Below are 139,786 nucleotides of genomic sequence, written 5' to 3'. Positions count from 1 at the left end.
CCCCTGGAGCCCTCGTTCTCACCTGTCCCTGCAACGGGGCCGCGTCGTGGGCAACTTCCTCAACCGTGCCCACCTCAGGGCCTTTGCACTCGCCCTCCCCTTCCTGGAAAGCTCTTCCTCCAGACCTCACCGTGTTCAGGTGTCCACTCAGGTGGTACCTCCTCTGAGAGGGCTTCCTTCCCTGTGTTACTCGCCTTCCCGTTTCCCAGTGTTATTCCCACGGTGCTCGCCTCTGCCTGGCATTTTACTATGTTTCCCCAGTGAGAACGTCAGCTCAGGGCTACTGAGCACGGGGCGGACAACCCCGGCCCGAATCCTGGGCTGCTCACCAGGCCCATCCCCACCCCTCACCCTTAGTGGGTCACCCCACTGGAGGCCTCAGTTTCCCCACCTGCACAGTGAGGGGAGTGGTAAATACAGCCCCTCGGGGGCACTCAGGGGCTCCCTTGGCCAGGCCAGGGGGACAGACTCATTGGTCAGCTCGATGTTTATCAAGTGTCCACGGCTGATCAGAGGGTCGGGGGAGCTGCAAACTGCATGGGGTCCGGGATCTGGAAGAAGGAACGTCACCGCCACGGTCCCAACCACGCTGGCGCCGCAGGCAGGGGGCTGCGCCCGTGCCGGCGGGTCTCCTTCCCTGCCACCTTGAGGCTTCAGGGAGGCCAGGTGAGCTTGGGCAGCGCCTCTCTTTGGAGGAGGAAGGGGATGCAGAGACCCCTCCCACACGCGCATCCCGGGAGCCTGTCCGGAGTGTCAGTCACACCCTGGTCACTGAGCAGCCAGGGCCCTGTCCCTGGTGTGTCTTGATGTTTCTTGGCTGCCTCTGACTGACGACGAAAAACCCACGCGAGGCTGGCGTTCCGCTGCAGAATCTGCCCGACGTTTGTTCTCACAGGAGGTGTCACGTCCTGCCCTGGATTTTCGAGGGAAGCCGATGCCCCAAGCAGAGGGGTCGTGAGTGCCCTGCGGCGTGGCTTCCTCCAGGGTAAGGCCGCCCCAGGACACACAGTGACAGCGGGAGAGCCAGGACCGGGCGTCCCGCGCGCCTTGGTTACTGGGGTCGTGAGTGCCCTGCGGCCTGGCTTCTTCCAGGGTAAGGCCGCCCCAGGACACACAGTGACAGGGGGAGAGCCAGGACCGGGCGTCCCGCGCGCCTTGGTTACTGGGGTCGTGAGTGCCCTGCGGCGTGGCTTCCTCCAGGGTAAGGCCGCCCCAGGACACACAGTGACAGTGGGAGAGCCAGGACCGGGTGTCCCGCGCGCCTTGGTTACTGGGCCACAGCTCCCCTGTGGTCCCCGACCTCTCTGTCTGTGACCTGGTTCCTCAGAGCCCCGGGTCCCCGGCCGCAGTCCCCTGGATAAGGGAGGAAGGAGCAGAGTGCAGCCTGCTGGGGACAGAAGGAGGTTGAACCCTCCAAACACCAGGGACGGTGACCCAGCAACGCCCTCCAAGGTCTCTGCCTGAAAGAACTGAATCCCGTGTTCTCACAAAACCATCTGAGAGGGACTTCCCTGGTGGCGCAGTGGTTAAGAATCTGCCTGCCAATGCATGGGACACGGGTTTGAGCCCTGGTCGGGGAAGATCCCACATGCCACGGAGCAACTAAGACCGTGCGCCACAGCTACTGAGCCTGCGCTCTAGAGCCCACGAGCCACAACTGCTGAGCCCGCGTGCCACAACTACTGAAGCCCGCACACTGCCACAAAGAGTAGCCCCCACTCACCGCAACTAGAGAAAGCCTGCACGCAGCAACGGAGACCCAACGCAGCCAAAAATAAAAATTAATTAATTTTTTTTAAAAAACCATCTGAGAAGGTTGAGAACGGCACTGCCCACAATGGCCAAAGGGGGACACAAACCAAGGGTCTGTCAACAGATGAACGGACACACAAAAGGTGATCTGTCCACACGGTGGAATATTACTCCACCCCGGAAAGAATGAAGTTCTGGCCAGGCTGCAATGTGGATGAACCTGGAGATCATTATGTCAACTGAGACGGCGCGAAGGACAAAAACGATGACCCCTTACACGCAGCATACAGACCAGGCAAATCCTCAGACAGAAAGCAGCCTGGAGGCTGCCCGGGGCTGGGTGACTGCTGGCGGGCACAGGGCGCTCCTTCTGCAGAGCGAAAATGCTCTGCAACTAGAGCGTGGAGACGTTTGCACGACACTGAACATACTCGACACCGCTGAACTGTACACTTTGGGTAATTTCATGTTGTGTAACTTTTACCTCAATAAAAAGGGGGGGAACCACCAGGGCCACGGCAGGACCGCGGCAGCAACAGCAGGTGACACGGTGAGCAGATGCCCGCGCGCAACTGCCTCCTGCCACCTGCCGGCTGTGTGACCTTGGGCACGTTCCTTCCCTCTCTGAGCCCCCATTTCTCCACCTGGGGAGAGGAGAACACACCAGCTCCAGGACTGCGGGGAGGACAAGTGGGCGTGTCTGGAGCAGGCCTGCTGCCGCATTACCACCACCAGCAAGGGCCACAGCATCTGAGCCTGGCTGCCCTGGGTGGGCGAGGCTCCCAGCTGCCCCAGACCATGTCTGCGGCCACGGCCACCCCACCCCCAGTGGCCAAGATCTGAGCCACAGCGACCGTCCCTCCGCATCCTTGGTCAGCTGGCGTCTCGTCCCTGGGCTTTGCCCACCCGTCTGGGGCTTTGCCCACCCGTCTGTGAAGGGACCAGACACCAGCCATCTGCAGAGCTCCCAGCCCCAGGACCTTTCTGCTCCCGGAGCCTCACGGGGTCAGCAGCGGGGATGACGCAACAGGGGAGGGTTCAAATCCCAGCTCCCCCACTGCGCAGCCCTCCGCCCTCGGGACCCAGTTGCCACAGTCAGTGGCTCCCTGCCTCAGTCTCCCCACCTGTAAATGTGGGTAATAATTTCAGCCACTCTGTGGGGTGCCGGGAGGCCTGCATGAGTCCTGACTCGTGGCACTGGCTCCACAGGTGTGGGTCAAACGTCTAAGTCTTACAACCCCTGTTCTTCAGGTGAAGAGACAGAGGGTCAGGCTGGAATGTGCAACGGGGCCACAGGCTGGGCGGCTCCATGCCAGGTAGCCTGGCTGCGCTAAGCCCAAGTCTGCCCAAGGGTGGAGACTCAGGCGGGCTGGGCGGAGAGGGGAGGCCAGGAAGGAAGGCGGCTGGGGGGAGAGGGCGGGGGAGGGAGCTGGCCCTCACGCGCACACATGGACGCGCACACACACTCACACACGGACACATGCAGAAAGAGCTGCCCGGAGGGGACGGGCAGCGTGGCCTGTGCCGGGGGCGGATTCAGCCCTACCAACCGTGCTTTATAAATTTTGCATCATCTCAGCTATGAATAGCTTCCTCCACAGCAAGACAGACAGTTCAAAGGGAAGAGAAGTGCTTGCAGTGGGGGGCGGGGGGGGAGAGGAGGGGTGACAAGGGAGCCGCAGGATGGGAAGGGCCAGGTGTGTCTGGGCCCAGGAGGGTGCAGCGGGAGGCCTGGAGACCCCATCCTGCCCTGCCCTGTGGGGCTGCAAGGCCACTTCTCAGATGGGCACACTGAGGCCTGGGGAGATTACCCTCCACCGAAAGTCACACACGCTGGCCTGGTCCTGAGGTGAACACATGAAGTGGCCAGCGAGCTGATAGGGAGGGGTGAGCTCAAGGGGGCTGGCTGGGGCCCGGGGCAGCCTCCAAGAGCCACTTCATGGCTGGGGAGCCCTGGAAAAGACGCAAGACCTCTCTGTGCCTCAGTTTCCCCAATAGTAAATGTGTGATGCTAAAACTACCTGCCCCACCGTGGGCGGTTGAGGTACAGCCTCCAAGCCCCCTGCCCAGGGTTCAAGCCCAGCCCTGCTGCCCAGCAACCGTGGAACTGGCCCCCCCGCAGAGCGGCCCCACGTGCTTGTGAGAACGAGCCTGGTGCAGCGCTAGAGCCACGTGCGTGTTTATCACCGCTGTTAGTTTTCTGGTCAGCGAAACGTGAGGGGGCCCCTCCCCCGTAAAGTCACTGCTGGGCAGCCCCACCGGCCACCAGGGTGTCACCCCAAAGTGTCCGAGGCACACGTCCGGTCCCCGCCGGGCCGGCGCCGGTTGAGGCCAGGGAATGCGGTGAGGGGACGCTCGCCGCTGGCGGGGCTGGGGTGACGGGGCCACGTCCCCGCGTTCCTGGTTCAGGGGCCTCAGGCCATCGCCTTGACCCTGCGCCTGGGGAGCGGGCTTGTAAACTGAAGGGTGCGCCCTGCCTCGTCGGGTTTCCGTGGGAACCGACACCCGGCACTGCATCCAGGCCAGTTATGAACACGCCCCCGACAGGGGCTTCACCGGCGCCACACGCACCAGGTGCTGCTCAGATGCTTGACGTGTCTCTACTCACGTCACCTTCAAACCGCTCTGCATCCTGAGGAGATGCCCTCAGCGTCCTGTCTGCCAGGTGGGGAAACCGAGTCCCCGGGGATGCGAAGGGTTCGCCCAGGACGTGGGCTCATCCTCATCCCTCTGTCACCATGCTGGGTCCTGGCTCTTCGTTCAGGCACTGGGGGACCAGGGTGAGACCCGTCCTCTCCGCAGGCCTCCGCCCCTCCACAGCAATGGCTCTGAGAGGAAAGAGCAGGACGCAGGTCCCGCCGGGCCCTCCCCTCGCCGGCTGGGGAGGCGAGTCCTGCAGCTCTGCTCTCCTCCACAGGACACGGCCAGCAGCTCCTGCCGCAGGCCCGAGTGAGGCAGAGTGCACGAAGCCCTTAGCAAGAGCCCAGCTGACGAGAGTCGTCTCTGAGACCGAGGGGAGGCCGGGGCTCCGCAGAGCCAGGGTCCTCGTGGCAATCTGAGCAGGTGCATCTGGGGCTGCTGTCCCCACCGTCTCCTGTGTGCCACAGCCCTGCCGGCCAGGCAGAGGAGACCCCAAGGGAGCAGAGGTTTGGGGAGTGGACCTTCCCCAAGGAGAAACATGGCTTCTCCAGCCCCTCAGAACCCGCTCCCCGAGCACCCGCCAGCCACAGGCCCTGGAGCCCGGACGGTTCCCCGCCAGGCAGCTTGGGCTCGGGACTCACCCCGGCTCCCCGCTTCCAGCCACACGACTGTGACAGGTGGCCTTCCCGTCCCCCACATGGCTGGTGGCATCGGCCCCACAGCAGAGCTTGTCGTGGAAGCTCAGGGCCGTGACACAGACGATGCGCCTGGCTGGGCCTGACATTCCGGCCTCTGAGGCCAGTCAGTGAGATGAGCAGGGCCGCCGAGTCGGACACTCCTAGGGCCACACCTTGACTCACCGTGTGACCCTGGGCCAGCTCTTTGCCTTTCTGCCTTGGTCTTCTCATCTGCAAAACGGGCTTAATAACGCCTAGCGCGGGATGCTGTCGCGAGCAGGAAGGGAGGTGAGACCAGGGCGGCGCCCAGCAGATGACACTGGCGCCACCATTGCTGCTGCTGCGGCTGGCGGGGCCCCTCCGTGCAGGGGACGCCAGCATCCCGTCCAAGGGCCTGCAGCTGTCCTCAGGAAGAACCTTCCCTCACCCCCTTCCCAGCATGACTGACACAACAAACACGGCAGAAGGGAAAGGAAGGGTGTGAGTCGGCTGGAGAGGTCGGCAGCAAAGCCAGAGCAAGTGGGGCTAGGGACCAGGCCCGGCTGGGGGCCCTCACCGTGCCTGACTTGGGGGCTCTGCGGGGGTCCAGTCCAGGCACACACACCTGCGTATTGGGACGTGAGGTCAGTGGCTCACCTGCTGAATCACTGGGGTCAAAGCCGGTTGGGCCATGACCGACCTCAGGCTACGTGACCTCAGCTGCCTGGGCCTCAGCTAATAGCCCAGAGCCGACAAGAACATCACCAACACCTGTGGTGAATAATAAACACAAAATCAGCACTTTTTATCTCATGAAGCCCGTTAGAGCTTCTTTCCCACAGCCCGCCTCCATGACCTCATTTCTGTTAGGTCAAAACTTCCATCAACTTCCAGCACCCTAACTTCTAGTCCCCCCGCTGACTGTGTCTGCCCCTTCCATCAAACCAGAGCTTCTGGGGAGCAGACACTGAGTCTGATTTCTCTGTGGCACCAGCGACACCCAACATAAGGCCTGAGAGCTCAGAACATGTTTACTGACTGAATGCATGGTGGCTTTTCACCACACGTAAATTGCAAATATGGCCACACATTCCTCGCAGTGACCGCCACCAGGAGGTGGACTCTATCTCCCGTCGCTTTGAACCGTGAGCTTTACAGCAGCTGTAGGATAGGCAGAGGTGAAACTGGGCCGAGACTAAGAGTAGGTCTCCAAAGGGCCTGCAGCTTTCCAGTCAGCTGGCCTGGGCTGGCCTGCTGGAGGGCGAGGGGCCTCTTGGAAGTGAGGCCCAGGCACCCCACCTGAGCTGGCCAACAGTGAGCTAAGCCCAGTGGAGAACAGCCGAGCCCAATGCAAATCACCAACCCACAGATGGTGAGCAAAATGAAAGCACTGTCGTTTTGTACCCCTGCGTTTAGGGGATGTGCGCTACAGTGCGAGAGCTGATTGGTACGCATCATATCCTCATTTCTCAGGTGAGGAGATTTGAGGTTTCAGTGGGCCAGATCTCCAGGCCTCATCTCCATCTGCAAGGGGGCATCCTACCCACTGTCCCGTCACGAGGAACTGAGGGGATGCAGCCGCAGTGAATGAAGAGTGCGCACGCTGGGAATGGACGGCTGTGACAGTTCTGCCAGCAGTTTGGCGGCTCACTGAGAAAGACGTGTTGTTGCAGATAAAGCTCACGCCAAGGGCGCCTTCTCAGCCCTCCTGACGTTTGGCACTGGCTGTTCATTGGCCGAGGGGCAGCTTGGCCCCAGCAGACAAGGGTACAAGGACCAGCATCAGTCCCCTCCCCACTGATTTTGGACCCGCGAGGAGGGGTCTTCTCCTCCATCTGAGAGTTGGCTGTGGCCTGCGTGGGGGCAACGGGAAGGTAAGGAGGAGAGCTCAGAGCCTGCCTTGCTTCCCGCTGGCGGGCAGGGCCTCCCATGCCCCTGCAGCCCCGGCCGCACCAGGCCGACCACACTTTCTGCACCTGCCACGCCTTTGCAGCTGTCGCTTCCACTGCCTGGTGCGCCCTTTCCTCTTTCCTTGTCAGACCACGGCCAACTTGTGTGCAACCCTCAAAGCCCAGCCACGTTAATGTCCTCTTTGGCCCTGATTCCAGGCAGGATCCTTCTCTCTGTGTCCCACCCCCAGGCCCAGGCCCTGAGCTGAAATGGTCAGTTCAGCAGCCTCTTTCCCGCCAGCATGGAAACCTCTCGAGGGCAGAAGCCACTCTGTCCACACCCTGTCCTCCAACCCCGCACAGGCCAGGTCCCAGCAGGGACCTGACCTGAATTAAGGTAAGTTAGAGGAAGTAAAACTCAGGCCCCAGCTCTGACTACACTTCTCCAGGAAAATGCATTCCCCAGGCACCGTGTCCACTCATTCCAGCCATCTCGAACCCGGTCATGATTGTGAGTCACTGGGTAAGGTCCAGGGGGGCTGGGGGAGGGCGGGAGGTCCCGCCTCAGACTGCAGATCAAACACTGTGTGGATGGGGCTCCGGAACCTGTATCTTAACACGCCTTGCCCTGTCTGCCTGTGCCCATGACTCCTACCCATGGCCAGGGCTGGGAAGGACTGGGCTGGAACAGGGGTTTAAACTGGGTCCCAGAGCACCCTCGGATCCACAGGGGTGCCCGGCGCAGGGGGTGCAGGCTCCCCCCACCTTGAACCTTGCTCCAGCTTCCAATGTGTTTTACATATCGGGGCTTGGAGCACGTTCCTTCTTTTTTTCTCAATAAGTTTGTTAACTTCCATGCAGCGTGGGTACGAGTGTAATTAGGATAAGCGCCTTGGAAGCCATCTGACAGCATCTGCTAAAGATGCCCACAGCCTGTGGCCCAGCAGATCCACTCTTGGGTGTGAACCCACAGGAAGTGAATCCACTAGAAGGTACACAGCAGAGCGTTCTTGCTGCTTTATTCGGAATCACCCTAAACTGGAAGCAACCCAGCAAGAAGAGGAAGGATGAACACACCATGCACATCCACACGGCGGCACACAGCACGGCGGCGACGCGGACCAGTCACGTGGACCAGCACTGCAGACGCGTTCCCGGCGAGGGACCCAGATGCAGAGCCACACACATGCCTCCAAACGGGCCCGTTGGCTCTCGGCGATGCTGTCGGAGTGGGGCTGCCTGCGGGGTGCCGGGGCCTGACCTGGGTGGTGGCCACGTGGCGGACGCGTGAACACGTCGTGAACACGCTTTATTTAAGCAGAACCATGAAGAAAAGGTTGACAAAATGAGTCCACTTAACCCTGGTGTTGTGGAGACACCTGCCCCAGAGGCTTTCAGATCTGGGCTCACTCTGGCTCTGCCCCTTCCCAGCCACGCAGCCTTGGGCCTCCCTCTGACCCCACGAGGCCCAGGTCAAGCCAAGTCAGCCATTGGAAAGGGACACCACCATCCTCCGAGGGGACCCCCAGGCCCTGTTGCTGCACTCTAGCCACAGCCACCCCTGGCCCTGCCAGCCTGGACGTCCAGAGGGTTGCTCTCTCCATCCCTCCAACAGACCCTGCTTATTCCTCAACACGGGTGCTTTGCACCTGCCCTGCCAGGACTGCCGTCCACATCTCCGTCCACTTCATGTCACCTCTTCTGGGGGGCCCCAGACGGCTCAGCAAACCCTGGGAACGCTGGCCCTGCCTCACCCCTCCTGTGACTGCGATTAGGATGACTTGTTTCTCTGCCATCTATTCGCCCTCCCATCCTGAGCCCCCCGGGGCAGGTCAAGTTCGGGCCGCATCCACAGGCAGCCTGCTCACAGCGGGGCTGGTGGACGCGTGCTGGATGAGTGAGCGGACAAGAGAGTGAATCAGGGCCTGTGGAGCCGAGCTCAGGATCTCCTGAGACCACAGGCAGGCCGGCAGGTCTCCAGGGAGCAGAGGCAGTGATCGGCAGGGCAGGACGAGGCTGGGGGGCCGGGCCTCAGCGGAGAACGGGAGCCGCGGGCTTCAGGACTGAGGAGAACGGCACTGCTCTAATGGCCCCGGAACCAGCCCTGCCTGCGGGGTCGTGGCAAGGAGCGCAGCCTGGAGCCGCCCACCTGGGGTCAGACGTCTGCGCCGCGCCCTCGGGAGGGGAGCTGTCCCGTGCAGGCTGGCACGGAAGGTGCTCAGAACAGAACTGGCTGCACAAATGTTAGTGCTTTTGAGTGTCTGCCGTGGGCCATGGCCGGCTCGCATCCACCCCCGAGGCAGTGCTGTGACACCATTTTGCAGATGAGGAAACTGAGGCCCAGGGAGGTAAAGCTACCAGCCCGAGGCAGAGCCGGGATTGGAGCTGAGTGCTCACTCCAGAGCCCAGGACTCCACCCCCAGGCGCTTTACCTCCCCGCTCTGCCCCACACACAGTGCGACCTTGGCCACGTCACCACCCTCTGGGCTCATCGCCCCACCCCCACCCCTGACCCGGACTCTCTCGGCAGGCCCAGCAGCCCGAGGCCTCTACCCACCGCCGAGCCCATTCATCCTCCCTGATGGACGGCCGGACTCCGACCTCTGGCTCTGGCCAGCGAGGCTGAAAACACACCCACACAATGTTCCCATTGGCTTTCCCCGGCTTACGGGCTGGGGTCTGCAGCTGCTTCCAGCTCTGACTCCAGAGGCCCTGCAGGCTCCGGAGGAGCCAGGCCGGGTGACACCCCACCTTTCAGCCCAGGGGGACCACCACACCTCTCCCCACCCCGAGAAATGGGCTTGCATCGCCCCGCCCCCTGAGGGTCCACGTGGCGTTTCCCTGGATGCATGTGCACCCGGCTCCTCTCGTCCCCACACCGTGGCCTGTGGTGACACAGATTCAGCGTGACTCAGCAGAGGATGAGGGCAGTGGGCACTGTTGCTGAGTCAGTGTTTGTGCTCTGGAGCAGGGCCTCAGCTGGATGCCTGAAGAGGGGTCAGGACATTGACCAGAAGGGGGAAGTCCGAGCCAGAGGGTCCTCGGAGACGCCAGATGGGAAGCTGCACTTTCTACAGCGCTCGAGGTGGGACCGGAAGCCGTGAGCCCAGTGTACCGGCCAACCCACCCACAGGTGAGTGTTCCCCAGCTCCCCGCCTGGGCGGAGATGGAAGCGCCTGCAGCCACGGGGCCTCACCCTTCACACACACACCGGATCCTCATCTGCTCACAGGCCGTCCTGAGCAGACCCCTCGCTGACCCTCTCAGAGCCTTCTCCCCGGATCCCTGAACCCAGACCTTACTCCGGCTGTGCTGGCCGTTACAGGAGCGTCTAGCCACACGTAGCTTTCTAAATTGAAATTAATTAAAGTTAAATTTAATAAAAATTCAGTTCCACAGTCTCACTAGCTACATACAGTTTAGTGCTCAGTGGCAACGTGAGGCCAGCGGCCACCACACCGGGCAGCACAGATTCAGAGCGTTTCCGCCTTCGCAGAAAGTCCTCAGCTCTAGAGGATAAATCCTGATGGGTCTAAACCAGTCATAGAATCCCATTGCCCAGAGCCAGTGGCTGGTCTCTTCTACTGAACAGGGAGACAGAAAGGAAGGCTGAGAAAGATGATCCTCCTGGTACAAAGGGATGGATGTGGGAGGAGCAGACACTTTACACATTGGTGACCCACCCTTGCCTGCAGCCTTTGAAGACTGTAGTGAAAGGATGTGAAGGCTGGAGCTAAGGCAGCCTTCTTGCAGCTATAAGGCAATAAGTCTCAGAACAAAAGCCAACACACGGCAGGGGGCAAAACAGAAGGATGGAAGGAGACTGGGCCTCCACTGACCAGTGGAACTTGCCGCCTCTGAACTTTTCTTGGTATGAGACTGTTTATTATTCAAGCAGCTGTAGTTGGGGATTTCTGTCACCTGCAGCTGAATACTTTCTAACTGATAAACTATGAAACGATACCTGCATCCGACTTCCAGGCCTCTAAGTCGTTCCTTCAGAGTGAAAGGTCCCTCTCCTCAAGTCTCTGCAAATCCCAGCCATGTTTTAGGGCCCAGATCAAGGGCCGCCTTCTCTTAACATCCCCCACAAAGCAGGAAGTGACCCCTTCCTCCTGTAACCCATAGGCTGGTCCCCGTCTTTCAGCACTTGGCACCAACCCACGGCACAGCAAGGACAGGGTCACTATCCATCCTCGTGGAGCTGCACCCCCAGACCCTACAAAAGTGCCTGGCGAGTAGCCGGCACTCAAATAATATTTGGTGAAGAAAGAACAGATGCTTTGGGACTTCCCTGGTGGTCCGGTAGCTAAGACTCCACACTTCCACTGCTGGGGGCACAGCTTCGATCCCTAGTCGGGGAACTAAGATCCAAATAGATGCTTTATCTTAGCATCTCCACCAGGCCCTACACGTGATGTATGTTTACACTAAAGTTTGTGAAGAAGTGGAGAAATTCAAAGTGAGCTGTCTACCCCTACCTCACATCATCTACCCAAATACAGTCCTGGTCAATTAAAGGGTCAAATGCAGAAGCAAACGGTTCATATTTTTATTTATTTCTTTAAAATTCTATGTGGAGCCCACTGATGAATGAATGGATCAACAGAATGTAGTATATGGATACAACAAGATCTTATTCAGCCTTAAAAAGGAGGCAAATCCTGGGACTTCCCTGGTGGTCCAGTGGTTAAGACTACCACTTCCAATGCAGGGGGTGCAGGTTCGATCTCTGGTTGGGGAGCTAGGATCCCACATGCCTCTTGACCAAAAAACCAAAACATAAAACTGAAGCAATATTGTAACACAGCAGTCCCCAACATTTTGGGCACCAGGGACCAGTTTCGTGGAAGACAGTTTTTCCACGGACCGGGGCCGGGTTGGGGGGGGGGGGGGTGGAGGGGAGGGGGGTGGTTTCGGGATGATTCAAGCACATTACATTTATTGTGCATTTTATTTCTATTATTAGTACATTGTAATACGCAATGAAATAATTATACAACTCCCTATAATGCAGAATCAGTGGGAGCCCTGAGACCCCTCTGCTAATGAGAATCTCTATTTGCAGCCTTTCCCCAGCGCTAGCATCACCACCTCAGCTCTACCTCAGACCATCAGGCATTAGATTCTCGTAAGGAGTGTGCAACCTAGATCCCTCACACGTGCAGTTCACAGTAGGCTTCGCGCTCCTATGAGAATCTAATGCCTACGCTGATTTGACAGGAGGCGGAGCTCAGGCGGTAACGCGAGCGATGGGAAGCGGATGTAAACACAGATGAAGCTTCGCTCACTCGCCCACCACTCACCTCCTGCTATGTGGCCCGGTTCCCAACAGGCCACAAACCGGTACCGGTCCATGGTCCGGGGGTTGGGGACCCCTGTTGTAACAAATTCAATAAAGACTTCAAAAATAGTCCACACCAAAAAAATCTTAAAAAAAAAAAAAAAGGAAGCAAATCCTGCTACAACGTGGGTGAATCTTGAGGACATTATGCTGCATGAAATTAAGCCAATCACAAAAATACAAATATCATACTTGTATTCATAGAGATAGGAAGCGGAATGGCAGATGCCAGGGCCTGGGGTGGGGGTGAGGAGTTGTTTTATGTTGGGGACAGAGTTCAGCTTTGCAACGTGAGAAGAGTTCTGGGGGCTGTGGCTGCACGACAAGTGAATGTACTTAACAGGAGTGAACTTAAAAATGCACTTAAAAATGGTTAAGATTGGGCTTCCCTGGTGGCTCAGCGGTTGAGAGTCCACCTGCCGATGCAGGGGACACGGGTTCGTGCCCCGGTCTGGGAGGATTCCACATACCGCGGAGCGGCTGGGCCCGTGAGCCATGGCCGCTGAGCCTGCGCATCCGGAACCCGTGCTCCGCAGCGGGAGAGGCCGCAACAGTGAGAGGCCCGCGTACCGCAAAAAAAAAAAAAAAAACATGTCTAAGATACTCAACATTACATTACATGTATTTTACCACAATTTTAAAACTTTTAAATGATACGTGGGATATACACATACAGAAGGGTACATAAAATGACTGTCCAGGTTGAACCAGAATGCAAAGACGAGCCCCCGTGGGCCCAAACCATCTGAAGAAATAGAGCATCATAGCCCCTGTGAGGCCGAGCGTCCCTGCCTGATTTCACCGCATCCCTTAGAAGAAACTACCCTTCAGACGCCGTGTTCACCATGTCCTTGCTTTCCTTTACACTTTTGCCAGGCATGTTCTTAAACAATAGATAGTTCAGTTTTGTTCAGTTATAACCTCTACATAAATAAAATCAATAAAGCAAATGCGACGTCTCTTCTGACACTGCTTTTTCTCCTGGTTATTTTTGGGGTAGGCATTTTTATTACTATTATTTGTTAAACTTGCATTCGTGTCATAGACTCTTTGGTACGTCTCATAGATTTCACAGTTAAAAATAAATACATACAGTGCTAAATGTAAAGATAGAAGTTCTTAAAAATAATAAGGGGATCTAGGTAACTTTTTATAATCCTCAGCTGAGGAAGGACTCTCCAAGCACCACACCAAAGACAGCCCCAAAGGAATAAGCCGACATGCTGGATGACAAAACAGTTAAAAACGTCTGTGGATAAAATATGCCTGAAGCAGAGTCATAAAGGCAAAACAAAAACTGTGAAAAGTATTCACAACATAAGGCAGAAGAGATTAACATCACCGCTATATGAAGGGCCCTTCCAAATCAGCTAAGAAAAGATGAACACGCTCCCACACTGCTGGTCTTGATATAAGTTAGTCCCATGGTTTAAGAAGGCGGTACGCATTGATATATATCAAAAGTCAAAAGAAAAGTTTAGACCCTTTAACCTCGTAATCCCACTTTTAGGAATTTTTGCCTTAGAAAATAACCAGAGATGTGTCCTAGCATCACATAGAGGTCCCTCCCAATCATATCTGTAATGAGGAAAAATGCAAGTGTCCTAAGTGCTAAACAACAGGGGATGGTTTGAATTATCAAAACCATTGAAATCCTGTTTCAGGGAAATATTGCTGATATATGAGTTAACTTTAGAAGCAGGTTATGCTCTGATAGACGGCTGATTGGGAAACAATGTGGTGCGGTCGCTTTGGAACACAGCCTGGCGGCTTCTTCTAGGGTCAAATATGCTTTACCACAGCACCCAGCAATTCTACCCTTAGGTATTCACCCACGAGAAAGGAAAACACAACCACACAAAACTCGGGCACAAATGTTCATAACAGCTTTCCTCACAGCAGCCCAAACTGGAAAGAACCCAATTGTCTGTCCGCTGGGGAGCAGTCATGCATACTGTGGAGGGCTGCTTGGCAACAAAAAGGAACAGACTTTCGGGTAAATCTCAAAAGCATCACGTTAAGTGAATGGAGCTAGACATAACAGGCTACGTACAGTGGGATTCCATTTATACAGCACTCTGGAAAAGGCAAAACCACAGTGTCAGGAAACTGACCAGTGTTTGCCAGGAGCCGGAGGTGGGACTGGAGGTCGACTGCCAATTGGTCAGAGAGAATTTCGGGAACGAAGGAAGCGCTGTTCCTAACCTTGATCAAGGCGGCGATTATACAGCTGTCGACACTTATCAAGCTCATCAAGGTGTCACTTAAAATTGGTGGATTTTATTATCCATAAATTATGCCTCAATAAAGCAGACTGTTAACAGTCTTTTTGAAAAGAATGTTATAAAATAACATGGCTGGGGACTCCCCTGGTGGCGCAGTGGCTGAGAATCTGCCTGCCAATGCAGGGGACACGGGTTCGAGCCCTGGCCCAGGAAGATCCCAAATGCCACGGAGCAACTAAGCCCGTGTGCCACAACTACTGAGCCTGTGCTCTAGAGCCCGTGAGCCACAACTACTGAAGCCCGCACGCCTAGAGCTCGTGCTCCACAACAAGAGAAGCCACCGCAATGAGAAGCCCGCGCACCGCAACAGAGTAGCCCCCGCTCGCCGCAACCAGAGAAAAACCCACGCACAGCAACAAAGACCCAATGCAGCCAAAAATAAATTAATTAATTAGCTAACTAAAAAAAAAAATAACATGGTTGGTAGGGCCTCAATTTTGTGTGAAAAAAACCAGTACAGGGCTTCCCTGGTGGCACAGCGGTTGAGAGTCCGCCTGCCGATGCAGGGGACGTGGGTTCGTGCCCCGGTCCAGGAATATCCCGCATGCCGCGGAGCGGCTGGGCCCATGAGCCATGGCCGCTGAGCCTGCGCGTCCGGAGCCTGTGCTCCGCAACGGGAGAGGCCACAACAGTGAGAGGCCCGCCTACCCCAAAAAAAAAAAAAAAAAAAAAAAGTGCACATCTGTGTTGGTTAGGACTAGGATACGCTGGGTGGCAAAGGCCCACAGTCTTGGTGGGTGAGCCAAACCACGCTTCTCAGACTCACGTCCCAGCCCAGAACAAGCTGGCCGATGGTCGCGGCTGCTCTCCCCTGCGTGCTGACTACAGCTGGCATCTGGGCAGCCTCCACCCTCTCGTTCAGAACCTGCAGAGTCTCTGTCCACAAGGCTGAGGATGGAGGAGCTCCAGCTCCCACCTGTGTCATCCTGAAATTAACATGCGTCACTTCTGTTCATTGCCCATGGGCCAAACAAGTCACGTGGCCCCAACCCAATGGCCAGGGCGACTGGAAACACGGGCCTCCAGTGAACGCACGTGGCCTCTGCTGTAATCCTCCAAACACGCCTGCCCCCTCCTTCCTACACAGAGAACACACCCCTCGTCCCGTCCAGCACGGCCTCCAGCTCAGAGCAAGGGATCTCTGGGGACATGCAGTGGCCACTGTCTGGGCGGCTCCTCTTAACTCCAGAGCCTTGTGAACTAAAACAGTGGGTTATCGACCCTCTCCACACACACACATGAGATACAGGCATCAGACAACAACAGTAAGATTCCCATCTGGAGCCCATCAAGACACTTCCAAGTTCAAAGCCACCAGGCACACTTTGTGCATCCCCGTCTTGAGGCATTAGGCCCTGAGCCCTCTCTGCGCCGCAAGCCATGTTCTGGTGACCCCTCGCTCTGCCTTTTGGGGGTGTGCCTCCTTCTCTCCTATCTCGTTTCCCCTCTCGGCCGCATCCGGAGTGACTCTCCTCACTGCTCAGCCCACTGCCCGTCTCCAGGGAGGGTGAAAGTCCCCACGCCACCTCATCCCATTTCAAGTCTCCAGTCACCGAGGCTTCTGCGGGCCAGGAATGGGATTCCATTGGAATTACACTCCCTTTGGAAACCTAGCAGGTTCTGACCTGCTCGCCTCAGGTCTGTTCCACGTGCCAGTTACTACACCTGAACTTCTTCTTCCCAAGAAACAGTTCTCACCTACGCAATTTCCCTTTATCATCTATGGGCCTCTTTCTCTAGTTACTGGTTGAATCTATCTGAAACAGAGCTGGGAAGGCCAAATCCTCACTCTAACGTTCACCCAGCGAGAGATGTTGCTGGGTTTCTGGCCCAAAGCCTTTTAAACCCCACTTGACTGTCAGGAATCAGGAGGCCCCCGAGTGTCCCCGCCCTGCTCTCTCCTGAACCTCTGACTCACCCCAACACCTTTCCATTCCTTCTGAGCTGATTTCCTTCCTGTAACCCTTGCCAAATGCAGCTGATGGCAGCAAAGAAACATTACCAACCCCTTCTTTCCCAACTTCTCCCCGGGAACCATGAACTCAGAAGCCGTTCCATGCACCTTCCCAACCCTCATAGGAGGCTGGTCTGCAGATGGTTTACCTCTGCGGACGCGGCTCTGTCTTTCCAGCCCCGGATGTCGGTGTCCCGGCCGCCTGGCCACACTCAGCTAGGCCAGCGCCCCCCGCCACGGGTCTGCAGTGGCAGCATTTCTCCTCCGTGTTGGTTTCTCTGTGAGTCAGAACAGGGAAGGCTGTGGAATGAGCCCCAGAGTTCAAAGGCTCCCCACTCTATAAGTTCACTGTTGGCTCCCACGTGGTCTGGCATGGCCTGATGGGGGGTCTGGGCCCTCCCGATGCAGCTCTGCCTCCCAAGAAGAGCACAGCAGTAATGGAGGTGGAGAGACCGTGTACGCAGCCTGGGAACTGGGAGGGTTCGCTGCACACGCCCAGGTGTGTGTGCCTGTAAGCAGGCCATGTATGAAGGAGCTACGGCAGGCCTGCAACTCTCAACACAAACTAAACTCGCCTCCAGGGCAGGGCGCTACACTGAGAAGGAGGTGCTGAGAACAGAGTCCAAAACGGGCAGAACAGAGACAAGAGGGGCCAAAAACTAGAAATGAAAGGTGTGGGAGTGAGGAGAACAGGAAGAAAGGAAGGGATGGAGGGAGGGAAGAAGGAGGGAATACAAGACCATTTTTTTTTAACGTTTCATGAAAACAGCAGAAAAGGAAACTAAAGATTATGACGTTCTGAAAGGCATTTCAGATAAAAATGAACAACAGAAAAGGTTACGGTTAAGTCCCATACCAAGTTACTGGAGAAATGAGGAAACCAAGCAGCGCCCCTACGGATAATGAAGGCAGTGTTCCAGAAACACACACCACAGAACCACAGCCAGAAACAAACAAAAAAATGTATCCTAAAATTTTTGCATGAGTCAGCAAAAAAAAGAAAAGATACAAAAGAATAACAAATCAATATGTGAAGACCTCAGAAAAGATGTGCTGGAACTGAGGAAAGAATTAGGAAGAAGAGAAAAAAACGCATTTCAGAACGACAACCGCAGTAGAAGGAGCACAACACAACGAAACACTATGAGATGATGCCTAAGAGAATCAGAAGTTGGAATGGAGGGAAGTTGTTAAACAATAAAAAAATGGGAGCGAGAAGGAGGATTCAAGAGAAAGTGACTACTAAGTGAGATCTAACGTGTGCAACACCAGTCCCGCAGAAGGAGTCCAAGTGTTAGTCAAACGCTGAACGCTGTAATTTAAAAAAGAAAAAAACTTTCCTGAAATATATGAAAACTTGAAACAGCATTGGGTATCTGGACAAGCTGACCCAGAACAGCGAACAGAGAGGCATATTCTACGGCTGCCTTTGGGAATTCAGGCAAAAAAAGATGAAGTCATTTCCGGGAAAATCAGGCTGTCGTCAGACTCTCTGACGTGAGCACTTCCTGCCAGAAGCCCCAGGGGCACATCTAGACACCAAGGGCGGGAGCAGAGCGGGGCAGGTCCAGCTAAACTGCCCTTCAAGCACAAAGGTCGTAAACAGCTATCAACAAGCAAGAACTCTGGGATGTTATTCCCACATGCCCTCTGAGGACCCACCAGAAAACAGGTCTCAAACAACCAAGGCAACCAGAGAAACATAATCCTAAGGTCTGACTATGAGTACTAAATGGGTAGAACACATGGGAACTTACACAGTTAAGACCAGTGATGGACACACCGGATAGAGTATATTTGAGGGAAAGTGGGAAGAACATGGAGAAAATAGAATAAGCTTACTGACTGCCTTGTAGTTAAAGTCTGAGAGTAAAAGGATATTAATTCAAATCAGATGCTGTGCGCAGAGGATTGTAGCAAGTTTCAATATCGCTCATAGTAGGAAACCAACAGACAAATAAAAGAGAGGACCAATACTGCGTACAGATATTACTGTAAAAGTAACAGTTGCAACAAAAATAGGAACCTTTCCTAAGTACCAAAAGATAAAGTCCAGTAAGAGAGAGAGAATATAAAAACCACACTGAGGGCTTCCCTGGTGGCACAGTGGTTGGGAGTCCGCCTGCCGATACAGGGCACGCGGGTTCGTGACCCAGTCTGGGAAGATCCCACGTGCCGCGGAGTGGCTGGGCCTGTGAGCCATGGCCGCTGAGCCTGCGCGTCTGGAGCCTGTGCTCCACAGCGGGAGAGGCCACAACAGTGAGAGGCCCGCGTACCGCAAGAAATAAAAAAATAAAATAAAATAAAAACCACACTTAAAGACAAATTGTTTAAAACTCGTGCGCACGGGTAGGTGTAAACGTAATATAAAACACCATGAGGAACTGAGGCTAAACATATTGATCGATTGGTCTTAACTCACCTATGAATAGAAAACAGATTTTCAGGTTGGCTAAGAAAGGAAGCTCCAAAGCTGGAGTGACCGCCAGAGCCCGCCATCCAGGGAAAGTCTGAGGCGAGGGAGCAGCTGTGCCGTAGGGGGAGATGCGCGCGGTAGGGGTCCGCTCGTGTTCCAGTGTGCAAAGCTCGGAGGAGAGAGTTCCGATGACCTACTGCCCCACCACCACCCCATGGCTGGCGTAGACGATCAGTTCACTGCGTAAACGATTTTGTGGTCAGGAGCCCAGGCAGGCCCGCCGCGTAGGTCCTTTTCCACGTGGCGTTGACGGAGGTCCCTCACTGGCATCCAGCTGGAGGACAGGCTGGCCTGGAGGCTGGGCTCGCAGGGACTCTGGACTGGTGTGTCTACACCTGGCTCTCCAGCACAGGGTCTCCGCGGAGCGCGGCTGTGCGGCGTGTACACCCAGCTCTGCGGGCCCCCAGCGCCCGTCAGCCACACTCTGCCGGTGGCTGGGGCAGGCCCAAGTTCCCCAGAGTCAAGGGGGGGATAGAGACCACACTTCTCAATGAGACGTGTGTCCAAGAATTCGTAGCTGTGTTTCACAACTAAAAGGACCACCAAGGATAAGCCATTTTTTTTAATGGTTACATACAGGGGAGAGAGCCTCAGTAAGGGTGATTATCACAAACAGCTGAAACACATAAAGTATCTTTAAATCCATGTGTTCCTAATTGTTTTTTTAATCCCTACTTGATCACCCCGGGAAGACCAACTTAATCAGAAAACTGTTACAGGGACAAGGCAAGCATATATCCTGCCTTTCCTCTATAGAACGGCACCACCAGGTAGCCAAACACTGGGGAGGGCAACTTTCTCTCCGAGAAACACTTCAGCTAACAAATGAGGCAGGAATGGTAGAATTAGGATGTCACCAGTCTACAACCACTAGTAAAGTAGTGAATCCAGGCGCTGAGAATCAGCAGCTGCTAACACAGCAGAGATGGTAGGACGCCGCGCCTCCCACGGGGGGAATACAGTTTCCCCAGCAAGTAAGGTACAAGGAAGAAAACACGGGCTGAGCCTTTAGATGAGCGATACTTGGGAGCTACATCAGGCAGTGTGACGTGGGGACCTTATTCAGATCCTGATTCAAACCATATTTCGTTCATTTTGACGTTTAGGACACAATTGTAAACTGAGACTGGATACCTGCTGATATTAAGGAATGGTTGTTACATACGAAGTTCTAAACAATGATACGGTCTTTTAAGTCACCACCTTTCAGAAATACACTCTGAAATATTTGTGGATGAAATTACACAATGTCTGGGATGAACAGGACGATTGTCCCAACAGTCTGGGAGGGAAAAAGTGGCGAGCGCAGAGATGAGACCAGACTGGTGTGTGCTGATCACTGTTGAAACAGGGTGCTGGGTGCCTGCAGGCTCATTACTCAACCTAATGTCGTATACGTTTGACCCTTTCATAATAAAAGCTTTATGTATGTAAATGTTTGCACAATAAAAACTTATATATAGAAAAAAAGGCTGGAAGGATATAAATCGAAATGCTAGCTGTACACCTTGAACTCACACAATGTTATATGTCAATTGTATCTCAGTGAAAATGAATTCTAAAAAATGCTAGCCATAAATACTTCTGGCAGATGGGATTATAGATACATTTTCTTTTTAAATTGCTCATTACTCATCTTCTAAAATTTCTACAATGAACACACAGCACTTTAAAAATCTGGTAAAGAAAGATTAAACCAAACTGGCTCCCTCTCGCCCGGGCTCTGCAGGCGGGTGGGCCCCTTGGCAAGACCCAGCCAGGAAGCCATTTGGCTGCACAAGCCATGGCCGTACAGGCAGATGTGGTTGCCTCCGCCCCACTTCTCTTCTGGGAATCGTGCCCGGGGAAATCATCTAAACCTGAAACGCCAGCCGCCCTGCCTGCTCGAGGATGCCCACGTCGGCGCAGTTACTGGGGTGAAAGCTTGGCGTTGGGGGCCACATCCCGCGACAGGGGTCGTGTCGGTGAAGCACGGACATCATGGCGATGGACCGCTGGGCAGCCACCAGAACGGAAATTGGTGGACTTAACGCTGGGTGAACCGAGGATGCACGTCTGTACGCCTGTCAGGAGTCCAGTTTTGCAAACACACGTGGAAAATGAGCGGAGCCCTTATCAGCTTCATGGGACACGCTGTGAGTATGAAGCGTGTTAAGATGCCCTGTCCCTGGCCCCTCATGGGGAATCGGCTTTCCCTGAGATCCTCCAGAAGCCCTCAAACCCAGCCTGCTCTGGCCTGTGTCTCTCACATCCCCAGGTCAGCTTTGTCTTTTGCAACTCTCCCCTCTGCCCTCGGACGAGCCCCGCCCAGGCTGCAGTGGGGCACACTTCCACCCAAGGGTGGAGGCTGGTGGGTTCCACAGGGAGGGGCCCCTCCCACAGGCCACTCTTCCTGGCCCCTTCCTGTCTCTGCCTGCCCAGCCCCGGCTGCACCGCACAAGCCCTAACCTCCCCTGCACCCACGGGCCCTCCCGAACAGGAGCCCCTTTACTGCCACAGGAACCTAAGCATATTTTCTTAAACAGAGACCATTATCTCTGAAGGAAGAATTTTGTTCCAGATTTAGAGTAATATTCTGTCCTCCTTACGTGTGCTGAGAATAAACAGACTTCCCCCATTTCTATCCCCCTCTTCCCAGGCCATAGAGCCCCTGAAGCTTAGGGGGGGATGCTGGGCTGCCTGTATGGACTACACTTCCCAGCCTCCCTTGCAGCGTGGTGACCATGTGACTGAAACAGGATGTGAGCCAATGATGCCTGTGCCTTTCAAGGGAAGGGATGTGCCACCTCTCCACCTCTCCTGCCGTCCCGCCGCCCAGTACTGTGGGCTGGTGCCGGGTACCATCTCGGGTCACGTGGATGAAGGCATCAAACACCCAGGATGGAAGGAATCTAGGCCCTGCTCCATGAAACGGCCCTTTTGCTACAGACCACTGCCCCTCCAACTGTTACAGGAGAGAGAGATAATCGTCTCTCTGGTTTAAACCAACATTAGCTTGGTTTTGTTGGTGTTTTTAAGAAGCCGCCAAACCTCGATCCTAACCAATAAACTCGCCTGATTAAAATGCCCCCAAGACACCCAGTGCCAGCAGGCTGTCTAGGCAGATTCTCCCAGAAGCAGAACCTGAGGCAAGGATTCAGGTGCCAGAGCTTCAGGAAGCAAGTTCTCCCAGCAGAAACCAGTATGGAGCAAGGGGAACCGGAGAGAGCAGCAGAAGCCCACCAAGGGTGCATTTCTGTCCTGGCCGTGGCCCGACCCCAGAGAGCTCTGCAGTGTCCGTCACACCTCTGAGTTTGTGCTGCTCCAAGCGAGGAGCTGGGCTCTCCCACTGCAGCAGACGGGCCGGAGGTGCCCAGGGAGGCAGGTGTCAACTCCCAGGCATGCCAGACGTTCAGGGCAATGCAGCTGCGGGGGCCTGAGGGCCACTCTCTGAAGCAGGTCTGAGATGTGAGTGGCCAGTGGCCAGGCCCAGGACAGTGGGGGGACCAGGTAAGAGGTTCCCTTGACGGCTCTGGCAAGGCGCCGACAGGGCTCCACACACAGAAGGAAGCCCCCCAGACCTTTTGCGATTCCCATCCTGTCAGCCTCTCCACCTTCCTCACACTGTGGCCCCAGACGAGGTGAGTAACGGCCCCACAGACACTTCCCTGGGACCCTTAGCCAAGAGTGCTGTAAGATGCCGCGACACTGCGGATTTGGTTGCCCAGGAAGCCGTGCCGGCGTTTGCCCTGAAAAGGCAACAAGTCCCAGCACAGAGAGAATCAGAGAGGTGCAGCGACTTGCCCATGGCCACACAGCTGAAGAAGTGGAGGGACTGAGGTGGGTGGGCCAGGGGAGGGGCATTGTAACGGAAAAGCCCTGAGAGAGCCCGGGAGAAGTAGACCCCAGATTCTGTGCAGAGCCGGGACTGAGCTGATGGGGAGGAGACAGCGCCGCGGGAGGATCCCTGTAATGACTGCAGGTGTCACTTACCGAGCACATCTACGGACTGAAAACCTGACCTCGGTTAGCGCCTGCGTCCCCACCCTCATTCGCAGAGGTGCTCCCTCTGAGGTAGCAGACACTGAGGAGGATTTAGGTGAAGGAAATCCTGGGAAATGCCCACAGGAAAGCGAGACGGGGCGTGTTCTCAACACAGTTCCCCTGAGCGCCTGGAGCTGCATCCAGCTGGGGCAGCTGGGGGCCGCGAGGGCCCAAGAAAGCTCGGGGGCAGGGGGGGCGGCGGCGGCGGCGGCGGCGGCGGCGGCACCGGCACCGGCACCGGCACCGACACACGCACCGGTACCAGGGCGGGGTCTGCGAGGCGGGGCCGGGGCCTGTGGGGCGGGGCCGGGCGGGGGCGGGGCCTGGCACCGGGGCGGGCCGGGGCGCGGCCGGGTGGCAGGGGCGGGGCCAGGGCGGGGCCGACACTCTGCACCAGCTGAGGCTGGTACTTCCTTCTTCAGAGTCGAGGGGCTTCCCGTGGCCCCTCTGGCCCTGGGCACAAAATCCTTCCACTCCTTCCAGCACTTTCTCCCTCTAGGTTCTAGAAATAGCGGGAATTCCCTGGCGGTCCAGTGGTTAGGACTCCGCGCTTTTACTGCCAAGGGCCCTGGTTCCATCCGTCGCCTGGGAACTAAGATGCCACAAGCCCAGCGGCCAATAAATGAGTAAATAAAGCATGCCAGTGTTTGAGACCTGTGTGCCTTCTTTATCCGAACAACTTCAAGAACTGAGTGACGTAGAGCTTTTCATTTGGACATTGGCATTTTATCTACTCGATTAATCCACTCGGGGGGAGGAAGGTCACTGTCTTCAAACGCCTGAGAGGGGAAGAGCAGCCAAGTGCCAGATTCCACCCGGATGGAGTCGGGCCTGGGGGACTGGACAGCCCCTCGCTCCCCTGCCCTCCGGGCCAGGCTTGCTGCATTTGGATCCCAGGTCTTCCCCTTACCAGCTGTGCGATCTTGGATAGCTGCCTAGCTTCTCTGTGCTTTGGTTTCTCCATCTGTAAAATGGGAAAGGTAACAGAAACCACCTCCTAGGGGTTCAATGCATGACTCCTGCAAAGAGCATGGGTTGGGGATGTGCCTGGCACAGAACGAGTGCTGGAAACATGCTGACCAACCTCTGGTTCAAGGCAGCAGATCCGGTGTGGGAAGCAGACTGGGACATGGACATGGCCACCTGTGTGACTGGGGCTGGATGGAGGGAAGCAGGGAGCTGGGGGGAACCCTGCAAAGGAGGTGACTAGTACCTGTGGGAGTGGGTTTTGAGGGATGAGTAGGAGTTCGCCAGCAAAAAAGGGGGTGTAGGGAATATGTGTGTTGGGGTGGGGTGGCTCTCCAGCACCCAAACCCCTTCTTAGTTGGGAGGGATCCCTCTGTGTAGAGTCCCCAGTGGGCAGGGTCCTATTTCCCACTGCAGAAGCTGAAAGGGCCAGACTTTGGTCTGGTCAGGAGGCCACTCCTGCCTGGGACTTTGAAGCTTAATATCTGGGGCAATGGCGACAAGGGAGTCCTGACCATATTGGCCTTGATGGCCAGGCCCCTGTAGCCCCCTTAGCCCCTGAAAGTTCTCTTGTCCACTCTGTAAGCCCTTAGACTGAGCCAAGAAATGCCCCCCTTTATTTATGGTGGACAGAGTCGCTTTGTGTTGCTTGCAGCAAAGAACTCTGTAGGGAAATCCTGGCAGAAAGACCAGGATAAGCAAGAAGTGGAAGGGAGCGATTGCATGAGAGATCCTGACCCCCAGGCCCTGCACCCGAGCGCTGCCCTCCCCCAGGCTTCCCTTATTGAGACCATTGCGATCACACGGGGGCAGGCTGGATGGGGGTCGTCCTCGCCGATCCATTTCACAGCCAACAACGCTGAGCCCTGAGAAAAGTGGTGACTTGCTGAAGGTCGCCCATAGAGGGTTAGATGCTGGCCAGGCTCTGCCCTTGTTCCAGTCAGGGGCTCCAGCACCCCGAGATGGGCGGGTCCGTCCCCACCTGCCACAGCAGCCTGTGAAATCCTACATTCGCAAGGACAGACCTGGAGACCAAGGTTTAAAAGGCAAGCCCATCTCGGCCACAGCCGTACATCCTAGGGGGACAAGGAGGAATGAAGCTTTGTTTTAAAGGCAACTGTGAGACGGGGAATGAATTTGGAGCCATGGAATACAGGGACTGAAGCTCGTGATTCACTCTCTGGGCCTGGCCCAAGGGGCGGCCCAGGAACTGGAGGGACAGGTTCATTAACTGGGCACCTACCGTGTGCCAGGATCGTGACGGGCCTTGTGCGCTCCAGCATTTCGTGGAAGCCACCCGCTATCCTGTAAGATCAGCATTAGTACCCTCCATGTGCAGAAGAGGACATGAGTCTGAAAGACGCTACGATGTCTTCAAGGTCACATTGCCCGGGGTGACAGAGTCAAGCTCAGGGCCGTCTGACCCACGAGCTGGGGGTGGGAGGCATGGAACAGGGCTTTGAAGGCCAAAAGACACGAGGATGTTTCGGAAAGGTGATCCTCTTGTTATCGTCGTTCTTCATGTAAATCCAGTCGCATCTCTCCCCTGCCTAAAACCCTACCACGACTTCCCTCACCCCCTGAAGATAAAGTCCGGAGTCTCTGCCATGGCTTTGCGTGATCTGCCCCCAACCCCCGATTCTCTTCGGTGGCACCGAGGCCCCTCCCAGCCCAGGGCCTTTACACAGGCTGTTTCCCATCTGCTCTCTGCACTCCTCACCTACACGATTCCCAGCCCTCCCGCTGCTGCCCCACCCGCTCACTGGGAGTCTTCTGAGGCTGTGGGCCGCCCCCCAAGACAAGCACCCAGTAAGGGTCCCCCCCCGCCTCGTGTGTCTCCTTTGCACCCCACTGGGCACAGATTATAATCCTCTGAGCCGTGCATTTTCAAGGGAGGCAAAGTTTGGTTCTTGGGGGACTGAGAAAATAGACGTTACAATTACTTGTGGCCCCACACAACAAAATCTTATTCATTAGTATTGTATCTCTCATTGGGGAGAAATTAAATAATTTACTTAACTGTAATTAAGTTTAATTAAATGATTTAATTCAATAAGTCAATGTTTCTCCTTAGGGAATGATAATGGGGAAAAAGTGGGAAATGTTGCTGTAAGCATTTATGAGTTTGCTTATGCTGTCTGATGCCCTCTGAGCTCAAGGAGGGTAGGCCAGGTCTGTCTAGGTCCTGCTGCAGCTCTAGTTCTAGAACGCTGCTGGCACACAGTAGGTGCTCAGGTAACACCTTCCATGTGCCAAGCCCTGCAGAGGATAATCCGGACAAGGCTCTGCCGTAGAAAGGTGGTGCTGGGCCTCCCCTCCCTGGATTCTGTGGGCAATAGGGAGCCATGGAGGGTTTGGAAGCCAGGAAAGGAGAACTTCTTGGGCTGGTGCATCCCCAACCAGAGCTGACAGCTGCTGCCGCATCCCAAGCCCCTCCCCACCCAAGTCCCCGCCACCAGGCCAGCCCAGGACAGAAATAGAGCAGCCCACGTCTTCTGCAAGGCTGGAGGGGGTGGATGCAGCTAAACCCGGCTCGGCAGGTGGCTCACTCAGGGTGGGAGTTGGGGGTAGGGCAGGATTCCTGGGTTACTGGCTCACTGTCTGGTGGGCCTCAGGCAAGCCAGGACCCTCACAGAGGCTTTGTGGCCTCCAGGAGAGCCTGACTGCCCTGGGCCTGAGGATGAACGAGCTACACTAAAGATAGCACAGCTGATTTATATATAGACCCTCCCACCTGGTTTCCAAAAGGATTCAAAACGGCTTTCACAAGAGGCAAAGAAATGAACATTTAGAGCGTGCCAGAGTTTACACATGAGGCTCGCACGTCACAGCCTCGGGGAGTAGAACCAGGACAAGAAGAATCTCAGATCCCTCCAAGAAGCACGTCTGAATGAGAATGAGCTCCCCATCAGAGGCGGTGTGCAAGCAGAGGCCTCAGCCCCTGGCAGCGGTGTGAGTGGGGAGGGATCCCTGCACCCGACAGAGGCTTGGCCAGATGCTAAGTCCCTGCTGGGAGAGAAGATGGCATCAGCCCCGCTTTCTCAGCCACTGCCCCTGTCCACAAAGCAGTCAGGGATGCAGCCGGAGGTAGGGTTGGTGGTAGGAGCCGGGTGCTGGCCCCTTCCCCTTTTCCTGAGCCAGAGTTATCCCCACGGACTTAAAAACTGGAGCAAGGGTGGGGGGATGGGCGGGTAAACCTTACCGCTCCTGGGACTGCTGTGCTGACATCCGCAGTGACGCAGGCAGCCTGCCTCAGACCCCGACGTGGTCCCAGCTTTGGTACTGCTCGCTGTGTGGCCTTGAGCTCATCGCTTCCCTTCTCTGACGCAGAGTCCCCGTTCAGTACAACCAGGGGGTTGCCTCGGTCCTAGAGAGCCCTCCTGGGATCCACAGCCCCAAATAAATAGAACTGCAGTGCCCACCCCCACCCCCAGCCCAAGCCTTCGCACAGATCTGGCAGGGCCCTGCTCTCTGGGCCCCATTGCATTGGTTCTGGGATCGTTCTTGGGGCCGGAGGGCACCTTCCCTGCACTTGCCCTGTTTCCTCTGTCATTGCCTGACCCTCGTCCATGCCAGGCTCTGAGCAAGACAGACCCACCTCAGCCCTAGAAGAGCTCCCAGTCTAGTGAGGGAGCCGGCCAGCAGACAAGAGTGTGAATAAATAGGTTGAGGAAAACACAGCAGGGCAAAGGGACAGAGAGACAGGGTGGTCAGGGAGGCCTCACTGAGCAGATGGCATCTCTGAGGAGGTGAGCAGAGGTGTCCAGAGCCAGCCAGGAGGATGGCTTGGGGGAGACCGCTCTGGGCAGTAGAGGACAGCTAGTGCAAAGGACCTGAGGCAGGTGAGCGCGGCATGGCTGCAGAACAGGGAGCAAGGGAGAGTACGGGCGGGGGCGTGGGGGGAGGGCTGGCTGGCGGGGGCCATGGGGAGGCTTGGACAGAGGGAGGCCGGAGCTACAGCAGGGCTCTGAGGAGAGGGGAGGCCGAGCTGGTGTCTAACAAGCAAAGCCGCCTTTCCTGGCCTCCAGAAGGGAGTTTGCCAAATTCTCCCTCAGAGGCCACTCCTGCTCTCAACCAGGCCCAGACGCTGTAACGGGCCTCTCACCGTTGTGGCCTCTCCCGTGGCGGAGCACAGGCTCCGGACGCGCAGGCTCAGCGGCCATGGCTCACGGGCCCAGACGCTCCGCGGCATGTGGGATCTTCCCAGACCGGGGCACAAACCCATGTCCCCTGCGTCGGCAGGCGGACTCTCAACCACTGCGCCACCAGGGAAGCCCCTAGACGCTGTACTTTTAATGCTGGCGGTCGAGGAGGCTTTCGTGGCTGTAACTGAAACAGAAAGTACAGGAACCTCCACCATGTGGCTGTCAGTCCAGGGAGACTCATTCACCCCAGGTCTGGGATAGGCCCCTGCCTGCCCATCTGGTCCCTGTGCCCATGACCGCCACCCCACAGCCTAGGGACAGAGAAGGGGGCCCTGCCACGTGCGGCAATCACGGGCTGAATAAACTGTCAAGGGCCTGGGCACTGGCATGTGCTTTGTAAATGTCAGTGACCTGCACACTGGCTTCTCCCACTTGGATGCCTGGACACCCTTTATAAAAGCTGAAGCGTCCCCTAAATAGTACCCGAACCTGTAAACAACCGTGTTTGCACAATGCCGAGAGGAACCTACAAACGCTGACGTTCTAATATGGCCAGGGCTTGGCAACCTGGGAACCACTTGCTGAGCTGTAAAGCGCCTCATAATCCTGCGGAGGCCCTGTGCACGATAAATTACTCTGTAAGCTGTGTTTTGTAAACAGCTCTGGGCTTTGTAAACCGCAGTCCTGTGGACACTGCAGATGACTTGCCAGCTGTAGAGCGCTGTGCACCCAGGAGAACGTGCGTCAGGAGTCGCCCTCCCTCGGCCCCGGGCTCCCCTCCGGGCCTCCACGCTGAGGACGGACGTGCGCGGGCCGCCAGCTGGGCTCCGGTCCGGGGCGCAGAGCTGGGCGGCGAGGGTCCCCCCGACCCCTTCCCTGCAACCCAGACACCGCCCTCTCCAGGCCCAAGCGCGGGTGGGGCTGGGGGCGGGCGCTCCGGGGCCGCGGGGTCGAAGCGCGGGCTCTGCCGCCTCCTGGTGGCCGCGGAGGGAGGAGGGGCCGGGGCCGCGGCCGGGACTTGGGTCTGCTGGTCCTGCGCGCGCGCGGAGGACACGCGTGCGTGCGTGCGTGCGTTCGTGGGCGTGTGTGTGTGAGGCCGTGTGTGCACACGGAGCCACACTCGCACGCAGGGCGATCCTCCCACGCGCACATCCACGCGCGCACCTTCAGGACTCACGCCCTCGTCCTTCCTTTCCTGTGTTCATTCACTAGTGCTTTCATTGAACACAGGTTGAGCGCTCCCCGGGTGCGGGCACTGAGCACACGATGGTGGCGGGTCCGATCGGCCCAGATAATTCAGAGAGAGGTTAGTACACCGATGGGACCAGGTGCCGGGCCTCCCTGGGGAAGTGACAGGGGAGACAGGAACCGGTGAGCAGGGGGCCACAAGGAGATGGGGAGGAGCGTTCCACACAGAGGGCACAATCAGTGCAAAGGCCCCGAGGTGCGAACAGCCTTCACGTGGGAAGGAGGTTGGAGCTGTTAAATGCTGTGCCAGGGAGGGTTATAGGTAGAGGCTGTCCCAGACTGAGGCTACCTGGGGACGAGAATCGGACTCTGCCTCTGGCCGAACTGAGGCTGGGAGGACTGGTGGACGAGGCAGAGGGGAGATGGACCCCAGGGGATCCGTGTCTCCTTGTGGGAACACACCCATTGCCCTGGGAGGACTAGCAAGGCTAGTCCTCAGACCTTGGGATGTAGGGAGGCTGACTCTCCTGTGTTGGGTCCTTTTAGCCTGAGATGGGCTTGGGGATGAGCATATGACCCTTCCTAGCTGAGAAGAGCCGGCCCTGGGACTTCGGTGGGAGCTCTGGGCCCCTTTGCTAAGCTGGTGGGAGCCACTGAGTCCTGACATGGCCCTGTGTGGGGAGTGTGAAACTGAGACAGAGGAAACAGCTAAGGCAGACTCAAGTTCCACAGGATATTAACCTGGCTCCTGGATCCCACTATGCCTGAAGCCAGCGCAGTTCTCCTTACATGAGCTATTAAATCCCCTTCTGCTTCAGTCTGATGGAAGAGGGCCTCTACCGCGTTCTGCCCCAGCCCAGGCCCCGAGGATGACAGAGCCAGACCGGATCTTGCCAAGGATGCCTTCCTCCAGCTGCCCCACTCCCTCCATAGGGGCCACTACCTGTCCCCAAGCCTGTTTCTCCATCTCACAAGCCATGTGGCTTTGGGCAAGTGACTTTGGCTCTCCGGGCCTGTTTTCTCATCTGGGAATAACGACATTACCCCTCAGCTGAGGTGACGGCCCAGGCCCAGGTGCAGCACCTGGCAATGCACTCGTCAATGCCAGGGGGACAGGTGGCCCCTCGGGACTGGGCTTGTGTTGCCGCTCTGTCCAGTGTTCAGCAAGGGCCTGGCAGCTCGTCACGGCCCTTGGGGGCAGCCTCGTGTCCTCACGTGTGGGAGTGCAAGGCCCCGGCAGGTGAGAGGCCCCCACTCCCCTGATCACGCTGCCGTGTCCCTGTCCCGGGGCAAGGGGTCCCCCCTCCAGGGCCACCAGCCATCACTAAGCAGGAGGAGGGCTCGCCGCTATGACACACAGTCTCACACGACCTTTTGTCCCACTTTTTTTTTTTAAATTAAAACAGCAATCAGGTAACTGCCCCAGCCAATCAGGGACAGGACCCTGGACGGGCAAGTCCTTTCTTCAAAAAAATATATTTTCTTCTTTTTTTTAAAACAATACCAAAAGCAAATCCACAGCCCCCGTCGAGCCGGTCCCCAAGGAGAGTGAGTTGGATGGCTCCCCTAGCGCCTCTCTGAGCAGAGACCTTGGGCCCATCCCCCGAGACCCCAGCCTGAGCAGAGAGGGCAGGTCTTAGCCTGATGGTCCCCTAGCAGGTGACAGAAAAGTGATCGGCTCCAAACCATGCAAGAAAAACCAGCCAAACCCACAAAGCGAAAGAAAAAAATCAAGAGGATAAATTAAAAAAATAAAAGTGAAACAACACCCCTAGAGGCGGCAGGCAGGGGCGAGGTGGCCCCGGTGCCCTTAGAGCCCCGTCTGCCAGTGCTGGGGTGAAGGCCTCGGTGGCTCTGGCATCGGCCTCATGGGGGCTCCAGGGGATTCACGTGGCTCATCCCCCTACTGGGTCCCCCTACCGATGCCGGGACAGAGGTGTGGCCAGCCTGGGCCAAGTGTGCAAAGTCCATTCAGTCGAGAGATAAAAAAATATACAACTTGGGTGGCATCCAGGGCCGGGCCAAGGCAGCGGCCTGTACAAGGCACCACTGCCTTCTCTGTGAGGGGCGTCTGGCCCCTCCAAGTCCAGAGTCTCAGAGTCCACGGAGCAGCAGGGGCAGAGGCACCGGAGGGCCCCGATGGTCTGGTTCTTTGGCACTTGGGACCGACAGCCTGTCAGGCGGGAGCAGCCCCCTGGATTCCTCCCGGGTGCCCAAGGCCAGGTTGGCAGTAGCTTATGGGTGTGGGCAAGCACTGCCGCAGCAGAGGGCTGCGCGGCGCCGCGGGGCCAGAGTGGGTCCAAGGCCCCGCCGCCTACGAGTCCTCTCCCAGGATCTCCTTCACAAAGGCAGCGATGTCGGTCTTCTTGGTTTTGTGCGAGGTGAAGAAAGGGTGTTCCTGATGGGGAGAGAAGGCAGTCAGTCACCTTGGAGGGGGCGAGGTGGAGGTGCTCCCACATGCTCCTCCCGCCCAGCAAACTCCTAGTCATCCTTCCAGGACCTCTGCCCCCCAGAAGCCCTCCTGTTACAGGCAACGTTCACGGCCTCCTCCTCAGCCCCCCCGCAGCCACCCTCAACTCACTCTTCCCCGTGCACGCTAGGCCTCTGTCCCTCAGCGGGTAAATCCTTATTCACCCTTCTAGGCCCAGTTCCCCTGCAAAGCCTTCCCTGATGCCTCCAAAGAAAATGGTCCACCTGCCCCCCCTTGCCCTTTGCCTCCCTCCACAGGGCCTGGCATGGAGTGGGGAGGAGGGAGCCAGGGTACCCATGAGTGAATGAGTGATGGGAGTTCCTAGGAGTGAATCCCAGTCAAGCCAGAGGAGCTGCCCACCGCTGTGCACAGATGCAGCCCTCTCCCAGAGAGTCCCGCCCACACTCACCATCAGCTCCAGGTAGCTCATGCGTTCCGCAGGATTCTTTCTCAGGCTAGGACAGAACAGGGCAGGCTGAGGGCAGGCTGGGGCCAGACTGGCAGGGAAGAAGTGAGTCCAGCCCATCCAGGCCAGCCAAGCCAGTCTGGGTTCAGCCCTGCCCGGGCAGCAAGGGTACACACATGCTCCTTGGGCTCAGGGAAGAAGGGGCCAGACTGTTCTGGGGGGGCTTCCAAGGGCGGAGTGGGATCCATGGTGCAAACTACAGAGATTTGGACCAAGTTTCTTTGCCTCTTGGGGTGTTAGCTTTCTTGTCTCTATAGTGATCTAGGGAATTTGCAATGATCCCAATACCAAAATGCTAACATTAACAATCACTTACTTGGTATCCTTAATCGGGATACCCCCTACCACGGGTCTTGGGAGAAAATGACTCTGTCTGCCAGGCTCACTTGTCTCCAGTCTTTCTTATTTTCCAATAAAAGAAATAAAGGCTACGAATTTTCCTCTGAGTATCTCTTTGGCCACAACACATAGATGTTGCCATGTTATATTCTCATCGTCTTCACTTCTGACTAGTTTATAATTTTATTGTTTAAATCTCTCTCATAACCCAAGAGTGCATTAGAAGAATTTACTTTTAATTTGCATGTAGCTTTTTTCGCTTCAGTTATGGATTTCCTGTTCCAGCTAATTACAGTCAGAGAACGTGGCCTATATGGCTTTGCCTTCTGCCTCTTCCTCTATTTCCTTTGTAATCTCAAACATAATTAATTTTTATAAGGATCCTGTGGGCATTCTTTAATTTGATACAAAGTTCTAAACAGCAATGAAAGCAAATTTGTTATGCATTTAAATCCTCCATATGCTTTTTGCTTTCTTTTTCTATCTTCATGATCTGTCCATTTCTAGAGGGACTATATTAAAATCTCCCCACTAGGACCATAGTTTGTCAAATTTTCCTTGCACTCAAACTATTTGTGCCTTACTTATTTTGATGCTATGTTGTTTGGGGGTTATTTGCTAAAGGAGAAGGAGACCAAGCCCAGGGAGGAGCTGGGATCTGGCCAGGACAGGGAGGGGTACTGACTGGGCTTGGGGAGGCCCAGAGGTCCAGGCAGGGCTGAGACTCACCACTGTGCAGTGAAGTCCACAAACTCGGGGGAGAAGCGGTCAGCTGGGAGCTGCGGGGACGGCTCCTCCACCACCTGCTTCAGCTGCTGGAACGGGGTCCCCCAGGACTCATAAGGAAACCGCAGGATGGCCATCTCGATCTGCAGTGGAAACAGCGGCACTGGGTCAGATGCACCCACATTCTGCACGCGGAAGCAGGGCCTTCACAGATCCTGCCTGTCCTGGTCCAGCACCCAGAGCTGGACTGTGAGGCAGGTCCAGGGGCTGATAGGTGACATCATACCAAAGATGAAAGCCAAGGGGACACCAGTAGTTAGTTCTTCTGACCCAGCCAGCAGCTATGGCTCATGGAGCAAATCCAACCCTGAGTTTTGACTGGCTTAGCTATCATCAGGTTTTCAAACAATCTGAATTCAGAAGATTGTACATGAAAACCCAGGTTTCAGCTAATCTGAAGAAATCAGAGGAGCTGCCAACCTGGGGACGCTTTCCCACAGGCTGCCAGCAGCAAAGGAACTCGGATAGGCAACCAGTTTCCCTTTCCTTTGCCACAGGCCACTCCCCACTCCCTAATGTCTCAACAATGACTTAAGCGTCTGCTGCCATTTATTTGGGCTGTTGTTATTACTGAAAGGACAAACAGGAAATGAAATGACTCTCATGTGTTTGCAGAAGGAATGTTAGACTGTGAGGTCTGCCTTTGACCATGAGTTTCATCTACTGGACTGTGCAACAATCCACCAGACTCCATTAGGAAATGAAGTTTACAGGCCTCTCCTCCTCCACAGAGCCCCCACTGCCCAGCCACCAATACCTGTAAGGCCCATCTCCAACGCCTCCCCCTCCAGGAAGCCTTCCAGCTCTGACCTCATCACTGTTTCTCCCTGACTCCCTGGACACAAGGCTACCATGGCCTCATGTCTCCTACTAGACCCAGACCTCCCTGTGCCTTGAGTGCCTCACTTGCAGTTGGCAGCAGTCATCTGTGGGAAAGACTGACAGCTCGGGACTTCCCTGGTGGTGCAGTGGTTAGGAATCCACCTGCCAATGCAGGGGACACGAATTCGAGCCCTGGTCCGGGAAGATCCCACATGCCGCAGAGCAACTAAGCCCATGCGCCACAACTACTGAGCTGATGCTCTAGAGCCCGCAAGCCACAACTACTGAGCCCATGTGCCACAACTACTGAAACATGCGCACCTACAGCCCGTGCTCTGCAACTAGAGAAGCCACCACAATGAGAAGCCCGCACGCTGAAACGAAAATAGCCTCCGCTCACCGCAACTAGAGAAAGCCCGCACAGAGCAACGAAGACCCAAGGCAGCCGTTAATTAATTAATTAATTTTTTTAAAAAGACTGGCAGCTCACAGCAAACTCTGGGTTCCGATTTTGACCGCTGAGATGAAAACACAAAGCAGGTCCACCCACGCCCCCTTCCCTGACAAGTGATCACCGTAGTGAACAGAAGAGACCTCAGCTCAAGCAAACGCTTCTTGGTGGTGACTGGCACCCAAACAGATCGCTAGTCCCTGTGCTAAGAAAGCACCTTCCCGTTAGGCTCAAGGCCCCTTTCCAGCCAAGACACAAATGCATCCCTCAGATGGAGGCGGTACAGTGCGGTGCGTGTGGGTGTGACCCTGAGTTTTCACAGGACAAACTCAGCCTGCGTTTTTTCCTAGAGTTTCCAATGATTCCGACACACAGAAGTGAGGACGCTGCCTGGGCAGCAGAGAAGGACCACCAGAGTTTACAAATAGGAAGACAGAGAAGTGTCCAAACCCTGGACCTCGTAATTCCTTTCCTGGTAATTTTTTCTAAGGAGCTCAAAAAAAAAAAAAAAACACAAAAATATCAACAGCCTCTGGGCACAGAGATGCACAGCACGATGTTATCTGTGATAGTAAACGTGGAGAAGCAGTGTGACCGTCCAGCGCCAGGGCTGAGTCTCACCGTGATCGTGAGGGGGCCACATGTACAGGGAGCTCACTTAATTTGGGGTTGACTGTGATTTCTCGACAAGCGCCACGAGCGCCGGGTAAAGTCCAATGGACGAGTCATCAGAGACGTCGAGAACATGTAAAGCTGCCCCTCATCCCACGGCGGGCATAAGGCACCTGCAGATGCTCCCCTTAAGACACCGTAATTTTTGATGACACAGTCTCTCCTCAGTTTGTGAAGCCAACCAACATTTCTGTCCAAGGCTAAACTATTTCCCAGGCCCCGGAAGCTCAAGGACCTGGTACAGCCCCTCCCAAGTAGCAAGGGAGCCCCAGGTGGTACCATGGTGATGCCGAGGCTCCAGACGTCGGACTTGACATTGTAGCCTTTCTGGTTCAGCTCCGGGTTGATCCTCTCAGGCTGTAAGAGGGACCAGAGCAGGGTCGCCCAGGCATCCTCAGCTGGGTCTGGGCTCCCCCACCCCAAACCGAGGGGCCAGCGCTCACCCATCCCACCTCGCCTGGGGCAAATGAGGAAGCTGAGGCCAGCGAGGGCCAGGGTCTCAAGGTGGAGGCCTGAGTCTTGCCACCCAGCTGCCCTGCCTGGGGGTCCCACCTTCGGGACACTGGGGGAGGGGTGGGACCCCGCAGGCCCCACCAGCCACCTCCCTGAGGTGAGACTTATTACCCAAATGGGCACCACAGGGCCAGTCAGAAAGGGGTGGAAAGGGCCGGGCAGCACACCCCTCTGCCCCCAACGGCAGGAAATTCGGGGTCTGGGGAGGCCTCATCCCTGATGGACACAGGACATGGCGGGGGTGGCCAAGCCTGGCTGTTTCCTCCTGGGGTGGCCCAGGAACCACTCACGGCCATGTAGGGCTTGCAGCCGGCATCCATTGTCTTGGCCACGGAATCCACCAGGTAGCCACTGATCCCAAAGTCGCACATCTTCACGTGGCCCTCCTTGTTGATGAGCACGTTGGACGGCTTCACGTCTGCCAGGGGCAGGACACGCCCTTCAGCTCCTGGTTGTGGGGCCCCCACTGCCGAGGTCAGAGCTGGTGGCCACACAGCCAGGAGCCCCGGGCTCCAGCCACAGTTAGGGGAGGAGGTCAGGGCTCTGGGGCTTCGCCCGGGACCATGTCTTTGCAGCCAACCAGCTGGGACTCTGCCGCCACTTCCCAGCACAACCTCTAGCTCTGCGGTCCACCCAGGCTCCAGGGGGACCCATCACTGACAGCGTGGGCACTGGAAACCACCCCATGCCCACCCAGGGGGGGTCGGCAGATTTGTCCAGGAAGCGCAGGGCAGCAGCCAAAACACAGGAGAGGGGTCTGCGATAGAACCCAGAGCCCCCGGACTCGAGGTGGACATGGAGTGTGCTGGAGGGCACAGCAGGGACCGCCCAGCGAGCACACACACAGGACACACACACGCATCTCTGCTGCCTTCTGTGGGGACTTCTGTGTGGATACAGACGCCCAGAAAAAGGGCCGAAGGTTCCGTGACAACCTGCCACTGAGTGGTCAAGGGGGCTTAGCCTAATGAACTTGGTCTGGAAAAGCAGAGCACCCAGAACACAGATGAAGAGGCAGGACGTACACTGCCTGGGTGAGTCTCAGAATCAGCGGGCCAAGCGGGAGGCTGAGAACATGCAAAACCAGCCCACTGTGGGGTCAGAGGAGTGCGGCCCCAGGGCGTGGGGGGCTGGGGGCATGGCTGAGCAGGAAGGGCTGAGAACTGCCGGGAGGGCGGGGAAGGCTGGAAGCACCTCCACCTTGATGCGCGGGGGCTACACGGCGCAAACGACGATCAGACTCACGCAGTGGCACACAAGCCCCCTGCGTGTCTTGCGACACGTAAACAACACATCAAAACAAGACGGCCCAGCCTTCCCAGGACAACGGTCCACCCCATCCGTGCTCGGAGCACCAGCCAGTGGAACTGGGACTGGGCCTGGGGGCTGAGGAAAATGGCTGGGAGGAGTGGACAGTGGCCTGGACCGGGCAACAGGCTCAGCGCCTGACCCAACAGGCACGTCAGAGCCGGCTGCCTCTGAGCCTTGGCGGTGCGGGCCCAGCAGGACCGGGCAAGAGCGTGTGTGTGAGCAGCCAGGCCCCCTCCCGCCGGCCGGCCTGGGCACTGACCTCTGTGGATCACGGACAGCTTGCTGTGCAGGTGCTCCAGGGCCCTCACAATCTGGCATTTGGAACAGGAAGAGGGGGGAAGAGACCGGATGGCTGTGATTCCCGGTTGCATCAACAATGACAGAGCTGTAAGACACCCCACCCAGGGCCATCCGTCGCCCTCTCCCAGGTACACACCCAACCCTTCACTACCCTAGGCCCTGCCCACATCCCAGCCTTTGCCGTGGGGTCCCAGCAACCTTGGTGCAGACGCACTGGGTTCCTGCATTGCTCTGAGTGGGCAAGGGTCTCAAGTGACATGCCCACGACCCTGCAGAGTCCCAGACTTAGGAGCCCCCAGGGTGCTGTCCCTTCCCCCTGCCAGGCTCCTGGTAGAACCCAGCCCTCTGCAGCCTCCCTGCTTCCTCTCCCTCCCTCAGCAGTCAGTGGGCTACATGCTCGGAGCCATTCCCCACAGGAATGACCCCAAAGACCCTGATTCAACGCCAGGGGGATGTTCGCACGTTCGCAGGTGCGGTCAGGAGGAAGGACCGCTGGTTCGCTGACTCCATTTCCCTTTCTGCTTTGGCTGCCGGGGCGCTCATGCCCGGGGCTGCCGCCCTGCCCTAGGAACATGCAAGCTCAGGAGGCAAGCACGGATGCGAACCCCTCCCCCGACACCATGCCTCTGTGAGCTGCCCCAGAGCGGCCTCGGCCTGGGCATGAGGAAGTTGTAAACACCAAGTCCTTTCTCGTGGCCCCAGAGGGCCTGGCTCTGCCAAAGCTGTGCGGCTCCAGGCGCCCCGGTCTCCTCAGCAGGGAGGCTCTGGTCCAGGGTGGCGGCAGCTGGGCTTCGAGGGGCAGCCACCCAGGTTCAGGGCCACAGCTGGGGGCCACACTGGGAGCCCGACTCTGCCCAAGACAACAACATCGGGACCCCCACCCCAGCAGGGCCTGAGCCACTTACAGATACAGCGATTTCCCCGAGAATGTCCTCTGGGATCGTCATGTCCTTGTCCAGCACCTTCCGGTAGAACTTGTCCAGGGATGTGTCCATGAGCTCCATGCAGATCCACACGTCTCCCTGCACGTGGACATCGGGAACTCAGCCATGCCCGCCCAGGACTGCCTGGGCCAGCGTCCTCCCGTGCCCACCTCCCCGGAGCCGGCCAGCGCCCCCGACACCTACACCCCTCAGCCTTTGCGGATGCCCCAACCTCCCAGCTCCTCCCCCTCCCCCCGAGGCTTGCCCACTCTGCTGGCTCCACACGGCAGCCCCCCACCCCCGCTGTCACCTCTGCGCTCCCCCATCTGACCCCTAATTCCACGGCAGGCTCCAGAGAGAAGGACTGTGTCCCTCCAGTGGGGGCTTCTGGGGCCTGCCTGTGCCAGCTCAGCCCCATGCCCCGGCCCTGCAGACCCCTCCTGCCTCAGCCCCACACCCGCCCCCCCGCCGCCCCACAGCTCGTCCCAGCTCTGAGCCTGGCAGACGGGCCCTTCCTCCGCCAGCCGCCCACCGCCCGCCCCTACCCGAGACAGCCTTCTGAGAAGGCTGGGTGCAGCACCCCCTGGGCACCTCCAAGCCCCTGGGCCCCCTGCCAGCTCTGACCCAGCCTGTGGTGAGGCTGGCATGTCTCCCCTACCACGGCCTGGGCCTGGCTGAGCCCCAGCCCCCGGGCCCGCCCCCCAAGGGCCCACCTCTCTGAAGAGGGCCCCGTAGAATGTGACGGTGTAGAAGCAGTCGACCGTGCGCATGTTCACGTCCAAATCCATGAGCAGGCGCTTCTGCTCCTGCGAGTTCACGGTGGCACGGATGCGCTGCGGGGCGAGGGCTGCGGTCAGGGGCTGGGAGGCAGGCGCGCGGCCCCCGGTGCCCCCGGCCCTGACAGCCCCGGGCTGGGGGCCCTGCTCACCTTCACGGCCATGATGGTGCCGCTCTGGGCGTGCCGCACCTTCTCCACTACCCCGTAGGCGCCTCGGCCCAGCTCCGAGATGGTCACCAGGTCATCCGCCTCCACCTCAAAGTTCTTGGGGGACACAAAAGAGAGAGGGTTCACGGGAGCCAAGTCAGGCGCCAGTGGAGACACTGGGGCAGCAGAAAGAGAGGACTGCCAGCCAGTCAGACCTGTGCTCAAATCCTGCCCCAACTACTTCCGCTGTGTGCCCTGGGGCAACTCATTTAACCTCTCTGAGCCTCCCCTCACCTTCTACAGGACAGGCACAGCACCTCCTTCCAAGGGCTGCTGCGAGGTGTCAGCAGGCCGGCCTGGGAAGTGCTCCCAGCGGCGTGGGGCCCTTGAGAGATGCTCCTTCCCTCTCGCCCCGCTCCGCTCAGGTGGACAGAGTGAACCACTCGTTCGGTACCTACTACACGCAAGTCCCTGCTTCAGGCACCGGGGACGCGGACAGGACAACAGAAGGGCCTCACCTCACAGGGAGCAGCCATAAAAGGGAGTGAGCAGGGGACGAACAGGACAGCCTCGGCGTGTCCTGTGGTCCACACACGGTCCCCAAGCCGGGCCTCCCAAGCCATCAGGAAGTGCGAGTGAAACGCAGGTGCCCGGGCACCGGCCCCGAGGGCAGGGCCAGGGAATTGCGCGCTCAGCACCACTCCTCTGAGGTCAGGGCGCTCCACGCCGGCTCCGGCTCACCAGGGCCCCAGGAGGCAGCCACCACCTCTGCCCCGGACGGGCCACTGGTCAGCAGCGGGGAGCCGGCGCTCCGCCCCAGCCCAGCTCTGTCCACCACCCGCAGCCACCTCCCAGGGCCCGACGACACCTACCCTGTCCCCGATGGTGATGAAGGCCCGGGAGTCCAGGTTCCGGGGGGGCCTGCAGGGAGGAGCGGGGCCGTGAGCCCGGGGAGCCACGCCCTCCTGAGCGGGCAGCCCAGCCTGGTGCACATCCTGCCCGGGAGCCCCCACCCCCAGCCACGGAGCGTCTGCGGGGCAGCACGCGGTACAGCACGCGGACGTGGCCAGGGCCTCGCCTTCCGTCCTCAACGGGAGAGCAGGGCCCTGAGCGGACGTGCGAGGCCCATGGCCCCCGCAGCTGCCCAGAGGAGGTGCTGCCCAGGCAGGGGCCCGGCTCTCACGGTGGCCCCTTCAGGAGGCCGTTGGGCGGCGCCGGGGGAAGCCCGAGGCCAACTCACGTGGGGCTGGGCGCCGGCGGCTTGGACACGCAGGAGATTCGTAAATCCTTCTTCCTCCTGGACTTTCCTAAATGGGAGGGAGAGAAGGGAGCGTCCGCTCAGCCACTGCTCAGTCAGCGTCTCCCGGGACAGGCAGGAGCCCCAGGGTCCCGGCACAGACATAGACGCCGAGGGTCAGCGTGGTCGGCGCCGTGACGGGGCCCCGGGGCCTCTGGGAGCCCAGAGGACGTGCCCAGCCTGGGTTGGAGGGCCTGAGCCCTGCCAGTCCTCCTGGAACAGTCACCCCACAGCCACCTGAGAAGAGACGGCACCTCCGAGGAAGACGTACCGTCACAGACTGGCCCCCACGGCCCCCATCAGGCCCCCGCGCTCCCACCCACGCACAGTCCTATGTCCCAAGTTTCCCGCAGGCCTGAACTGTGTCCTAACCCCTGAAAGCTGCAGTCCTAACCCCAAGTACCTCCGAGCATGACCCTATTTGGAGAGTTACAGAAGATGATCAGGTTAAAACGAGGTCTTTAAGGTGAGGCCCTAATCCAACATAACAGGTGCCCTTTTAAAAAGGGGAAATTTGACACAGAGACAGACACGCGTCAGAGAAGACGGCCGTCTGCAGTCCCGGGGGTGAGACTGGGGAGGCTCCTCCCGTCACGGCCGCAGCAGGACCAGCCCTGCGACACCCGGGTGGGCTCCGGCCTCCAGACGGGGGACAGGAGGTTGCGGTGTTGATGCCGTGCAGCGTGTGGGGCTTTGTCCAGCAGCCTGGGAAGGTAGCAGGGCCTCTACCCACCCCACCCCACCCCCGGGCAGTGCTAACCTCGGTGGGGGGGCACCCACCAAGCCGGAGCCCCGGCTCTGCCGCCCACCCCGCCTCTGAGCCTCGACGTCCCCACCCGTCGTGCTGGAGCGCAGACGCAGGCTGGGGGCCCTGCCGGCAGGCATCACATGCAACCCGGCCTGGGGTGTCCACAGCCAGGCCCGTGGGCCGGGACCCTGTGTGCAGGCGCCCCGCCCCTCTCAGCCTCAGCTTCCCCAGAAGGGGCCCCAGTTGGACAAAGTATGAGGACAAATACCACCTTCCAGGGCACCGGCTCAGCTTGGAAAATGGGGCCAGGGCCAAGGGCAGGAAGGTGAGTCAGGAAAGGACCGCATGTGCACCCGGGTGTGCTGGTTCCACAGCCGGGGCTGGCCAGGGCAGGGCAGGACGTCCCCTGTGGAGTGAGGGCGCTGGACCGGCCGAGCTCCCACTGCCGCCAAGCCTGCCTGTGCTCGGCGCCAGCTCCCCAGCCCTCCACACGGCCCTCCCCGTGGACAGGCGGCGAGGCTGAGGTGCCTGTACCCACAGCTACCCCTGATGCTGTCGGCATCCCCGCCCAGGCTCACGCCGGGCTGGGAGCGGGGGAGGTTCCTGGGGGCCCACCTTCCTGGGGAAGCGGGAAGTAAGCCCAGCAGGCCTGCAGGGGCCAAAGCAGGGCATATCCAGGCCTGGAGGACGCACCCATGGCCTCATCTCACCCCTGCCCACTGCCCCGGGCACACTGCAGTGCCCCTGGGCCTCAGTATCCCCATCTGTGAGAAGCCCCACCCCCAGCTCTAGCCAATAGGGTGGGAGATGAGAGGGGCCTGGCGGGGTCCACGTCCCAGGGGAGGAAGACCACCCAAGGCGCGAGCAGGGCCAGCGCTGGCTGGGCCCACTCACCCTGAGGCCGGAACCTGCGCACATGCTCACCACACGGCCCCAGGAAGCCCACTCCCACCCCCCAGGGTGCGGGGTGGGCCTGAGTCCCAAGGCAACGCCTCCCTCACCCCTCACCGCCAGGGACTGACAAGAAGTGTCGCCTCTCCAGGACTCTCTGGCCAGCTAAGAGTGCGACCCGGTGCCCGGCACACGGTCGGTGCTAAAGAAGAATCGGTATTGAGAGCCCTGGGCCGACCTGGGACTCGACCAGGACTTCCCGAAACCACCCGGAGCAGAAACGGTGCCCATGTGCCTCTCCCGCAGGCACGTCCTTCCGCCTCCCGCCCACGGCCCCGTGCCTCGTGCCGCAGGTGCGCACAGGGCGCCAGGAGACCCTGTGCACACCCTCCTGAAGTTACCTCTGAACCGGGTTTGGATCAAGCCTCCAGCACACCCTGCTGCGCAGCCTCAGCGCCTCATCTGTAAATCCAGACAGGCCCACGTGCTCCGGCCCAGCAGCGGGGGCGGGGCCGCCACCACTGTCCATGATAGGAGGGGTTATCAGTGCCCCTGGGAAGACGAGGCCCGCGCCCAGCTGCCCTGAGAGCTGGGTGAACCATCAGGAAAAGTCTGGTGGGGCTGGGGTCCCAGCATCTACCCCACGGTGGGTGACGTAGGCAGACACTTGCAGCCTCTCCATAGAAACACCCCCAGGGGCCCCCAGATGCCAGGCTTGAGGTGCATCCGTCTGTGCCCTGGCGGCCGGCAGGAGAGCCTCAGTCCTGGCCAAAGGCCCTGACCCAGGCGGCCCCGGGCCTGCGGCCGAGTCAGTGCTCCGATGGTACAGCCCACAGCCCCGGAGCTGGGGCCCCTGCTCACTCCACACCAGGCTCGGCTCTCGCGCAACCCTGCTGCCAAAAGCATGGGCTCTCTCTGCCACGAGTTCAAATCCCACCTTTGCCCCTTACAGGCTGGGCCTCAGTATCTTCATCCATACAATGGGGACAAAAACAGCACCTCCTGGGAATTCCCTGCTGGCACAGTGGTTAAGACTCCACGCTCCCAATGCAGGGGGCCCGGGTTCAATCCCTGGTCAGGGAACTAGATCCCACATTCATGCCACAACTAAAAGTTCGCATGCCACAACTAAGCAGCCTGCATGCCACAACTAAGGAGCCCGCCTGCCGCAAGTAAGACCCAGCACAACCAAATTTTAAAAAACACACACAAAAAAACCAGCACCTCCCTGCAGAGTTATCAGATCAAGCACTTAGGACAGTGCTCGGCCTGCATCGAGCTGCTTCACCACCTCTGAACCCCCAGGGCCCGTCCAGGACCTGACTGGCGCCACTGCCTGCCCCCAGCACAGGGGTGGGCCAGCTGCCCAATCGTGACCTTGTGTGTGGAGAGATTTCGTCCCATTTTACAGACGAGGCAAGGTGGCTGGTTGTCAGGGGCCAGGGTGGGGGGTCTCCCTGCAAAGTCCTTTTGCCCATGAAGCAGCAACCTGCCACTCACACACGGGCCCTTCCCATCTCCTCCAGACGCCCCGACGACCCTGGAGAAGGAGCTCTTAGCCTCATTTTACTTGGGCAAACCGAGGCTCGGAGGTGGAGTCACTGCACGTTAGTCAAGGGTCTGGCCAGGAGTCACACCTGGAGACCCCCAGAGGCCAGGCCAGCGGCTCACAGCGCCCCTCCTGCAGGGAGGAAGGGACAGGCCTGTCACGCCCCCCCAAGGGAAGCCAGCACATTCCACACGCCAAGAGGAAAACAGAAAAGCCGGGGCTTCAGTTCCTGAGGCCACTCCTGTGCTGCCCCGGATCAGACTCAGTCACCACCAGGCCCCAAGGTGGCGCAGGGTCCACGGCGTGCGGAGGCCACAGGCCAGGCCAGAGGAAGGCCAGCTCTGCAGCCCGGCTGGAGCACCTCTACTTCTCACCCGCTCGGAGGTGCACCTGCCACCTAAAAGGCAAGGCCAAGGGTCTGGCACACAGTAGGCGGCCCTCTAACGGCCCACAGGTGGACACCACAGTTATCATCAGCGCCTCTGCAGAGGTGAAAAAATCCGTGCTAAGTAGTGAGAAATACGGGTGGCTTTTATTCTTGACTTGATGCTATTTTGTAACCAGAAAATAAAACATTTTAAGTTAAAAAGCAACAATCCACGTGGGGGTGTCCGGGGCTCACAGCCGCAGGCCCTCCTGCGCCTTCTCTGCTCTCAGCCCCCTTTCCACCTTTCTTGGGCTCAGCCTGCACATCCACGGCCCGCCCCGGGCTTTGGGAACGTCCCCCTGACAAGCTTCAGTCTCCCTGCCTGTGGCTGCAGTGTTGGTGGGGGGGAGGGGAGGAGGGCGAGGACCCCTTGCCTGTCAGGGTCCCCAGGCCTACGTCTAGAGTGACACAACTGGGTCCGCGGGGCGGCCAGAAACAGGACACCGGCCCCTCCCACCGTCTGCTCCGGGCCAGGGCTGCCCAGGTGCAGGCCACTGTGGCGACTGTCACCACGACAAACAGACTTTGTGGGCTGCCACCAGCAAAGCACGACGAGCCCGCCAGCTCCCGGTGCAGGAGGGCACAGTACCGGGTGCCTGTGTCCTCGTCCGCTCCGGCCTTCCAGGGGAGCCACAGGAGGCCACGAGGACTCCAGCCATGACCTGAATGAGCCACCGTCGTTCCCAGCTCAGGGCCTTTCCTGGTTCTGTTCCCTCTGCCCAGAATGCTCTTCCCTGCAACTCTGTCCCAGCTGACGTGCGAGCCTCAGCTTCTGCCTGTTCAGTGCAGCAAAGCGCCCTTGTTAACTGGCTCTCCCGCGTCCAGCCGGCCCCACACAAGTCACAGCCCTGCAGGTACATCTCAGCGGCAGCACTGACTCTGGAGCCAGGCGGCCTGGGCTCGAACCGCAAAGCTGCCACTTCCTACCTGGGCGCCCTCAGGCAAACGACTTCACCTCTCTGGGCCTCAACTGTGACGTGGGGACAACGGACCGACCTCGCACGGGTATCAGCGCATCCCGCGCGGTCCAGTCCCCTGCCTTAGTGGTCCAGGCGCGAGGAAGATTAGACTGAGCCACCTGGAAACGCGTGGGACCCAAGCTAACACGGGGCCCGCAGCCCCGACGGCCGCTCTGTCAACACCCTCAGCAGCCCCGGAAGCATCTTCACGGGTCTGCTGCACCAAGAGGGTCAGAGAGGAGGCACCAGGCGAGGTCACAGTGAGCGTCTGGTGGGGAGCAGACCCTGAGCGGGGCCTGGGGAGATTCCAACAACCCGGCCGTGCCCGGCTCTCAGGCTGCGGCCGCGGCGGGGGGCAGGGCAGACAGCCCCGCACCACGGGCCCTGCCGGGCCTCGCTCGCACGGGAGCCCCACACCCCGCCACGTTCTGTCTCATCCGTGGCCTCCCCGACAAAAGCAACACCGGCTCCCACTTTGTTATTCCCGCCTCCTGCTTTTGGATATCTGGGGTGCCTCTCGTGCTTTCCAATCCTGCTGGAGACGTCCTGGGTCCCCCAGGTCCGTGCCCATCAGGTAAGCAAGCGCGTGCCACCACGGAGGTGTCAGAGGCCAGATGTCCAAGGATGCCCCCGCCCCCGCCTGGCCCTGCCCCCAGCTGGCCACCTCTATCCTGTGGGGGTCCCACAGAGAGAGATCAGCCAGGCCAACCCGCTCCCACTGCTCAGGTGGGCAAACTGAGGCCCCGAGATGCAGAGGCTTTCGGGGGGCAGTAGATTGACCTGCACCAAGCTAAGCCAAGGCCCACCCCCACCCCCGATATCGTGATCCCCCCGTTACCGCTCTGCGGGGGGAGAGGCAGGCACAGGAAGGACGTCCCCTCACGTTCACACCGGCTCCCCAGCTCTGCAGTGGCCTTTCCCCAAGGTCCCGCAGAGGGGAGGGCTCTCCGTTTCCCGGGAGCCTCCACGGGCCAGGCCCGCACCCGCCACAGTGCCCTTAGCACCGAGCCCACAGGGGAGTGACAGGCTGGGCGGGGGGCCGCTCAACCCAGCAGCCCTGCCCTGTGCCCCCACAGCGGCACGGTGGCCCCTGGGCCAGGCCCTGGCCTCAGAGGCCTTCGGCATCCCTCGTCCCCCCCACCTCCAGGGCCCTTCTCATCTGCAGAGCCCGTGGGGAGGGTCCCAAGCCCACCCAGCTCACAGCAACCGTCCCTTCAGCAGTGAGCAGACAGGGCCCTGCCCTCCCAGGATCACGCTCTAACCACAGCCACATGGCAAAGCCTGAAGACATTCTGCTGTCACAACTTGGGATGCTACTGGTATCTGGTGGGTAGAGGCCAGAGGTGCTGCCCCACAAGCCAGAACGATCTGGCCCTAGACGCCCGGGGCTGGGGAGAGACAGGGCCACAGACAAAGCCAACTAACAAAGTCCGGGTACACACCATTTACGTTGATTTCCACAGTGCTAAGTGCTCTGAAGAAAAGGAAAGCAGGGGACCCTGCGGAGGTGAGATCTGAGCTGAGGCTGACGGGGAAGAGGAGGCAACCTGGAGAGCTCTGCAGCGGGGGAATCCAGGCAGGGGGCTCGGGCTGGAAGTGCCCGCAGGCTCACCCAGCAACGGTCCAACCACACTATCCGGGTCTGCACAGGGCAACTCGGGCCGGGACGAGCTGGGCTGGAGTGAGAGGGGTGGCGTGGGCCGGAGGCCCAGACCCAGGTGCACAGAAGAACAAAGGGCAGGAGACATTCTCCAGCCCCCGCGCCGAGCGGTCTCGGGCAGCCTCCCATCCAGGCCTCAGCAGCCGCTGACCGCCAACGCCGAGGAAGCAGCGACCTAGGGAGGCACAGCAAGGCCCCGTGGCCCCCTTTTTACTTCCTGGTGGCACCCAAACACCTCCGCGGACATCCGAGGCCCTTCACTTGTCCCTTCGTGCCCACTGGCTCGTGCAAACCTTAGGACAAACCCTCGAAGCTGCACAGTGACGCAGACGAGGCAACTCAGGGCTGTGGTACAGCTGCGCGGTCCGAGCACTGCGCCGCTTGGGCTGAGCGTTCACTTGAAGCAACAGTAATAACAGCTGCAGGCACTCAGACACGCTAACCCTGAGGCCCCATACTTAGTGCTGCCACGTGTTAACACGCTGAATCCTCCACGCAGGTCCCGGTATCACCCCCGCAGTGCAGCGCCTGATCGCCAGCCAGATCTAGTCGCTCCCCCAACACTGCTACACACCAATGCTGGTCCCACAGACCATGGTGTGGACACCGGCCCGGGGCTCCTGCAGGCCAGTGAGCTTAACGACACCACACGTACATTAGGGCTTGATTTAAAACAATAATACGGGGCTTCCCTGGTGGCGCAGTGGTTGTGAGTCCGCCTGCCGATGCAGGGGATGTGGGTTCGTGCCCTGGTCCGGGAGGATCCCACGTGCCGCGGAGCGGCTGGGCCCATGACCCATGGCCGCTGAGCCTGTGCGTCCAGAGCCTGTGCTCCGCAGCGGGAGAGGCCACAACAGTGAGAGGCCCGCGTACCGCAAAAAAAAAAAAAAAGAAAACAATAATACAGAAATGATGAGCACACACATCAGGACAGTTGTCAGGGAGAGGCAACGCTGAAGGGCTGCAGGCGCACAGTAAGGTGCGGTTTCTTTAGCTGGGTGTTGGGTATACAGAATTCACTTTTCTATATTCTTTAAAACGTAGAGGTACATTCCATATAGCCTTCCGGTGTCTGCCCTGACAGGGCAGAAGGGCCAGTGCAGAGCGGCCCAGGGCGAGCACCGGGGGAGGGGGCGACTGGACATGCCTCCCAGAGAAGCCAGGGCAGCCCCTGGATGCCAGCTCAGCCTGCAAGGACACCCCAGAGAGGACCTCAGGACAGGGGGAGGGTGACAGGGACCTGTGCCCAGGACTGGGGGGAGGGGGCAGGAGGAAGCCCTGTCAGGGTGAGCCTGGTGACCCCCTCTGGGGTGGCACATGGGCCCAAGCGTGGTGTCTGAGCTGCAGAGGGGCTGCCTCCCAGCCCTGCCTGCTCTTCACGCCCTTTACACGAGGCTTCGGGGGGGTTTCCACGGCCACTGCTGGGGAAGCAGGCCTGACCACAGGGGCCACACCGAGAGGCCCGGCCAGTCCCGGGAGGGCGATGAGCCCCAGCGTGGGAAGCTGAGCTCAGGGAGGCCCGCCCCGTCGCCACACCCCGCTGGGACAGGGCCCTGCGTGGCGTTCTTCTTCTGGGACCCAACAGTGTCCCCTCCCAAGACGCTGACGATGCTCCCCACAGCGGCCTAGGCCCCGCCCAGCTGCTCCCCACTCAGCTCAGCCCTGCCGCCCACCGACACGGAGGCCTTGGAGCTGGACCCTCAGAACCACTTCCCCCACGGCCTCCTTCCGCTCCGCGGTTAGGGCGCTCTCCACCTACCCCTGCGCTCCTGCAGCAGGTGCCCCGCCTGGCCCTGACGGAGCTCCACCCACTGAGGGGCTGGCCTAGGAGGCTCCCACCCTCCCAACTCCCGGTGCCACACGCCCCCATGCTGCAGGGGACGCCGATGTGCAGGCCGAGGCAGGCCCGCCGTCCTCTCCGTTCCCCGCAAGCCCTCCCCAGGAAGGCCCAAGAGGCAATGAAGCTCCCAGCTCCAGCTTGGGGAGCAGTGGGGAAAGAACCTGGTATATTCTAGCTGCCATTACAGGGCCCTGCAGCCAGAGTCGTGTCGCAGAGCTTCAAGTCCATCACCAGAGGTCCCCATGCTGGCATTCATCCAGCAACGAACAACTGAACCACCATAACGATGAGAAAATAACAACAGGTGACATTTGTTTGACCAACACCACCTCCCACCTTTACCACCACCCTGTGCGGGGCTGTTTTCTCCCACTTTACAGAAGAGGAGACTGAGGGTCAGAGAGGGCACGTGAGGAAGTTGGGAAGCAGTGGAGCAAGTGAGAATTCGAACCCCCGAGCCCAGGCTCTGCCCTACTTCCTGTCTCGCTGAGGTTCTTTGTGGGCAGAGGGCAGTCTCGCTGTTCCCAGGACCCGACACTTAGTAAGAGTGGAATGAGGCTGTCTACACCTGTCCTCGCGGCTGCCGGCAAGACGGCACGCAGGGTTCCCACTCCCATTTTGCAGGTGAAGAAACCGAGGCCTCACATCCGAGAGTCGGGCGGTGCCAGGGGACTGAAAGCATTTGCAGCAGGCAGCGGACGTCCAATGTCACAGCGAAGGGGCTGAGCTGGCATCTGACGGCAGAGTCTTCACCTCTGCACAGCCCTGTCTCCCAAGAGCCCAGGGGACCCCGCACCACCTCTGCTCCTCGGCCGCCCGCGGCCCCTGGGAGCACATCGGAGCCGGAGGAGGCCCTGGGCCAAGGGCGGGAAACGGCCGCTGCTCCCTGGACAGAGGAAGCAGGGCCCTTGCCTAACAGAGGAAGTTCCGGGGGGGTGGGCGCAGGGCCAGGAGGGGGCTCCCGGCTCTATCCCAGGTCCAGGAGGGGGGCCACCTCCGTGCCCAGCTCCGGGCCACAGGCTGCCCGAGAGGGGGGGACTCCCAGCCCCCTCCCACCCGCCAGCGGCCAGGCACTGGCCCTTTAAGCTGCAGCCAGCCGGCTGGCGTGCCCCACGGGTGAGTCAGCGCCCAGTGCCCGCTGACTCACGCCGGAAGCCTTCCGCTGCCCCGGCCCTCTCCCCACACAAGCTACTGAGAACTTTGCTCCCTTCAGGCCCTGAGCCACAGGTTGGCGGATAGTTTCCTGTGCGTCACGCCAGGGGTGGGGGAAGTCCCCAAGTGCCACCTTCCAATCTTTCCGAGAGCCAGGACAGGACAGGACAGGACAGGGCAGGTCAGGGGAGGGCAGCTGCACAGCAGGAAGGGCCGGGACGCGGTGCTCCTGCAGCCTCAGTGTCACCGTCAGGCATCCGGGAGCCACTTGAGGATCAACCAGGAAGTGCCCACGGGGGCAGCACTCACGGTGCAGTGGGGGCACCCCAAGGACAAACGTGGCCAGAGGCAGCAGACCCAGACTGTGCCGACCGAACGTGCCCCTGCCCTCTGGCCGCGGCTGCCCTCGGCCTCTGATCCCAGGCAGAGATGGCATGTGGGCGAGGAAGCGGGGAAAATGGCAGGGCTGTAGGGCCTGGGGCCTCGCGCACTCCCGGAAAACTCCCAAGGGCTGTGGCACGGAGGACGGGGCAGGGCACCCCTGCAGGGCAGGAAGCTTAGAGGCAAAGCTCCCTAAGGTCGAGCACCAACCACATCCTGCTTGGTCCAGATTCCTCGAGAAGGTGGCGAGAAGGACAGACTGTGGCCTGTGCCCAGGACACGGAGGGCTGGGTCAAGCCACTCCTCCCATCTGACCTCAGTTTTGTCACCTGACAAATGGGCCGGACCGCAGAGAGTACGAAATGTGCCAGCTCTAAAGGGCTCTGCACACAGGAGACATCACCTCTGCTCAGTCCATCCTCCAGGTCAGGCATGGGCTAGAGGAGATGCCTCAGAACAGAGGTGTGACGGGGGAGGGGGAGCATCCCACCAGCTCAGCCCAAGCACCCATCACAGAAATGGGACACAGAAGAGCGCTGAGCCCTAGAACAGCAGCTCCATCTGTCACAGCTGTGTGGCCTCAAGCAAGGCAATGAACACCTCTGCGCCTCAGCTTCCTCGGCTGCGAATGGGGCTGTGAGCAATAAACGGGCTAGCGCACGGCGCGCGGAGAAACCTCGGTAAGTGGGGGCTCTTGGGACTTTGGGCAAGAGGCCATTATGGCTTCCCCGCCACAAGCTGCCACAGACCCCAAAGAGGATGACAGCGTCCCCACCCAATATCATCTGTTACCTGGACCCACAGACTGGAAATGCATCCCGGCCCTCTCTCTGCAGAGAGGCTCAGAGAAGGCAATGCCGGGACTCAGGTCACACAGCATTTGAGTGCTTCCCCAAAGTGCTTTATTCCTTCACACCCATGACCCTTCTCCCTTCCCAACCCTGCAACTTTAATTTTTATTTTGATGAGGCATTCCCTGCCTGGAAGAGCTGAAGGGCCTTCAAAAACAAACACTGCTTCCAACCTCTTCTTTCCACCCATGAAAACACTGTGGCCCAGAGAGGTTGATGGACCTGCCCGAGGTCTCACAGCACTGGCCAGGCCAGGCCTACACCTGGATCTGGGGAAAAGAAGTGTCTGATTTCCCGGTTCCCAAGCTCCACGAGGTCTGCGCAGTCCAAGTCCCTCCCCAGCCGTCTTCCCCCTCGAGTGCCTCCTGGGTTACTCACAGTGGTTGGGCAACGGTCAGGGATCCGGCCTCCCACTTATGTAAGACGTAATTACCCTGCCCACCCGGCTGGCTGGGCTCTGGCCCCAGCCACAGCAGCCGCCGGGAGCAGGGGCAGCGAAGGACCCACACCCTCCCCGGGACCCCACAAGCCCTCCAGCTGCCTGGGCTCCCCCAACCGCAGAGAAAAAGAGGCAGAGACAACCCCTGATTAGGGGCCCCCTAAGTGCCAGCCGCTACCTTTCTCCCCCTCACTCTGCAGCTACAGCCCAACAGAGGCAAGGCCTGGATCCCACATGGCTGAGGCCTTTCCAGCAAGAAGAATGGTAACAGTAATAAAACGCAGCAAGTACCCCTTCCCCAGCACCTCTGAGCTCTTCATCTCATCACCCACACTTGCCTAGAGCTCTTTAGTATTCACTGTCTCACATCCTACGCCAGGAGTCCACGGAAGGTAGGTGTGATAAAGGAACCGAGGCCCAGAGACAGCAAGTGAGGGAGCCGCGGGCAGCCCATTCATTACGGCTGCGTCCGGTTTGGAACTCTCTCACACAGCCCAGCCCGCTGAGACTCCGACATGCCAAAAACATCCTTTCCTCTTCCTGCCAAAAAAAATCCCCCTTTCGCCCTCCAAGTCTCATCCTCCCCCTCTGCATGACAAAGCCTGCTGCCGCAGCCGCCACCTCACAGACATTTCCAGGAAGGCCGGCTGCCTGCAGAAAACAAGAGCAAGCCCATCGCAGGGCCAGCACCCACCGGGCAGCCAGCCTAGGACCCACAGGCAGCGTCAGAGGTGAGCACCGCCCCCCCGCCCGCCCCCGTGCACAGAGAAGCTTGCAAGTCCAGATGAAGGAGCCGATGGAGAGGCCATGCAGTAGGGTGGGGTGGGAGGCCAAGAGAGGCTCCCCGGAAGACAGGGCTGCAGACAGAGCTGCAGGACGGGGTGCAGGCCGCCAGGGATGGGGCAATGTGTGACCTAGGAGGGTGGAGAGCCTTGGGGGAGAGGACGGGGAGCTCTGAGCTGGACCGTGGCCAGGGCAGCCACACGGGAGGGGGCGTTTACAGAGAGATCCGCAGCAGGGGAGCACCACTGGGGGCCCAGACTGGATACAGCCCTGGGACCCGGGAGTGGAAGGGGGCTGGATGCAAGATCAGAGTGAATCCCACCTGGGTCCAGCTGAGAGACCCAGACTGGGAGAGTTCCTGTCCAAGGTGCAGTTGAGGCCCAAAGTGGGAGGTCCAAGCAAGGTTCCTGACCTGGAACGGGGTGATCAGAACGAGACCCTCTCCCGACTTCGGGCCTGGGTGCAGCCCCAAGGCCTAAACTGGGGTCCGGCTGGGCCCGGGACCTAAGGGAGGCGTTCCGGGCAGGGGAGCTGCCCGGGTGCGGGCCGGGGGACCGCGCAGAGGTCGGGTCCGCAGCCCGGGCGTTCCTACCTTTGGATGCGGGCACACCGGCGGGCTGGCTCGCGGCAGGAGATTCCATGGTGCAGGCGGGTCGGGGCGGCGGCGGGACTAGTCCAGGGGGCGGCGAGCTCGGCCCGGGCGGAGCACGCTCATGGCTGCGGGCGGGCGGCCCGGGCGGCTAGCAGGGCGTCGGCCGGTACGCGTCCGCGGCGGGCGGCGGCAGGGCCAGACTGGGCAGCGCGGCGGGGGCCCCGGCCGGACGGCGCCGACGCAGGCCCCGCCCCGCGCACCCATTGGCCCGCCGGTCTCCGTGCCCGGCCCCTGCCTATCAATCGCCGGCCGGGGCCTGCCCGTCAAGCTCAAGCCTCGCCCTCCATTGGCCCGGGGTACGGCTCCTCCCACCGCCTGTCAAGCCCGCCCACCACCGGGAAACCCGTCAGGCCCCGCCCCCCAGGCCCCGGCGGGTCCCTCCCGCTGCCTGTCCGGACGCAAGCCCCGCCCACTCCCGGGCCCCGCCTCACGCGCGCTGGCTCCTGTGCGCAGAAACCCTGGGTACCCCTGGCCCGCCCAGCTGCGGCCCCGGGGAGCGGGAAGGCGGGTGCTGCGGGGGTCAAAGTGCATCCCCCGGGTGGGGCCAGGGTCGGATCCCGCTTCGACTACTTCCTAGCAGGGCTGACCTGGGCAACTCAGGTCACCCCGGACCTTGTTTTCGCGTCCGCGCCTCCGGTCGCAGCTGGTGGAAAGGGACCTGGGCTACCGCGGACACTCAGGAGGTGTTTGTTGACTATTCAGTCCGGACGGGCCAGCCCTTCCTTCTGCTCCCACGTGGAGCCTTGGAGGATTTCGGGAGCCACTGACCAATCTGGCAGTGGGACCAGGTCACTAGGATGGCAGCCTGGCAAAGGTCACGGGGTCAGTCCCTCGCTTCACGCGGGCGTGAGTGTGTGACCTGCCAGGAACCTCACATGAGGGAAGCAGATTCCACCACCTTCTTGTAAGGTGCCCTCCCACTTGTAAGATGGGGTGACAGCAGGGCCTACCCACACAGTGATGGGGAGGGCCAGATGAGATAAGGGGAGGCCTGCTAATTGTCATTATTTCCTCCTGCGTCCCCAGGCGGTGGGAGGAAAGGCATAAGCTATGGACTCATCAGGTTACAGGTTCAAATACCAACCCTGCCACTCAGAGACATCCTGAGCCACTCCGTGCCTGTTGACGTACCTGTGCCACGGGGACAGGGCGGCCTCTCCGAAGTCGGTTCACAAGTGCAAGCTTGGAAGTTCCTGGCTTAGGTCCTGGCACTCACTAGGTGCCCAGCAAATGTTTTTAAAATTCCTACAGGAAGCTGACCCGGCCTCACAACACCTGGGTGTCTGGAGTGGCCCAGGGCGCTTGGTCCCAAATGGGTCCTGCTGCTTTTCTATCTGCAAAATGGGCCCCAGCAGCAGATACCTCCCTAGTGGGACTGCAGGCCTGGTCTAGTGGGTTTTCTGGGTTCAGGCCCCTGCCAACCACTTGGACTCCTGCTCCCCTCGTGCTCCCTGTCACCCCCTCCGCTCCATGCCATATGCAAGGGTTCTCAGTGCTGCCCCTTGTACACGCCAATACCGGTCCTGCCTCACGGTCTGTGCCTCTGCTGTTCCCTCTGCCTGAAACATCTTTTCCCCCACCCTCCCACCGTGACTGCTGGGGCTGGTCCCTTTCATCCTGCAGGCCTCCTCTTAAATGAACTCCCCTAAGAGGCTTTCCGACCATACCCCCAAATCAGTTGTAATTCTCTGCACAGCATTCATGCCACCAATGCCTTTCCTATTTCCTCTGCTTTTAATCTGACTCTTAATCTGGACGGTCAGCGCCTCCTGGGCGGGGATCTGGCCAACTCACTCGCTGCGGGGCATTCCTGATGCACAGCCCAGGGCCTGGCACATAGTAGGCCAGGAAAAATGTTTGAGGAATGAGCAAAGGACAGACAGAAAGCATGCCACAGACATTGGGAGCAACTCTAGTCCCATGCTGGCCTGCTCCTATGACTCAGACGAGGCCCTGCCGTTGGAGGAGGTGACGGCTAGTCAGGGAGCCTGACAGACAGCCCAAGAATCACAAAACTCCATGTGGGCTGCTATAAATAGATGCATGAGCAAGAGACCCAGGACGGTGCCAGGCTCCACCTAGGTGAGGTCGGGAAGGCTCCTCAGAGGAGGTGACTTTGAGACTGGACCTTTAAGGACCAGTAGGAGCTTGTGAGCTCGTGAGGCAGAGAAGCGAGAAACAGTCTCCCTGTAGAGGGTTGTTGCTGTGCAAGGGGCCCCGTGTGAGGGCCCGGAGGGGAGGCAGGGCTCCGTCGTCCCTTCCTCGCTGGTTGCAGCTCCATAACCACTCAGAAACCAGAAGGGATATTGGACAGGGTCCCTGTAACAGGCTGCTTCTTGCCCTGACTCCTAGAAGATAGGTCCCCAACACCCTTCTCCGTGGACTCAGGGAAAGGGGTGTGGTCAGATCAGGATCTGGGTGTGAGCTGAGGTGGGCGGGGCCTGGGGTTACCAAGGGCTGGAGAGAGGATGTCTGCGCCCGGGATGGCGGGAGCTCGTCCCTTCATTAACTCGACAGCTCCGTAGTGAGCACTGACTGTGTGCCTGGCGCTGAGGGCACGACGTTGAAGAGACAGACACAAGGCCCTGCCCTCTGGGAGGTGACTGGTGGACGAAACACACAAGCGAAATGCCCAAATTAAATTATAGTCGCCGGAGGATCTGCTACCGGGAAAGGAGGGAAGGGGACTGGCGTGCGTCTGAGGGTGGGGCTGTAATTTTAAAGAGGGAGGACAAGCCTCACCGGCAGGTGACATGTAAGCAAAGACCTGAGCAGGTGAGGGAGGTGTCATGAGGATGTGGGGAAGAGCATTCCAGGGGGAGGAAACAGCGTGTGCAAAGGCCTTGAGGTGGATGGCTGGTGGGGGAGGAACAGGCGGGAGCAGCGGGGGATGAGGGCCCTGCGCTCACCTCTATTCACCCCTGCACGTGCTCACTCATGCCCTCGCCCCCCACCCCCCCAGCTCACACCCAAGTTCACACACCCCAGACACATGCACACGCTTGTGAGCACGGCGGGGTGCACAAGCATGCACCTACCCGCGGAGCGGCCACGCAGGCTCAGGCACGTGCACAGATACCACAAACACGCGCGCGCACACACACACACACACACACACACACACACACACGCACACGGCCCTGACTCCGCAAGGGCCCCCTCAGCTTGCGCCCACAGTGCCCTCTGGTGGCCAGCCCTGGCATGGCGGCTGGACGTGAGCTGGTCACTCTACAGAGCCCTGGGCACTTCCGGGACCTCGTCTGCTCCCCCTCCCCCTCCCCGTGCTTCCTGCCCCCAGTTCCTCCACAGCAGCCAGAGCGCCTTCCAGAACACGGCTGGCCAAGCTCAAACGCTGCCGAGGCTCACTCAGCGGAGAACCTCCCCAGGCTCTCCCCAGTCCAGCCACTCCCAACCCCAGCTCTCCTCCCTGAACATTTCTTTGCAAAGGCTGTTGCCTCAGCTTGGAATGCCCTTCCCTGCCTTCTCCACCTGACTCATTCCTATCCCTCAAAGCCTACTTCTGAAACAGGGAGGGGAGGCTCTCCCTGACACTGCCCCCTGGGACCCCATCTCTGCCAGCGGCGGAAAGCCCACCTGCATCTCCAGCAGAATCGAGCCCCTACTGTGTGCTAATCCCTTGAAGCTCATGATTGTGTGGACTCACTAGAATCAAGCTGCATGGGGGCTGTGACTTTGCTCTGGTCACTGCAGTGTCCCCACACACTGCCGGTGTGCAGTGAACAGCTGTGGGAAGGAGGAGCTCACAGTACTGCAGCAAGGGGCAGCTGTTATCATCATCCCAGTGTAACAGATGAGAAGTGGAGGCTCAGAGAGGGGCTGAAGGCTGCTGGCAATGGCAGAGCTGTTGTTGGAACGGTCAGACGGAGACAGAGTTTTCCCTGCCCAAGCTTCCATTAATTAAAGTAGTTTGCGACACCCTCCTTCTGGGCAAATCACATCGCCCTTGAACTCCCTCCACCGCTTTCTGGGAAGACGCCAAGCGCTTCGCTTCTGACTGAGCCCTCAGGTATATCCTGCCTAGGACCCTTCACGGCTGCACAGAAACCCTGAGGCTTTCCCCCCAGGAAATCTTCCAGGCAGCCAGGGGCTCAGGGCATCCCAGGAGCCCTGGCCCGGAGCCTGTGTGTCCCCAGGCCCTCACACATAGCACTTCACGCCCGGGAGGCAGGGCCAGGGGTTCACTGACACGCGTTATACTCCAAGCCCAAGACTTGACGTGACCCGGCAAGGCCAGTGTGGTTAGACCTTCATCTCACAGACAAGGAAACTGAGGCCCAAGTCTTCAAGCAGCTGGCCCAGGTTCCACTGCCAGGTAGAACAAAGCCAGGCTTTTAGCCCTGGTCAGGAGCAGCCTGCCGTGTATCAGGCATTTTACTAGCAGGCTCAAGCCTGCCCCCTAGAATCCAGGGCCTGAGAGATGTCCTCATCACTGTGGTTTGGGGGAGAAGTACTGCAAACACAGAGACAAGCCACGTTCCCAAGATCACAGGACCAGGGAGAAGAGAGAAAGAACTGTGTCCGGACCGGGCTGACTCCACCACCCACACACAGCCCAGTATCTGCCTGCAAAGGGCTGTTTTCCAATCTGAGGGGAGTCCTGGCTCCACCAGGATGGAGATGAGTGACCTTAAGCCAATCACCTGTCTCAGCCAGGCCTTGGAGGTGATCACATCCATTCTCACTAGAGTTTGCGTCCCCTTTCAGCCATCCCCAAGCCTGGGCTTACATCCCTTCCCTGATGAGGGGTTCACCCTCTCACTGGCAGTGTCTTCCATTCCCAGGAAACTCTGCCCATTACCAGCTTCTTCCTTAAGTTATGCTGAAATCGCCTCTTGAAGATCCCAGGCTCAAATCCATCCATCCATTCAACACATATTTCCTGAACATCTATTTTTGCCTGACACCATGTTACATGCTGAGGGGGCAGTGAAGAGCAAAACAGACAGGGTCCCTGCCGTCATGAAGCCAGCCTTCTGGGGGAGGTTGAAAAAGAAGGAAAATATATCAGTGAAAGTAAATCTATACATTAATTTCAAATAGTGATAAGGGCTAAAAACAAAAGTAAAGCAGGGCAACATGATAGAGAGGCACTGGGGTGGCTCCATTAGATGGGTGGTCAAGGAGGCCTACCTGGAGGAGGTTTCTTCTGAGCTCAAACTTGGGTGACAAAAAAGGAGCTATGTGAAACTGGGTGTAGGAGCCGACTTTAAATAGTCCACGGCACACAGCAGGTGCTCAAAGAGAAGGTGAGGGGGACTCCTAATTAACCATGAACTGAACAGAGATATTTTTCTCCCTTCCCTCCCAAAACTCCACTAAAATAAAAGTAAAATAAGAAAACTTTAAGGCACAAACTCACAAGGACAAAGAGAACAGGAAAGGCAATGACAGGGACAGAATCTATAAAACTTTTGAAGCTGTTAAATGAATAGAAAAATGGTAACCAACTTAGGAGAGTAGAGGAAAGTGAAATGAAAGTCTACAGGGGAGGAAGCCAATCTGCGGCCAGACCACCTACAGACAGCCCCTAGGAACAGCAGCCTGGGAGACACCAGGTCCCTCTGGAGGTGAAAGGGCAGGCAGGGATGAAAAGAAAATAAGCTAAGAGTTTGTGAAAGGAGGAGTTATGCCTTCCAACTTCCCAGAACGAAGGTCATGAGTTCCCAGATTGAAACGATCCCCCTCAATGCCCAGCTGGATGTAAGAAGAAAACAAGGCAATTATCAACTCCTGGAAAAACAAATAACACAAAATAGAAAACGTAGTCATTGGGACTTCCCTGGTGGCACAGTGGTTAAGAATCTGCCTGCCAATGCAGGGGACACGGGTTTGAGCCCTGGTCCGGGAGGATCCCACCTGCCGCGGAGCAACTAAGCCTGTGCGCCACAACTACTGAGCCTGCGTTCTAGAGCCTGCCAGCCACAACTACTGAGCCCCCGTGCCACAACTAATGAAGCCCGTGCACCTAGAGCCCGTGCTCTGCAAGAAGAGAAGCCACCGCAATGAGAAGCCCATGCACCGCAACGAAGAGTGGCCTCCTCTTGACACAACTAGAGAAAGCCCGAGCGCAGCAATGAAGACCCAACACAGCAAAAAATAATTAATTAATTAATTTTTAAAAAAGAAAGAAAAGAAAATGTAGTCATAAAGTACTGCACAGCTCAGCTGGGAACAATATTTACATAATCATAATACGTAAAACCAAAACACCAAATGCTGATAGGTCCAAAAATTGTGACGAAAAGAGAGTGAGTACTGGGGGCAGGGGAAGTGCAGGGATCCTTGTGGAAGGGACTAAGTCCTTGCCTGTAGTAGGAAGCATCAGATACTGTCTAACACCGAAAAGAGAGAAAAGAAATAGCAATACAATGGGGCTTCCCTGGTGGCGCAGTGGTTGAGAATCTACCTGCTAATGCTGGGGACATGGGTTCGAGCCCTGGTCTGGGAAGATCCCACATGCCACGGAGCAACTAGGCCCGTGAGCCACAACTACTGAGCCTGCGCGTCTGGAGCCTGTGCTCCTCAACAAGAGAGGCTGCGATAGTCAGAGGCCCGCGCACCGCGATGAAGACCAGCCCCCACTTGCCACAACTAGAGAAAGCCCTCGCACAGAAACGAAGACCCAACACAGCCAAAAATAAATAAATTAATTAATTAAAAAAAAAAAAAGAAATAGCAATACAAGCATGTGATTGAGAAGTAAGGGGGAACTACAAGGGTTGGAAGCAGTCGCACCAGAATGGCAGCTGAGGGAGGGTCCGTTTGGGTCTCTGCTGCATCCCCAGTGCCTAGAGCCCAGTATACAGTAGGTGCTCAGTTCCTGTTTGTCAGCGGGTGCAAGCAGGTGGCTGCTGGTTTTCTGTTCCTGGTCTCATAGGCCTTGCAGTGCCGTCTGACTTCTAACACTATGTACCTGCACCGATCTAATAAGAATTAGAAGTCACTTGAAGGAACACTTAAAGGCCAGCGTGTCTAGAGTACAGCCCAAGCAGGAGGCGAGGACGGCGGAGTGAGGGCCTGAGGCTACGAGGTCAGCAGGCCCGGGGCGTGGAAAGCCAAAAATGGAATATTTTTAGAAGATCTGGGCTGTCCGGCCTGCCGGCTACCCGCTCAAGAACAAAGACGCAAGTCTCCCCAGAGCCCTGCGGGCCAAACGCCCTCCCACAGCCTCGGCGGTGCTGGCCCTGCGACCCCGCCCGGCGCCGCCCTTCTGCCCTCAGCCTGGTTTCCAGCGGAGCCCGAGTGCGGAGCCGGTCGCGTGGGCGCGGGGCCCGCGAGGGGCCCGCCGGGGAGGAATCCGGGCCGACCGGCCATCGGACCCCGAGTCGAGCCCCAGATCAGTCCTGCGTGGTACCCCACGAGGCACTGTGACCAGCGCTTTGCAGCAGAAAATGCTATAAATGTCGAGTTTTTTCTACCAGCGTCTCCCTCCGTCTGCCCAGGCCTAGGGCGAGGGCACGGCCTGGCGCCCTGAGACCGCGGAGCCCCACCGCGAGGAACGTTCTGCTCCCAGACCCTCTTCAGCGGCCGACACGTCGTCCTCTGAAAAGCCAGAGACAGTACAAGTTCAAGTGCTTGAACTTGGAGGGTCACAAACACTCTCGGGTAGAAAGAAGAATTTCCCGCCCTCCCCGCTCGGGCTGCTGGGGGCGGGGTGCCTTGATGCCCAGAGGAAGAAATTCATTTCCTCCCCAGGCCCAGGACTCAGACTGATTCTGACACTTGCTGGGCGGCCCCCAGGATCCCCCAGCTCCTCGGACAAGTGGCTTCCACTGCCCTGGGCCTGGGGGTTATTGTGCTTGGGGCTTAGAGGGCCGAGAGGTGGCAGGGAGGATGCTGGGTCTGGCACCCTCGGAGGTGTCCCTCCACAGGGCTGTTCTCTGAATGACCAGGGCACCAGCTGCATGATAACGTTTTTGTTGGTGGCTGGGCAGGGGCAGGGGAGGAGGGCTCCATGCCGGCCGGGACCACATGCCGCAAGCCTGGCTTCCTCTGATGCTGGTGGGAACACCCGCTTCTGCCAGCTGGTTTGTGGCTTGTTTGAACCACTGGGAAAGTTTGCCCAAAGTTGCAGCCTGGTCCCAGTTGCAAGGGGGGAAGGTAGGAAGTACTCCAGCAGGCCAGCCGTAATGATATCTGGGCCTAAGTTTACAAGGAATGTGTTTATCTTCGGTATGCTTTTCTTTTCAAACATTTCTGCAAGAATTATTTGTTGTTGTTCTTTTAATACATTTATTTATTTATTTATTTTTAATTTTGGGTGCGTTGGGTCTTTGTTGCTGCGCGTGGGCTTTCTCTAGCTGCGGTGAGCGGGGGCTACTCTTCGTTGCGGTGCACGGGCTTCTCATTGCGGTGGCTTCTGTTGGTGCGGAGCACGGGCTCTAAGCACACGGGCTTCAGTAGTTGTAGCACGTGGGCTTCAGTAGTTGTGGCTCACGGGCTCAGTAGTTGTGGCTTGTGGGCTCTACAGCACAGGCTCAGTAGTTGTGGTGCACGGGCTTAGTTGCTCCGCGGCATGTGGGATCTTTCCGGACCAGGGCTCAAACCCATGTCCCCTGCACTGGCAGGCGGATTCTTAACCACTGCGCCAGCAGGGAAGTCCCAAGAATTATTTGTTATTTTTAATATAAATTAAATATATAATATTTTAATATGTTAAAATATAATATTTTAATATTATAAATATTTTAATAATAAATTAACTTTAAAATATTAAATTTTAAAAAATTAAAAAATATTATAAATATTTTAATAATAAAATAAAAATATTTAGTAATATTTTATATTTTAATATTTAAAATATAAAATATTTTAATATTTAATAATATTATATTTTAACACTTTAATATGTAAAAATATATGTTAAATATAATTATATTATTTTGATATTTTAATGTAAACAAGCAAAATGACATCATTATTTTTGACTCTGACTGTTCTTTACAACTAAATCCTGCCTCCTACATGCAGCCTTCCTGGATTACCCAAATTGATCCTCATGAGACTTGACACCACCTAGTGACCCAAGACTCTACTCCAGTGGTGTCAGGGGCTGGGTGTATGTAGTGGTTTGGGGGGAGCAGATGGTCATGGCCAATGTCCCCTGATTCTAATCCAGCCCCGTAGTTTCACAGGGAAGGGGTAAACAGTGGCTCTAGGGTTTGACCGTGGGCCGAGTTCCAAGACAGCACCGCCTCCGCAGCCCCCAGCCCCTCAGAGGTCCCAGCAGAAATGTGTCGAGAAAGGAATGACATCAGAGATGGGGACAGTCACAAAATCCCCCTCTGCTCATCTCCTGCCGCATTCCAACCTCCCTAAACTCACTGGTGTTAAACAACTCTTTTACCATGCTGTCTCTGTCCCACGATGTCTGGGGCCTCCGCCGGATTCATCCGGAGGCCCTTCATTTCCATTCATTTCCAAGTCTGGCACTTGGGCTGGGAGGACTCCTGGGCTGGAGCCCCTCCACACAACCTCCGTCCCTGGCCAGGGCCTCCTCACAGGGGCTGGGCAGAGGGTGGAAGCTGCATGGTCCTTTCTGCTGGTATTGCTGCTGCCTGACTCTATGGACCAAAGCAACCCGCCCAGTGCTAAGGGGCGGAGACGTCGACCCTGCCCCACAATGAGTGGAACGACAGAGAACTTGCAGCCATTTTTCAGAACCTCCACACCCCTTCTGCAGCTGTCATGGGCAGTGACCATTCCCAGAGCTACCTACCGCACTTCCCATGTGACAGCGTGACTCACAGGGCAGGTCCCCAGCGGGGACTTCCTCCTCCAGGGAGGAGGCTGGAGCAAGTCCCTGTGAGACAGGAGTGGGGCTGGAAGGTGGGGACGGGATCTGAGAAAGACTCGGGAGCCTTAGTGGCTGGTAGGAAGAGGGTAGAGGCCAAGGGAGGAGGCCAGGGTTACCGGGAGGCTCGCAGCCTCCTCCAGGGCCTGGAGGAGGGTGTCAATCATAAAATAAAATGGGGTGGGGCAGTAGGTGTGGGAAGAGAAGATAGCGAGTTTGGTGGGAACACGTTGGACTGAAGATTTGACGGCCACCTCATCTTTGCAGGCTGAGTGCCAGCACCACCTTCCCCAGGAAGCCCTCCCCGCTGCTCCGGGTGGAATTACTGTTCCCTCCTCTGGGCTCCCGAAAGCCCTGTTCTGCCGTCATCACACTGGCTCGGAGACCTCAGTCCCAGGACAGCGCATCCTTGAGGTTCCAGCCTCATCCAGGGCAGGAGAAAGGCACCTACAGGCTGAGGGGCCTCGCAGCTCCAGGAAGAGCCATATCCCTCCGAGGGCTGCCGGAAGCCTCACTAGGGTGGAATTCTGGCTCTTCCCTCACTAGTGTGTGACCCCAGGCGAGTTAAGGGATCTCTGAGCCTCAGTTTCCTCCTCCGTAAAGCGGGTATTTTAATGGTCTTCACTCTTAAGAGTCAGGGTGAGGATTAGAATGTGCCCAGCACACAGTCAGAGCTTCAGCGAGGCTGGGTTGAGAATCCAGCCCCCTCCTGAGGTCAGGCAGGAACAGGCCTAGGATCTGGGCCACTCAGAGGCCACCTAGGGTCTTGAGCTGGACGCCAGGCCCCTCCCTCAGGGCTGCCCGGTGTAACCCAAAGGCCACAAGGGAAGGGCTGGGGGGAGGCGCTCCCCAAGAACTCGTGGGCGGGCAGCAGATTTAGAAAAGGGGGGTTCGTCACCTGACCCGCAAGTTACTCAAAACAGCACTGTGGTGGGGACACTTCAGGGGGTGGAATCAGAGGTGGCCTCCGGAGGAGGGAGACATTTCAGTTCGAAATTCAAACAGTGATAAGACATAGAGTGAAAAGTGTCCCCGGCTCTGTCCCCCGACGCCCGGGTGCCCACCCCGCGATGTAGCCCGTGTGCATCTTTGCGCGGCAAGGCAGCCTCTGTTCTCCACACACCGTCCCAAGGCCCCGAGTGTCCTTTCAGCTCAGCATGGGGAGAGCAGCCGTCCTCGTCACAGCGGCCTACAGAGTGTCCACAGAGTGACTCCCCCCGCAAGGCACTCAGTAGTCCCCTGCTGGCAGGCATTCGGGTGCCTTCCGGTCTTCTGCGCTGACAATGAATGTCTTCGTGCAAACACCATTTCCCACCCACATGAGTGTATCCGAGGAAGACAGTCCCTAGGGGGCGGCTGGAAAAGGGCACACGCTCCTCAGTGTAGCCAGATGTGGCTACGTTGCCCTCCGCACGCTGGGGCCAGCAGAGGCTCTGAGCCAGCCATGTCCACACGAAAGGGTCTACTGAATAGGGGGTGCTCGGGTCGGGAGGGCAGTCGGGAAGCAGCCCGGCACAGACGAGGGTACAGAGACAGGGAGGGGGGTCACAATGAGCTTGAAGGGAGAAGGGAAGTGGGGAGTCATGGGTGAAGTGGGGGTGGCGTGACTGACTTCCCACGGGTATCGTGACGGTCATTGAGGTGCACGCCACCCTCACCCAGTTGGGGCAGGCCCCACAGAAGGGACAGAGGCCATGGGTTCAGCCTGGCCCAGCAGTCGAGCACTCAGGCTGAGGGGCCAGGGTACCTGGGCTCAAATCCTACTCTGCCACTGATTTATTGAGTCACTTGGTCTCTCTCAGCCTCAGTTTCCTCATCTGTAAAATGGGACCATAACAGCTACTCCCTGGAGGGAGATCACTCACGCAGAGCCAGGTGCTCAGTGGTCCCTGTCTGCTTCCCCTGGTCCTCCGCTCAGCCTGGGGGACGTTTGCCAAGTGACAGTGCTGCAGATGACACGCTCAGGGCACGAGAGCCAGGGTCTCCACAGCACCCCTTCTGGGCTGTGGACCCTGGGCGGCCACACCGGCTCCTTGAGCCTCCCCTGTCTCGTCTGGCACACGGGACTTGGATCCTGGGTGCTGTGAGGAGGTTCAGATGAGCGGCGTGTCTGCGCATGCTGGCACAAGGAGCATGGGCTGGAGATGGGAGGGGGTGTGGCTCAGTCCAGGGGGCAGAGTGGGGCGGGTGAGGCGAGGCCATCTCTGCAGCCTCCTCTGGGCCCAGCCAAGCGGCCAGGGCCAGCTGGATGGTTTAGATAAGCGAACATGTAAACAACCAACAACACGGATGTCCTGGGCTCCAGCGGAGGCTGGGCCCCCTCAGGGAGTTCCAGCAAAGGGGACCTGGGGGGATGGGGTTCGGGCAGCCTTGTTGCAGGTGCCACGAGGAGTTTGGGCGGAGAGGCGTGAGGTCTTATTCTATCCACAGGACAAAATAGAGTGATAAATAACGGTAGTAAAAAGAATAATAAAGATAAGAGTACCCACTTACTTAGTGTGTATGGTGTTATTTAATTCTCAAAACAACCCTGAGAGAAAATATTTGCAAAACACATGTCTGATAAAGGGTTTGTACCCAGAATATACAAAGAATTCTCACAAGTCAATCATAAGGAAGCAAACAACTTAATAAAAAATGTGCAAAAGGCCTGAACAGACACCTCACCAAGGAAGCTATCCAGACAGCAAACAAGCCGATGAAAAGATGCTTTCACCACCAGTCACCAGGGATGCAAACTGAGACCGCGGAAAGAGTCCATTGCGCGCCTGTTAGGACAGCTAAGGGTTTTTTTTATACACAGATTTTTAAAAATTGAAGTCTAGTTGATTTACAATGTTGTGCTAATTACTACTCTACAGCAAAGTGACTCACACATTTACATATATTTTTTCATACTCTTTGCCATTATGGTTTTTCATAGGATATTGAATACAGTTCTCTGTGCTATACAGTAGGACCTTGTTGTTTATGCATCCTGTATATAAAAGCTTACATCTGCTACAAACATGTTGGTAATCTCCTATAAAATCAAATCTATACCTACCTACGACCCAACCGTTCTACTCCTAAGAGAAATGAAAACCTACACTGACACACACACAAAACTTGTATGTAAGTATTAATAGCAGCTTTATTCATTATAACTAAATCCTGGAAAGACCCCAAATGCCCACAGAACTCGCGAATGGACAGACGAATGTGGTCAATCCGTCAATGGGCGACTCCTCAGAAACAAAGAAACGAACTCCAGATATGCGAACAACACGGTGCGTCCCAAGGGCGTTGAGTGCAAGATGCCAGACCTAAAAGGTGACACTCGGCAGGATTCCGTTTGAATGCCATTGTGGAAAAGGCAAAACTAGACACAAGACAGAGCCGTGGCTGCCAGGGCGGGGGCGGTGGGTTAACCGCAAAGGAGCTCAAGGGAACTTGTGATAAAGGAAATGATGCTGGTGGTGGTCGTTGCTTAACTGTACATTTGCCAAAAACTGTCAAACACACTTAAATGGTGAATTTTATTGTATGCAAATTATACCTTATTAAAGCTGAGGGGGCAGGGTGGAGGGAAGCCTGTCTTCCCTTCCTGTTGGGGCAGTCCCTGCTGTGTCACAGATGAGGAAACCAAGGCTCAGAAGGTGACGTGATGGCTCCGAAGCCTGTGGCAAATGCTGACCTGAGGGGATGTGGACAGGCTGGCAGTGAGGCCGGTGGGAAAGCCTCAGGTGGAGCCAGGGCTGGGGCAGCCAAGGCTGTGGAGGGAAGGGCTCAGGCCCAGGGCAGCCTGTGGGAAGGCTGCTGGAGATGCTGAGATTTCAAGGACGCAAGGCAGAGGGACATGTGACAGCACCAATGTGCACAGGGCAGCAGGCAGGAGCCTTCTCACCCGAAGCTGTGGCTCGGAGAGGTCAGGTGAGTCCCCCAGGTCACACAGCAAAGCCGGCGACAGAGCCGGACCTGCCGACTCCAAAGCTAGTGTCCTTGCTCTGGGGACAGAGGGAAAACGGGAGGCCTGAGGCCTTTGATGAACAGCCCAGTCCATTCACTTCTCTCTGGGCCTCAGTTTCCACCTCCATGAAGTGGGGGGAGAGAGAGACGAAGGCCTGGAAAGCGCTGCCTGGGCCCCGTCCCCACGTGGCCGACACCTGCTCTCACGCTGGGTGGGGAAACCAATCAGGAAGGTAGGTCAGCGGCCAGAGGGGACACTCCCTCCTCCCTGGGCCTCAGTTTCCCCGGCTCGTGGGAGCAAACTGGCTAAATGACAGGTGGAAAACTGGGGGCCACAGTTAGCACCCACACACATTCTGCTTTCCCTCCATGCCTGCCTTCTCCCCCCTTTCCCCTCAAATTTGTATTATGCAAAGCTTAAATCACACAGGAAGTAGCAGCCTGGGCCAGCCATGTTCACGCGGAGCTCCTGGGCTCTCTCACCGGCATAACCTTTTTCTCTGAACCCTTCAGCATGTGTCCCTGGAGAACAAATACATTTTCCTCGTAACCACAACACGATTATCCCACCTAAGAAAAAAGCCATCATGCCACAGACACCTAATACACGGGCCACCTTCAAGTACCCCATTAACCCCGCATGCTTTTTATGGCTGATTTTTTTTTCAAACCAGGAGCTGACAAGATTCACATATTCTACTTGGTTTTATCTCTTTTTTCCCATAATTTTTTTTGGGGGCCGCGCTGAGCGGCATGTGGGATCTTAGTTCCCCGACCAGGGATCGAACCCGTGCCCCCTGCAGTGGAAGCATGGAGTCCTAACCACTGGAACGCCAGGGAAGTCCCCACATTTTTAATTTTAAAAAATTTACATCTCCAGGGCTTCCCTGGTGGCGCAGTGGTTGAGAGTCCGCCTGCCGATGCAGGGGACGCGGGTTCGTGCCCCGGTCCGGGAGGATCCCACATGCCGCGGAGCGGCTGGGCCCGTGAGCCATGACCGCTGAGCCTGCGCGTCCGGAACCTGTGCTTCGCAACGGGAGAGGTCACAGCAGTGAGAGGCCCGCGTACCGCAAAAAAAAAAAAAAAAAATTTGCATCTCCAGAAAACGGGCCAGAATCCTGCAATGAACGTGTAGACGGACGTTACCTGCCAGACCCTCTGTCTCCCTCTGCTAACCTTTTACGAGCAGGCAGTAGCCACGTGTAATTGTGCAGTTAGTCAGTTGCCATCATTTGAGCATTAGGAGGCCTTGCTTCATTTCTTCTTTCCAGCTCTCACTGAAACGTCAGAAGACCCGGCCAGGTTTCCCACGTGAGCTGTCAGCCCCAGTGGGGGAGGCAGGGCAGGAAGCCCCACTTTGCCACACTCCGCACTGACCCCTTTTGCCTAGCACCCGCCTGCCTTCCCAGTCCCTGTGCCATAGCAGGCCTGGGCCCGCCCCCATTGCACTGTTGACCCCGATCTACCCCAAGGGCCTCAGGGCCTCCGGCCGTCTCGGGAGGCTCCTTGGCCAGGCCTGCCCGGAGGCCCGACCTGTCCTCCACCTGGAACCTCAGCCCTGGACTCAGCCTTCCCGGGTCTGAGTCCTGGCTCCACCACCTCCCCGCAGAGAGCTTCAGCAGCCCCTGCTCTCGCTCGATGGATCCTGGCTCCTCACGGGGGTGAGAGAGAAAATGAGACCTTGCCCGGGAGCACCCAGCACACACTCAGTGCAGTGAGATCCTGGCGCCTGACCCGACGGCCCAGTGACAGGGGCCGCTCAGAGGATCATTGTCTCCTTAAGATGGAAGAGCCGCAGTTGTGGCAGAGGCTGTATTTAGAAATGACTCAAGTGCCTGACAATAAAGGGCCGTGGGGCGGGGGGGCTGCCAGGGCCTTGTCCTCTGCTACTGACGTCATGGTGTCCGCTCAGCGGATGACCACACACCGGGCAGAGGGCGGGTCCTCGGCACGTGCTGGCACTGACCGGGCTGCAGGACCCATGGCTCAGTGACAGGCTTCACTTTGGGTTTATATGCTGACTTTGGGGTTCAAATGGGAAGAAAGGATACACATTTGTATTTACTTGGGTTTATGTGTGGAAAACTGGAAAAAATTCATGACAAGTGAGAATGCTTCCCTCTGTGAGGCGGGGAGGATGGGAGGGGGAGGGGGAGTGTCCCCTGGGGCTTGTGTACATTTTGTTTTAGTTTTGGAAACATGTGACTATATTACAGAATCAAAAATTAAATATAAGAATATTCTTAAAGAATGATTCTGTGGTTTCCCATATATTAACAAAGGAACTTGCTCACATTATACTGTCAAGCGGGAAAGAAGACGACAAAACAGTGAATACGAGGCTGGAGGAAACACTGCCTGTGTGTGAAGAGCTCAATGAGCAGTGTTGGTGCCTTATTTGCCGAGTTCCAGACTCTAGAACCAGGGCACTTGCTCCATACAAGGAAGGAAGGAATGACGTCGCAGGAGGAGAAGCCACCCGGGAGGACACGCCGCCCCAGCCGTGGACCTCGGAGGGGCTCGGTCTCCTGGATACCTTCCTGATTATTCGGAAGATTGTAAGTCAGGCCCCTCGTGCGTCCGCTCAGGCAGGAAGGACAGGAGAGGCTCTGTCCCAGCGTGGAGGCGGGGAGGGGGCCGCTGGGCGGGACGGTGAGCTCCCCGGGGAGGATGTGGGGCTGGTGAACAGCACGGGGTCGGGGGTCATAAAAGTGCTTTACAACTGGGTTGTGATGCAGCTGCACGGGGTACACATTTGTCAAAACTATAAAAAGGGGGAATTTTTGCTATATGTAAACACTACCTAAAATGTTTTTTAATAAAAGAAAAAAACACAGAAACAAACACCACAGCCACGATGGGTACGCTGGGCTTCATTTTATAATTCTCTCTACCTACATATGTGTTTGAAATTTTCCAACATTAAAAAACAAACAAACAAAAACCCTAAGATCCCTGTCTGTTCAGAACCCTCCCACGGCCCCTCCTGGCTCAGAATAAAAACTGAAGACGCCACATGGCCTCAGCTCTTTAAATCCACCCCAGGGTCTTTGCACTGGCTGTTCTCTCTGCCTGGCCCAGGCTCCCTCACTTCCTTCAAGTCTTTCATTAAAAAAGCCCGGTCTGTAGAGGTCCGTCCTCGATACCCCCTCTGAAACCTCTCCAAAGGCACCTCCTCCCCTCCCCCCGACTGAGTCTCCCTGGGCCCTTGTCTCAGTGAGACGGACCACGGATTTATTTCCTTCTTGGTGCCTCTCCCTCCCCTAGAATGTCAGCTCCTGAAGGGCAAGGAGTTTGGTCTGTTTGTTCACTGGGTGCCCCTAGAATAGTGACTGACACATAGTAGGTGCTCACTAAATATTTGCTAAATGAATTGATGGCTGACTGAATAAATGATACCCTATATACAATACATGGGACCCGGTCTCCGTGTGGCCCCACCAAGCCGTGGCCATTGGGGCTTTCATGACCCAGGGCCCATCTCCCCAGGACTGCTGGGACCCAGCTTTGCTTTCTAACTTTGGGCGGGGTCACAGGTTCATTCAGGAGCCCCTCCCCAAGGCTCCTCCATGACCAGCATGCTTTGGTGTTGAAAGATAGAGGCAAGTCCTTTCAACTCTGTAAAGACTGATTGCTTGCTTTATTCTTTGATTGATCCACTGCCTGTTCCACAAAGGATTTCTGCAAGGTTTAAAGACCCCAACAAGATAATAGACATTTAAAACTAGGACAGAAAGAAGGGAATCAAAAACAGGGAGGATCCTGGGCTCTTATGGTGGACTTGGTGTGCCCTCGGCCCTGCCAGGAATCTCCCCTGTACCCAGGAGGACTGAGGAGCTTCGATGAGGGCCTTCCAAGGGAGGTGATGCTTGGACAGCAGTGCATGCAAAGGCCCAGCATGGGAAACAGCATAGCCAGTTGATGGAATTTCCAGAAACTTCTTCTGGCTTCCCCACACCACTCAAGTTTATTTGGAGACAAGGAAATCACCTGAGACACACACAAGATTACGTCTTGCTCAGGATTGCAGCCAGCCCTGACTCAGCTCAAGTCAAGACCCCCTCTGACCCCAGGATCCTCTTCTATCTCCTTGTATGTTATGACTCACTCCTCAGCCTTGTTTTGTTTCCAAACTCTGTGACACAACACACACTTATTTTTTTTTAATCTGCTAGGATAGGATATTCTCAATAAATATGTCTGACAAAGGACTAATAACCAGACAATAAAAAGAACTCCAAAACGAAAAACAAACAAACAAACTTAAACAGGCACTACAAAAGTAGATATCCAAACGGTCAAGGAGTGGATGAAAAAGGTTCAACGTCATGGGTCATCAGGGGAATGCAAACTTAAGCCAGTGAGCGACGACTTCACACTCATCAGATGGCTAGAACTAAAGGGACTGACAGCACCAAACGTAACTCTCAAAATTGTTGGCAGGAGTGTAAAAATGGTACAACCACTTTGGAAAAAGGCCTGGCAAGTCCTCATAAAATTCAAGGTACACTGACTGCAAGACGCAGCCACCTGCAAGGAGCACCATGTTCAATGTCCACAGTACGTTTATTCATAACAGTCAAAAACAACCCGAACGCCCATCAACAGCAGGCGGATAAATTGTGGAATATGTACACAATGGAATACTATTCAGTGATGAAAAAGATACAACCACAAGGATTAACCTCACACATAAAATGTTGAAAAAAAGAAACGACCCTGAAAGTGCAGACTATATGATACTGTTTACATGAAGTTCTAGGAAAAGCAAATTAGTCAAGGGGTGGGGCACTGGCTGGAAGGGGGAAACACAAGGGTCGGGTATCTGGTATTGGGGAGTGGTCACATGGGAGTGATGTCATGCTTACACCTTCATTAACGAACTAGTAAAACCTGCAGTCACCTGACTCGGTGGGCTGCTTCTGATCTGAGCAAAGCTGGGGGTGGGGAGGGGTTGTCCAGTCCCCTTTCAAAAAAGTAGTCTGGTCCTCACACCCCCAGTCCTGTGTGTCCTCAAGCAAGTCCCTGGAACTCTTGGGACTCAGTCCTCCCCCCCGCCCCGCCTTGAGTGGCTCCAGGGATCTCCAAGGCGCTTCCCGCGCTGCTGCCTCTGGGGTAGAGGTGGCATTTCACCGGATCCAAAGCAAGCAAGGTGACCTCGCAGATCTCCCCGGGCCCCTGTCCTCCCGGTGACAAGGGGTTAAGCGCACCTACTTCCCAGGCTTCCCTGGGGCTTTGCTGAGGCCAGGCACACAGCAAGCGCTTAATAAGTGGTGGCTGCGAGGAACTTCCCTGCTGGTGCAGTGGTTGAGAGTCCGCCTGCCAATGCACGGGACACAGGTTCAAGCCCTGGTCCGGGAAGATCCCACATGCCGCGGAGCAACTAAGCCCGTGCACTACAACTACTGAGCCTGTGAGCCACAACTACTGAAGCCCGCGTGCCTAGAGCCCATGATCCACAGCAAGAGAAGCCACCGCAATGAGAAACCCGCGCACCCCAAAAAGTAGCCCCCGCTCTCCACAACTAGAGAAAGCCCGCGGGCAGCAACAAAGACCCAACGCAGCCAAAACTAAATAAATTTTAAAAAAACAACAACTGGTGGCTGCGAGGGGACGGTGAGAATTGCCCTACAGGTCGTCACGTGTCTTTTTTTTTTTTTTGCTGTACGCGGGCCTCTCACTGCTGTGTCTTCTCCCGTTGCGGAGCACAGGCTCCGGAAGCGCAGGCTCAGCGGCCATGGCTCACGGGCCCAGCCGCTCCGCGGCATGTGGGATCTTTCCGGACCGGGGCACGAACCCGTGGTCCCCAGCATCGGCAGGCGGACTCTCAACCACTGCGCCACCAGGGAAGCCCCGTCACGTGTCTTTGAGAAGGGGTCCGTGCGGGCCCCAAAGTCTCCTGCCAGCTGAGGCCAGAGGCCCAAGGGCCCAGGCACGAAGCTGTGAGCGGCGCGGCGCCTTTAAGAGCCAAACGGAATGCACCAAAACAGAGCGGTCGCGCGCTTACTGGCCGCGCGCTGCACGTGACCGCACAGCTGATTTCCTGCCCCCCTTTTTGTTGCTGCCGCCGCCGAGTGTCAGTTTCTGCGCCGCCGCCTGCGGTCGGCCCACTGTGCGGGTCCGCGCGCCTCTCGCGGGGCCCGCCGCGCGCCCGCAGCCCGGGTCCCAGCGCCCATGGCGCACTCGCCGGCCGCCGTGCCGCCGGGCGCGCCGGAGCAGGGCTGCCCCATCCGCGTGGAGCACGACCGTAGGCGCCGCCAGTTCACCGTCCGGCTCAACGGTAACGCGGGGCCCGGCCCGCCCCCGCCTTTTGTCTGCGCGCCGCGGGGCTGGGGGCGCACTCGCGGGCCGGGTGGAGGCGGGCTGCCGGGAGAGTCGAGCCCACGCCGGGCGCCCGGGTTGGAGAGGGCCCCGGGGAGGCGGAGGCAGGTGCCGGGCAGCTCCGATCCCGCCTCGGCCCCGGGGAACCCGCACCTGCTCGGCCTGGCTGTTTTCCGGGCTGCTACCGAGGTCCTGGGGAGCGTGGTGAGCCACCACCTCCCCTTTACCCGGTGTTCAATGGCTTCTGGCTGCACCTGGGAACCTTAGCTTTTCTGCACCAAGGGGATTGGAAGAATCCTCTGGGCCGACCCGGGGCTGACAGACAGAGGGACTTCTGCCTGGAAGGGGCAGGGGGTGTAGAGGGATGGTGTCGCCATCAGACCCCAGAGGCTCTGGGACTTTGGCTAAGTTGCTTCATCTCTGTGGGCTCCAGTTTCTCCGTCTCTACAATGGGGTTAACCCCAGCGCATAACTCCTGGCTGGTGGTAAGGACCAGATGCCCCAGTAAGAGTAAGGTTCAGAACAGCGCCTGCGGCAGATAGTAAATGTTGGTGAACACTGACTGGGTATTATTATTATTATTATTATTATTATTATTATTATTAATTATTTTGGCCAAGAGGTGCAGCATGCGGGATCTTAGTTCCCCCACCAGGGATTGAACGCGTGCCCCCTGCAGTGGAAGCACTGGAAGTGCAGAGTCTTAAGCACTGGACCGCCAGGGAAGTCCCTGGGCATTACTTTTTAAACCAGAAGCAACGTCAAGTTCTCATTTCCTGTAGAGAAAAGTTCCACCACTTACTAGCCCACACTCCCTCTGCCTAAGAGGTCTGGGGTTGGGAAGTGGAATTATGAAATGGAGGAGTGAACTTTCATCCCTGTGTCCCACCCCTTCTGCCTTAATAACTTTTTCTTCCCTCCCAGCTGGGCCCCCTGTGGCAGTGTCCAAGCTGGAAGGGTCCTTATGGGCCACTGTGCCCATTTCTGAGGAGGGAAGGGGAAGGCTTCCTGAGGTGGGGGGGATGCGCAGAGCCTGGATGGGGTCCTACTTGGGCCCAACTTGGGCCCACACCTCCCACCTGCACTTGGACAGCCGGGAGGGGCTGGGGCCTGGAGCGCGGACCTTCCTCAGAAGCCCGCTTTGGGCTGTGCTGTGCATTGAGCTGGGCCCAGCACATCCCTGTCACAACATCCCTGTGACCTGGGCATCACCACCGCAGCTCAGGGGAGTGAGCTGAGGCCGGCGCAGGGGAGGAGCGCAGGCCGGAACTCAGACACGCGTCTTTCCACCTGGAGGCATGTACTTCCACCGCCACGCTGCCTGCAGTGGCCCGGCTGGCTGGCTGGCCGTGACTCTCCGGGTCCCGCTGCTCTCGTTGGACGAGGCCCCATGGCTTTTCAAATCCTCCTTTTGAGGCTCCAGAGAGGCCTTAGATTCCCTTGGGGAGCTCAGGAGGCCCTAGACACTCAGAGAAAGAAGAAAAAGGGAATGTTTTGGGTTTTCCTTCTTTCTTTCCCTAGTGAGTACAGCCAAAGGACACCCCTCTAGACTTGGCTGTGGTCAGAGCTGGACGTGACCAGCCATCTTTCTAAACTTGCACCTCTGTTGCCTACTGCTCATCTGGCTAACTGTAAAGTGGACCGGGATCCCCAGCCACGCCCGGGAGTAGCTCCTTGCCCGCCCGCGAGGCGGGAGCTGTGCAGCCAGGCCGGACCTGGTCTGGGTGTATATGGGGGGCGGGGAGTCATCTGTGCCCAAGCCCCCACCCCGCCCCAGCTGGGGAGGGGAACGGCCTGCCGTGGTGTCTCCTAACCTGCAGGCAGTTCCCGGAGGCCAGCTCACTGCGCCTGTGAGAGATGTGGGCGCTGAGGCCGAGAGGCAGAGCGGCCCTGGGGCTCCAGGTGCAGGTGTGTACCGGCCATCCCCTGGCACAGCTGGGCTGAGGAGCCTCCAGGTCTGGGGAGGGAAGAGGTTTGAGCAGCTGTGCGCATTCAGTCCTCAGGAGGCCCCACGCACGCGGAGTCGCTTTATCCTCAGCCTTGTTGGTGGGGGGTGGCGGCGTTGTCCCAACTGCTCTGCCCATTTTACAGAGGAGGAAGCTGAGGCAGGGAAAGTGACTGACGTGCCCAGGGGCTTGCACCTTGGAGGTAGAAGAACTAGGATTCATTCCACAAGTGCTTGTTGAACACCTACTGTGTGTCGCGAAACGTTGTTGTAGGTGCTGGGGGCTCCTGGGACCGACCGTCTGGGGGGCAGTGGACGATAAAGTGTAGAGCGTCCTAGAGAGCAAGGCTGGTGAGAAACAAGGTCGGGCGTCAGGAAAGGGCTCTTCCTTGTTTGTTTTGGCTGCGCTCCGCGCCATGTGGGATCTAGTTCCCCCACCAGGGATCGAACCCTTGGCCCCTGCATTGGAAGCGCAGAGTCTTAACCATTGGACCACCAGGGCGGTCCCAAGGGCTGTTGTTTAGAGTCAGGTGTCTGGGACGGCCGCCCTGGGAAGGAGGCAAGGAAGGGAGCTACGGTGGGAACGGCACTCCACGTGGAAGGGGCGGCAAGTGCAAAGGCTCTAGGATGCCTGGTGTGTATTGGGAGCAGCAGGGACGGGAGGACGGAGAGGCCGCATAGCAGAGGACGTCAAGAGGTCTTGGGGGCAGGTGGTGCGGGGCCGTGGAAAGCATTGTGAGGACTTGGCCTTGACTCCGGGTGAGGTGGGTGCCCGGGAGGGTCCTGAGCAGAGGGCGGGTGGGATGTCCTGGGCTCCCTCTGGCTGCTCCGGGGCAAGACAGGAGCAGGGCTGGCTACTGCTCTGGAGCAGGCGCTGTGAGAGGAGGGGAGAAATCCCAGCTCCTGGATGGTTGCTGAAAGAAGCGCGGATGGGTCTTGCTGATGTGGGCTGTGAGAGAATGCAGGTGTCCAGGCTTGTCTGGCCCCCAGATCCAGGGTCTGAAAAGCTAGCTTGTATCACCATTTCATCAGTGGGGAAAGTGCAAAGCCAGAACTGAGCTCCCACCCCTGGGCGGCCCCACCCTTGGCCTTTGCTTTCCCCTCTCAGCCAGCGCCGAGTGTCCCACTTGCTCCAAGAAGCGTCATTTGGGGGTCCTGGAACCCAGCGCCTTCCACATCCTCCCCAGCCCCCACTTTGCAGATGGGAAGACTGAGGCCCTGGGGGCAGCAGGGCTGAAAGCGCAGCAGAGGCCTCCTACATTCAGATCCCAGTTCCCAGGCAGGAGGCCCCTGCCCGAGCCACGCTGTGCTCCCAGGGCACCCTCATGCCCTTCGCGTCCTGGGATGCATGCTAGAGCGGGTCCCTGGGCAGGGTGCCTGGGGGGCATGGGACCAGCTGGGCCTGTGGGTGGGCTTCCTGGGCGGCCCCCAGGGTCTGCCCTCTCACGCTTCCCAGCTCTGAGCCACCAGCCTATGGCCCCTGCCCACAGCAGGCTCTGCAGGTGGAGATGCCCAGAGAAGCCAGGCGGTGCCGCCCGCCCTGGGCTCCCTCGCCCAATTGTCCTTGACCAGCTACGTCCCAGAGGGCACAGAGAGCCTGGGTTCTGGCTTTGCCTCAGCCTCATCGTCTGTATAACAGGCGTTTTGATCTGCCGGGCCTGCTCTCGGAACTGGTGCAGGCAGGGCGGAGACGGAGGGAAGGTCTCCTCATTTGCCAGGTTGCTTTAACTTTTCTCAAAACCAGTCACAGCCCACGATCTCGACGTGACTCTCAGGAGGGAGGTAGCCGCTGTCCCAGACCTGGTGATGTCTGAGGTCTCCTGGCAGAGCTGGGACTGGAAGCTGGGGCCCTGGCTGGCTCCATGGCCCCCACATGGCAAGTACTGGCCCAGCCCGGAGAAGGGCCTGGGGTCCAGCCAGGCTGCCACACGCGGAGGCTGTGGGATCCACGGACCCAGATGCCGGGGATGGGGTGGCCGTGGTGCCCAGGGGGGCAGGTCAGGGGGTTCTCCGGTGGGAGGCGCCAGGCAGAGGGAGCACCCAACCGAGGCTGGGTGGACGTGAGGGGCCACGAGGAGGCCCCTGAGCAGAGGACGGACGGGATGTGACTCGGCTTCCACTGGGGGCCCAGGGGCCGGCGGAGGTATGAAGTGGCCAGATTCCGGGCATGTTTTGAAAGCTGTTCCCACGGGCCTGCCGGAGGTCAGAGCAGAGGCTGAGAGACGTATGAGAAGCGCCTCGGGGGGTGGCCGTCTCCAGGCAGCGTGGGGCAGTTGGCACTGGGCAGCCTCTGCGGTCACTGAGGCCCAGGTGTTGCAGGGCTGTCCACTGGCGTCTGCCTCCTCCGCAGCTCAGGGAGGTGTGGGGCGGGGACAGCGTCGCGCCCTGTCCCTCACGCACAGCCACATCTGCCCCGCAGCCCGATGCCCTTCTGCTCCTCTCAGCCGCAAGACCCGGGGTCCCCAGACAGCTCCACACATGCCGAGCTGCGCGATAGCCTCTCAGAGCCTCGGTTTCCCTGTTTGTCGATGGGGCTGTGAGAACCCTGCCCATCTTGTAAGGTTCTTGTGAGGATTGGTGTGTGCAGGGGCTGAGTGGCCCCAGCAGTGTGAGCTGCAGCTGTCCCGTCCCAGTGTCCCCAAGGGCGTGGGGTCAGGCTCCGGGGAGGTACTGGGCGTACAGCAGCCACGAGCCGGCCTTCAGCTCCTGCTGTGTGTGTGGCACAGAGAACAGCAGGAGTTTGTGGGGCAGGTATTTCTTGGGCATCTGCTCCGGGCTGGGCACTGGGGATGTGGTGGTGACCAAGCCCCTGGGACCACCAGGAGCTGGCGGGGTGGGAGGGGCAGAGAATCCCCCAGGCCATCCTGGGATCTGGTCCATCTGTGGCCCAAGTTGTCACTCAGGAATGCTGAGGGAGGCGATGGGTGAGCGAGTGAGCAGGGACCGCGAGAAGGCTGACAAGGGCTCCAGACCCTGCCCCCTGTCTGCAGGGGGCCTCGGTGCAGAAGCAGAGGTCCGAGCAGTGCCTGTGAAGCCCCCACGTGGCCTGCTGCCCTGCGTAAACATTCTGCCTCGGGGCCTTTGTGCTGGCTGTGCCCTCTGTCCACCCCTCCCCTGCTCTTCCTTCAGACGTCTGCTGCTCCCCAGTTACCCCTCAGCTCAGAGGTTTCCTCCTGGGAGGTCTCCCCTGACTACCCTGGCTAAATGCCCGTCTCCCCTGGCCCAGATTATTTTTTCCTTCATACCCTTGAAACTTCCTGAAATAGTAACCCATGGAGTTGTCCTCAGCTCCTGAAACAGTGTCTGGGGCTCAGTGAACTTTTGTCAAGGGGAACAGGTGGACAGATGGGTGGATGGGATGCCTGGGCAGGTAGATGGGCAGGCAAATGGGGGCCGGATGGGTGGGTGGGTGTCTGGTTGGATGGACAGACAGACAGGCGGATGAGGAACTGAAGACTTTGGTTGGAGGAACTCCAGTTAAATGTTTTTCCAGCAGGAAACCAGGGTAGACCAGAGTGCCAGGCCTGAGAGGGCATGAAGGCCAGTTTGCTCTCCCTCCTGTGCCTGGCGTGGCTTTCCTGTGTGCCCCTCCTTCTGCCCTTCCCCAGGTCCGGTGGGAGGTCCTGCTCTCTTGTCTCTTCAGGCTCCGGTTTAGTTGGCGACTTGCTGAGCTCTGCTCTTCATCCAGCGCTGGGGCTCCCAGTCCCTCGGGCAGGTGCTCCGGTGGGGATGCAGAGAGCTGGGCTTTGGGGGGCGCCGGGGGCCCTGGGATGCTGGCTGGAGGGTAGCAGGAAAGGCCCACGCGGGGCTCGGTATGTTCGGTCGCTGTTCTAAGCATTTTACGGAAATTGCCTCATTTAACCCTCCACACACTCTAATGAGGAATGTTCTGTTACATCCATACTTTATGGACGCGGAACTGAGGCGCAGAGAGGCGATTCCAGACCCAGCTCCCCAGCCGGGCTCCAAACGCCTGCGCCTCCAAGGCCCAGGCCTCCGTGCCGGCTCGGGCCTCACCCGCCAACCACCCTCCCCACAGGGTGTCACGACCGGGCTGTCCTGCTCTACGAGTACGTGGGCAAGCGGATTGTGGACCTGCAGCACACGGAGGTCCCCGACGCCTACCGCGGGCGTGGCATCGCCAAGCACCTGGCCAAGGTAGGGGCGTGGGGGCTGCCCCCCACTCACAGGAGACCACGCCCCGGGGGCCGGGCCCCGCCCTCCAGCGGCTGCAGCTGCCTCGCCCCCTTCCCCTCCTCTCCGGGCCAGGCCCCGCCCTCCTCCAGCGGCTGCGGCCGCCTCGCCCCCTTCCCCTGCTCTGGGGGCTGGGCCTCCGGGCCCCCACCACCACACGCACACACCTGCCCGGTGCCGGGAGCTCACTGCCGGGACCCCGTGTATGGCACGTGGTAGGTGCTCCGTGAACCCTTGCTGAACAGGTGGGCAGACATTGGAGTGACTTGGCTCTTGCCCCTGCGTCCCCAGCCGCTAGGAGGGCAGCTTGGGCTTCAAGGGGCTTTGACCTGCAGCAGAGCTCGGCCTTGCGTTCCCCTGACGGCTGACGGGGCCTAGCCCCTCCCCCTGCTGCCCCGTTGCTCCCTCCGCCCCCTCCCCCCTGGCCCCGGGCGGGGGACAGGTGTCTTTCAGTAGCAGCTCAAGCTGGCCTATGGGCCCACCCCGTTACAAGCGAGGAACCCAGAGCTGCTACCTGGGTAACAGGAGAAGGGATCTGCCAGGGGTGAGGGCGCTTATCTGCAAAATGGGAGAAGAGCCTGGAATCCTGTCACTAGAGGCTCTCGGGTTGAAACCCGGGGTCAGGTGTGGGCCGCTGGGGGGTGGCCGGAGGGTCAGACGGCCGACCAGGAGCCCAGGCGCCTAGTCAGCCCTCGGCCTTTGTCATCAGACCCTCCAGCTACACCCAGACTGTGCTGTACTGTTTCAGCAAACGTTTATTGTGCACCAGTGTGTGCAGGGCACTGGGGCAGGGAGGCGCACCAGACCCACCAGGACGACAACTGCACGCTGACATCCCCACCCCCGGCTGCTGCTCTTGGGATCCCTGTGAAAACTGAGTGACCCCTGCCAGGGGTGGAGGGAGCCCCGGGCGCCCCAACCCAGCCCATAGGGGAGGCTCCTAGAGGAGTGTCCAGTGAAGAATTAGCGGAGAAGAGGAGTTTGTTGGGCACCCCGGCTCACTGTGGAGACGGGCGGGCGGGGCTCTCCCGGGGCGGATCCGACCCTGGCCCCTCTCTTCCCTGCCTTGTTCCTCCGGCAGTTCACCAGAGCTTCCTGCCCCGGCTTCCCGACTGTAACGGGGGTGGTGGCAGCACCCCTGGCTCCATCGCAGACCCGAGGGAAAGCCCGGGGCCTGAGGGGCTGGGCCTCTGAGCCGAGGTGCCGCTGGGGGCCCTGACCGCTCTTCTCTCTGCCCGGCTGCCAGGCCGCTCTGGACTTCGTAGTGGAGGAGGACCTGAGGGCCCATGTCACGTGCTGGTACATCCAGAAGTTCGTCAAGGAAAACCCCCTGCCGCAGTACCTGGAGCGCCTGCAGCCGTAGCCCCGGCCCCGCGGGGCCCGAGCCTGCCCACCGGACCCTCCCTCCGGGCCTCGCCCCGGCCTCTGCGTGCTCTCAGGAACCCTGGTCCCCACGGGGACAGACTCAGAGTTATTTTTGTAAGGACGTTTGTCTGTGGCCGTGGCCCAGCTGCCGTGGCGAACGGGGCCCGGCTGTTCCTGCTCTGCAGACACCGTGAGGGCCCGCAGTCAGGACCGGAACGCGGACAGGGGCGTCCCTCTGGTCTTTCTGGGTCCCACCTGCTGCTCCCCGCTCCGTGATGGGCAGGGGGGCTGATCTGGGGCCCTGCCAACATGCCCAGGCCGGGTCGTCTCCGCAGATGAGGAGCCACGAGGAACCTTGTGTGCCAACTGCTGGGGGCGTCGGGCCAAGTGCGCGCGCACATGTCTCCTTACTCCTTGCAACGCCCTTCAGCTCTGCAAGAGGCAGGCCCCCCGTGGCTGCCCTCCCCCTTCCAGCCCGAGTATCTTGGGGGTCCCCGCCCCTCGCTGTGGCTGAGCTTTCTCAGAGAGGGCTCTTCCGAGCTGGGGTGGGAGGGAGAAAACCATCCTCCACGAACCATCCGCACCACCCAAGAGGAAGAAGTAGTTCTGCAGAGGGATTTCCTGTGCAGCCGCCAGACATCAGAGCGTCTTTGCCTTCCTGCGAGCTCGTGGCCCGTCAGGAGTCCTGGGGCCCCTCCCGGACCAGCCTTCCTGGGAACAGCCTGGGGAGCAAGGATGCCAGCACCCTTTGTCCCGTGGGGCCAGCCTTTCTGGGGGCGGGTTAGGGCTCAGGTTACCAGCCTCCGCTGCCGCGCTCCCCACGAGGGCTGAATCCACACCTGCTCTTCTGTGGGGCTGGAGGGGAGCCCAGGAGTCCGGTCCCTCTGGGGTGAGGCGTGAGTGACGTGGCCCCTTCAGCCCTCTGGCTAGGGTGGGCTGCTTGCCCCGTTGACACCTCCCTGCCTGACCTCGGCAGGCACTGGCCTGTGTCCTCTTCCCACTCGTCCGCTCCCAGTCTTGCACCAAGCCCCCCTCCTCCACTGCAGTGGCCTGGGGCCCCCAAACACCTGTGCGCAAATGCCTTCTCACCTGATGGCGGGAACCTCTCTGTCTGCGTGCCTGAAGGCCTGGCAGCCCCAGGGTCCCCGTCCTCAGCACCCCACCTTCCCAGGTCCCAGCCCCCAGTCCCCAGCCCCACTCTGGCCTCCAGGAATCCCTGAGAGGGCCGAGGGCAACCATTGCACTCCCAGCTCTGTTTGCAAAGGGCTTTTGGGGGAGTCAGGGAGGCCCCTGGGCCTCTACCGTGCTGGCAGGAGGTGGGCTCGGCTGCTGGGTCCCCTCCGAGCCTGGGGGTGTCCCCTTCCTGGTGCAGCATAAAGACAGAGTGGGTTGTAGGCCTGAGAGTGGACTGACGGGCAGCCCAGGCTCTGAGCCATTTCCCTCTCCAGCACCACCCGCTCCCTGTCCACATATCCCTCCCAAGTTCAAGCACAGACTCCGTCATGAGAACTTCTCTCCAGTAGCTCAGCGAGCTGGTGCTGACCCCTCTGCAGCCTTTGGGGCAAGGTGGCCCAGTTCCAGGGGGCGCTGTCCGTAGCCGGGTGTCCTGCAGCAGTGGCGCAGGGGACCCCAGGGCTGGGTGGCACCAGGGCCCACCAACCCTCGTCCCAGCCTGCACCTGTGTTCTAACAGCAGGTGACTGGGTGCCCAGCCGGCGTGCAGACAAAACACTTAGTACTTGAACCAGGGGATGTGCGGGGTCTCCAGGGCCCCTGCATCACTGGACCCAAGGACAGCCTGTCCCCAGTTTCTGCAGGTGCGACCCAGGCCTCCTCGCCTCGGGCTGCCTTAAAGTGCCGCTGCTGCTCCACTAGAGCCCTCGGCGGCAGCAACGGCCAATTCTCCCAGGTCGGGCCGGGTCCACTGCAGACCCCTGCGCCGGAGCCCCAGCCCCCGCTGCCAGCACGCCCAATCCCATCCCGCTGTGGCTGGCTGCCCCCCCCCCGCCCGTGCTACCCTGACTGACTGGCGTCCCAGCCTCGGCCCCCAGCCCCACCCATCCCGGGACACCTGGGGAACCCTTGCTCAGGAGGCAGGCCACGTGGGCCAGTTTGTGTGCCACTGGCAGGGCAGGGGGACACTCAGAGACCCACCCAGGCCCCCCAAGCAGATCGCCCCCGAGGCCCCGTGCCCTCCTGCCACAGCTGACTTTGTGGGTCTCTCTTTCTCACCCGGTCGAGACAGGTGGTCACTCACGTGCCTTTCCCACTCAGGACCTGCTGCAGGTGGCGTCTGGGCCAGGGCTGGTCTCCAGACGGATTGCATGACGTACATTTCAATAAAAGGTGTGACCCAGTGCAGCTCCAGGACTGCTTCTGGAAGGGCAGGGGCGCCCCCCCTCCCGCCCCTGCCTCTGTTCCACCCCCATGACAGTCGGGCTCCACCCAGGTTTGGGGGGGGGGGCCTCAGGTGTGAGGGAGGAGTGAGAGGTGCTCTGTGTTCCCGCATCCTAGCTGGCGGCAGGGGAAGCAAGGCTCTGAGAGGCATAGGCGGCGTCAGGATCTGGGGGCTTTGCCGGCCCGGCCCGTGCCTCCTCCCAGGTATGGGCCCCTCTAAGGCCACAGTCATGCCCCCGGCACTGACTCCCCTCGCTGGGAGTGGCTGGACGGGGTGACCAGGAAGAGGCTGTCAGGTCACATCAGCTGCTGCTCTTAGCCCTGTCCCTCTCTCCCCAGGAAGCCTTCCCTTGGAGCTCCTGGCCCAGGGGGGCACAGGCCAGGGGCAAGCGGCACTCAGAACACAGACGGTGGAGAGCCTCCGGCATGGTGTCTGGAGCCTGAGGACTCCTGGATGGGCGTGTTCCTCTAGGTCCACCTGGCGGGGGTGGGGGTCGGGGGGGAGGGGGTCACATCGCTGCCCCGACGGAGAGGAAGGGGCTCTGCGGTCACCAGGTCGCCAGCCTTCCATCGTGGCCAGCTCGGCTCCCACAGCAGCTCCGTGAGACACCAGGTATTGGGGACCAGAGGCTGGGGGCGGGGGGGTCACAAGGCTGCAGGAAGGCAAGGGGACCAGGACCCACACCCAGTTCCTGCCCCTCCATGTCTGCATCCTGTGGCAGAGACTTCACAGGGCAATACCCGGGGACACCCCCAGCACCCGCCCTGCAGCAGCCTGGGGTCTAGAAGTACAACCCAAGTTACTGTCTACCCTGAACCAGAATGAAACGGCGGGGCAGGGACAGGACAGACCCAGTAAAGGTCCCACCGGGAGAAGGGAGGGCAGGAGCCGGCAGCCGGGGCAGGAGTCATGGGTGCTGAGTGACCCCTGCCCACCCAGCCCTCCTCGTCCTGCTTCCCAGTGGCCACCTCTCAGGAGGAGTCCACACTTTCTGCAGCTCTTTCCTGACCACGTGGGCGTGACTAGGCTTTCCTCTGAGCAGCAACTCAGAGGCCCATGTCCCCTCCAGCCTGCAGAGTCCCCATCCCCAAAGCCGACCACATCCAGCTGTGGAACGGGCAGGATGGGGCCCAGGGGCCCCTCGTGTTCCCAGCACTGCTTCAGGGCAGGCTGGGGGTGAGTTCCAGCCATACAAACAAGGAGCCTGCGTTCTGAGGCCTGGATGGGGAGAGAGGAAAACGCACCCCCATTGGGATGCGGGGGATTGGGGGAGGGCTCTTTGCTCACAGCATGGGGCAGGGTCCCCTCAAGGCAGCCTGGCTGGCAAGGTGGTCCTGGGAGGTTCTAAGCCTGGAGTTAAACGGCAGGACAGAGCTGCAGGCACAGCGTGTAGCCTTTGGGTAAAAGAAAGCAGGTTTTTTTAAAATTGAGGTATAGTTGATGTACGATATTGAATAAGTTTCAGGTGTTCAAGATAGTGATTCAGCCAGCCTGCCCAACACCTCCACAAACAATGGCCTGTATTAAATCCCTTCTGTTTGAAATACCTCGGGTGGATTTCTTTTCCTAATTAGACACTGACTAATATTGATGAAACTACCCCCATTTTACAGTTGAGAAAAGTGACATTCAGAGAGAGGAAACGACTAACCAAAAGCAAACCCAGTACCTCTCTTCTGTCAGTCTGGTCCCATTACCGGGTCACAATGCTGTCCCCAGCTCTTCCTTGCACACTCTTCATCCAGGCCCCATGCACATGCTACCTCTTGAAAAGACCTCTAGCCAGCTGTAATCTCCAAGTCATCTATTACATCATCCTGCTTAGTTTCTTGTTAGTATTTATCATGCACTGAAAACTCCTAGTTACTTAGTTGTTTATTCGGCTGGACTGGAAACTCCATGAGACCAGGAAGTGTCTGTCTTACTAAGTGCTGTGACTCTGGTGCCTGAGAGTACCTGGTACTGACTGTGCACACAATTATTTGCTGTAAGAATGAATGAACAGAGGAGTAAGGGAAGTGGCAGAGATTTCTGAGCACCAGCTAGGACCCACCTTTCCTGCTGGCTGCTTCTCTGCCAGCAATCAGGGCTCTCTGGGGGCCCACAGGAATTTCAACTCCCATCATTCAGGTTGTGCCCTCAGTGGGAGCTCAGTTACTACACGCTGCCCGTGAATCCTCCAGGTGTCTGTGCACTAGTAGTAATGAACAGGTGACATTCTGGGTGTCTCCACTCAAGTCAGCAGACTGCGGCAGATGGCCTGTTAGAAGTTAAGTGCAAGAGCAGGGAGACGGGGAGATGGGCCCAGGCCCACAGCTGCTTGAGCACTTTCCTCTGTGCACTAGATCCTGGCCTGACTCTTCCTGAGAGACACCATAGCATAGCGAAATCTCGGCAACCAGACAGCTTGGGCTCAAATCCTGGCGCATGACTTTAGCGAGTCACTCAGGTAGGTCCTCCTCATTTGCAAAATGAGAATGTGGATAAAAACAGTATCCCTTTCACAGGGCTGTTGTGAAGATTTAAGAGTTAATCACTTCAAATAATTAGAACAGGGCTTGGCCTGACTTAAACGTCCGTTGACTGTTACCTTGTGTGGTGTTCTGAGTTCTAAGGTGTCACCTTATGTAATACTCATACTGGTCCTCTGAGGAGAGGTGCTAGTATCACACCCAGGTTACAAACTGGGAGGCTGAGAAAGAGAGGTTATAAAAGCAGCCCCCCCCACACACACACAAAGCAGCCCCAGCTCCAGATCCATGCTTCAAACCCAACTGTTCTAGAATCCCTAGAAACCCTCTGAATCAGCAAACTGGTCCAGAGAAAATAGACTAATCACAAGGCGAGATGGTCATCGTTCGGAGGTCACTAAGCAGGGCCGCACACTGTTACCTGGAGGCGGGATTGTGACCCACCAGGAAGAGCAGGTGCTGCTGAAGGATGGTTGGCAGGGAGAGAAAGGCATTTTAGGCACAGCATGGACCGTCTGGGGACCTCCGAATCTGCTAACCTGGCTCTGGGCAGGGAAGGGAGGCAGTTGAAGCCGGAGAGGGGAGCAACCTCCACATTACGGAGGGGCCTCTGGGTTGAGCTTAGGAGCTTGAGTTGCATCTTGTAGGTACTGAGGGCCCGTGACAGACTATTAAGACTATTGTAGACTGTGAACCGAAAGGAAATCCTGAGGACTCCTCAACGATGAGAGCCGCATCTACACCCGACAGCCCTCGGGCCCTGGTTCGCCCGGTTCGGCGAGACCCGGGGGCTGAGAGCAGGCGCCGTGCTTCTCCCGTCTCTGGACACGGCGCTGATTTCAGCATGAGAGTTGCTCAAATGCTTATGGGACCAATTAATATGTCTAGCAACGCTGTCGGTCGGAAGCAGGGGAGGGACTACCACTTCAGAGCTGCGAGGGGTCCCCCGGATCAGCCCCTGCTCGGAGGGGACAGCGGGCAGGAGTCACTGGGCTCCGTCCGCCCTCCCGACTCGGCAGGGTCCAGGCAGGGCTCCCGCTGGCGGAGTGAGGGGCCAGCACCCGCCTTCGAAGACGCCCGAGTGCGGGGCTGTGTCCTCGCCACCACGGCCGGACGAGGGTGCGACGTGAGCGGCGCCCTGTCTCTCCCAGCAGTCATCACACGTTAAACTCTCCCCTTTCTCCGCTTTCAGACACTCTCTGCCAACAGCCTGCCAGCAGGGACCCCCTGGCGGCGGGGACCGCGTCTGTCTCGCCTCCCGAGAATTTGGGGGATGAGCGAGAGTGGCCCCTCGGTGACCTCGGCGGTCGAATCTCTCGAAGCGCAGGAGGCCTAGCGGCGGCTAGTCCGGAAGTGGGCCCTCAGCTCCTCCTGTCTGGGCCCGCGTTTCCCAGGCGGCCTCGGGGTGGGCTTCCGGCGCGCAGTGTATTGTGGACCTTATAGTCCCGCGGGGCCCGATCCCCAGCCGGCGCGCCGTCCGGGGCGGCGGCCGGACTACAACTCCCTCCCGCCCGCGCGGTGTCGCGAGGCCGCCCGGCGTGAGGCGTTCGCGAGCGGGGAGTCTCCAAGATGGCCGCGTGGGGAAGGAGGCGTCTTGGCCCGGGCGGCGGCGGCGGCGGCGCCCGAGAGAGGTGAGGCGCGGGCTGCTCCCTGCGGGTGGCTCGGGGCTGGAAGCCGGCGGGGCTCCTCAGGCTGCAGCGCCGTTCCCGCCTCCACCCCGCGGCTCGCCCCGGTCCGCCGCCGGGCGCGCGGGGTCCCGGTCTTGGCCGACGCGGCCTCCGCGGAGGGCTCAGGAAGGGGCGATGGCGGACTGGGCACGGCCGGGCCGCGGCGGGACCCGCCTGAATGCCGCGGGCCGAGCGGCGCCGGAGACCCCGGCCGCCTGGTCGCGCGCGTGGTCCTCTCAGCCGTAGCGAGGAGTGGCTCCTGGGACGGAGGAGGAAGGGGACGCCTTCCCATCGCGGGCCGATGCGGGGCGGGCGGGGTGGTTCGCACGGTCACCGAGGGGCCTCAGCCTTCCGCGCTGTGACTCCGGGCGGGGAGCCGGCCGCTTCCCCCGGGGGTGATCCTTGGGGCTTTGGAGGCGTCTCCACCAGCGCCCCTGCCGTGGAAATCCTTTGCAGCGACCTTTCCTAACGAACGGTGCGTGAGTAGGGCAGGGAGCCGGGAGCTTGTTTCTAACAAGGTAGATCTCGATTTGAAAGACTCATTTCTAGAAGGTAAGATTGGAGTCGTCGTTTTCGTGTTTCGTGTTGAATTTACAGTTTTTGCTTCTGGAGAACAGTTTCAGCTAGTAGAAGAAGCCACTAGAACCTGTTCAGGCCCCAGAAGTTTGGGAAAGGATGTGTATTCGTGGAGTCATCCGGTTTGCACTGTCCTGACCATTCTGTTACGAGTGGGCTGGTGCGGTAGATATAGGTCAGCAGGATCTCCGGGTTTGCTTTTGGGTTTTTTTGGTGAGGATTGTTGAACAGAAAAATTCTCTTTCTTTTCTCTTTCCCCTTTCTCCCCTCCCGCCCCGCTCTCTTTTTCTCTCGACTATTCTGCGTTATTCTCTCTCTTTGATTGCATCACATACTCATTGTGGTCGCCTTCCTGTTTGGTTAGCTGTGCTGATAGACCCCTCCAGCTTGCATTTTATTCTCGAGCTCGGAGTTATCCAGCCTTGTCCCTGCCGCACTTCCTCTTGGAGAAGTAGCAGTGAATGGCCAGCAAGTATTTTTGTTTTTCCACCTCCCACCTGGTTATTTCTTAGATCAGACCATAAAAAGTTAAAGAAGAGATCTCGATGGTTTCCAGATGGCCTTAAAAACTAGCAAACATTTTCAAGATCTTTAATGCAAACATTAATCCTTTAGTAATAGGAAATAACTGGTTTAGAAGACTCAGTTGCAGAGAGAGAAGCATTCCTCCTTACTGGATAAAAACAGCAGAAAGGGCCAAATGAGGACGCCCCAGACACCATACAGGGGCCGTGCCAGCAAAAGTTACAATTTTACTGATCTAAGAAATTGGATATTGGGTTTTTTTCCTCTTTGGTTTAAGACAAGTGTTAATTCGAAACTGAGTTTGCAAACCAGGATCCCAAAGGCTGAAACTAGTCCTTGACTGTGATCCTTAGTTTTTAAGAGAATTTAAGTTAGTTGCCAGTGGTTATAAATGGAAATAGTTCACATAAAACTCCTCTGGAAAAGCTGCGTGGTGGCTCTTTTTGGTCAGGGCAGGTGCTCATCATTCCTCACCTGCCAGCTTGACTCATTGCAGTTACCTGCCTGGTCTTCTTAGGTGTTCAGGTTGCACCCTTTGGCCTGAACGGCAGGCTCTGCTTGCACATGCATATGTCGTGTGTCAGCCAGGAATGGGGCGTCTGGTTTTGTGGTTTGGGGGGCACCATCTGTCATCCTTCCAGATAACCGGGAGTGGCTGGGGTACCCCTTTGTTTGCCTCTGCCATGAGGCCCTAGCTGGGCTCTTTTGGAGGAGTGTTTGCCTGGGCTGTTTCCCAGAGATCCTCCACGCTGAGTAGGGGATGGAAACCTAGCCTGGGCACACCTCCATTCCTGCTCAGTGGGTGGGAAGACTTCCGGGTGGGGCAGGCTGGATTAATTGATTGCCCACACCATAGATTGAGGCCCAAGCATACCTAGTGGCTCCTGTGACCGAAGCAGGCTGATTACGGTGTTCTGAAATGACTTTGTTCCATGGCATGTTTGTGCTGACTCAGATTTCAGCTCCACGCTGTAAGACCACTTTCCCGAGTTGCTGCACACACTTGGTTGCAATCTGCTTTATGCTGACACCCAAGGAAACGTCGTCTAATTTGGGGCATTGGCTGGAGCAGAGCAACGCTCTGGGCAGACTTTCCAGATTTCCCTGTGGCTGCAAACTCTGAAGCCTGCATTGTATTTGAAGGCCCTGCTTGGTGCCAGACCTTCCGCAGGAGTTACTGTTGTCAGCTGTGTGTTAATGATGGTCCAGTTTAGAATACATAGTGTGTGAATTCTTGCTTTACCTGGTTCTTGAGTCTAGAGCTGTGTTAATTCAGTGCCCACTAGTCACTTGCAGCAATTAAATTTAAATTAATTAAAATTAAATAAAGTGAAAAATTCAGCTCCTCAGTCACACTATTTACATTTCAAGTGCTTGGTAGCAACACATGGCTCGTGGCTAATATATTGCACAGCGCAGACAGAGAACAGAAAGGTCAGCGCTGGTCTAGACCAAAATAGGAGAGGGGTGGAAATAGCAAAATGAGAGCTGCTTGCACGCTGAGTTTTCTCTTCAGTCCACTAGATCTAGGGAACCCACAGTGTTTGTAATGAAGAACATCAGACCCTGAGCTGTAACCTGAATTCTTGTCCAAAACTCCGCACACTGGCAGCAAGCACAGCAAACAGATTGCCACTTGTCCTGTCGGCCTCTTTGAGACAAACTTGCCCGTCTGGGAAGGCGCGGTGCGGGTATGTGTGTGTTCTGCTGCTCGGTGCCAACCTGGGCCAGCTCACAGAGTCGCCCCTCTGTCCCATGTGGGCTGTCTGTCCTTCTCCTGAAGGGCCCCCGAGTGTCCCTAGTTCTCTGTGACTGTTAAATGTGAGTGCAGCCTGTGAGGATGCATGGGATCTGATTCTGATCACGATGTGAGGCAGCAGCACTGTTTAAAGGCCTGGAGTGTTCAGAGGGCCGGGCTCTGGCTTTAGGGTGAAACCACTTTTTGTGGCCTTTCCCCTCCCTGGCTTATGCGGGTGTCTGCTCCAGCCTCTCTAGGCAGCCAGTTCTGTGGGGTTACTTCCACATCTTCTGTGCTACACTTTATTCCCGGGGACTGGGCCGTCCTCTTTGACAGCTTTGCTGTCGTCTTTGAACTGGATGGATGTGGTTCTGGCTGGCTGGTGGAGGGTTTAGTTCCCAGAACAGGTGGACCACGAGCCACGTGGGCAGGTGGCTAACATTCCCAGGGCGATGTTCCCCTCATTCTGACCTGGTCGTTTCCTTTAGAGCTGAGGGCCTCCAGGGGATTTGGATGTTTTCTTTCTCTTGAGTTTCTTTCCTCCTGGTCTGTATGAGTCGTGCCAGTGCAGCATCTGCACCCAGGTCCGCGGGTGTGCAGGCCTGAGGGTGTGGGTCCCGCTCAGCTGGCTGCCAGAAGGTTCTGATCCTGGAAGTTGGATGTTGTGGGTTAGGGTCTGCTGGGGTTCGTCCTCTGGGGTGAATCTCCATTTTCCTTGATTCGTTCAAGCCGTCGGGGTTCCAATGGCAGTAACTCGTGCCTCTATAGTTCAGTCCTTCAGGCCTGACTTTCTGAAGGAGGGAGGGTGGTCTTGTGTCCTGAACCGGGCCTCTCTGCACTGCCTCCTGGGCAGTCTCGGCCATTCTGCTCAGGGCTGTCCACTAGGGCAGCCATTGGTCACTTGCGGCTGTCAAGCATTGGAAATGTGGCTGGTGTGTCTGAGGAACTGAATTTTTTTTTTTTTGGCTGTGTTGGGTCCTCGTTTCTGTGCGAGGACTTTCTCTAGTTGTGGCAAGCGAGGGCTACTCTTCTTCGCGGTGCGGTGCGCGGGCCTCTCACTGTCGCGGCCTCTCTCGTTGCGGAGCACAAGCTCCAGACGCGCAGGCTCAGTAGTTGTGGCTCACAGGCCTAGTTGCTCCGCGGCACGTGGGATCTTCCCGGACCAGGGCTTGAACCCGCGTTCCCTGTGTTGGCAGGCGGACTCTCAACCACTGCGCCCCCAGGGAAGCCCAGGAACTGGATTTTCAATTTCACTCCATTTTACCTAAGTTTAAACAGTGCTCGGGCCTTGCGCTGGGTGGCGCCTTACAGCTGTCACCTCGTGTGTGTGCCCGGCCCAGCCCATCTCACCCCGTCTGCACTCTGCGAGCTGGGGCCTTTGCACCGTTTGACACGACAGAAGCTGGCTCAGAGCAGCAAGGGGGTTTGTCCTTGGACACAAAGCCAGTGAGTGACTGAGAGGAACTCTTGGTGCGCCGTGGTCTTGTCCCCAAAGCAGAGCTGCCCGGTCCCTGGAGCACCACGGGGAGCCTGTTCCCTGGCACGTGGCTTCCTCTGAAACAATGAGAACGTCAGGTGCCAGTTTGGAAACGTCCTCAGTATTTGGAGCTACAAGCCTGTGCCTTTCAGCCCTAACTGGCCTTTGAATCCACAGCATAGGAGTTTACTGCTTTCCTTGGCTCCCAAGGAAGTGATTTGGGGTTTGCCAGAAGTGGGTTTCCCTAGACCAGGGATGCAGGGGTGGCACCAGGCGGCATGTCACCGCTGGTCACGTGACCGTGTGCTTATTGGGTGGAAAGCAACCTGATGCATGGACCTAGTTTACTTTTCAGCCACAGGTGCTCTTAATTACTGTTAATTTTTTTTTGTCTCCTGTCAGTCCTTTCAAACGTACTTCCTCTAAGTCTGTTGGGAACCTGTCACATTCAGGCCCAGGGTGGGGTGGAGCGGAGCAGACTGCGATGAAAACAGTCACTGCCCTCAAGGAGCTTGGCATCACCTCCTCCTCTGTTTGAGCTGAGACTGTGAGCCCAGGGCCGCTCCAGGAAGGGGCCTTAAGGCAGGTGTTTGGGTCGGTTCTTCTGGTTCCAGCATGACCAGAAAAGGTGGTGGGTTGCAGGGCCAGTGCCCACTGGAGCAGGAGGGGGGCCCCCTCTCCTCGGCTGGGAGGGCCTGCCCTGTCTGGTCTCTTCCACCCCAAGGGATACAGAGCTATTGGACAGGATCTTTCTTTTTATGAAAAAATTTATAATTAATTTTCCCATTACAAAAGAAACACGTTTATTTTTTCTTTTTGAAAAATACAGAAAACTAAAATTTAAAAGTTACCTGTTGGGCCACCATCCAGAGAAAACATTATTGGCCTTTTTTTATGCAGAGCATCTTTGATGCTTCCCACCAGATATTTTATCTTGGAATTTTAAAAATTGTATGTTAAATCCATCAAAAGTATGTCTTTACCATATGAAAAGTTATAAACTTGCTACCATATGTACGACCTTGGGAACACGAGGCTAAATGAAGGAATCAGCTCCAAAGCCCACGTGCCACGTGATGCGTTCCTGCAGAACGCCCAGAAGAGGCAGATCTGCAGTCAGAAAGTAGGTTGGTGATCGCCATGGACGGAGGTCAGGGGAGAATGGGGAGTGACGGGGTTACTTTTGAGGTGAGGAAGATGTTCTAAAATGGATCGTGGTGTTGGTTGCACAACTCAGTGAAAAGTGTCGAGCCACTGACTTGTGCAGTTTAAATGGGTGAATCTATCACAATAAAGCTGTCATTTAGGAAGCACAAGTCAAAACCACCATGAGATGCCACCTCATACCATTAGGATAGCTACTATGGAAAAAACAAAAGTGTTGGCCAGGATATGGAGAAAAGGGAACCCTTGTGCAGTGTTGGTGGGAATGTACATTAGTACAGCCACTGTGGGAAAGTGTGGAGGTTCCTCAAAAAATTAAAAATAGAACTACCACATGATCCAGCAATCCCACTTCTAGGTATGTATCCAAAATAATTAAAAGCAGGGACTAAAACAGATATTTTTACACCCGTGTTCACAGCAGCATCGTTCACAATAGCTAGAAGGTGGAAGCAGCCTACCGAAGGATGGATGGATAACGAAACGTGGTCTATACACACAGGGAATATTACTCAGCGTTAAAAAGGAAGGAAATTGACACTTGCTGCAACGTGGATGAACCCTGAGGACATTATGCTAAGTGAAAGAAGCCAGCCACAAAAAAAGATACTGTGTGACTCCACTTACATGAGGCCCCTCCCTGAGCAGCCAAATTCATAGAGACGGAATGTAGAAGGGTGGGGTGGGGTGGGGGCTGTGGTTTAATGGGGACAGAGTTTTAGTTTTGTAAGACGAAAAAGTTCTGGAGATTGGTTGCCCAACAGTGTCTAAGTGTATTTAACCTTACTGAACTGGACACATAACACAAAATTTACAGATAGTAAATTTTGTGTTATGTGTATTTTACCATAATTTAGAAAAAAATTAATAAACCAAGTGCTAGCATCTCCCTGGCCCACACTTCCCTCCCGAGCGCAGGCAGCAGCCACCTTCCTCCTGAGTCCTCCATCATCTCCGTGACAGCATGTGCTTGGTTCTGCATGCTCCTGAGCCGTGTGTGGTGTGTGTGTGTGTGTGAGAGTGTGAGTGTGTGTGTGAGAGAGAGAGAGAGAGAGAGAGGGGCGTTCACGGGTGTGGTGCACCCACTTCCCCTCAGGGTCGGGAGGGACTGGGCGGCTGTGCCTCCACGGCTTTCCCTCCCTTGGCTGAGTCACGGTCTCTTTCTCTCTGCTCTCGAGTCTTCTGCTCTCACCAGGAGTGCTGCTTTGAACATTCTTGTGCACCCCTGACTTTTGGAGCTGTCTCCCGACTTTGTGGGTCCCATGTCTGAGGCTCCTGTAATCCCAGGTTCCTTCAAGACTGGCTTCGAGATGGCGTGGGATCCCCTGGGCCGGATTCTGTGCTGGCAAAATGAGGTTTGTTCTGTGGGTTCTTCGTGGTGGCTGCCACGTTCCCCAGGATTCCTTTGAGGACTACCTCCTGGGTGCTGCTGGAACCGATTCTGACGAGGAGAGGAGACTGACCCCAGCTGGAGGCAGGTTCACAAGCCCCCAGGGGGAGCCCGTGACGCTGACCCGAGGCAGCGCCTGCAGCAGCCCCTGTGGCCCGGCAGGCTGTGCTCTTCTGTGCAGGCCAGTTCCGTACTGTAAGCTCCATGGAACCTGCCAAATTCAAAGAGTTCTAAAGTCATTTGGTAAGAAGGGGCCCCTTTGCTTTCTGGAGCCCCTCCATTCCCCTCCTCAGAGACAGTCGTAACTCTTGGGTCTTTGTATATCAGCCCAGAGACATCTGTGCATCTAAAAGCAAACGTACACTTTCTCAGAAAGGCACTGAAGATCACAGGCTACAAACACTGGTCTGTACTTGACTTTTTCACTTTAAAGACCTCTTTCCATTATCGATGCGCTCTCAGTTTTTTCAACGTGAACCCTTTTTACTATGCTCTCTTGCTGGTCACTTCACACCTGCAACAAAATGCAAAAATATAGTCGCTTAGGAAGCCCAGGACTCAAAGGATCCCAATTGGCTATTAGTTGTTGGGTTTTTTTCATCTGCTTTTGTGTACAGGGTTCAAGTTGGGGGTTGGCTGGTGGTGCTCTGAGATGGTTCACGGCAAACTTCTGACTGGGTTCTTTCCTTAATTGGGTTACTTTTGACCCAGAAACAAAGCAGGCCGCATGCAGTGGGCGCTGGGGTAGCCGGGCAGAGGCGGCCATGGCTCACTCTCGAGTCCTCAGCCACCTGGCTTGAGAAGCAACAGTCCCTGTCAACTGCAGGACTGAATCTGGTGGTCCAGGCAGCCTTTGAAACTACATTTGCAGGGCAGAGGGTTCCCCGCCCCCCCCAAGCAGGTGGGGCTGTGGGCGCTGACCGCAGGGTGGGTCCTCTGACAGAGGGGGCGCCTGCTGGTGGGTCTGGGTCTCTTTTGGACCCTGTGCTGCTTCCCTTCCCTGCACACTGTGTGGAGTCCTGGAAACCTGCTGCTTTATGTATCACGGTCCATCCTTTCCTGAGCAGGTAAAGCAGGTTTGGCCTCTAGAGCAGAACTGGTGGTGAGCCCAGGGCGGTGTGCCCGCTGGGCTGGCTGGCTCCTGAGCCTGCTGTGTTGGAAGGCGCCGGGGAGGGTTCTCCGCGCTGTGGAAGGCTGGTCACTGGTTGGCGGTGACGGACAGGAGTGGGGTGACCGGCCCAGCGTAAGACTGGGGCTCCAGGCGGCTTTGGTGGGTGAGCACGCCATCCACACACCCTCAGCTGTGCAGTCCCGACTGCCCGTGTCCACTGGTAGTTGCTCCCGTGCCATCAGGGCTGAGCCAGCAGCCTGGAGGGACTTGGGGGCACAGCCACCAACCTGTGGAGATGGGCTCGCCCAGCACGCTGTGGGAGGAAGCAGGAGCCCGCCCCTGGGGTGGGCGGCAGAGGCGAGGGCGGGGCAGACGGGAAAGGAAGTCCTGGGTGAGCGCCAGGTGAGGGTGGGGTCTGCCCACTGACGTGTCCCCGAGATGCTGGGGCTTCAACTGGTGCTTCCTTGTTGGGCCTGTTTTGTCACTGCACTCAGGTAGGTTAGGGTTTGGGCAGGAATGTTCTCTAATCCCGGCCTTGACACCCGCGCCTCGCTCTGAGCGTTCCAGAGGGACTCTGTGGCCGGAAAGCTCACCTTGGGCGCCGACAGGGAGGCACCGTCCCCTGGCCTCACTCTGACGGTCAGCGCGGCGGCACAGACCCTCCATTTTCCCGTGCTTCTCTCCCTGGGCCTGTCTTGGCTGATGAACTTGCCAGAGCTGCTCCTGCCGGAGTTTGCTTGTCTGCTAAGGTGCCTTGTAAGGTGCTGGATCCCACCTGGGAGCCTGTCTCCATTCTGAGTTAAAACCAAATGGGGAGGGGGACTTCCTTGGCAGTGCAGTGGCTAAGACTCCATGCTTCTGATGCAGGGGGCGCGGGTTCAGTCTCTGGTTGGGGAGCTAAGATCCCACATGCCGTGCAGCACGGCTCCCCCAAAATCCCCTTGGGAGCACAAAAGGGCGGGCACCAGTGGCCGGCTCTCCCTCGCCTGTCTTTCCTCCCAGGGGTTTACCCAACAGTCCGGTCTCCACTGCCTTGAACGCGTAACAGCTTTCCTCTTTGAAGGAAATGCTGACCCTGGAGGTTCTGGGGTGACCTCGTTCCACAAGCCTTCCCTGGTACCTACGCGCGCGGCCCCTTGTGCAGCCGCTGACCAGGCAGCTCCGAGCCCTGCTCCCAGCGGCCGCCTGGTGTGCTCAGGGCAGGCGCCTCTCCTCTGGGGACGGCATCTCTGCAGAGCAGCAGCCTCTAACCAGCTCTTCTTTTTCCCCACCCCTTCCTCCTAAGGGTGAGCCTGTCGGCCACAGACTGTTACATTGTGCATGAGATCTACAACGGGGAGAACGCCCAAGACCAGTTTGAGTACGAGCTGGAGCAGGCCCTGGAAGCCCAGTACAAGTACATCGTGATCGAGCCCACACGCATCGGTGACGAGACAGCCCGCTGGATCACTGTGGGCAACTGCCTACACAAGACCACCGTGCTGGCGGGCACCGCCTGCCTCTTCACCCCGCTGGCGCTGCCCCTGGAGTACTCCCACTACATCTCCCTGCCTGCGGGCGTGCTGAGCCTGGCGTGCTGCACCCTCTACGGCATCTCCTGGCAGTTCGACCCCTGCTGTAAGTACCAGGTGGAGTACGACGCCTACAAACTGTCCCGACTGCCCCTGCACACACTCACCTCCTCCACCCCGGTGGTGCTGGTCCGGAAGGACGACTTGCACAGAAAGAGACTGCACAACACGATAGCACTGGCGGCGCTGGTGTACTGTGTAAGGAAGATTTACGAGCTCTGCGCCGTATGATCGGGGCAGCGTAGGGGGAGCAGGCAGCCCGGCCCGCGAGGTGGCAGAATGGAGCCCGGGAAGGCGTCTGGCTGCACGTTGGTTATTTTAAAGAAATAACAGATCACAAGTGTACCAGGGGTTTTTTCAGCTCATCACACTAAGATGTGGATTCCCGTAACCCACGGGGGCCTGAGGTTGTGGAAGGCCGACCAGGCGGCAGGATGTGATGGAAGCAACGCTACTGAGGGGATGTGAACGCGCTTGGGGGGGTCGTTAAGTATGTTGTTTAACTGTACCATCCAGAGCCAACCAGAAGCTATTGACCATTAAAATTATAAGAATTTCAACTCCAGGTGTCTGCTCTCTCCGTGACAGTCCTGGTGGGAGCATGCAGGTGGCAGGAGGGGCACCACCTGTAGTGCGAACAGGCCTCTGGACAGGCAGGCCCAGCCGCTCCCAGAGCAGCCTCACGCCTTGGTCCAAGGCAGCGCAGCTCAGTGCCGCTCAGGGGTGTGGCAGGACAGGTAGGTGGCGAGGCCTGGCAGTCACTGGGTCTCCATTGGGCTCACCTGGAGAGCTGGGGCCTGGGACCTCTTGTCCAGATTCTGATTTAGGAGAACACAAACTAACATCTGTATTTTTTTTAAAGCACTGAAGCTGTCCTGATGTGTCCTGAGTTCAACCTGCTGCCCCCCTCGTGTTCCACAGAAAAGGGGGCCATGCCGGCCCGAGACTCTGCTCGGTCATCCCTAAGGGGCACTTTTCTAAGCGGCAACCAGACTGATGTTCACGTGGTTTTAAAGGATCCCTCAGGAAGATCAGACACCAGAGAGTAACAAGGGGTGCTGGGAAGGTGTCAAAAGTGTGTATGGGGGTGATGGGGCCATCTGTTCACAGGAGGAGAGCCAGAGATTTTAGAAGAGTGAGAAACTTTGACTTAATTCCAAGGGGCCTGGAAATGCTGGTCCCTCAGTTGGGTGCTGGGTGGCAAATGGTCTGGAACAAGGGTAAACTGGCAGTGATCCCAAACAGACCTATCTTGACCGTGCAGTGCCCACCACCCTCCTGAGCCTGCTGGGTGGGACTGGGAGGTGTTTCTGTAATAGGCCAGATTTGGAAAGGGAGCCTGTGATCTGCCTGCAGATCAGATTCATGGGTAAGGCAGCTGGAGATGGACCAGCTGTGGCCACCTTGGGGCAGCTGAGCAGAAGCTGTCACCAGAAACAAGCCAGGTGCAGATAGGCGGCTCCAGCACACGGAACGATGGGACACGTCGAGAAGCCAGCCACATGCTGACTGTTGGCCGCGCTGAACAAGATGCTGGGGGACCCCGTGAACGGCGTGAAGGCGGCAGCAGCCTTCTCCCCAAGCCCCCAGCGCTAGGTGAGTCAAATACGAGAACTGGGTCAGATGATAGGAAGTCTTCTGATCTCAAGACCCAAATTCAAAGGAGGCGTGGTTCTGCCTGCCCTCAGGGACCACAGCTCCACAGCTCAACCCTTTACTTCACGTCCTAGAGTTTAGATCCAGCTGCATTTTACCCCTCCCCCCGGAGGAAGCCTGTCCTCCTCCAGCAGGACAGGCTGGGGGTCTGCGAGAGAGGCATGACTCCCTCCCCACCCCCGCCATGAGGCAAGAATCCAGTACAGTCCACGCAAACACACCTGTCCCTGTGGAGCAGCGGTGCTGCCGCGCCACCTGCCCGGACAGGCACTAGCAATGCTTGGGTTTCTGCTCCTTCCTGGCCCGGGAGGCCATGAGGCTGAAGAAGAGCCTGGGAGCCAGAGTGCGCAGGTAAACAGCCAGGGAAGGCGCCACATCGGCCAGGACCACGTCCTTCTTTTTCTTCCCCACGGCAGCCAGCACGTCTCGGGCCACCTGCGAGGGGCTTCGGCCCTGGGCCGTGGTCTTGTCCATCACTGAAATGAAACGAGAGACTCACTGAGCTCGGGTTCATGCCGAGTGAGGTCAGTCTTCAGTATATACGACCAACACCCACACGTCAAGTGGTTTAGTTTTAAACTTATTTTCTGAAAGAAAATGAAAACGACCACAGAATCATCAGGTAGCTTTGCATAGAAGAAAAGCGACACCAGGGCCTAACCTCCGTACTTGGACCCGTCGGCCGTGACGGCGTTGAGGGAGAGGTTGGTGTGGATGTATCCGGGGCTGACGACGGTCACCTCGATGTCATGCTGCTCCACCTCGGCCCGCAGACAGTCGAAGAAGGCCTGGGTCGCGTGTTTGGAGGCCGCGTCTGCAAAGGTCGGTGGCCAGAGAGGCAGGTGAGTGAGGGGCGGGGACGCATTCGTTCCCTGAGTCAGAGGCGCCCAGCCTGGGCCCTGGACAGGCGCAGGGGTGTCAGGTCTCCTGCTCTCGTGTGGTTCAGGGAAAACACTGTACACGATACACTGACCTACAGGTACACTCACACACAACATGACACAGCGCACATGGTCAAACGTGAACCACTGGGGATGTATAGGAAGGGTGCATGGGTGTTCTTTGTACTGTTCCTGCAAGGTTTAAGTGTGAAAGTAATCTAAATTAAAAGTTAAAAAAAAAAAAACACTTAATGCCTACTGGGTAAAATATTCAAATAGTTCAGGAGGAAATAAAGTAACCAAGTGAAAGTCCTCCTCGTGCCTTCCAGTACGGTTCCCCAGAGGGAGCCAGGCTGCCGGTTTCTCAGCATTCATTTCTCACATCAACCAGGTACCTACACGGGGTGCGACACAGAAGTCATATTTGTGTGGACATGGCCTCACACTGTGCCTGTTTCCGTGTCATTCCTGCACGTAGCTCTCTCCAGCGGGGAACAGACGGGGCAGCTGCCATGCCCCTCGTGGTCACAGGCCACACTGCAACAGTGCGTCCAGGGAGGCTCCCTGCACGTGCAGGAGCGTGTGTACAAACCCACATCTGGCCTTCTCACGTCTTTTGCCTGACAGCTTCCACAGGATGGCCTTTCATCTGGAAGAGCTGTCTGGGCCCCCTCCGCTCCCCAGCAACAGCCTCTCTGCACAGCGTCAGGTGCTCTGAGGGGACAGCGGAACCCTCCGATGGCACTCCTGGGAAACAGCATCTCCACTGACGGTTTCCGGATTTGGAGCCCACACGTTCGAGTCTGAGGAAAGCGCATCCATCAGCCACGTAACTGTAGGTCCTGTGAGCAGCCCAGCAGCGTCCAGACTCTGCAGAGCCTCTGGAGGGCGGCCTGGCCGAACGAACGCTCTGCGGGTGGGTGGCTCGAGACACGCTCCCACCAGCCATGATTCCAGAGGCACGGCCCAGGCCGAGGCCCGAGAGGACCCCCGGTCTCCACGCCTCTCGGGCTGCATGTAGGTCCTCGGCCAGGCTGTGCTAACCTAAACGCCGTGACTGTGGTCCCCAGGGCTCCACGCGCCCTACACACATCCTGGATCCTCCCACTCGGCCTCACAACAGCCCCGAGAGGTACCCGAAGCCACCCCCACTTCACGAGTGGGGAGACTGCTGCCCGCTGGGTTGGCCGACATGCCCAGGAGGCACCGCCTCGTCCGGCCTGGTGGTTATAAAGCACCCAGAACAACCAAGTGTGACCTACACAGTCACAGCCAAGGGGAGGACGAAACTCAGTGGGACTAAATCCAAGTGAAGTTTGGAAATAATTCAGTACAAGAACACTTTACAAAGAACTCCTTTACCCTGTATACCCTTTTCCCTATTATTGCCTCATCTGCTCTGTCACGTGTGATGCCTGCATATCTATTCCTCAGGAGGCTGTCCTGTGCCAGCGAAGTGAAACAGAGAACTGGCACAGGGATAACCGCCCCAGAAACAAGCACGGATACGGCGGGTGTCTCACGTTGTCTTGAGCACGGCCGCGGAGGGGGCAGTGCGGGCTCAGACGGTCCCACGGCTGACCCAGACACACAGCCAGCACCAGGAGGATGGCTGCGCTGCGTTCGGGCTGGCAGGTGGTTCCCAGTCGTCCAGCTGGGTGTGCGTGGCCGTCCTTTCACGGTGTGGGGGCAGCTTCGCCCCTCCCCTCCCTTCCCGTGGCTACGTTGAGCATCTGGAGAGGGGGAGACTGTTACAGCTGAGTGTTTCCTTGCAGACGGTGGCGCAAAGAATGCAGTTCCCAGGACAGTTTGTGAAATCACCTTTCAAATCCTTTAACAAAAGTAGAATCTGCTTGCTGGTGCTCGTGATGGCGCAGTCTCAACATTCTGTCGTAGCCACTCACGCAGGGAGGTGAGAGTCGGGACGGAAGTCAAGCTGGCAGCGTTAATTTTTTGGTCCTATGTCCACTTTTTGGAACTAATCTTACTGAAACCCTCCCATGAGAGCCCAGAGATAAAAATGCTGAAGGATGCTGTACACAGCACATCACTGCTACTGGTCACCGACTGAAGGGAGGACGCAAATCCTCACGTGTCACGAAAACTACTAAGGAAATTATGCCACATCCATTCGATTAATGACTGTATATCCACTTAAAGGAACTAGGTAAATCCACATGTGCTGATGCAGAAAGACACTGTCAAATGGAATAAGCGAACCACAAAACTACATATAACGTGCCCCAGTTTTGCACATTTGATCCCATGTAGAAGAATTCTGGAGGCACATGCGGTAAAGTGGCGGTGGGGCAGCACCTGTGGGCCGACGGTGGTGGCACTGAGAGGGGCCGACACTCGGGGGGGCACAGCACGGGGGCCACAGGTGGCACGAGGAGCAGAGCTGGGGCTGAGCCCAGGCCTCTGCTCAGGAGCACACGCTGATGACGTCCCTGCACGTTCCGTGATGAGTGTTTCTCTAACGTCTGAATTCTGGACAGTGAAAGTGTTGTTTTTATAACAGGGAGAAAACAGTAAAGGGAACGTGGGAAGGAGAAGGAAGTACTCACACGCGGATCGGAAGGGAACGCTGATTTTGCCCTGGATACTGCTGATGGCGACAACGTGGCCCTGGCGCCTTCTAATCATAGAGGGCAGGAGCGCTGTGGGGAGAGGGGAGAGGTCACTGCAGCTCATGCTGAGAGCCTGGGTGTGGGGGGGGACTGTTTACTGGAACTCTTAGCCCCCTGCGCCCAGGAGGGGAGGGAAGGCCTCTCCCTGGAGTGAGAACCGTGGCTGGACGTCAGAACGCCCCACTCTGTAGGTGTGCAGACACAGTGGAAAGACGTGGAGCCAACACTGTGCAGATGAGGCTGTTGCTGAGGAAAACATCTCGATGTAAGACCATAAAGCAGTGGAAGAAAATGCAAATATAAGCCCAGAAAAGCCAACACCCAGGCTGTAAGGACACCACTGACTCCACGGTCAAAGGGATGGGACAGGCCAGGTCTAGGAAGAAGGAACCAAGGGAAATACAAAGAAGGCCAACGTACCTGTGCTCGTCTTCCTTTTCACCCAAGACCATTACCTTTCGTCAGAGCAACTGGACCAAAATAGTTTGTCTCCATGACTCTCTTGTCCACGTCCAGGCTGGTGTCCACAATGGTGCCGCGGTAGCTGATCCCGGCGTTGTTGATGAGCACATCCACATAGCCAAAGCACTGCAGGATCTCTGCAGCGGCCCCCACTATGGCCCCAGGGTCCGTGAGGTCAAAGGTCACCATGTAAGGCTTGTGAGTCTGCACCTGGGCAAGAACAACAGAAGCCAAACGTAGCTTCAGAGCGACGGGCGTGGGAGCCACAGGCCCTGCTTCTCAGTGCTGGGAGGGCCTGGCTGTGAAGGGACAGGTCACAACACTTCTCCTCTGAAGGATGTGACCTGGAGGAGCCTGCCAGCCCTGCTCATACCTCACTTGGGCAGCCTTTCTCCTTAACTGACTGTAAATGCCATGGGGCAGGGGTCACGTATGATGGAAGCATGGCTCCCCTTGCCGCCCTGTGCCAGCCTGGCGCTGACCTGTCCTACGTCACAGAGCTGCTATCCTTCTCAGGCCAAATCAGTTTCATTCTTCAGTCACAAAACATTTTTTGTTTGTTTGTTTGCGGTACACGGGCCTCTCACTGCTGTGGCCTCTCCCGTTGCACAGCACAGGCTCCAGACACACAGGCTCCAGACACGCAGGCTCAGCGACCGTGGCTCACGGGCCCAGCGGCTCCGCGGCATGTGGGATCCTCCCGGACCGGGGCACGAACCCGCGTCCCCTGCATCGGCAGGCGGACTCCCAACCACTGAGCCACAAGGGAAGCCCCACAAAACATTTTTATATGCCCCTATATGCTCAACACTGGGGACATGGCAGAAAGCAAGACAGACGTGCTTCTGTCTTCCTAAAGCACGCAGTCTCGTGGGGGAGACAGACAAATTCTGTAATTGAAGAGAATGACTAGCCAAGCAGTCTAACTCAGGGGCTGTCGCAGAATCTAAGAAGATGAGGGAGGGGATGGAGTCAGAGGGAGCACGGAGACGGAAGTGCCTGGAGCCCTCCCTCTGCCTGGACAGCTGCACTGGCGGCAACTCTCTGGAGTGAAATGACGTCGTGACTCTGAAGTCTGTTTGAACGCTTGAAGCTTCCAGGGGAGTGCTCGGCTGGCAAAGTATAGACAATTTTGGCCAATTTCAACCATTAGCTCCATGGTGGCCCCACCCCTGTGGTGGGCAGCTGTGGGAAAGGCAACCCACATTTCTCTTGCAGCTTGAAGGAGCCAAGGTAGACAATAAGGACCTTGTCTTCCACATATCAGGACTGCATTCTGATGGTGGATGCTGTTCTGATCGCCGAGCTGCAGCATGGAAGCAGCCTGCACTCTTTTAACCACCACCTGCTGAAGTGGCTTCCAGTAGGTTTAATGGAGTTGCACTTGCCTTCTGGTATTCAAAAATGTAGATAAATCCCCAGAAAAACATTCCTCAGGAAGCCCAGACAATGAACTGACTAAAACAACTGTCTTAAAGATGTTCAAAGTGCTAAAGGAAGATGTGGACAAAGGCAGGAAACTCATGTATAACAAAATGAGAGTATCACTAGAAACAGAAATTATTAAAAAATTCTGGAGCTCAAAAGTACAATAACTGAAATGAAAAATACACTACAGGGGTCCAAAGGCAGATCTGGGCAAGGAGAAGAGAGAATCCATGAACCTGAAGAGGGGACAACTGAAATTCTCAAATCCGAGAACAAGAAAAATGAAGAAAAGTGAGCAGAGCCTAAGGGATCTGTGGGACACCACCAAGTGGACCAACACACTCCTAGTAGGAATCTGAGAAGGAGGAGAGAGAGAGAAAGGGGCAGAGAAAACACTGGAAGAAATAACTGCTGAAAAAGTCCCAAATTTAATGAAGGACATGAATCTACACATCCAAGAAGTTCAACACCAAGTAGGATAAACTCAGAGACCCGCACTATGACACATCACAATCACAGCCAAGTGACAGAGAATCTGAAAACTGCAAGAGAAAAACTACTCCTCACATAAAAGAAATCCTTACTATCGACTGATTTCTCATTAGAAACCTTGGAGGCCTGAAGACAGTGGGTCGATATATTCAAAGTGCTGAAAGAAGAAAAATGTCAACAAAGAATTCTATATCTGTGTTCTATAATGTCAAAAATGAGGGAGAAATTAAAGTTCCCATATAAATAAAAGCTGAGGGAGTTTGTTACCACTAGACATGCCCTGCAAGAAGTGCTAAATGAGGTCCTTCAGGTTTGAAATGAAAGGAAGCTATACAGTGTAACTCAAAGCCATTTGAAGAAATAAAGATCTCCAGGAAAATAAATACATGGGGAATTATAAAAGCTAGTAGTATTGTAACTTTGGATTGTAACTCTACTCTTTATTTTCTACATAATTTGACAAATGCATTTTAAAACTTATTAATCTATGTTACTGGGCAAACAATGTATAAAGATGTAATCTATGACATGAGTAGCAGAAATGGGGGAGGACAGAGTGGAGTTTCTGTGTGCTATTGACATTAAGTTGGTATAAGTTCTAATTAGATTGTTACAACTTCAGGATATTCAATGTAATCTCCATGATAATCACATAGAAAACAGCTATAAAATATACATGTAAGGAAATGAGAAGGGAATCAAAGCATTTCACTCAAAAAAAATCAACTAAACACGAGAGTAATGCAGGAAATGAGGGACAAAAAAGCTACAAGACATATAGAAAAAAAATAGCGAAACGGCAGAAGTCCCTCCTAAATAGTAATTACTTTAAATGTAAATAGTTTAAACCCTTTAATCAAAAGACTGATTGGCAATTTAAAAAAAAAAAAACACCTAACTATATGATTTTTTTTTTTTTTTTTTGCGGTACATGGGCCTCTCACTGTTGTGGCCTCTCCCGTTGCGGAGCACAGGTTCCGGACGCGCAGGCTCAGCGGCCATGGCTCATGGGCCCAGCTGCTCCACAGCATGTGGGATCTTCCCGGACCGGGGCACGAACCCGGCAGGCGGACTCTCAACCACTGTGCCACTAGGGAAGCCCCTCAATAACATATCTTTAATATATCTTTGCATCTTAGGAAAACAGAGCAAACTAAACTCAAAGCTAGCAGAGGAAGGAAAGCAGATTAGAAAGAAGATAAACAAAATATAGGGGACTTCCCTGGTGGTCCAGTGGTTAAGACTCCACACTCCCAATGCAGGGGGCCCGGGTTCGATCCCTGGTCAGGGAACTAGATCCCACATGCTGCAACTAAAGATTCCACACACGGCAATAAAGATCCCGAGTGCCTCAACTAAAGATTCGGCGCAGCCAAATAAATAAATAAATAAAATGTTTAAAAACAAAGATATACAGAGAGAGAATAGAAAACAAAGAAAATGAATGAAATCACAAGTTGGTGTTCTGAAAAGATCAACAAAATTGAGAAACCGTTAGCTAGACCAAAGAAAAAAGAAAAGGTGCAAGTAACTAAAATTAGAACTGAAAGTGGGACCTTACATAGATAAAAAAGATTATAAAAGAATACTATGAAGAACTGTATGCCAACAAATTAGATAACCTAGAAGAAATGGACAAATTCCTGGAAACACACAAATTACCTAAACTGAGTCAAAAAGAAACAAAATCTCAGCAGACATGTGACGGGTAGAAATTGAATCAGTAACCTAAAACCTCCCAACAAAAAGTATCCTGAACCAGATTCACTGGTGAATTTTATCAAATTTTAAAGAAGAATTAACACCAATACTTATACTCTTCCAAAAAACTGAAGAGGAGGGACTTCCCTTGTGGTCCAGTGGTTAAGAATCTGCCTTCCAGTGCAGGGGCCGCGGTCTGATCCCTAGTCAGGGAACTAAGATCCCACATGCCACGGAGCAACTAAGCCTGCACACTCTGGAGGCCGTGCAATGCAACAACAGATCCCGCATTTACACAACTAAGGTCTGGCGCAGCCTAATAAATAAATAAATATTTAGAAAACAAAACAAACCCGAAGAGGAGAAAACACTGATTCATTCTGTGAGGCCAGCATTACTCTGATACCAAGGCCAGATAAAGACACCACAAGAAAATTACAGACCAAACTCCTTTATGGATATCGATGCTAAAAGCCTCAACAGAATACTAACCAATCAAATTCAACAGCATATTAAGAGGATTATTCATCATGAGCAGGCTAAATTTATCCTAGCAAGGCAAGGGTAGTTTACCGTGAGGAAAGCAATCAGTGTAACCCACCACATTAACAGAACGAAGGGGGAAGGGCCACGCAAGCATCTCAATTGATGCAGAAAGGAGATCTGACATAATCCAACACCCTTTCATGATAAAAACTCTCAGAAAACCAGGAACAGAGGGGAAATTCCCCCAAGGTATTTATGAAAAACTTACAACTAACATCACGTCCAGTGGTGTAAGACTGAAAGTGTTCCACTGTGCTCCAGAACAAGACAAGGATGTCTGCTTTCACTGCAGCTATTCAGCAGAGCTTGTTCTAATCGGAGCCGTTAGACAAGAAAAAGGATAAAAGGCACCTCAACTGGAAAGGAAATGTTAAATGTCATCTTAACTTAAAATGTTAAAAGTCATTGCCAGCCTCCCGGCTACCACGGCCAAGAGGTGAACAGGTATTAGCGGAGACACGGGGGAGGAAGAAGGCACTCACAGAGGGGCCTCCCTAAACTCGCGGCACTGCGGAAGTGGTGGATTTGAGCCCAGCTGGCCGACCAGGGCTGCACCTCTTCCCCACGAAAACCACCCCTGGGCTCACCTCGGTAGCCCGGGAAGCAGCAAGTTCTCGGGTGAGCTCCTCCAGGGCCTTGGCGTTCCGGCCACAGAGCACCAGCTTGGCACCGGCAGCATGGAAAACTCTGGCACATTCTAGAGGAAGAAGAAAGCAGCGTGGCAGCTGGGGAGGCCCAGGCCTTCACCATCAGCTCAGCTCCCAGCTCCCCAGCCCCAGACCATAGGGCTACTTGTTCCCCAGCCATCGGCACCGGCCCGCCGTGGAAGGCTGTGGGGCAGGGTTAGGGACCCGGCACAGGGAGCTCTGCTGTCACCACTGCAGAGCCCACGTTCGGGGCTGTGACAGACGTCCACAGGCAGGAGGAAGGCAGCAGCTGGGGGACAGACTGTTAGGTACCAGGCTCAGAACTTTCCAGCATAACCTTTAGCTCTGATCCACCCTGCGAGCAGTATCCCCACTTTCATGGCGAGGAGCTCAGTGAGGCAAGGGATGTGCCCGACGGTCAGGCAGCGCCAGCTCGGGGATGCCGTCACCTCAACGCAGCAGGCACGTACCTGCCGGGGCTGCTTCTGTGGTTCTGTGGACGCACAGGGGACACAGGACTCTGGTGAGAGGGGCAGAGAGGCTCCCCCGAGGCCTGAAGCCTGCAGGCTGTTCCTCCCGAGAGTACACAGGCCCGAGGGATCGTGGACACACGCAGTGGGGACAGGACGTGGGGAGGCTGACAGCCTGGCGAGGAGGTTAAAGAGCTAAAGTATGCCGAGCGCCCGCGCAGCAGGGCGGCATTAAGGGTGGCGTCAGTTTTTTTTGGCTGCGTTGGGTCTTCGTTGCTGCGCGCGGGCTTTCTGTAGTTGTGGCGAGCGGGGGCTACTCTTCATTGCGGTGCACGGGCTTCTCATGGCGGTGGCTTCTCTTGGTGCAGAGCACGGGCTCTAGTAGTTGTGGCACGCGGGCTCAGTAGTTGTGGCTCTCGGGCTTAGTTGCTCCACGGCATGTGGGATCTTCCCGGACCAGAGCCTGAATGCGTGTCCCCTGCATCGGCAGGAGGGTTCTGCGCCGCCAGGGAAGTCCAAGGATGGCATCATTTTAAAAGGTTCCCTCCTGCTGGGGGTTCCTCTGAGTCACTACAGCATCCAGGTGACAAATGATGAAGGCCATGGCCGGGGAGTCCAGAACTATCTGGGTACCTCTCCTAGTCAATATTCTTTGGTGGCAAGAAAAGGGACTCATGTCACCCGGGGCAAAGCAAAAAGAGGATTTATCAGGAGGATTCCAGGGTAGCTCAGGAATTCAGGGAAGGAGCTGAATGGTTCAGATGCGAAGGACAGGAGTGGTGGTGGCCCAGGGTCCTCCTGGGCAGCAGGAATCAAGCTCTCTGAGTGCTAGCAGGTCCCTTCCCCACTGCATTCCCAGCCTGGCCTCTCCACCAGATGGGGGCGGGGCTGCAGACAGCGCTGCGTTCCCGTGGACACCACTCCTCGGCCAGACAAGGGTGCCCTTGGCCTGTTCCCTCCAAGCTCTGGTGTCCAAATCCTAGGGAGGGACCAGGTCAGCCCTGGTGGGGGCGGCATCACTAGGACTAGGCCAGCCAGGGTCACGTGTGACTCCCAAGGCCACGACAGGAGGGCCAGGGAGAGGGAGGAAGCAGGGGCTGAGGTCCTCGTGCCCTGCCCCCAAACACAGCCGAGCGCTTGGTGCCCCGAAGCTAACAGCCCGCGGAGAGCCGCACAGCCCTGCGGTCAAGAGGACGGACACGAGCGAGACCTCCTGTGTCCGACTCAGACCCCAGCCCTGACGGCCCTGTGACGTGGGAAGTTTCGACCTCTTGGTCCCCACTTCCCTCTTCTGCAGGCGCAGGTCAGCAGCGCTAGGACTGAGCGGGTTACAGCGGCCGGGCCAGCACCGCGAGGAGAGAAAGCACTGCACAAGGGCTTCGTTGTGCTTCTAAGCTGCCCTCTTAAAATGTTCCAAAGACTGGCTGTTAGTGAGAATGGAAACGTGGGGCTTAAAGGGGCACAGTCTGTCCTCGCTAGAGGCCTAGTCTCCCTCAGGTGCCCAAGAGCAGGTGTGTGCGGCCCCAGCTGACCATGCGGCCACCCCCGGGGCCCAGACTGAGTCTCAGGGGCCGGCTGGTCAAGCGGAGTCTTGGTGCCGCGGGCTGCTAGGAGGGCAAGGCTGGCCCCAGGGGCCCACCGGAGGGTCAGGGATCCAGGAAGGGAGGAGGCTCTGGGGTCCAGACGGGGTCCTTCCCCCACCCACGCTGCGAAAGCGAAAGCAAAGCAGGGAGAATGCCAGCGTCCCTCAGGGCAGGAGGGAGGAGGCTCCCTGGCGGCAAAGCCTTCTTTCCAGACGTGGAGCCTCCTGCAGCGTCAGTTGCTATCCCGGGGCCGGCGCCTCCCAGCCTGACCCCGATGGAGCCTTCTGGAAGGAGGTTCAACTCAACTAAACCGGTGCACTTCCAGGCGTGCGGTGTTGTCTTCTTTGAAGCTCACCCTGACCGAGGGCACAAACCCGGACGGAGCCACAGCCCCCGCTCTGGCCCCCGGGGTCTGCCTGGGTCACGGCCCCCATCCCACCTGCCCTGCGGAGCCTCCTCGGGGGTGGGGCTGGGGGCAGGCGCTCCGGAGGCCCGTTTCCTATCACGCCCAAAGCCCTGCTGGCTTCCTCGCCCCATTTTGTCCCGACCTGGCCACCACGATGGACATTCAGTGAAGTGTCTGAACAGCTCTGGAAACTGGCCACCCGCGTTCTACTTAAGCTTTGCTTCCCAAGGAAAGCCAAGGGAGGAAATTAGAGGTCGTGTAGAGAATGACAGAAATGCCAACAGGCTGAGAAAATTCCATTTTCATTTACTGAAAAAGCTGATAGAGGCGGGAGGGTGGAGAGAAAAAGGAATACATTTATCTTGGGCTGCCAGCCGGTCCCCAGCCACCAGCACTACCAGCTTATAAGTCCACTAGGCTCATGGCCTCGGGACCGAGACGTGTCCCTTCACCCAGTGTCCTGCCAGTCCACAAGGACAAGCCAGGAGACAAGGCAGGAGAAACACGAGATTTGTCCAAACACTCAGCACTTGTCACCCAGGCCTCCAGGGCGGCCTACAGGCTGGGCAGAGCCATGAGGGTGGCCGGGGTCTCCTCCCCACGCCTCCTGGGCAGTCGCTGAGGGGTGTTTGTACTGAGACAGCCAGAGGGGGAGGGATACACGCCCTCCCGGCCCTCCGATGGAATCTAGGAGATGGTGGGAAGAGCACAGACGCACACAGACACGCGGGCTTTGTGTCTTCCATCCCCTTCCCGGCCCTGGTGTCACAGGAGGAAGCGCGGATGGAGAGAGAACAGCATCTCCGTCACGCGTGTGCACGTCGGCGCCACAGTGTGCCTTTCCCTCACAGCCAACCCCCTGACACGCTTCAAGGACATTAAAAAAAAACCACTTCTCTCTGTGGTGGAGCAGCGGCTGCTGACACCCTATATTTAGCAGCTGAGTAAGGTCAGAGGCCGGCTATGGCTTGGGGCCTGGAGATCTGATGGCAGACCCTGGGTCACCCTGAGAGCTCACCTGAACGCCATGCTGGTGCACGCACGGACCCCTGCTCCCCGCACTCTGCCCAGGTCCCCTGGCCGCCTGCACGCCACTCCCCGTCTGCTCCTCTGTGTTCCCGTAGCTCTCGAGTGCCAGCAGCCCCTGCATGACCCATGCTCACGGCCCACCCTGCCCCCTCCCCCAGGGAGACAAGACAAGGGCTTGAGTCCTGGCTTCGCGCTCCTGCCTAGAAGTCCCAGGGCAAGTCGCACCTTCTCTGAGCGTCAGCTATGAGGACTCAGGGAGATGAGCCCAAGCCAGCACGCACCTAGGTGCCTCCCCTGCCAGCCCACTGTGAACACCCATCCTGAAAGGGCAACACACGGAGAGAAGTCCTTCCTCTCTGCACAGACCATGGGCTCCCAGAGGGAAGGGACCCTGCCTCACATCCATCTGTTCCAGCACCTGGCCTAGGGGCCAGCACGTGGCCCAGGGCCACACTGGCTGTACTCTCACCGGCCAGGAGACGCAGGGGCGCTGAGTGTACCCCAACTCAGGGCGCCTCTCGGCCTCGTTCCATGGAACTGAGTGTGAGCATGGGGGCGTGCAGAGGTGGCGCGGAGCATGTGCGGAAGCTGACATACCTGCACCTGCCCTGGTACACTGCCATGATTGGCACAGGCGTGTGGGGTGGGCCTGGGACCCAGAAGCTCCACGTGGTCACTAGGTTAGATCTGAGCTCAACTGGAGAACCCAGCTGAGGAACAGCTAAGGCCTCACTGATCCCGTCCCCACCTGCCAAGGTGCCAGGGCACGGCTGGAGGCACGGCTCCGTGAGGGGACAGCAAGCTGGAGGTGACACCAAAGCCATAAACCTGGGATGCTCGCTGAACCCAGGGAAAGGAACGTTTTGTTTGGCCCTAAGTTAGTGTCCATTTTTGAAAGTCTCCACATACAAGTGCCTGTTTCCACACCGATCGGCGCTGAGGCTGCCCCACGTGCACACGCGGCCCCCTCCTTGGCTTCCGCCTCTGGCCCTGGTGCCGTAGGTCAGGGCCGTCTCTCACTGCGCTTAAGCTCTCTGTCTCTATCCGGACCAAGGGCAGTGCCACCCTTGCTGCCCAGCTGCCAGCCCGCCTCATGTGTCTGCACCCACACCGCTGCCCCCCGCCCAGCACTGCCCCACCACCCACCTCGGCCCAGGCCCGACGTGGCGCCGGTAATGACCACCACGGCGTCCCGGACGTAGGCTCTCGTGCGCAGCCACTGCAGCAGCTTGCAGAGGCTGAAGACGCCCACGCAGCCCAACAGCAGGGGCACGGTGGCCGTGGAGGTGATGAAGTCCATGATCCTCGCCCTCAGCAGACTCTTTCTGGAAGAACAAACCAGATGAATCAGTGACGAGGTGGGAGGACGCCAGGGACTCACCAACCATCCTCCCCCAAGTCTGACACAGAGCCCAGATCTCTCGCGCGGACCTCAGCTCTGAGCCCGTCAGTGTCTCCCCAGGCCCCGCGCCCCGTGTGGACCGTTCAGCGTCGTGGAACCAGTCTCCTCTTTGCACGGATGCGAGCGGGCGGCGGGGCGCAGACGCGCGTCGCCCAGGCAGGCTGAGGACCAGCTCCTGAAGTGTGAAGGAGGCCCCAAGCCTCCTGCAGAAATCTGTTTTGAGGAACTTAATACCAGCCGGTATCATTTTCAATTCCTGATATTCGTGAAACTAGGAAAGTTCTTCTAAACACTTTTCTTAAAAGGAAAACGGAGCCGTACCGATCGATCCTTACACTGCTCCCTGGACAGGCTCCTCCACGGCCACAGGCCTCCGGATGCCTGGGCGACTCACAGCAGGGGAGGCAGCCCTCTGCCAAGTGCGCGCAGACTCAGGCCGCAGAGTGGAGGCCCCGCTGCACTGTGGCCTGTGCCCACCAAGTGCCACTGGCGAGCTGCGTCACCCGGACCAATCAGGAGCCCACGGCAGCGTGGCAAGCGCTACCATGCGGGGTCCATGCTTAGGAAACATCCGTTCCTTCTACAACTGCCCCTCCCTTCCTCATTCCCACCCTCCACGGCCCTGGGCCCAGAGCAGCAGCCAACAGGGGAGACACGGGGCTACAGGGACGCTGAGAAGGAGCTATAGCGGAGCAGCAGCACGCATGCCGCCTCGGGATGCCCCCGGGCCCCCAGGACGAGGATGTGAGAAGCCCGGCAGCTTCTGGGGGAGGAAGGGGCTGCGACGTAAGTGCACAGCACCCGCGAACAAGCCTGCAGCCTTCAGTCATAAGCCCTCGCCCACCTCCCAAGCCCTCAACCCTGCATATTTAAAAACCTATCTGCTCCCTTCCCAAGACAGCACCCACCCTGTGGATACCATGAAGCCAAGAACACACAGATCCCAGCACGCATCCGCCTGTGCCCTGAGCTGCTTTGATTCTGAAGTTCAGGTTTGGGAGGGGCCGTCCCGATCTAAGCTAAAAGGTTCTGCTCCGGTTTGAACTGTCAACTAAGCTAGTTTAGTATTTAGCTTGATTTTTCACCTCCCTTTCCAAACACGCCCGAATTCTTGATCACTATAAAAAATGAACATCCTTGGACGAACATCTGCAAAAATGACTCTTTCCTATCAACCTCCACTTAATCTACTTCTGAAAGACGCCGGCTACCGTCTGCTAAGTGGACACATTTCCCTCTTACCCTACACTGTGCCAAACCCACACGTGGACGCCCTGGCAATCCAAGTGGATTCTGAAGTGCCGAGCTCATTCCCCGGGCACCACTGGCACCAACCCCTGCCCTCGACTAGACACTCAGGCAGGGCCGAGTCCCAGGGGAGAGGTGAGGACCCAAAGATCCTTTGTTTGGGGGCTTCCCTGGCGGTCCAGTGGTTAATAAGAGTCCGCCTTCCAAAGCAGGGGACGCGAGTTTGATCCCTGGTCAGGGAACTAAGATCCCACATGCCGTGGGGCAACTAAGCCTGCGCTCTAGAGCCCGTGCACCACAACTAGAGAGCCCATGTGCCACAACTACTGAGCCCACGCACCCTGAAGCCTGTGCACTACAACTAGAGAGAAGCCCACGTGCCGCAAGAAGATCCCGCATGCCGCATCTAAGACCCAACGCAGCCAAATTAATTAATTGATTAATTAAAAAAACAAAAACGAAGATCCTTTGTTTGGCACCTGGTAGTACTCAGAGAGGCTTAGAGCAGGCAGGAGCACCTCCGCCAGTCCGTGGGTCTGTGGGTGTGCTGCCTGGGGGCCTTCACAGGGCACAGCCCCTGAAGACGGCAGGCTGTGGGGTGCATTTCAGCCCAGCGGGACAGCTGTGCGGGAAGAGCTTTATCCCCAGGGCAATCCCAGATCCTTATACCATGTAGGTCCCAAGGTGGACCACCCTGCTTGGCTCAAATTACCCGGGGCCCAGACAATGCCCAGGAAGCCCAGGGAGGTGGAGACACTGCTCAGGAAAAGACAACCGGCTCAGCCTCTGGGTCTGTGGGTGGACACAGGCCCATGGAGATCACAGCCCTGTGGAGTCTGCCTGTCTCAGACCCATAACCTGGGGCTAAGTCAGAACTTCACTGAAGGCTACACGGGATCAAGCACCAATATGCAGCCCTATTGCCTCTAAAAATTCAGAGGTTTCAGAGACCACCTGGAAAATACCAACTAATGGCAATGGCAGCACAGGGGTTGCAAAGATGAGCCCTCGCCTCCTGGCCGGGTTCACATCCTGGCTCAGCTACTCACCAGCCTGGGTCAAGGCCACACCGCTGAGGCCTCGGCACCTCTGTCTGTAAAACAGGTTCGTCGGACTTCCCTGGTGGCGCAGTGGTTAAGAACCTGCCTGCCAGTGCAGGGGACACGGGTTCGAGCCCTGGTCCGGGAAGATCCCACGTGCCGCAGAACAACTAAGCCCATGCGCCACAACTACTGAGCCTGCGCTCTAGAGCCTGCGAGCCACAACTACTGAAGCCTACATGCCTAGAGCCCGTGTTCCGCAACAAGAGAAGCCACTGCAATGAGAAGCCCGCGCGCTGCAACAAAGAGTAGCCCCCGCTCGCTGCAACTAGAGAAAGCCTGCTCACAGCAACGAAGACCCAACACAATCAAAAATAAATTAAAAAAAAAAACAGGTTTGTTGTGGTCTGATGAATTAACACATAGAAGTGTGTGTGCAGTCCCTGGCTCAGGGTAAGAGCTCAGTAAACACGGCTGGCACCAGCATCATCATGACCCATCACTAACTGAAAGCCAGCAATCGGATTTCCAAGGTTGTCTGAAAGGGGCCCTGGTTTATGACATAAAGCAAACTCATTAAACATATAGTTCACTATAATTTAATTTTTATGGCTTCATAAGCCCTCTGGTTTAATTAAATGAACAACTAGGAAGAAAGAGACCCAACTTTGTCAGGAATCAGAATCCCATATCCCAAGTTTTGTAACAGAAGATGTGGCCAAACATGGGAATTCCCTGATGGTCCAGTGGTTAGGACTCTGTGCTCTCAGTGCCAAGGGCCCAGGTTCGATCCCTAGTTGGGAAACTAAAATCCCACAAGCCGCACGGCATGGCCAAGAAAAAGAAAGAAAGAAAGAAAAGGAAATGTGGCCAAAGCAAACCTAAAGTCAGCAGAAAGAAGGAGATAATAAAGATCAGAGAGGAAATAAATAAAATAGAGATTAAAAAAAATAGAAAATAGAATCAATAAAACCCAGAGCTGGTTCTTTGAAAGGGTAAACAAAAATTAACACACCAATGGCCGGGCTCCCTAAGAAGGAAAGAGAGAAGACCCAAATAAACAAAATACGAAATGAAAGAGGAGAAATCACAACTGATACCACAGAAATACAAAAAAACCATGAAAGAATACTATGAACAATTATATGCCAATAAATTTGACAACCTAGAAGAAATGGACAACTTTCTAGAAACATACAGCCCATCAAAACTGAATCAAGAAGAAATAGATAACTTGAACAGACCAATCGCTAGAAGTGAAATAAAATCTGTAAAAACAAATGACCAAACAAAACTCCCTACAAACAAAGTCCAGGGCCAGATGGCTTCACAGGCGAATTCTACCAAACATACAAGGAAGAACTTACACTGATCTTGCTCAAACTCTTCTAAAAGACTGAAGAGGAAGAAACACTCGCAAAGACATTCTATAAAGCCACAAGCACCCTGATACCAAAACCAGACAAAGATACTATCAAAAAAGAAAATTATAGGCCAATATCTTTGATGACTATAGATGCAAAAGTCCTCAACAAGATATTAGCAAACTGGGGCTTCCCTAGTGGCGCAGTGGTTGAGAGTCCGCCTGCCGATGCAGGGGACACGGGTTCGTGCCCCGGTCCGGGAGGATCCCACATGCCGCGGAGCGGCTGGGCCCGTGAGCCATGGCTGCTGAGCCTGTGCGTCCGGAGCCTGTGCTCCGCAACAGGAGAGGCCACAGCAGTGAGACGCCCGCGTACCGCAAAAAACTAAATAGATAAAAATAAATAAATAAATAACAAGGTCCTACTGTATGGCGCAGGGAACTACATTCAATATCCTTTGATAAACCATAATGGAAAAGAATATGAAAAACAATATGTGTATCTATAACTGAGTCACTTTGCTGTACAGCAGAAGTTAACACAACACTGTAAACCAACTACAATTCAATAAACTTAAGAAAAATAAAAAAGAAACAAACAAAATGCAGCCAACACACCAGTCATGGAGGCCAACACAGCAAAGAGAGAGCAGACAAGGGCCACAGTGTGCTGTCCACCCCTTTCTCATACCCAGGGGAGGATCAGGATGAAGATAAGCCCACCCAGCAAGGCGCCCCACTGAGACAACCAGAGCTCCACGCACCTGTTCGAAGCCCAAGCCAGCAACCCTTGACGTGAAGAAAAGAGGGAAACCACACACCGTCTTGTACGTGCCTGGTACTCCTTGAGCACCTGACCCAACGTCGCAAGCCAGCCTTGGTCGCCTAGCCCCAGGGGCCACTCTGCCCGAGGCAAATATGGCACCAGGCTAGGTGGCCCATCCTCAGCCCACCTTCTGTAAGGACAGTGCATCTGCGTTCAGTCTGGCAAGTTCTCACAGAATCAGAACATAAACTATAAACCAGCGCAGCTTTGCCCAGTAACTCAGGATGATGGTGGGAAAAGACACCCCAGAGCAAGCCACTAACTTTAGAGTAAGGTTCAACTTCAGCATAACTCCCCTGACCAGGTGAAGCTGCTAATATAGACAATCTCAACTCTTCCTGGGAGTTTTTCAAATTCTTAAAGATCTCCCACCTGTCATTCTGTTCTGCAGTACACATGGCCACACCGATGGGCCCTGGGTCCCCCAGACTCTCAGAGGTAGCTGTGCCAACTCCTTCCTGTCTCACCCTCAGCAGTTATGATGGCCAAGAGAGCTAGACAAAGAAGTCGCTCAGACCCACTGACTTGCTGTGGTGTCTGGGGGCCTTCTCTCAGCAAAAGGGACAGCTCCCAAGTGGCAGAAAGGAACTAAGTCTCGGCTGGCCACATTTCCAGATCAGGAGATAGAGCTCCTATGTAAAGCAAGGTCAAAAGGGGCCTGGGTTTTTTTGAAAATGGCATATAACATGCTTATAAATTTTGCATTTTATGCCAAAATGCTTCTTAAAACTGCTAGTTTCAGATATAACTGGAAGACAAGACTGGTGGTAAAAAAAAAGGGAGTGGGAAAACAATCTTGCTCACGATTCCCAGCATTTGGAGATGAGCTTATAGCACAGAGGGACAGTCAGCCCAGCAGTGCTGTGAGCCAGAGCCAAAAGCAGGACAGGCACGTGCAGAGAGGGGAGGCAGGCTCCGCCCACCCACACCAGCCACGCCCACTCACTCCCCACACAGGAAGTGACCAGAGAGAGGAAGTCACGGGCCCAGGTGCCTGCCTGTGTTTTCTCGCAGCACACACAACGGCGCTCCAGACCTAAGTCAAAAGAGTGTGAAGGTGGAAAAGCACCTTCGCAGGTGCCTGTCACTTGGGCCAGGCGGCCGGAAAGTCTGTGGGTCTGCACTGCTCTCCTCCTTTCTACTGAGGCTTTCGGAACCTCAAACTAGAAACAAGACCGTCACCGAGAAACCAACTCGGAGCAGGCACGTCACCTCTTATGCCATCTGTTCCATTCTCAACCCTTTGGCCAAAACTCTACATTGCATTTCACAGATGGAATCTGTTCCTAAGATTCCTTTCTTCTCTCAGTTACAAAAATAAAATAAATTGAACCGTCAATAAAAACAAGTTGTTAGAATCTACTCAGAAACCACACACGGAAATTAAACCATTAAGAGCTACATCTGAAAATCAAAGGAGGGGATCTGAAAACCCTCCAAAGTGAAAAATGATAATGAGGGACTTCCCTCGCGGCGCAGTGGTTAAGAATCTGCCTGCCAATGCAGGGGACACGGGTTCGAGCCCTGGTCCAGGAAGATTCCACATGCCGCGGAGCAACTAAGCCCGTGCGCCACAACTACTGAGCCTGCGCTCTAGAGCCCGCGAGCCACAACTACTGAGCCCGTGTGCCACAACTACCGAAGCCCACACCCCTAGAGCCCGTGCTCCGCAACAAGAGAAGCCACCGCAATGAGAAGTACACACACCGCAACCAAGACCCAGCACAGCCAAAGATAAAATTAATTAATTTAAAAAAAATGATAATGAGTTCAAGTCTGGAAGGATTAGTCATGAAATAAGTTGCCATGTTATGCACAAGAAAATCAGGCTAAAGGGCAGAGAGGGGTTCCAACTGGACGGCAGGACTGAGGCCACAGGGCAAGGAGGGGCTTGGCAGCAAAAGCAGTCAGGCTCAGTTCCCACAGCCCACATCCACTCTTGTGTGTTAGCACTGACAGCCAGCTGTTCTATTACAGGTGACATAAGCTACAGGTCATGCTTATGACCCATATCTGAAAATACGTATCTTATTTCAGAAAGTAAAAGCAGAGTAAAGCCACTCTTTCTTGGTCTCAAACGTATGAGAAGCAGCAGCTAAGGCCGTCTCTGACTGAAAAGAAAAGATAGCATCCTACCTCAGACAGCAGATACTTCACCAGTGGCAGTTCTCGGCACCCATGTCTACTCTGGTCTTTTGACCCAGGGCAGAGTAACTTGGACCAGAGGATACCTTCAGGTCAGCAGGCCCTCTCTGGAATGTTGGAACGAGCCATGAACGAGTGGTCTATGGGGTGTATTTTGGGATGCAGCCTTAGGGCCCCCAGTTTAAAGGAGTGCAGGCTGGCATTAGTGAAGACAGAACCAAGAGGAAGGCCTGCGAGTATTTCAGACCAGGTCCTGAGCATCCAGTCCTGGAGAAGCGAGCAATGCTCTCCAGTAAGATGCTGGGCCCCCACCGCACAGCATGCCCAGCCTGGGAGGGTGGGATGAGAGGTGCTGAGCACAGCTCCAGACCCTGCAGCGCGGGCTCCTGACACTTGGACAGGGTGCTGGAGGCTAACCGTTTATTATGGGTCAAGGTCTTTGACTAGTTTTTAAAAACAGCACTTATGATAGCTACCTAGACACATTGTCACAAAAAACAATTTTGGTTTCTTTTCTTTTTTTGTTTTTTTTAGTTTATTATTTATTATTGGCTGTGTTGGGTCTTTGTTGCTGCACACAGGCTTTCTCTAGTTGTGGCGAGCGGGGGCTACTCTTCATTGTGGTGCACGGGCTTCTCGTTGCAGTGGCTTCTCCTGTTACGGAGCACAGGCTCTAGGCACACGGGCTTCAGTAGTTGTGGCTCATGGGCTCAGTAGTTGTGGCTTGTGGGCTCTAGAGCTCAGGCTCTGTAGTTGTGGCGCAAAGGCTTAGCTGCTCCGCGGCGCGTGGGATCTTCCCGAACCAGGGCTCGAACCCACATCCCCTGCATCGCCAGGTGGACTCTCAACCACTGCGCCACCAGGGAAGCCCCACAGTTTTGGTTTCTAATGTGCTTTATAAAATGAATTTAGTATTACTGGAAGATGCCTGAGTGATCTTGCCCTCTTTCCCAGAGCACACAAGAGGCCCAGACCCCTCGACGGAAACCACACAAGGCGCCCACTGTGGGTGTAAAGCAGAAAAAGCACTAAGTTGGCACTGGGGAGCAGGGTTCAAGTTCACCCTGTCATGTCCCTGCTGTGTGACGCAAGCAGATTTATTCTCTGCAACTAAGTGTCTTAACTTCAAAATGGGGGTGATTATTCCAATGAGAAACCACATGGGAAGCACTCTGTAAATGCTAAGGTCCTGCTGACTCATAAGCTAACTGAAAAGAAGCAATAAAGCATTTCCAGAGAGGATTTCAGACAGGAACTGAGCAAAGGCAGCCAGGCTGGCAGCTGGGTTTTTTTGGCGGCACCACGCGGCCTGTGGGATCTTAGTTTCCTGACCAGGGGTCAAACCTGTGCCCCCTTCACTGGAAGCATGGAGTCTTAACCACTGGACCACCAGGTAAGTCCCCACACAGGCAGCGTTAACGGCGTTTCGTAAAAAGACAAAGCTCCCTACTTTACATCCACACCTCACGTGCTGAGCATCCTCTCAGCTCCAGGATGGCTCTGGCTCACCTGTTCACCTAAGGCACATGAGGTACCATTCACACCGCGTGCTGGCGGGGCCGGGTCTGCAGGGCGATGGACCAAGAAGACGTGGGTGCTGACCTCATGAAGCTCACCGCCTAGACAGAGTGGCGATAAACAAAGAAACACAAAAATTAAACGACTGGAATTGTGATAAGGTGGCCTGTCTAGAGGATGAGCCTCACCTGAAGCTTTGATTCAAAGTCAAAACCACCCGAGCTGGTGTGCTGGCCACAGGGCACACAACCGGCCCAGGGCAGCCCTAGCTAGTGACTCCTCCGTTTTAGGAGAGAACACTTTCTAACCCATTCCATGAGACCAGCATTACCCTGATACCAAGAAAAAACACTGTAAGAAAACTACAGAACAATATCCCTTTTGAAGAGTGACACCAAACTCCTCAACAAAAGAAACTAACAAACTGAATTTAGCAGCATAGTAAAAGGATTATACATCCTGACCACATGGGATTTGTTCCTGGAATGCAAGGATCCTACAACATATGAAGATGATCAACAATACACCGCATCAACTGAAGGGAAAAAAACCACACGATCAACTCAACTGACGCAGGAAAAGCATTTGATAAAATTTAACACCCTTTCATGATAAAAGCACTCAACAAATAGGAATACAAGGAAACTACTCAACACAGTAAGAGCCATACATTAAAAACCCACATCAAACATCAGACTCAATGGTAAAAGAGTGAAAGCTTTTCTTCCAAGATCAGGAACAAAGCAAGGATGCCAACTTTCACTACCTCTATTCAACATAGTACTGAAAATTCTAGCCAGAGCAATTAGGAAAGAAAAAGAAATAATAGGCATCTAAATTGGAAAGGAAGAAGTAAAATTATCTGTTTGCAGGTGATATGATCTTGTATGTAGGAAACCCTAAGGACTCCACAAAAATGTGTTTAAAATGTGTTAGAATAAATTTATTCAGCAAAGTAGCAGGACACAAAGTCAACACACAAAAATCGGTTGTATCTCTATACATGCAAAAACAATTCCATTTACAATAACAACTAAAAGAATTAAATACTTAAGAACTAACTTAACCAAGGAGGTGAAGACTTGTACAATGAAAACTGCAAAATACTACGGAAAGAAATTAAACAAGACATAAATGAATGGAAATACATCCCATGTTCATGGAGTGGAACACTTATTACTATTAAAATGTCAATACCGATCAAAGCAACCTGCAGATTCAATTCAATCCCTATCAAAATCCCAACAATGCCTTTTGCAGAAAGAGAAAAACTCATCCTAAAATTCACATGGAATCTCAAAGGTCCCTGAATAGTCAAAAGAATCTTGAAAAAGAACAAAGAAGCTGGAAGAACCACTTCTCGATACCAAAACTTACTATAAAGCTAGAGTAATCAAAATTGTGTGGTGTTGGCACAAAGACAGGTACAGACCAATGGAATAGAGAGGCCAGAAATAAATCTTTGCATATATGGTCAAATAATTTTTGACAGGAATGTCAAAACCATTCAATGGGGAAAAAACAGTCTTTCAAACAAATGATGCTAAGAAAACTGGATATCCAGTGACTTACCTGGCAGTCCAGTGATTAAGGCTGTGCTTTCAATGCATGGGGCATGGGTTTGATCACTGGTTGGGGAAATAATATCCCACATTCCGCATGGCACAGCCGAAAAATAAAAAATTTAATTTAATTTAATTTAATTTAAAAAAAACTGGATATCCACTTGCAAAAGAACAAAATTGGACCCTTACACAAAAATTAACTCAAAATGGATCAAGGATCTAAATGTAAGACTTAAAACATGTTTCTTACAAGAAAACATAGGCAAAAGCTTCATGACATTGGATTTGGTAATGATTTCTTGGATAAGACTCTATAAATGCATAGGTAACAAAAGAAAAACCAGATAAATTGGTTGATGAAAAATTTTAAATGTTGTGCAGTAAAAGACACTATTCACACAGTAAAACGATAACCTACAGGGTAGCAGAAAATATTTTCAAATCATATATCTGATAACGGAGCAATATCTAAAATAGAGAACTAAAATTTAAAACAAAACAAAAACCACCTGATTCAAAAATGGGCAAAGGGGGCTTCCCTGCTGGCACAGTGGTTAAGAATCCACCTGCCAATGCAGGGGACACGGGTTTGAACCCTGGTCCGGGAAGATCCCACATGCTGCGGAGCAACTAAGCCCGTGTGCCACAACTACTGAGCCTGCACTCTAGAGCCTGCGAGCCACAACTACTGAGCCTGCGCTCTAGAGCCTGCGCGCCACAACTACTGAGCCCATGTGCTACAACTACCGAAGCCCGTGCGCCTAGAGCCCGAGCTCCACAACAAGAGAAGCCACCACAATGAGAAGCCCGCGCACCATAATGAAGAGTAGCCCCCACTCGCCACAACTAGAGAAAGCCCGCATGCAGCAACGAAGACCCAATAAATTGAAAAAAAAAAAAAAAAGGCAAAGGACTTGAACAGACATTTCTCAAAAGAAGACATAAAAACAGCCAATAGGTATATGAAAAGATGCTCAATATCACTAGTCATTAGTGAAATGCAAATAAAAACTATAATGAGATACCACCTCACACCCATTAGAATGACTACTATCAAAAAACCGGAAAATGGTAAGTGAGAGGATATGGAGAAATTAGAACCCTATGCACTGTGGGTGAGAATGTAAAACAGTACGGCCACTGAAAAAAAAGTATGGAGGGGCTTCCCTGGTGGTGCAGTGGTTAAGAATCCACCTGCCAATGCAGGGGACATGGGTTCGAGCCCTGGTCCGGGACGATCCCACATGCCGCGGAGCAACTAAGCCCGTGCGCCACAACTACTGAGCCTGCGCTCTAGAGCCCATGAGCCACAGCTACTGAGCCCACGTGCCACAACTACTGAAGTCCGGGCGCCTAGAGACCGTGCTCTGCAACAAGAGAAGCCATCCAATGAGAAGCCTGTGCACCGCAATGAAGAGTAGCCCCCGCTGTCGCAACTAGAGAAAAGCCCGCGCACAGCATCAAAGGCCCAACGCAGTCAAAAATAAATAAATAAATTTATTTTTAAAAAAAAAAGTATGGAGGTTCCTCAATAAAATTAAAAATAGAATTATCATATGATCCAGCAATTCCGCTGCTGGGTATATACTCAAAAGAATTGAATGCAGGGTCTCGAAGAGATACCTGTACACCCATGTTCACAGCAGCATTATTCACAATAGATAAAACACAGAAACAACCCAAGCGTCCACCAACCAATGAATGGATAAGCAAAATGTGATATGTACATACAATGGAATATCACTCAGCTTTAAAAAGGAAGGAAACTCTGACACATGCTACAATATGGATGAACCTTGAGGACATTATGCTAAGTGAAATAAGCAAGACACAAAAGCAAATATTGTATGAATCCACTTACATGAGATACTTAGAGTAGTCAAATTCTTAGAGACAGAAAGTAGAATGGGAGTTGCCAGGGGCTGGGAGCAGGCAGGGAAATGGGGAGTTATTTTTTAATGGGTACAGAATTTCAGTTTTGTAAGATGAAAAGAATTCTGGAGACAGATGGTGGTGATGGTGGTACAACATTATAAATGTATTTAACACTTCTGAACTATACACTTAAAAATGGTTAAGATCGGGCTTCCCTGGTGGCGCAGTGGTTGAGAGTCCGCCTGCCGATGCAGGGGACACGGGTTTGTGCCCCGGTCCAGGAAGATCCCACATGCCACAGAGCAACTGAGCCTGTGCGCCACAACTACTGCGCCCGCGAGCCACAACTACTGAGCCCGTGTGCCAAAACTACTGAAGTCTGTGCGCCTAGAGCCCATACTCTGCAACAAGAGAAGCCACCGCAATGAGAAGCCCGCGCACCGCAACTAGAGAAAGCACTCAAGACCAAACGCAGCCAAAAATTAAAAATAAATTAATTTTTTAAAAAAGATGGTAAATTCAAATTATGTATATTTTATTACCATAAAAAATTTTTCAGTGTGTCATTCATAAAGGATTAAACATTAAATGCTGTCTAATTTCAAGTAGGCTCATGGTTGAAATCAGATTATTTTAAACTTCTAACAAATTAGTTTCCTCATGAATTTGGATAAATTATTTGCCCACTGTTCTCTCTCTTAGACAATTTATTTAGGATGACGGTTCACTCTGAGTTCCAAGGTTTTTTTTTTTGTTATTAATTTATTTATTTACTTATTTGGCTGTGCCGGGTTTTAGTTTCAGCATTTGGGATCTTCGTTACGGCATTCGGGATCTTTAATGGCAGCATGCAAACTCTTAGCTGTGGCATATGGGATCTAGTTCCCTGACCAGGGATCGAACCCAGGCCCCCTGCATTGGGAGTGCGGGGGAGTCCCCCAAGTTATTTTTGGAACTGGGAAACATAACTGTGAAATTTAACTAGGAAATGCCCTTTACTCTGAAGCAGTTTTTAATAATGCTTCCACTTAAAACTTAGAGTGCCCTGACTTAAATGCCAGAAAACATATGGAAAGGAATCTCACGTTCTGGAGGACTAAAGGAGGAGGGGAGCATAATAACCTGAGAGGGTTTTCCAGAGCCAACTTCTAAGCTTTCATTTAAAAATAGCCTAGCCGGTGACCTATCACTTTATTTCCCAGCATCCCACCAAATAGCTCCCTAAGGACAGGGCCACGTCGCCTCAGGACATGTCCACAGTAAGCCATCAAACAATCTGTTTATTTCACCAAACACTGTTGGCAGATTTACTTTTCCCCATACATATTTCCCTCCTTATTTCTCTCTCAGAGCCTTTTCAGGATTGAAAAAAGTTACTTGGCAAATTCCAGAGCCTATGTTAAAAGAAAAAAAACCCCTTAAATCGAAAACGTATTTTGTACATTCACCATGTTTATTGCTAGGGTATGTAAACAGCATAAAGGCTTTTTTTTTTTTTTATCTTCTAAGTGCTTTTATTATAATGGGTATTGAATTTTTTGACAGGTTTTTCAGCATCTAGAGAAATAATCGTATCATTGTTCCTAATACTTAATAATGCTGTATAAGATACTAACCAATTTCCCAATATTGAACCAACCTTGCATTCATGGAATACATCCCACTTGCTCATTTTATTTTCTTTGAAACAAAAGGAAAAAAATCACTCAAGGAGAATTAGGCAGTGCCTTAAAAAAAGACTGTTCATAAGCCATTTCCCACAAATGAAATAGAAATCTTTTAGTAATCAAGTGAGTTTTTAAAGAATGGCTTTGACTTTTACATTATGGTAAATTAATGGGCAAAGAACAGTCTTTTCAATAAATGATGCTGGAACAACTGGATATCCACAAACTGAAGAATAAAGTTGGAACCTTACAGAACACAATATATAAAAATTAACTCAAAATGATCAAAGACCTAAATGTGAGAGCTAAAATTATAAAATACTTTAAAGAATATTTAAGTGTAAATCTTCATGATCTTGGACTAAGCAATGATTTCTTAGCTATGACACTACAGCAAAAGCAACAAAAGAAAAAGATAAATTGAACATCAAAATTGAAAACTTCTGTGCTTCAAAGAAAACTATCAAAAAAGTGAAGACAACCAACAGAATGGGAGAAAATATTTGCACATCATGTATCTCATAAGGGTCAAGTGTCCAGAATATAAAAAGAACTCGTGCAACACAAGAATAAAAGATAACCCAGATAAAAAATGAGCTGCTTCTTCTCTAAACTTTCTTTTCCAAAGAAGATATACTAGGTGAAAAACTGAAAGCATTTCCTCTAAGATCAGGAACAAGACAAGGATGTCCACTCTCACCACTCTTATCCAACACAGTTTTGGAAGTCCTAGCCACGGCAATCAGAGAAGAAAAAGAAATAAAAGGAATACAAATTGGAAAAGAAGAAGTAAAACTGTCACTGTTTGCAGATGACATGATACTATACAAAGAGAATCCTAAAGATGCCACCAGAAAACTACTAGTGCTAATCAATGAATTTGGTAAAGTTGCAGGATACAAAATTAATGCACAGAAATCTCTTGCATTCCTATACACTAATGATGAAAAAAGGCTGATGACAGCAAACAAGTTCAAACTACTGGTAAGCAATGTTCAATCACTTCAGCTGCCATCAGCGGTCTCTCCCTCCAGTAAGCAGTTTAGTGGCCAAGTCTCAGGTTACCGTGAACTTAAGAAGATGGAAGGGATAGCTCAGGTAGAATCTAAAGGAGAGGCTGTTGAATTTACTACCTCGGTGAGTGGAAAGCAGCTTCCAAGCTAAACGTACATGCCATTCAATCTCAATTTCCATCCCCACATTTATGACCTTCCAGAACAGATTAGTGGAGAGTTCATTTCTGCATTAAAATCATAACTTTACCTGCCAAATATCTCATATATGAAGAACTGGTGTTAAAAACAAGAAAATATGCTCAAAGTGGAGTCACCGACGCTGAGCCCCACATCACCAAACTTCACTTAATTAGTTTCAGCCTCTCCCAGAAATGGAATCTTAAACCAGGGAATCAGGAATCGCCTGGTCAGCACAGTGAGGTCATCTGCCTGGCGGACCCCTGCATCCCTTAAAAGGGGGTGGCCTCGCCACAACCAACCTGCTTTTCCCCAAGTAGAGCTTCCTGTTCCCGCTCCTTCTACCTGTAAAAGTCTTTCACTTTGTACAGCTCCTCGGAGCTCCTCTCTATCTGCTAGATGGGATGCTGCCCGATTCATGACTCAAAGAAAGCCAGTAACATCTTTAAAACGTACTCAGTTAGAGACTCCCCTGGTGGCGCAGTGGTTAAGAATCTGCCTACCAGTGCAGGGGACACGGGTTCGAGCCCTGGTCCGGGAAGATCCCACATGCTGCGGAGCAACTAAGCCCGTGTGCCGCAACTACTGAGCCTGCGCTCTAGAGCCCGCGAGCCACAACTACTGAGCCTGCATGCCACAACTACTGAAGCCCACACGCCCTAGAGCCCATGCTCTGCAACAAGAGAAGCCACCGCAATGAGAAGCCCGCGCACCACAACGAAGAGCAGCCCCCGCTCACCGCAACCAGAGAAAGCCCACGCGCAGCAACAAAGACCCAACACAACCAAAAATATATTAATTAGTTTAAAAAAAATTTACTCAGTTGAATTTTATGTTTTTAACAATGGGTAGGAGTGAGAAATGACATTATTGACATTAAAGAGGACAAGTCCTGGAAGGGTTAACTACCAGAGACAAGAGTTCTGACTGGAAACCAGCAGGATCTGTATCTGTATTTTTCTTTAAATCAATGTACAAGAAATTATGGGCTAGATGTGACCACCTGCAGGCATCCTAAGTACGCACAACTCCATGGAACTCACTTAACGATCATCTCCAGAATGATGCCCATACTGTGAGAGCTCCAGTCCAACATTTTTCTGCACTGTTGAAGTAAATTTTTTAAACTGACTTTTCCCTGTTGCAAAAAGGGAAAGAGATTTTTCTCTTTTTCCTAGAGCATTTCTCTGAAAAACCTAGAGTTTGTAAGTCCTTCCTCTGTCCCTTTGGTATGTAAGCAAACCTTTTTAAAGGCTAAATAAGCTAGCTCCAGCCACAAGTAAAACCCAAGAATTTTTTTCTGAAGGGCCTGGGAGCCATCTCTCTTGAGGTAACGTCGTGGGAGTTTAGCCTAGGCACCTCGACTACCGGCTCATAGAAATTAAGGATGTTTTACTTTTCTTTCAGAGAAAGGCAACTGACTAGCACAGACGGCCACCCCAACCACCAGGTAAATTTAGGATGAAAACACATACAGCAAGTGGTGTTGCCTAGTCTTTTTACAAGAGAACAAATTACCATTAACCTTGAGATTATGTATGTAATGGGCTGTAAATGGTGGGTTGTTTTTTTTCTGTTTTTGTAGTCTCATTTGCAGATTACCTGTGTTGTATCCCAGTTTCGGTTAATGACTGATTAACAGAATTCTTTTCTTTCCGCATTTGTGGAGAGCATTTCCTAGGTTGGCAGGAGATTTTATTGGTACCTTTTCCCAACATAAATGTGGACTGGACCACCTCACAGGTCCCACCTTGACAGCTCCCTCAATAAGGAAAGGTGGGGACTTGCCTGGCGGTCCAGTGGTTAAGACTCCACGCTTCACAGGTTCGATCCCTGGTCAGGGAACTAAAATCCTACATGCCCCACAGCACAGCACCCCCCCGCAAAAAAACATGGGAAAGGCGTTCCTCTCTGACAAGAGCTTTAGAGACTCAGCCATTCCGGTCATGTGAGTGCCAGACCTTCCTACATCCCTGCCTTTGTGACACCCCACCTGGATCACTGCAAAGACGTCTTACTCAAAACTGAACTCATGTCCTTCTTCTGAGTTCTGATCTCAGATACACAGGCCAGAAAATTAATCAGCCCTGAACCTCCCTCTTCCATCTTACCCCAGAGTGAACCTATTACCAAGCCCCACTGATCCTACCTTTTAAACGCCCTCACACCCATCGACCGCCTCCGCCGACGGAGAAGCCAGAGTGATCTTTCATAAACACACACCTGCTGGTTCTACTCCCTGAATGAGACTCCTCAGTGGCCTCCCACCATCCTTAGGAGAAGCTCCAGATACTTGGCATGACCTGTGAGGCCTGCATGGTCTGACCCCTGCCTACCTCTCCAACCCCATCTCCCTGAGTCGCTCCCCCTCCCTCTCCGTCCTCCAGCCCCAACTGGGAGCTTAAGCTCCAGGAGGACACAGACCATGTCTATTTGCTCATGCTATGTCCCTAGCACAGTGCCTAGCACATAGTAGATGGTAAACAAACACATCTGAAGAATAATATTGGTAAAACAACTGTAGCATCTTAAATGGAAAGCCAGTAAAACATGAATCAAATTAATAACTATCCTTAAACGTTTGTATCCTAGGTAGCTAACATAGGACTTGGACCATTGGGAGACTAAAAAATCTTAAATAATTTTGCAAACCAGAGACAAATAGGGTGAAATGCAATACTGGCACTCCTGTCTATTCAGCTTTGCCACGCAAGTAACCAACACTGAGCAAGTGTCACGCTGAGGCCTCTGCCCCTCCGCACATCTGTCCCCACCCAGGGCAACCAGAGGCCTAACCATGTCTGAAGAAGGAGGCTGGGAGCTGGAACACAGACAGTTTGTGGAGATGATTATATGTCCTGGGAAGCAAATAAACCCTGGGGTGCAGCACTGCTCAGATGGGATCCAACCTGTGTCCGCTTCTGCCTTGGAAGCACTCTCCACTGCCCGCCACATGGGTCACTCCGAAACTACCAGTCACAGCCCCTCCGACCCTCGAGGCCTCACGTGCGTCCCTCCTCTTCACTCTTCTCTTTACCCTTTTTTTTTTTTTTTTGCGGTACGCGGGCCTCTCACCGTTGTGGCCTCTCCCGTTGCGGAGCACAGGCTCCGGACGCACAGGCTCAGCGGCCATGGCTCACGGGCCCAGCCGTTCCGCGGCATGTGGGATCTTCCCGGACCGGGGCACGAACCCATGTCCCCTGCATCGGCAGGCGGACTCTCAACCACCGCACCACCAGGGAAGCCCTCTCTTTGCCCATTTTAACTCCAACTCAGTCCTTAAGGTCTCAGCTGACTACTATCTCCTCAGGAAAGGCGACCCTGTCCCTCCTCACCCGGCCTGCTGCCACTGACCCCATTATATATTCTTACAGCGCCCTCTACTGTCTCCTATGGCGGGTACCACGACCACAGCCAATATTTCGTTGGTCATTTTCTATTTTCTGTGTGTCTCCCTTGCTAGACTCACTGCTTATGAGTTGCTACCTCAACTCAAGTTGCTACCTGAAGACAGGGGCTGTGTCTGCTTTAGCCATCAGTGTATCCCCAACACCTAGCACCTGCTGGTACAGACCAGCTGTTCAATAAATATCTGTGAAGTGAAGGAATTAATGAAATACATAGACAAGCACTAGCTTTTGGAGTGACATGGAATTGGCTCTGCCCTTACTAGTTCAGTGCTAAATTTCTTCCCATCTCTGAGTCCATCTCTTCTACTATAAATGAAGACAGGACTTCCCTGGTGGCGCAGTGGTTGAGAATCCACCTGCCAACGCAGGGGACACGGGTTCGAGACCTGGTCCGGGAAGATCCCACATGCCGCGGAGCAACTAAGTCCGTGCGCCACAACTACTGAGCCTGCGCTCTAGAGCCCGTGAGCCACAAACTACTGAGCCCGCGTACTGCAACTACTGAAGCCCACGCGCCTAGAGCCCGTGCTCCGCAACAAGAGAAGCCACAGCCATGAGAAGTCCGCGCACCACAATGAAGAGTAGTCCCCTCTGGACACAACTAGAGAAAGCCCACGCACAGCAACGAAGACCCAATGCAGCCAAAAATAAATAAACTTTTAAAAAATATTTTAAAAAAATAAATTCTTGAGCAAGGACCTCTTCAGAAGCAACCCCTGTACTAGAATTAGTTTGTTTTATACAGAAGCCTAGTTTTAAAACCTGCTTCCCTCACTTATTTGCTGTGGGTGCTCTCAGCACCCAAAACTGGGCTGGAAAATATCGTGATACCACTCACTATACTATACTCTCTCGTGCTGAGGAATAAGAGATATCTACAACAGTCATTTTGGTGGGTGCTCAAAAAAGTTAGTTCCCTGCCTATCCTTAAGAATTAGATCACTTTTGCTAATTCTATCCCTGTATAACCAAGTTGAGGATCCCTTTTTCTATCTGCCACTTTTCTAGAAACTGACTTCCTCTGTTTTGCCCATACACAGGTTGGAAGATGTGAAAAGCACTTCCTGGTAATTCCATTAAGAGACGCAAGTATTATGTTCACTAAACACACGTGTATATGAAGCTCAAAAATTATTTCGTTAACTATTTCGTAACAAAAGTAACTCGTCAATTCTCAAATCACCATAGCAAACGAAACTAAAAAGACGGTTGTATGGGTACCATTTGTTGAGCATCTATTCTGTGCCAAACCCTAGCTGAGTACCACCGATGCGCAATCTCACCACGCTTCTCGACAAACTCATTGGCGGGGGGGGGCGTTTTATTCCCAAAGTTACAGCTGAGGACACTGGTCCAAGCCGCACAGCTTGGGAACGGCAGAGCAAGGGCAGGAGGAGCAAGAGATGCCGTGGCCACCCCGCGGGTACGCAGCAGGCAGCACCCCGCCCTGCCTCCGCACAAAGGTACCTGCTGCGCTAACTCTGCACCGGCCAGGTGCCGCCAGCCTCGCCCGCGCACGGCGCGGAGTCGGGGAAATCGGGTCCGCCGCCTGCCTACACCCACTTGCAGCCGCGCAAACCGAGGCTCAAAGCTCAGCGAAGGCGCGGCTCCCCAGGCAGAAAACGCTGAGCCCGGACTCCGGTGCGGGCGTCTCTCCGGGTCCGCAGCCTCCGCTCGGCCTCCACACCACTTCTCTCCCCTCAGCGGGCGAGACGAGCTCGAGCCGGGACCTGCCGCGCGCCTCAGCTCGGGGCGGGACCTCGCGCCCCTCGCCTCCGAGGTTCCCCCGCCCGCAGCCCTACCTCGTCGCTGCGGAGGCCATGGCGAATCAACCCCATCCTCCCGCCTCTCCGGTGACGTATTTTTCCCCCGCCTAGTCGTGAGGCTGCGCATGCGCGTTGGGCGGGCGCGCCTCAAGGCGCAGGTGGGAGGGGCTGGATGCGGAGGTCTGAATTGCGTCCTCCAGCCTAAGTACTGTCCCTCCGTCTTCGGAGGGAAATTCGGAAGGTCGCGGTTTGAGTTCCGTGCGCTCTTGGGGAAGAGGGCAGGGGACACAAAGTTGAAGAATGTGTGCTACGGCGTATAGAGCTTTAGTAATTAAAGCGGTGTGATACTGGCCCAAGGATAAATAAAAAGATCAATGCGAAAGAAGTGAGAAGCCAGAAACAGCCCCACGGGTATGTAGTCACATGTCTTCTCCCCACAAAAGAGCAACTGTGACGAAATAGAAGAGTTATTTTGAAGGAAAAGTGCTCGATCAATTGAATGTCCTTGGCGGGGTTGGGGGACGAACCGTAACCCCTACCTCACGCAAAAAAATCAATCCAAGATAGGTTGTAGACGTAAATGTGAAAGACACGACTCTGGAAAATAACAGCCAACAGCAGAATATCGGGGTTTTTTAGTTTTGTTTTGCTTGGCTGCGTCGCGCGGTTTTGGGGATCTTAGTTCCGGGACCAGGGATCCAGCCCTGCCAGAGCAGTGAAAGCGCCGAGCCCTAACCAATGGACCCCCAGGGAAGTCCCAAACAGCAGAATATCGTGACCGTGGGAGAGGAAAATACTTTTTAGCAGGACATTAAAAAGTACCGACCTTAAAGGGAAATGCTGATAAATTGGTCATCGTTAACTTTAAGACGTGGAAAGACACCATCAAGAGAGCAAAAGGCAAGCAATAGAGTGGAGAAGGTATTTGCAACACGTATGTCTGAAGATGACTTTTATTTAGAATATATAAGTAATTCTTGCAAATAAATTCTGTAAAGATGTCAAGTAGTAAAAGAGGAAGCATGGAAAGAGGATGTGGAGAGAGAAACTGGGGGGAATTCTCATGGTTCAAAATTCAAGAGATGGCAAACGTGTATAAACTGAAAAACCTCCCTTCCTTTTGTTCAGGCACCCCTTTCTCCTTCGCCTTGGTAACAGTGCCAGCTGTGCTTGTCTTTCCAGAGCCATCTTATGTGCGGTCAAGCAATTGTGTATATATTCAGCATTCTCCTCACCGTCCCTTGTTATACAAACAACATAATACTCTACACACTGCTTTTATTCACTTTAGTCAATTAACATACCATGGGAGTCCTCACAAGTATCCACAAAACCTGAAAACAAGAGCGAAATTTTAAGGACAGCAGATTTTGCATTAGAAACCCAGAAGGAAAGTGACGCAACATTTTTCAAGTGCAACTCAAAATTCTACATCCAGCAAAAGTATCCTTCAGGAATGAAAGGGAAACAGACATGATCACATGAAGGAAAACTAGGAGAATCTGTCGCCAACAGGCCTACCCTACAAAAATGACTAAAGGAAGTGCTATAAACAGAAAGGCAATGATAAAGAAGGAATCTTAGAACGTTAGGCTCTGAGATATAGAAAGAACGCTGTAAGAGTAAAAATATGGGTAAACAAAATAGACTTCTCTTAAATTTTCTAAATTATGTTGAATTGTTGAAGGAAAAATTATAACACCTTCCAATATGGTTCTCAATGTATGCAAAGGAAATATTTAAAACAATTACAAATGCGAAGGGATAAACAGACATAAAAGGAGGTGAGCTTTCTACACTTCACTTGAACTGATAAAATGTAGACAACAGTAGACAGTGATAAGTTATGTATATGTAATGAAATCCCTAGGGCAACCACTTAAAAAGTTATACAAAGAGATACACTAAAAAATACTATAGATGAATCAAAATGGAATCCAAAAATGTTCAAATAACCACAGGAAGAAAAAAGCCAACAAAACAAAACAAACAAAAATGGAAAGCAAAAATAAAATGATACACTTAAACCTTAACATATTCATAATTACAACATTAAAAGAAAGAGGTCTAAATACAAAAAAGAGATTAGCAGAGTGGATAAAAATAATATAACCAAAGTATGCTAGCTACAAGAAACTCAATTGTATAGGTAGGCTGAAAGTACAAGGATGGAAAAAGATAAACTGTACAAAAGTTAATTAAGAGAAAGCAGGTGTCGCTATATTAATACCAGATAAAATTGACTGAAGAGCAGAGAAATATGTATATGTATAGCTGATTCACTTTGTTATAAAGCAGAAACTAACACACCATTGTAAAGCAATTATACTCCAATAAAGATGTTAAAAAAAAAAAAAAGAGCAGAGAAAATTACCAGGGACGGAAAGGTACCTTACGTATAGAAGAGTCAATCCCTAAGAAGACACAGCAACCCTAAATCTTTATGCACCAAACAACAGAGGTGCAAAATATGCAAAGAAAAATCTGATAGAGCTAAAAGGAGAAATAGACAAATCCACAATTACAGTTGAAGACTTCAACACACCTCTCTCAGTACTTGATAGAACAAATAAAAAGTCAGCAAAGATTTGGAAAGGCTTAATGATACCATTAACCAACAGGATCTCATCAAGATTTGTAGAACACCTGCTAACACCAGAGACAACACATTCTTTTTAAGCACTCACAGAACATAAGTCAAGATAGACCATACCCTGGCCATAAAAACTAACCTCAACATATTTAAAATAATTGAAATTTTATAGAGTGTGTACCAACTACAATGGGATCAAACTGGGTATCAGGACTTCCCTGGTGGTCCAGTGGTTAAGACTTCGCCTTCCATTGCAGGGAGTGCGGGTTCAATCCCTGGTCAGGAAGCTAAGATCCCACATGCCCTGCGGCCAAAAAAACAAAACATAAAGCAGAAGCAATATTGTAACAAATTCAATCAGGACTTTAAAAATGGTCCACATCAAAAAAAAAAAAAACCTTAAAAAAATTGGGTATCAATAAGAGAATGATAAAAAGAAAATCCAAAAACTTGGAAGCTGAACAACACACTTTTAAATAATCTATGGATCAAAAAGGTAGTCTCAAGTTAAAAATACATTGAACTGAATGAGGGACTTCCCTGGTGATCCAGTGGTTGAGACTTCGCCTTCCAATGCAGGGGGTGAGGGTTCGACCCCTGGTTGGGGAACTGGGGTCCCACATGCCTTGCAGTCAAAGGGCCAAGACATAAAACAGAAGCAATATTGTAACAAATTCAATAAAGACTTAAAAAAAATTGTCCACATCAAAAAAACACTTTAAAAATAAATTAATTAAATAAAATAAATAAAAATACATTGAACTGAATGAAAATGAAAATAGAATACAAACTACTACACATAAAATAGATAAGCAACAAGGATATACTGTATAACAGGGAATTATATTCAATATCTTGTAATAACCTATAATGCAATATAATCTGAAAAAATATATAACTGAATCACTCTGCCATACACCTGAAACTAACACAATATTGTAAATCAACTATACTTTAATTTTTAAAAAATGGAAATACTTAGGTATAAATAAAAGATGTATAGGGGCTTCCCTGGTGGCACAGTGGTTAAGAATCCGCCTGCCAATGCAGGGGACATGGGTTCGATCCCTGGTCCGGGAAGATCCCACATGCCGCAGAGAAACTAAGCCCGTGTGCCACAACTACTGAGCCTGTGCTCAGAGCCCGCGAGCCACAACTACTGAAGCCCGCGCACCTAGAGCCCGCACTCTGCAACAAGACAAGCCACAGTGAGAAGCCCGCACACAGCAAAGAAGACCCAATGCAGCCAAAACTAAATAAATTAATTTAAAAATAATAAATAAAATGTATGTGGAAAGGCAAAGGAACTACAATAGCTAAAACAATTTTGAAAAAGAATAATAAAGTGGGAGGAATCACTCTACCTGATTACAAACCTTATTATAGAGCTCAAACTCTGTGATGTCGAGGGACGGACACATGGATCAATGGGACAGAATTGAGGACCCAGAAGTAGCTCCACACAATTAAGTCCATCTGATTTTTGAAAAAGTTGAAAAAGCAATTCAGTGCAGAAAGAATAGTCTTTTTTAACAAATGGTGCTGGAGCAATTGGATATCTATAGGCAAAACACATAATAAATAAAAAATAAAGAACATCAATCTAAACCTCACATCTTTTGAAAAAATTAATTCAAAATGAACCAAATTTAAATGTAAAACATAAAATTATAGGGTTTGGGGTTTTTTTTGACCACAGTGCGCAGCATGTGGGACATTAGTTCCCCAACCAGGGATGGAACCTGTGCCCCCTGCTGTGGAAGCGCGGAGTCTTAACCACTGGAGCGCCAGGAAGTCCCTAAAATATAAATTTATAAGACTTTTAGAAGATAGGAGAAAATTTGGTGGAACTAGGAGTTGACGAGTTCTTAGACATGACACTAAACGTATGTTCCATAAAAGAAAAAATGGATAAAATGTGGACTTAATTGATGTTAAAACCCTTTGCTCTGCAAAAAAAAACCCTGTTAATGGGCTGCAAAAACTAATTACGGACTAGGAGAAAATATTTGAAAATCATATATCTGGAAAAGGATTCATATCTAGATTACATAAAGAACTCTCAAAACTCAACAGTAAACAAATGGACAATTCAATTTAAACACGAACAAAGAGGGGCTTCCCTGGTGGTCCAAATAAGGTTTAAAATTAAAATTATTCATTCCAAATAAGGTTTAAAATTTAAAAATAAAAAACCCCCCATGACAGATGTTGAGTTTCTTACCACCTCCAACCTCAGGCTTCTCAACCTAAAATGAAGATAATAAAGTGTGAGACCAAAGGTGTTACCCACCAGAGTTCTTGGCTTCCTTAACCAGTAGAAATTGATCAGAGGGCAGACAAGAAATCCAGGCAAGGCTTTACTGGGGCCGCTGATGCAGCGGGGGGGAGGGAAAACAAACAACAGGTTGCCTTGTTTGCCAGCCCCCTGGGAGGGGGCGGGCTTGCTCCTCACATGGGGTGAAGGTAGGGGTGTGTCCAGGGGTCAGGTCAGAGGGGTGGCTTAGCTGTTTTGCCCACCACTTAGGTGGTGTTGAGAGCAGGGGGCGTTCGCAGTACCCTGTTTTCGCTCCTTGCTCTTCAAAAGTGGCAGCTGGGTTTTTTGGTCTCTTTGTATCTTTTGTCCAGAATTTACCCCAACTGTGCATGCACTCAGTTATTTTTAGTCCTATATAGTTTCCTTGTATTTTGCTGCCGGAGGAGAGGTGTGTCCAGGTGCAAGCACTGCAGCAAAGGGTCCCAGGTCCCTGCCTGTCTCAAAGGCAGTTGTGAAGAACCACGTAAGCTGTGATCCGTAAACTGTAGCTGTTGCTTTGATTGCTGTTGGTGGGGTGATTGTTGCAAGAATACGAAGTTGCATAAGCGGGCTTTCCTCTGATGAGGGCGGAAAAGAAAACATGTTTTCCTGGTAACGACAGAGGTTTCCTGTAGTTATGAGAACTTCTCTTTAGTGATGCGCTTTGTATGATGCTGCTTGGAACTGGGGGATGATGACTCGAGGCCCCTCCTCAGTGGTGTGCACATGTCAGACCACCCCTTCCTCCCGGAAACCTCCTGCCCAGCTCCATGTTCTGCCGAGGTTACTAAATAGTCAGAAGAACAGGGATCTGATAACAGAAGAAAGCTATTGCTGTGTCAGCCAGAGACACAGACACACGTTCTGTTACTTGTGTTCCTAGGACATGTTCAGCCTCTTGGCAGGAAGGGGAGTTTTACTGCTCCGCACTGAAACTTAAGAGAAAAGCGAGTGCTGTGACTCCCAGAAATAAGAAAGGTGATATTCCTTCCCTAGAAGGAAGGGTTTAAGACTTTTCAAAGTGTCCTGTAGTGTCCTGTTGCCTATTCTAACAAATAATATCTACACTGTCTTTCTTCAAATCCTCAGTCAGATGTAATATTCAAGAGGAATATCCATAAAGGCTGTGTCAGATGCAATGAACATTTTAGTAAGACTGACTTTTCCACAGGGAGCCCGTGGCTTCCTGTCTAGGGCTAGAACGGTGCTGTCCAGGACAGTAGACACTAGCTACCCGTGGCTCTTTAAATGTAAATTAATTCAAAAAAAATTAAAAATTCAGTTCCCCAGTCCCAGCAGATGCAGAACATTTCTACCACCCCAGAAGGTTCTGGAGGAATGCGCTAGATGAGTCACAGCGAGGGCACGTTACCCTTGACAAACGGCCCTTCTGCCCTCTGTTATTTCCACCAAGTATCTCTAGTCCTGTGGAAGACATCTGCATGTCAGACAGTGAGCTGTTGTCAAATGGAAAAAACTAAACATTGGTCACCGGGAATTGAACCCGGGAGTCTGGCCCAGAGCACATCCCTGGAAACAGTCATGCCACCCGATTCCGGAAAGAAAGTGCGGCGCCAGGACGTGGCTGTCCCCACTTCGAGCCCAGGGAGTCAGCCCTCTGACTCGGTCCTGTGGACGCAGAAGCATCCCCCCAACACGCGCGCACACGCACAGACACGCGCACACACACGCCTCAGGTGTGTGCAAAAAGTGTGGGAGGCCTCCTAAGAAGCCAATCCAATTTTACGTTCACGAGGAACAATTTGGGTTTTGTTTGAGTCAGAATAAATCAATTTGACAGTTGCTGCATCTGAATCTTGGCTTCATGAGACATGGTCCGACTTGCTTCTCTCTCCTATATTCAGTCCCAGGACTTCCACTTTCTGAGCCTCTGCGTGTATTTAATAAATGGAAAAAAATCCCCAAATGGGATTACAGTACTTATGGAACATTTGTAAGTTTTCCATTTAAGAAATCACGTAATTTAACACGCAAATACGGTGTGATGTGTCTGTGTTGTTTACAGGAGAACTACAGAATTCATGGGAAATCTACTCAAAGACAGCTGCCCCAGAGGCTGTGCTGGGACAGGAGTGCAGGTGCTATGAGGAGCCACACCTGTCTCTCTCCCGTCAGTGTCTCTGTGACTCTGCAGTCAAAACGTGAGGACCTTTTGACTATGAAGCCAGGACAAAGGCCTGGCGCAGCTGCCTGGCGCTCCAGCGTCAAGTGGGGCACGGTGCCTGCAGACAGTGCCACTCAGAGCGGGCCCATTCTTCTCCCACCGGGCACTAGGAGGCGTCTGTACTGAGACTCCCGGGGCAAGTTGCTAGGCTGTCCCTTTCTTCCAGTCTTAGCAGCTCCCCTTGCCAAGTGCCTCTCACTAGAATTGTGCATAAGTAATTCTGGCTACGCAGAGTAGACTCTTTCCATTCTCTACATTCTTCTAAAGAAACCCCTTCCTAAAGCAATTCCATTTCCCCTTCGCTGTTTATAGAGGACATTTAAGGAGGCCAAGGAAGAAGAGAGCTGCTCACTTCAATATTTCTCTATTGCTTTAGCACAGACTTCCCCAAAAAAGAGACTTTATATTTCTAAGCATGTCTGTATTCCTGAGATGGTCACATCCCTCTTTGAGGCAGGGAAATTCTGTCTCTGAGATTAAAAAAAAGCTTTGATCTCAAGGTTTCTCCCAGGAAGGCAGCAAGGTGTCAGGGCTCAAAAAAGCTGCAGCCTCTGCCATTTCGCATCTTAGAGACTTTCAGCCACTGAGAAGGTATTTTGGGTTTTTGAAAACACTTATGACTCTCACACACTCTGTACCCTTGCTGCCCACAGACGCCCCATCAGCCATGGCACAGCAGGGTCCATGACATTTCTGTGTCAGTTAAACCATCTGATCTATGAGATAAAATGGGAGGTGAGGGAGGGGTGGAAAAGCACACAGTGTGAGCCCAGGAGCCTGGGGCTCAGCTCTGTGGAGCCCAGGAGTCCAGGCCTGGCCTTAGGACATCGTGAGCTCTCAGAGGAGTACTGACAGGCGCTCTCCTGGATCATGGTGTCACCTGTAGAGAAACGCACCGCATTTCCTTACTTCCCATTTCCTTTGTATTCATTCAACCAATGCTTATGCAGCACTTACTGTGTGCAGGGTACTGTGGGAGCACAAGGAAAATACGGGCACAGCTCTGGCCCACAAGACACACATGACCTGGGGAGAGAGAAGACATGTCCACATGTAGCTGGGGCAGGAGGAAATGGCATGCAGTGTAGGGGAGTTTCAGTCACACTGCTGTGGGAATCCAGGAAATGGAGCTAGGAAGTGCATCCAAGAAGGCTGCATGGAAGA

General features: G+C 55.2%; 4 protein-coding genes across 6 annotated transcripts; 2 read left to right on the top strand and 2 right to left on the bottom strand.

Moving 5' to 3' along the window:
- Positions 1–30,700: 30,700 nt before the first annotated feature.
- On the bottom strand, positions 30,701–53,053 carry MAP2K3 (mitogen-activated protein kinase kinase 3). Its single transcript, XM_082859947.1, has 12 exons — positions 52,866–53,053; positions 40,537–40,603; positions 40,169–40,217; positions 39,300–39,413; positions 39,085–39,204; positions 38,354–38,470; positions 37,408–37,459; positions 36,128–36,255; positions 35,604–35,681; positions 33,323–33,462; positions 32,198–32,243; positions 30,701–31,716 (listed from the first exon to the last, which is right to left on the bottom strand). Exons 1-12 carry the CDS (start codon positions 52,912–52,914, stop codon positions 31,633–31,635), a joined length of 1,044 nt encoding a protein of 347 aa, XP_082716073.1. The 5' UTR covers positions 52,915–53,053; the 3' UTR covers positions 30,701–31,632.
- Positions 53,054–72,795: 19,742 nt separating this feature from the next.
- NATD1 (N-acetyltransferase domain containing 1) lies at positions 72,796–81,553 on the top strand. The gene is made up of 3 exons (XM_082861838.1): positions 72,796–72,967; positions 78,993–79,111; positions 80,394–81,553. The coding sequence occupies exons 1-3, from the start codon at positions 72,862–72,864 to the stop codon at positions 80,508–80,510; spliced, it is 342 nt and encodes a 113-aa protein (XP_082717964.1). The 5' UTR covers positions 72,796–72,861; the 3' UTR covers positions 80,511–81,553.
- Positions 81,554–86,940: 5,387 nt separating this feature from the next.
- TMEM11 (transmembrane protein 11) lies at positions 86,941–97,130 on the top strand. Its single transcript, XM_082860862.1, has 2 exons — positions 86,941–87,011; positions 96,314–97,130. Exons 1-2 carry the CDS (start codon positions 86,950–86,952, stop codon positions 96,828–96,830), a joined length of 579 nt encoding a protein of 192 aa, XP_082716988.1. The 5' UTR covers positions 86,941–86,949; the 3' UTR covers positions 96,831–97,130.
- Positions 97,131–98,203: 1,073 nt separating this feature from the next.
- On the bottom strand, positions 98,204–135,613 carry DHRS7B (dehydrogenase/reductase 7B). Of its 3 annotated transcripts, none has more exons than XM_082859945.1 (8): positions 135,518–135,613; positions 120,064–120,173; positions 111,677–111,855; positions 106,983–107,092; positions 102,222–102,438; positions 101,704–101,796; positions 98,925–99,069; positions 98,204–98,731 (listed from the first exon to the last, which is right to left on the bottom strand). In XM_082859945.1, exons 3-8 carry the CDS (start codon positions 111,828–111,830, stop codon positions 98,350–98,352), a joined length of 1,101 nt encoding a protein of 366 aa, XP_082716071.1. In that variant the 5' UTR covers positions 111,831–111,855; positions 120,064–120,173; positions 135,518–135,613; the 3' UTR covers positions 98,204–98,349. The 3 variants fall into 3 exon arrangements, with proteins under 3 accessions (XP_082716071.1, XP_082716070.1, XP_082716072.1); XM_082859944.1 differs by lacking the exon at positions 135,518–135,613 and adding an exon at positions 131,585–131,634; XM_082859946.1 differs by lacking the exon at positions 135,518–135,613 and adding an exon at positions 131,585–131,634 and having other exon boundaries at positions 98,410–98,731; positions 98,917–99,069.
- Between the last annotated feature and the right edge of the window lie 4,173 nt (positions 135,614–139,786).

The sequence above is a fragment of the Leucopleurus acutus genome (genome assembly GCF_964270905.1).
Source record: "Leucopleurus acutus genome assembly, chromosome: 19".
In the NCBI taxonomy this organism is placed as follows: domain Eukaryota; kingdom Metazoa; phylum Chordata; class Mammalia; order Artiodactyla; family Delphinidae; genus Leucopleurus; species Leucopleurus acutus.
This window is presented reverse-complemented; position numbering and strand designations above follow the sequence as displayed.

What these genes read in the sequence shown, in the direction of transcription:
- DHRS7B (XM_082859945.1), bottom strand. Translation starts at nt 111,830, where the DNA reads ATGGACTTCATCACCTCCACGGCCACCGTGCCCCTGCTGTTGGGCTGC. An exon ending in CACGTCGGGCCTGGGCCGAG is followed by an intron (nt 107,093 to 111,676) that starts GTGGGTGGTGGG and finishes TTCTTCCTCTAG; the next exon opens with AATGTGCCAGAGTTTTCCAT. An exon ending in TCCAGTTGCTCTGACGAAAG is followed by an intron (nt 101,797 to 102,221) that starts GTAATGGTCTTG and finishes CTCTCCCCACAG; the next exon opens with CGCTCCTGCCCTCTATGATT.
- TMEM11 (XM_082860862.1), top strand. Translation starts at nt 86,950, where the DNA reads ATGGCCGCGTGGGGAAGGAGGCGTCTTGGCCCGGGCGGCGGCGGCGGC. An exon ending in GGCGGCGGCGCCCGAGAGAG is followed by an intron (nt 87,012 to 96,313) that starts GTGAGGCGCGGG and finishes CTTCCTCCTAAG; the next exon opens with GGTGAGCCTGTCGGCCACAG.
- NATD1 (XM_082861838.1), top strand. Translation starts at nt 72,862, where the DNA reads ATGGCGCACTCGCCGGCCGCCGTGCCGCCGGGCGCGCCGGAGCAGGGC. An exon ending in GTTCACCGTCCGGCTCAACG is followed by an intron (nt 72,968 to 78,992) that starts GTAACGCGGGGC and finishes CCCTCCCCACAG; the next exon opens with GGTGTCACGACCGGGCTGTC. An exon ending in TCGCCAAGCACCTGGCCAAG is followed by an intron (nt 79,112 to 80,393) that starts GTAGGGGCGTGG and finishes CCCGGCTGCCAG; the next exon opens with GCCGCTCTGGACTTCGTAGT.
- MAP2K3 (XM_082859947.1), bottom strand. Translation starts at nt 52,914, where the DNA reads ATGGAATCTCCTGCCGCGAGCCAGCCCGCCGGTGTGCCCGCATCCAAA. An exon ending in GTGGACTTCACTGCACAGTG is followed by an intron (nt 32,244 to 33,322) that starts GTGAGTCTCAGC and finishes GTTCTGTCCTAG; the next exon opens with CCTGAGAAAGAATCCTGCGG. An exon ending in TGAGCTACCTGGAGCTGATG is followed by an intron (nt 31,717 to 32,197) that starts GTGAGTGTGGGC and finishes TCTCCCCATCAG; the next exon opens with GAACACCCTTTCTTCACCTC.